General features: G+C 44.8%; 2 protein-coding genes and 4 long non-coding RNA genes across 10 annotated transcripts; 3 read left to right on the top strand and 3 right to left on the bottom strand.

Annotated features, from left to right (window-relative positions):
• Positions 1-21819: 21819 nt before the first annotated feature.
• LOC125394902 (uncharacterized) lies at positions 21820-24549 on the bottom strand. Its single transcript, XR_007230362.3, has 3 exons — positions 24220-24549; positions 22212-22370; positions 21820-22049 (listed from the first exon to the last, which is right to left on the bottom strand). It is a non-coding gene; the product is annotated as an uncharacterized LOC125394902 (long non-coding RNA).
• Positions 24550-36352: 11803 nt separating this feature from the next.
• LOC125395003 (uncharacterized) lies at positions 36353-46340 on the top strand. Of its 2 annotated transcripts, none has more exons than XR_014998785.2 (4): positions 36353-36539; positions 39915-40107; positions 42379-42553; positions 42888-46340. It is a non-coding gene; the product is annotated as an uncharacterized LOC125395003 (long non-coding RNA). The 2 variants fall into 2 exon arrangements; XR_007230408.3 differs by lacking the exon at positions 36353-36539 and adding an exon at positions 36822-37297.
• Positions 46341-56590: 10250 nt separating this feature from the next.
• Positions 56591-63372, top strand: LOC146890384 (uncharacterized). The gene is made up of 2 exons (XR_015735873.1): positions 56591-56670; positions 61727-63372. It is a non-coding gene; the product is annotated as an uncharacterized LOC146890384 (long non-coding RNA).
• Positions 63373-70555: 7183 nt separating this feature from the next.
• Positions 70556-73170, bottom strand: LOC125394693 (uncharacterized). The gene is made up of 3 exons (XR_007230304.3): positions 72967-73170; positions 72271-72565; positions 70556-71067 (listed from the first exon to the last, which is right to left on the bottom strand). It is a non-coding gene; the product is annotated as an uncharacterized LOC125394693 (long non-coding RNA).
• Positions 73171-77492: 4322 nt separating this feature from the next.
• On the top strand, positions 77493-91145 carry Nfe2l2 (NFE2 like bZIP transcription factor 2). Of its 2 annotated transcripts, none has more exons than XM_085680938.2 (5): positions 77493-77568; positions 87452-87718; positions 88360-88449; positions 88991-89155; positions 89477-91145. In XM_085680938.2, exons 2-5 carry the CDS (start codon positions 87455-87457, stop codon positions 90698-90700), a joined length of 1743 nt encoding a protein of 580 aa, XP_085537064.1. In that variant the 5' UTR covers positions 77493-77568; positions 87452-87454; the 3' UTR covers positions 90701-91145. The 2 variants fall into 2 exon arrangements, with proteins under 2 accessions (XP_085537064.1, XP_085537063.2); XM_085680937.2 differs by lacking the exon at positions 77493-77568 and adding an exon at positions 83525-83716.
• A 4870-nt stretch (positions 91146-96015) lies between these two features.
• On the bottom strand, positions 96016-105963 carry Hnrnpa3 (heterogeneous nuclear ribonucleoprotein A3). Of its 3 annotated transcripts, none has more exons than XM_087900066.1 (11): positions 105774-105917; positions 103526-103648; positions 103295-103441; positions 103006-103216; positions 102469-102558; positions 102291-102386; positions 102118-102198; positions 101504-101650; positions 100262-100381; positions 100108-100177; positions 96016-97433 (listed from the first exon to the last, which is right to left on the bottom strand). In XM_087900066.1, exons 1-10 carry the CDS (start codon positions 105843-105845, stop codon positions 100125-100127), a joined length of 1140 nt encoding a protein of 379 aa, XP_087756192.1. In that variant the 5' UTR covers positions 105846-105917; the 3' UTR covers positions 96016-97433; positions 100108-100124. The 3 variants fall into 3 exon arrangements, with proteins under 3 accessions (XP_087756192.1, XP_087756193.1, XP_087756191.1); XM_087900067.1 differs by lacking the exon at positions 96016-97433 and adding an exon at positions 98076-100014 and having other exon boundaries at positions 105840-105963; XM_087900065.1 differs by lacking the exon at positions 96016-97433 and adding an exon at positions 98076-100014.
• Between the last annotated feature and the right edge of the window lie 36903 nt (positions 105964-142866).

Here is a 142866-nt window from a genome sequence, read left to right as displayed (position 1 = left end):
TCAGAGGCTGTCCTTAAGCTTCCTGTTCAGACCTCATGGTTACACTCTAGAGGTCATGGAGCTGTCTACAGAGCCACTGTGGACATCACTGCCACTTACGGCCAATGGCGTTGGTAGGAGAGGAGACCCGGAAAACCCCATTTGACATAGCAAGCACATCAGCAACTGCTGTGACCCCCACAGCTAGGGAAAACCCCTTATCTTCCTTTGGCCTTCCAACTCTCCCATCATTCCATCTGGCTGGCAAAATCCCTGCTACATATAGAATTCTCTAGGCAGGGCAGCCTAAGAACGGCAGTGTTCTTGTCTTAACTGCAAATCACTTTGCACTGAGGTAGAACATCCGCACAGCCACGTGTTCAAGCCATAGTCAGGGAGATTCGTGAGTTTTCATAAAATGAGCACACTCCTATGGAGCCAGCACGTAGCAAGGGGATAAACCAGAATCCCAGAAGCCACTGCTTTTTCCTAAGCCTTATCCCCCCTCAAAACACTTCAGGGGCTGGGGTAGCTCAGTGGTAGAAATAGGGCCCCAGATTTGATCTCTACTACCCAGCACCAAGCAATCTAATCAATAATGCAAAGGTGAGCCGAATAAATAGTGCTCAAAAAGAAGTGCTAATGGTCAGTAAATATATACACAAGAAGTTCAACGTCCTCAGTCATTAGGGAACTGGAAATCCAAACAACACTGAGATCCCATTTCACCCCAGTCAGAATGGCTGTCCTCCAGCGAACAAACAGCAGACGCTGGAAAGGATATAGGAGGTGATCCCTTGAACATAGTTGGTGGGAAAATAATTATTCCAGCCATTATGGGGGTTTCCAAAATAAAACAGAGTCTCCGTTATATTATCCAGATACCTAAAGGAAGTTGGGTCCGAATGTCACAGAAAGATCTGCACACCCACAGTAATCGCAACATTATTTCACAACAGCCTCGTTGTGAAATCAGCCTGGGTGTCCATCAACAGATGAATGGATTAAGAGAAATGTGATCAACCTGGTATGGTGGTGCAAGCTTTTAATCCCAGCACTTGGGGGAGCAGAGGCAGGCGGACCTCTGCGAGTTCGAGGCCGACCTGGTCTACAAAGTGAATTCCAAGACAGCAAGGGCTGTTACACAGAGAAACCCTATTTCCAAAAAAAAGGAAGGAAGGAAGGAAGGAAAAAGAAAAAATGAAGAAAGAGAGAGAGAGAGAGGGAGGAAGGAAGGAAGGAAGAAAGGAAGGAAGAAAGGAAGGAAGGAAAAAGAAAAAAAGAAAGAGAGAGGGAGGGAGGGAGGGAGGGAGGGAGGGAGGGAGGAAGGAAGGAAGGAAGGAAGGAAGGAAGGAAGGAAGGAAGAAAGAAAGAAAGAAAGAAAGAAAGAAAGAAAGAAAGAAAGAAAGGAGAAAATGGGATCTATGCACTCAATGGAGTACAATTCCCAAAGCCAAATTATATCATTTGCAAGAAAAGGGCAGAACTGGGAGTCTTCACATTAAGTGAAAAAAGCCAGGCTCAGAAACATTTCTCTCATATGAAAAATCCACGAATGGGGATCACTTGAAGGAAAGGAAAGGAACCTGTGAGAAGGAAGGGGAGAGAAGGTAAGAGAGGGGATGAAAATTATTGAAGTACATTACATATGTGTGTGAGAAGGCGTGGTGGAGCCTACCATCCTGTACAATTAACATATACTGACAACCTGGAGTCCCCTGTTAGTTATAGACCAGTCTTGCCTATTTGAGACCCGTAAGAGAAAGAGGATAATACAGAACACACCCTGGCCTGACTGACTTTTCTCACTCAACATCCTGTTGGCCAAATGCATCCGTGCTGCCTTGGAGTAGCAGTAAAAGTCTTTCGTGTGGGAGGCTGATTGTGTGAGATCTAGCTCAGTAGAAGATCTTGTTTTCAGCGCGAGTGATGCAGTGATGCTAGGTTCCATTCACTAAATCATAAAAAATGTGTCAAGTAAGAAGATTTGTTCACAGCGGGTCTTAGCAGTTTCAGAATAGATTTCTTCTTCTTCTTCTTCTTCTTCTTCTTCTTCTTCTTCTTCTTCTTCTTCTTCTTCTTCTTCTTCTTCTTCTTCTTCTTCTTCTTCTTCTTAAGTCAAGGCTTTTACCTTTTCGTGTAAAGAAATTCCTTCGTGGAGTCGAGAGCGCAGCTCGGCTGGCTAGTACTTATCTAGCAGAGACAAAGCCTAGGGTTTGATCGCCAGCACCACATAAGTTGGGCGTGGTGGCGAATGCCTGTAACCCCAACACCCAAGAGCTGAGAAGAAGCTCAAGGTCATTCTTAGCTACGTAGCTAGTTGGAGATCAGCCTGAGATACATGAAAACCTATTTCAAAAAGAAACAGAAAGAGGGATGCGGGAGGGAAGGAGGGGGAAATACCACTTCGTCACTGCCCTTTGGGCTGTTCAGTAGACAGAGTCACTGCTTTCTTGCTTTGGAACTCCTGTTAGGTAAATTAAGAGCCCCCTGAACATGAGTGATGTGGCATCCTGGATTCAGAGTCACTAGTCTGGCCACGAGTAACTAACCGGCGAGCCGTGTGACATGCTTCCCATCCCAGAAGCAGCGGAGTGGGACGCTGAGATTGTAGCAAGCTGTTCAGAATGCCATGCAATTTTTAAGTTTACGTATTACTCATTTTTGGAATTTCCCATTAAGAATATTTGAACCAGGGCCAGCAACATGGGTCAGTAGGTAAAGGAAGTTGCTGCCAAGCCTGATGCCTTGAGTTAGATCCCCAGATCCCTCATGGTCCAGGGAGAAAATTGGTCCATGGAAACGCTCAATGCATAAATACACGTAATTTAAAACCACATTATGGATTTGGTTCCTGTTTTTCTCATCTCTAATAAGAAGGGTGTTTTGTTTTTGCTTTTAGACTTATATATTTATTATGCATACAGTATTCTGTCTGCAGGCCAGAAGAGGAAACCTGATCAAATTACAGGTGGTTGTGAGCCAACATGTGGTTGCTGGGAATGGACTCAGGACCTCTGGAATTGCCGCCAGTGCTATTACCCTGAGTTGTTTTTCCAGCCCCAAGGAGGATACTTTTTCACATGACTCCACTGGATGCCCTCGTCTCTGAAACACCATTTCATCTGTTTTGATTGATTATCCACCAGTGTGCCGAGCTTTTCTTGTTCTCTCATTCATTCATTCATTTTACCTACATCCACCTTACGAAATGGCAGCCAGCTTCAGTGACATGGAGGTAACTCTCTTGTTTTCTGATTAAACCCTTTACTGTTGGACTGCTCACATTTACCGTTCGGCTGGTGTTGACGTTCACGTACAGTGGAAAGCAGGGAGTTCACCGTTGAGTTTTCCAGTTGCTCCTGCAGCTATCAGAGTGGCATAGTGAGCCCGGATGAGAGTTCACGCTGTGCAGTCGTGGATGAGGGCGGCTTAGCCCTGGCGGTCATCCCAAGCACTGCAGAAACAACAAGAGACTCCTAGGCCAACTGCCAGGCCCCTGGACTCCGAATACCTACTGTCTCCAATGGGCAGTTCTCCACTTTCAACTCTCTCCCCCAGCAATTGCTCTCTCTGCCTCTGCTTTCTCACCCAGCCTCTTGGGATGTCACCACTGCCATCTAGCACAGCCTGGAGTCCTAACAGGAACAGACCCCTCAGATAAATTGAAAGGCCAGGGTGAGGTCTGTTGTTAAACGCGGGTGTTAGAATACTTTCACAGAGGGTGGCTTCGGCTCGGCTTGGGGATTCTTGCTCAGTAACAGAGGGTTGGCCTACTCTGGGCAAGGCCTTGACTTTGACTCTTAGGATCAAGAGAGAAGAGAGGAGGGGATGAGAGAGGGTGGGGGAGGAGGGGGAAAGAGGTCTTAGAGCTTAATCAGAGAAAGCAAGTACAAGACTAGAGGAAAAGTTGGCCCACACAACCTACCAAGGTTTCTGGAAGAGGAAGGTTCTTATGAGTTTATAATGATATAGCAAAGGCTGGTGGACAAGGTAAACTTTGGGACCCCTTTGTAAGAAGGGCCCTCTATCATGTCTGGGTTGTCTCCAGTGGTCTGACCATCTGCACAGCTCCTTAGATCTTGCCAAATCTGGTTTTCCAAACACTTTACTGATTACTCGACAGGCATTGTCTTCTTTAAGCCACATAATAACCCTATATTACGGGTGTTCTCATTGCCTATATTTTATAGATGGGGGCCTGGAGGTTAGGTGACACACCCAAGGCCTTGTGTCTCCTAAGTGGTGAAGCACCTTTGGCTGTGGATTAACTTCTTGACTCTTGTGTGAATGTTCACTAATAATCCATCAGGACGCTCCTGCTTTGCCTGGCAGATCTTACACAAACCACTTATTACCATCTCAAAGAATTCATCTCTGCAAGAGCCCATTGCGCCAAGGCATGCCAGTCATCTCTGTAAATCCCCTTATTCACTACACGGAACCACGGTTTCTTGGCGCCGGCTCTGTGCCCAGCAGCAGCTCTGATGATCAGGGTAGAGATCAAAAGACATACAAGGGTGTCCACCTTACCAGTCATCACCCACTGATTAAATTTTGAGGAGAAACTGAGTCCTCCAGTCACTAGCCTGTGGACTTGATTCACAACCTTGGGGATTCAGACGAAAAGTTGGTTTTGTTCTTGGTGTGTCTGACTTCTGTGTTATCCCCGAAAAACAATTTCCTCCTGTGCTCATTTGAAGGTTTCCGAGTTCAGAAGGACCCAGGTTCATCATCATCGCTAGCTTCAGCTGTCCTTAAGACTCAATTCCCCTGCTGCGTGCCAGGCTTCTCTGAAGATGAAATCTCAGAGAACTGGAAAATGCCATTTCAGAATAAATACAGTTTTTCTTAAAATTAGTTAACTTATTTTATGTGTATTTGTGTTTTGCCTACACATATATGTTGGATGTCCTCAGAGACAGAAGTGGGTGTCAGAACCCCTGGAACTAGTTACAAACAGTTAGGAACCAAACCTGGGTCCTCAGGGAGGCTAGGCAGTGCTCTTAACTACTAAACACGTAATTCTACGTGTTTGGGGATAAACCTGGCAGCTAACCACTGGATATGTTTTTTTAAAAAAAATATTTATTTATTTATGTATTTATTATGTATACAGTATTCTGTCTGTGTGTATGCTTCATTACAGATGGTTGTGAGCCACCATGTGGTTGCCGGGAATTGAACTCAGGACCTCTGGAAGAGCAGGCACTGCTCTTAACCACTGAGCCATCTCTCCAGCCCCTGGATATGTTTTTATAGAAAAAAAAAATCTGTCTGTGTCTCCAAACAGCAGTTTTGAGACACGATCTGATGCAGCACTCAAAAGGACCACGGTGCATGCCCTCCGCGGCTCAGGGAACTCCACTCTTGCAAGCCTGGCTACCCTAACGTGGACCTTCCGCTTTGTTCCCTGTTCTTAGCTCTTGCAGACCCATCGCTTCTAAACTTGAACAGTATCTGCCGTTAGCCCCTCTGGGGCACACAGCACTCTGGTGTGGATTCCAGAAGACTGGATAGCGTTGCTTTCCTGGGTTCTAGTCCTTTTTTGAAATATCTAGAATCTCCTGGAAATGAATCTGTAACTGGCTGAGAGTAAGAGAGCCAACCATTGGAGCTGGAGCTACTGACACCGTCCATCTGGGGTTCCCGAGACTGTGAGTGTATGCCAAGAGAGGGAAAAGAGGAACATTCTCTCTGTGGCAGGAAGGTCTGAGCAAAATTCACATCCCTACTGGAAAGCGTAGAATCCCTAACTTGGGGGTAGCAGCTTGGACTGCTGCTTTTTTCTCCCTCAGCGGTCAGTGCCTGAATGTGGTGCCCTGGGAAGGGCAGAACACTCACGCAAGCAAACCCTGGACTTCTTAACCTCCACCCTATGACTTTGTCACCTGTAGAATGGGGTCACACACTGTCACTCTGGCAGGCTGTAAGAATACACGATGTGACGCGACCGTGCCTTACAGACATCAGAGCTGCAGGACACCACAGCTCTTGAAACTTTGTCTTTACGTTTTGGTTTTTGGTTTTGGTTTTGGTTTTTGGTTTTCGGTTTTTGGTGATAGGGTTTCTCTGTAGCTTTGAAGCCTGTTCTGGGACTTGCTCTGTAGACCAGGCTGGTCTTGAACTCACAGAGATCCACCTGTCTCTCTGCCTGCCAAGTGCTGGGATTAAGGTGTGCACCACCACCACCCAGCTGATTTTACGTTTCTTTAGCTTTTCAACCCTAGAAAATGCACTGACCAGTCGTGGCGACCACATTACATTTTAAATCCAATTGTATCATGGTGGTTGTAGCGTGGACAGTAGCAATAAAAACAGGGCAGGGGTGGTTTGAATCCTGTGTGCTGTACGCTCCTAGGCTTCTGATAGCTGGGAGATCCTCAAATCATACAGGGAATGTTCCCAGGCCTTGGCAATCCGTGTGAAACTTGCTGCCCAAATAGATGTCCACACAACTTCATAAAAAAGCAAGCAAGCAAGCAAACAAACAAACAAACAAAAAAACCAGCCACACAGACTGGGCTTGTACCTCTGGAGTGGAGTGTGTGAGGCCCTTGCCTCTATTCCTTCCCCCAGCACCTTTTGTTTGGTTTGCCATGTGGGGATCTATCCCAGAGCCTTGTGCACTATAGGTATAGGTCTACCATTGACCAGCCACCCTCAGCCCTTCCTCTGCAGAGTTTACTAACTTCTGTGAGCCCCCACTCAAATCAGCCCTCAAGGGAAAAGCTTAGCACAGCTTTGTCTTAAGAGACCACTTTCCAGTTCTCCTTCAGTAGAAACTTCAGGCTGAATTCCACTTGTTGAAAAAAAAGAGAGATAGAAAGGAAGGGATGTGTACGGAGTCAGGAAGGGTGGAGAGAGGAAGCCGAGGGTGACTCACGGCAGCCTTTGAGAGGAGGATTAGGCTGCCACCCCCACAGCCTGATGCTGTCAACTCCCACTTTGGAAAATAAAGCTGATCTTGACACGAAAGCAGTTTACAGTGGCTCAGCCAAGAAAAGGAACTGGATTTATGGTCAGCATCCAGATTGCAGTTTAAATGTAAGAACACGCCTGGCTAAGCAAAGCCGTCAGCGTAGGTGGTGAGCAGAGAGTGCGCAGATGAAGAAAATGGTGGCGTACGTATGCTGTGGAATTATTATTCTGCCTTAAAGGGGAACGGCAAAATGAACAGCGCCCGGAGATGTCGTGTTAAGTAAATTAAACTAGACAGAGAGCCAAGGACCACGTGTTCTCTGTTAGACACGGGTGCTAAGGAGTAGATTGGGATGTCGAGCAGTGTTTGCTGGAGTTGGGGAAGGGTGGAGGCAGGGTGAATAAAACCAAGCTGGATTGATTAATGCACTCAGTGTTCATCAGGAAATGTCACACCATATCTCATTAATAAGCACAGTTTATCAATGTATTTAAAATGGAGGAAAAAAATGAAAAAGAGTGCAGAAATTGGAAGCTCACAGAGGCCTTAAGAAGGCACCCACAGGAGAGGTGTAACTCAGTCACGGGGCTTTCCTAGAATGTGTGAGCCGGTGCTCAGTACCGAGGGTGAAGGGTGGGGACAAGAACACCTGTTGCCTCATCTTTATTGCTCTGTCCTCCGGAAGCAATTAAGGCAGTCATTAGGGAGATCATTCAAGCTGTGTTCATCACACAGAAAGCATAAAGCAACCTGGGTCCACCAGAAGGAGTTCCACAAACACATCCTTATGATAATATACTCTTTATATTTAAAATAAGATTCCAAATATTTGTGCTGGGATAAGATGCCACAGATGCCTGGAAGGCAAACATAGGTACCTATGTGTACGCACATGGTTTTGTTCTGATAAAGTAAATAAATGTGTGAATATGTATGTATTCACATATGGACTTCCAGAAGCTCCTAAAGAATTAGTCACGGTGGTAAGCCTAGCACTCTGGAAGCCGAAACGGAAAGGTTCTGAGTTTACAATCTGGGCTATATACCTAGTGAGTCCCAAGCTAGTGAGACCCAGCGTTGCAAGATCCTACCTCAAAGATAAAAAGAAAAATCAAAAACTTCTGGAAGCTCTTGAAGGACTACAAGTTGAAGATGATGGACTGAGTTCATGCTTTTAGTCTCCCCGTTTCCCAAGCCCTCTGAAATGATCTAAAACCCACACAGACAGAGCCCCCAAGAGCACGGTTGGTAAAAGTCACGAGGGGACTCTCCACTTCTCTCTGGCTTTGGTTCTGCGTCTTGCCTGCTTCGACGTGGGGAGGATACTGAGGACAGAGACGGGAGAATTTTTTTTCCTGCTTTTTGTAATGTGAGAGTCTGTCCTTCCTGGTACTGGTGATGCTCCAAGATCCAGGGTGAAACTTCAGCCAGAACAAACACTAATATACACCGTGTTATTTCTACAAATGCATAAACTTGATGCTTTTCTATCTTAATTGCTTAACACAGTTTAATTTGTAAATTAGTTTAGAAAGGATTAGCGGTGATACTATAACCAGACAAAGAAAGAACTGTAGCAATACATTGTAATGAAGTCAGTTTTAAGACTCATGAATTATTGATTTCTGAACTTTTTCACTTGGTGTTTTGGGGCATTCATTGACCAACAGTAGCAGAAACCTCAGAAAATGAAATCACAGTTGAGGGGGAAAACACTGTATTTGGACTTTTTTCATTAGTACTGTGAATTTTTGTAGGCAGTTGCTAAAGCCAAGCTTAGCCTACGTCTGTAATACCAGAACTTTGGAGGTGGATACAGAAGGAGCTAAAGTGTGAGTCTGGTCTTGGTTAAGAAGCAAGGTTCAAGCCAACCCAGGCTGCATAGTAAGATTACACCTTACCATGGGGGTGGCAGATGGGGGTGGGGGAGATGAGGGTGTTCACCTGTAACCTTGGCATTCCAGAGATGGAGGCAGGAGGATCTCAAGGTGAAGGCTAGCCTGTGGTACAAGGTGAGAGCCTGTCTAAAAGGAAGAGGAGGGAAAAGAGGAGAAGGAGTTGGTCAGGGGAAAGGAAGAAGAAGAGAAAAAGGAAGAGAAGGCAAAGGGAAGGGGAGGGCAAGGAGAAAAGACTATGAAGGTCAGATACAAAAGAAATAGTTCAGCAGCATTGAATCTGCTTTTCATTTAGCTTTACTAGAATTCGCCTAAACTTGAAAAGGATAGAAGGTGATTGAAAAGTATTTTTACAAATGGGGGTAGGGGAGAAGTAGGAAAAGGAAGGAAGAGGGGGTGAGAACATCTATTTTATGCCATCTCTTTCGTTCTTTACTCATTTACCCCAAGGGTGGAACCTATAGCCTCCCACAAGCTGGGGCGACTGCTGCACCCCAGATATGTCTAGAAAACCTGTCTGCCACCAGGCTTGGCTCGGAGGGAATATTTAAACAGTGTACTGATTTCTGCCTCCAATTAACCCAAACTAAATCTGGAAGAGATAGTGCAAAACTTGATCCAGGCTGGTCCTGGGTCCTGGTTCAGCTTTTTACACGCTGAACACCTGTCACGCTGAGTGTTAACAAAGCCTTTTGCTCTTGTTTGTTAAAACTTCAACGACATGTTATAGACCTCACTAGTTATGCACAGAGCATGCAATGTTCTCGCCCAATGCAATGATTAAAGGTATTTTCCAAGGTCATTCTTTTTAAAAAACATTTACTACCTTTCAATTTTGGGGTGTGTGTGTGTGTTTGTTTAAGAGTGTGTGTGTGTGTGTGTGTGTGAGAGAGAGAGAGAGAGAGAGAGAGAGAGAGAGAGAGAGAAGGCACGTGAATTGGAGGTCAGAATCTTGATAACAGGTGTCTTTATCTACTGATGTAGCAAGGCTTTTTCTTTTAGGCTACCAACGAGCTCCCAAATCATGATTTCTTACTAGTTATGAACGTCTAGACTAGCTTAGGCTTGTTTCTGGCTAGCTCTTCTTTTTGCTGTTTCTCTTCGTCTATGTTTTCACGACTCTTCACCTTTCTTACTGTACAACCTACTTTGTGTTGTTATGCCCAAATCCACAGAGTCCCCACAAAAGCCAACAAAGGAGACCGAGTCCCATATGTAAAAGCAAAGAGCCTTTATTTTAATCAAGTTTGCAAACTCGGTCTCTCCTCATGTCCAACGTATTGGAATAACGGGAAAGCCCTGAGCTCAATTAGAATTGGGTTTTTATAGTAGTAAAGGTGGGGGTGAGGGGTCTCTGAGGTTCAGGACCCCTGATTGACTGGCATTTGTCTAGGGGTGTCCTGGTGAGGTGCACTGGCAGGTGATCCTATCTACAGCGGTTGGAATGTCAGGCATTTCCTTTGAATGGTCTGCTCTTGGGTGAGGGTCAGGTAATCTCAGCTTGTGTCTCTTTCCTGCTACCAGGTATTGCTTCAGGGTAACTATTGAGACTCAGGCCTCTTATTTGAATTTATTGATGGCCAGAGTCTCAGGTGATAATGGTTGGAAGTAAAGAACTTTCCTTGGGTTATCTGCCCAGACTTATTATCATGGCTGGCCCCCACAGTGTCTGTTTCTTCCGAAGTCTGGCTGGCTGGCTGGCAGCTGCCTGACTTCTCACCCAGGGCATCTCCCACTCTTTCTCCCTTGTTCTTTTCTCTCTCTTCATCTCTCGCTTACCTGGATTTCTCCTATTTATTCTGCCTACCAGTCCAGCCTATCCCTCTTCTGCCTAGCTATTGGCTGTTCAGCTCTATTAGACCAATCAAGTGCCTTAGGCAGGCAAAGTGAAAGAGCAACACATCCTTACATAATTAAGCAAAAGCAGCATAAACAAATGCAACACATCTTTGCCCAACTAAAATAATATGCCACAACACACTGAGATACCAGCCCCCAGGGAAACTTCTATTCTCAGAACTTAGAAATTAACGTCTGAGAAAATGAGAACTCAGGGCTCACATTAATAATAATTAATGATAATGATTCTCTCATCAGATTTTCTATTTTGATAGCAAGAAGTATTCTTTAGGGTCAGGAAAACCATATGCACATTGGATAGCTCTTATCCAAAATCTTCCAGCCAGGAGACCTCTTTACTTGTTGACCATTCCTAACTCAAAAATCTGAAGTATGGATTCCGGAGCATTTCACCTTTTCAAATAAGGCCTGTTCAAACTGCAGGGCAGGAAACCACACACGAAACTGTTAAATATTAAATTAAAAAAAAAAAGAGAGAGAGCAATAAAAGGAGACAATAACACAGTGGTATCTACCACTCTCCACCTCTGCCCGCTGACGGCCACAGCTGAATCATTTCCAAAGACGAGATTGCCTAACAACCATGTTCTCATGCCAGCTCTTCTCCCACCGCTGCCACACGGAGCACAGTCTAGTGATAAGACGTCATATCATCATGGTTTTATATTCTTCCCATCGGATACAAACCTCAGCCACAGTCTGGGGCCAATGGGGTGTGCTAGCCTGCTGGTGGCTTTATTCTCCTCGTGAACTCAATGTAAGGTGCCTGATGAACTTAGGTGAAGCTCAAATTTTCTTTGATGTTATGATTTTTTTTTAAGGATTTGAAACACATTTAAGAAATGAAATCTGAAGCTGGGTGGTGGTGGCACATACCTTTAATCCCAGCACTTGGGAGGCAGAGGCAGAGTCAGGTTGATCTCTGTAAGTTGAAGGCCAGCCTGGTCTACAGAGTGAGTTCCAGGACAGGCTCCAAAGTTACACAGAGAAACCTTGTCTCAAAAAAAAAAAAAAAAAAAAAACCAAAAAACCAAAAACAAAAAACAAGAGAGAGAGAGGGGTGGTAGCAGTGGGGAGGCAGTGGGGAGGCAGAGGCAGGCAGATCTCTGTGAGTTCCAGGCCAACCTGGTCTACAGAGGTTTTCCAGAACAACCAGGGCTACACAAAGGAACTCTGTCTCAAAAGCAAGAGAGCAAACAAACAAAGGCAGCAGAAGTGTTAAACAGGCTGTCACTGCATTGTGTAAGCTCAAGTCAGATAGAAATTCCAGCTAACAGAGAAGAGAAACTCGCGTGCGATGGTTATTAATCTGAGCTTCTGTCTGCAGCATTGAGCAATTGCGACTGGGCTGAACCCAAAGAATGTCTTTGAAAGCCTACATCACAACCAGGTGTTTATCTGAACTGTGTATGGAGCAACCAAATCCTCTGGGTCTTTTTGAAGATAAGGAGTAGGAAGCCACTGAGCCACTGAGTTGGAAAACTATCCACTAATCCACTGAGTTGGAAAACTATCCAACCTGGGAGACTAAACCAGGTTGTGGGTCCACTGGTTCCAACTGGTGGGCAGTGGAAGGAGCAGACTGCATGGTTCTCACGGGAGAGAAATGCTTGCCCAGATGCATGGTTCCACACAAAGGAGCCCTGTTTTAATATCTTTAATCTCACACTTTAAAACCTTTTATTATTTGTGTACAGGTGTTTTCTCTGCATGTGCCTGCATACCACATGGGTGCCTGGTGTCTGGGAGAGCCATAAGAAGGCCTCGAGTCCCCTGACACTGGAGGTACAGGCAGTTGTGAGTCGCCATGTGGGTGCTGGGACTCAAACTCTAATCTGCAAGAGCAGGCAGTGCCTTTAACCACAAAGTTATCTCTCCAGTCCCATAATCTCAGAGGCTTTTAATTCTGTAGATTTGAAATGGAAATAATTCTATTTATCCTTCAAATGAAAGGTGGGCATACAGTGACAGGGTCCTAACATGCAAGGACAAGCTTTTGTTTGTTTTGTTTTCTAGGATTTTTGTTTGTTTGTTTGTTTGTTTTGTTTTTCAAGACAGGGTTTCAAGCTTTGGAGCCTGTCCTGGAACTCTCTCTGTAGACCAGGCTGGCCTCAAACTCACAGAGATCTGCCTGCCTCTGCCTCCAGAGTGCTGGGATTAAAGGCGTGCGCCACCACTGCCCTACTGTGCACCGCCACCACCCAACCAAGCTTTAAACCAATATTTCTCAACCTGTGGGTCACAACCTGCTTGGGAGTCAAACAGCCTTCTTACAGGGTTCATATTTCAGAATCTTGCATACCAGATATTTACTTAATGGTTCATAACAGTGGGGAAATTACAGTTATGAAGTAGTAACGAAATAATTTCATAGTTGGGGGAATAACCACAAGATGGGGAACTGTATGAAAGGGTCACAGCCTTTGGAAGGCTGCTGCTTTGAACTATTAACAAGAGGACAGGGCTGGATGTCACCCAATGGCAGAGGGCCTGCCTAGCTGTGTGCAAGGTTCTGGGTTCAATCCCCAGCAACACACACACACACACACATAGAGAGAGAGACAGAGAAAGAGAGAGAGAGGATAAAACATCCATCTACATCTATTGGTCCCTTTCAGCATGGAAGGGGCAAACAGTTCCCAGTAGGAAGCCTAGAAATAACTCGAAGCTTCCCTTGAGCGTTTTGTAAGTCGTTACTCATTCTTGGCAACAAGAACACCATTTCTCTTGCACGGAATCCATCTCTAAGAAAATACACACTTGGAAGCTATCAACAACAATAAGCTTGCCCACTTGGAATAAGCCCATTGGAAGATTTGGCACGGATCAGCCTTAATCCTTTCTCAGACACTGAAGCAACGTATACAAGAGAGTACCTGTCAGGAGCTGTCAGGTGAGTCCCATTCTTCTCGGTCATCCACAGAAGACCACAGCCACATCCCGTGACATCTGCCATAGGAGCGCTAATGGTGCCTTATGGCAAGTCCTGATGAGCCAATTTCAAGAGATCTCAAACAATGCAAGTCCAGATCTGAGTTCCGAACACTCTTCTAAGACCAAGTGCCTGTCAGATGCACCACTACGCCAGCTCCACCAGGGCCTCTCCGTCATCATCTCTGTGATCTCAGCCTTGCGACTAATCTACTTCTCTTCCTCCATACCACGCTCACCCCCAAACTCAGCCCAACTTCCTGAGGACATTCTGCCCTTTGTACCATTGTACCCCAAACTCTAAAGGACTGAAAAACACAGCTTGGACTGTGTGTAGCAATCTCACTACCATTCTCTCCAGGGCTCCCAAGCCCGACTCCCACCAAGCCTGCAGGGTTGAGACTCTCCTAAACCCACCCCAGGCCCACCAGTCCCCTTTTCTATCAGATCACTGCTCACTTGAGGTAGGTCAAAGGGCAGACTCATGCTTTGTGCCTCTCTTTTTGCCTTTGTTGACTATGGTCATGTGCTGACATGCCTACAGTATTCAGTAGTCAAGAGAGGATGGAGGCATGTTTTCTGCCCCCCCCCAGACCTTTCCTGTCTCCTTCTACCCCTGCATCCAAGAAAAGAGCTCGCTAGGGAGTTATCAAACTGATCTGACAAGGATGAGCTCTCAGATCGTGGAGTCCGATCTCTGAGGGGAGGAACAGGCCACACTAATCCACCAGACTCATCATGATGTGTGGCCAGAATAGTTAAACATTGGAATGAGGAACAGCTAGGAAAATACCAGCTTTCTAAGGAGAGCAAGCCCAAACAAGGTCACGGCTATGGAAGTGCTTTGCCAAGATCACCTGCTTGAAACAAATCATGTTAAATCTCTGAAGTGACTTGATTTCAAAGGGAAGCAGTCAAGACCTTGAGTGAACAGAGGTCGGTAACCCCTCATCGCTGTCACCACGTCCCACGTTGTCTGTGGGAAGCAAAACCCTCCATTCCTCCCCCACTCCTCAGCTCAGATTTTCTCACCTCCTTCCGCACCAGTGGGAACTTCTCAACTAGCTCCCGGTCTCATCAGCATGGCAGAGAGACCAATGGAGAGCGAGCGAGGGCTAATCCTTCCGGAATGTATCTACGTTCACATTCTGTCAAGTGAAAGAATTTCATTTGGATGGGGAGAAAGGAAAAACTGAACTTTTATTGCAGGTTTCATTTTGTTCATATTTTAAATGAATATGCACTATGGCCAACAGAAACATATTCTTGTTTTCACCAAAAATGTGTTGAAATATCCATTGGTGCATAATGTCCTTATTAATTCATAAAACCACAAGCCAGAAACAATCTCGGTTTGTCCCTCATCACGTGACCAGGGCGTTGAAGAAGCTAAACTACACCACAGCCTGGATGCGTATCACACGTGATGAGCCAGGCAAGTCAGAGTGGGACTCGGGAATGAGGCGGTGTGTATGCCACCTTGGTGGCATATAGCGGTGGCCCAGACGTAGCTGCTGGATAGTAAGACGTCTTCTATTCTGGATTTGAGAGCTAGTGACTTGAGTGTGTTGATTTTATGGAAGGTAATTGAACTTCAAACATATACTTTCTGCAGAATGTCATGCTTCAAAAGTTCACTAAACATTAAAACTGGAGACACAGCTCAGAGGTGAGGAGCCCTTGCTACTCCTGCAGAGGACCTGGGTTTGTTTCCTAGCCCCCGCCCGGTGGCTTACAACCCTTCGTAATTCCAAAATAGAGAGATTTCAAAAGAGGACGAGGAGGAGAGAGAAAGGAAAGAGAAGATGATGCCCTCACAAGATGGCTGCAGGCGTCTTCCTCTTGCATCTGCGGCTGCAGTCATCTACACCAATCGCCTGCCTATGCACGGGTCCGGGGCCCTGGAGCTCTTTCCGGCCTCCTTGTATCAGACGACACTCACGGTGTCTAGACATACACGTAGGAAAAGATTTATGCACACAGAAGAAAAATAAATAAATCTTTAGACGTTTACTTCGAGTAGCAAAGTAGGTTTGACAGAAAGCTATAGCTACTTCCTAGAGCATAGGAAATAAAGAATGGTAAAGAATTGTCTTTAGCCGGGTGGTAGTGGTGCCCACTTTTAATCCCAGCACTCAGGAGACTCGGGAAGCAGAGGCAGGCGGATTTCTGTGAGTTGGAGGTCAGCCTAGTCTACAAGAGCTAGTTCCAGGACAGGATCTAAAGCGACAGAGAAACCCTGTCTTGGAAAAAAAAAAAATTAAAAAAAAATAAAATAAAAAAAGGAAAGAAAGAAAGAAAGAAAAAGAATAAAGTGAGCTCAAATTATGAGCATGTATAAATGTAAAATGGACACACTGGGCAACAGATGTGCCTCGGGGCTGCAGTGCCTGCTTAGTATGCATGAAGAACTGCTAAATAAATACATACAAAGATTTCATTTAAAATGTTAACAAGAAAACCAGGAAGATGTTGAAGTCAGTTCATATGACTTTGATTTATGGGCATAAATACAGAGCTAGATACAGATACAGAACGTGTGTATTCCCGTGTACAGGACTGCGCAGAGGCCAGTGGTCTATACCAGTGTCTTCCTCTGTAGCTGGAGGTTTCGCTTCCTGCCCAGTCCTGCAGTTGCTTTTAAAATAGCCGTTCAGAGGCTTAATACCAATTACAAACTATATGGTCTATTAGCTCAGGCTGATTCCAAGTCTAGATTTTGCCACGAGGCTCGTAGCTTGTTACCTCACATCTTGCCTCTCAGGCAAGACTCCATCTTCTCTCTCTCTCTCTGCTTGGATTTCCCGCCTAGCTATATTCTGCCCTGCCATGGGCCAAAGGTAAGAGAACATAGTCACAGCATATAGAGACATCCCGTGTCACTCCTCTGATACGCTCCCTGCCCCTTTGTTCATACCTAACCTTTTCAAACCGGATCTGTCATTGAACCCAGAGAGCACTGATTGGCTAGATGAGTTGGCAAGCAAACTTCGGTAATCTGCCTGTTTATTCACACACACGCATGCATGTACATACACACGCATGTACACACACACACACACACACACACTTTTTTTTTTTCATATTGAATCCATTTTTATTCTTTGTTCCAGAAAGTCAGCTCTGTTTTCTGGTTGTGTTCTTAACTTTCTCAGAAGGGAAAGTACTAGATCAGAAGATATCATTTTAAGACTCTGGCAGATTATTGCCAAAGATTATAGAAAGACCTTGGAGCACATGTCTGGGTTTGGAGAGCAGAAGGAAGGAAAGGTCTTTCTAGACTACTTGAATATTTGAATTAGTTTCATCTGTAAGATTTCCAGGCTTAGAGTTAATGTTTACTGTCTCCCAGTAGCCTGACTCCCATCCCCCACCCACCCACCTCATTCCCCCCACTCACTCACCCCATCCCCCACTCGCCCACCCCATCCCCCCACTCACCCACCTCCATTCCCCATCCCCCTCACCTTCATCCCCCCCACTCATCCACACCCATCTCCCACTCACCTACCCCATCCCCCAACCCACTCACCCCCATTCCTCACTCAACCACCCCATCCCCAAACTCACCCACCCCATCCCTCCACTCACCACCGCATTTCCCATCCCCCTCACCTTCATCCCCTCCACTCACCCACCCCATCCTCCCACTCCCCCACTCCCATCCCCCTACCTTCATCCCTTCTCTTCCTTTGCTTTTGGATTTTGTGCAAAACCGGTCCTTGCTTGAGAAGAAAGCGTGGGTTGGCAGAGCAAACCACAAAAATTTCAAATTCAGACCAAACCTTAGGCCACCACAGATCCTCCCTGCACATATGGCTTCAGTGAGGATTAGGGGTCAAAGCCCTGAAGGGATGTTTCCAGAACCAGATTCCATTCCCACCTCCTCCGTAGCAAGTCATGTGTTAACATGTATTTTCTGATTGACTTTGTCGATCTAGATTTAAAACAGTCAGAAGCCACATGCAACTGGCCATGGTACTAGACCTCAGCGAAGTGTGAGGCACTGTGGTTAGGACACCTGGGGCAGGCAAAGTGGTCTTGCTCCTGGCCTGTGAAGTCAAAAGGTGTGTTTTTCAAGTAAATATCCAGATATGTACAATGAGCATTGTCTGGCTCAATGCTGGGCTACTTCTTACTTTGTTAGATTAGTTAACCATTCTCAGAGGGCAGATGCCTTAAGAGTCTTGCCTTTCCTTTTCTAACACCCCACTAAGTGCTGAACACTTAGCACACACCTGGCGGAGCCCAACCCACTTACAGCTGTCAGTGTCTCACATGTGCACAGACAAGCTTTCCTTCTGACCGCTCTAAATACTCCTAGAATCTCTATGGGAGTAAGAGACTAAAGATTATAAAACAGGAAATAACTTACTTATGGATCTAATCATTTTACATTGTACAGCAAAAGCTTCAGTAGGACCATCAATGTGAAAACTACTTTTTATAGTGGTACAGCCCAAATGTAAGCGTTTGTGGTATTCATTCAATGGATACTCATTAGGTTCCTTCCACACAAAGGCAGTTCAACCAGTCACTGCTGCAGTGCGTGTCTGCAGATACTTTTATCACGCTTGTGTTTCCAGGAATAGGGCATGCACTTCCATTTTTTTATTAATCCTTGTCTTAAAAACATAATGTCTAGCTGGACAGTGGTGGCACACGCCTTTAATCCCAGCACTCAGGAGGCAGAAGCAGACAGATCTTTGTGAGTTTGAGGCCAGCCTGGTCTACAGAGTGAGTTCCTGGACAGTCAGGGCTACACAGAGAAACCCTATCTTGAAACAAACAAACAAACAAACAAAAGTGAAAAACCAACCAACCAAACAAACAAACAACAACAAAAATGTCTAGCTGGGTATTGCACTTGAGAGGCAGAGGCAAGTGGATCTCTGTGAGTTCGAGGTCAGCCTGGTCTACAGAGTGAGTTCCAGGACAGCCAAAGCTACACAAAGAAACCCTCTTTTAAAGTAATAATAAAATAATAATAATAATAATAATGTCTAGTTGAGTTTGGTAGGTCACATCTATAATCCCAGCACTTGGGAGGCTGAAGCAAGAGGATTTTCATAAGTTCAAACCTAGGCTATATAGTGAGTCCTAGACCAGACTGAACTATAAAGACTATCTCAAAGAGTGGGGGGAAAGCTTTGAATATATATATATATATATATAGCTATCTAGCCAGTAGTAGTGATATACACTTACAATCAAGAATCTGAAGACAAGCTTCTCTAAACTGTGAAAGTATGTCTTAAAATAACAACCCAAATAAATAAATAAAATAAGAAATAACATCTAAATCTTGGCTCGGGATTCAAAGGCAATTTAACAATTTTGTCACTGTGTGTTTACCAGCCCAACCTAAAACCTTTCTCTTTAAGTGCTTATTTATACTTATTTTATATTCATTGGTGTTTTTGCCTCTGTATATGTCAATGTGAGAATGTCAGATCCCCTGGAACTGGAGCTACAGACAGTTGTGAGCTGCCATGTGGGTACTGGGAATCGAACCCAGGTCCTCTGGAAGAGCAGATAGTGCTCTTAACCACTGAGCCATCTCTCCAGCCCCTAAAATCTTATTCTAAAAGATGGAGAGGAATAAAAAAGTCAACGGAAAAATCTGGGTTTTTTTTTTGAGGGTCTCTCAGCAGGACTACATCCACACTGGCTTTTAGTTAACACTGTTTCCCACTTCTCGACGAAAGGAGCGTTGGTGTGTGGGGAAGATAAGGGAAGTGTGGACCACAGCCGGATCCTTTCCAGGCTTCTAGGCTGCAGCACTCCATCTGGAGATAATCAAAGGTCTGGTTCTTCATGTCGGCTGGGAGACAGCTGCTCCCCTAAGCAACCTGAGGTTACAGCTGTGGTGTTGAGTGCTTGCCCGCTGCAGAGGGCCGGGACTGGAGCACACTGGGCAGGCATCTGCTCCCAGGACCTCTGGGAGTTCTTGGCGAAGAGGGCGGTCCAGCCACCCCTCCTGATATCACTGTCTTCTGTACAAGCTGAGGCCCGAAAGGGGGCTGGAAAAAAAATGGGGAGAATAGTGAGAAAAATTGGGCCGGAACATAATGCACACTGCCACATAACAGTCGTTGATCTCTTGGATTAGTGGTGGAAGGAAGGGAGCTTTGACAAGTCCTGTGCTTCCTTTCAGACCTTCTTCAGGGATTTGGGAGATGGTGAAGATGGAGCGATTAGATTGCAGGGGCTTCCAATCTAAGAAACCACGAGCGGGTCTCAGGCAGTGGTGGCTACAAGTGTTGAGTTCATGTAGCAAGTTACATAGCTCTTCATACCCCGGCCTCCTAACCTTCAAAACAGGGCTAATCCTGTACCTCATGAACTCACCGGGAGGATTGGACAAGAAAACATGCCTGATGCTAGGGTTGCAGAAACATCAGGGCCTTGTAAATTCAAAGCCAGTCTGGTCTACATATCAAGTTCCAGAATAGAGCTTCCTAGCAAGACTGTCTCAAAAGGAAAATGAAATAATCACAGGAAAGTATTTAAAGATTTTAATAAAAGAGGGCTGGTGTGTAGCTCACTGGTAGAGTCCTTGCCTAGCACAGGCCAAGTCCTGGGTTTAATATCCCCAAACCAAAAACCCAACGACAGGAAAACAAGTAAATCCGCAACTGCGGGATAGCTATCGTTGTCAGCACATGCAGCTTTAGGTTGCAAAGCAAAGGCTTTCATAAGAGAGGTTTGGAGAGCTAAAAGGACTCAGAGGCAGAGGGGTAACGTGGTAGCTTGGAGTTAGGAGACTGGACAGAGAGCCGTCCACAGCTCTAGGATAGCAGAACTAGACATTTGTAGCAGAGGTAGTTAAATTCACAAGCCGTGATGGTCACATGACAGGGAATGATGAAAACAACTAACTGGGAAGATAGGCGGGAGGAGGAGGGGCTTGAGAGAAGGCTTGGTGGTTAAGGGCGCACACTGCTCAAGTTCCCGGTATTCACACCAATGGCTCACAACCTCTGCCGTTCATTCCAGCTTCAGGAGGTCCCATGCCCTCCTGTGGCCTTGTTGGGCACAGACACATACGTGGCACACACTCACACGGATACAAATAAAAAAAAAATCTCAAAAAACAAACAAAGAGGTTGGGGCTGTGTACAAGGTGTAGGACAGTCAATAGAGTCTGAACTTGATGCTTCAGGCAAGAGGAAGGAATTGGAACGGAGGAGAAACTGTCTCAAGAGGGCCAAAGACACTGGAGCGGTAACCGTAAGGAAGACAGGCAGTGATTAGTTCAAGTGCTACAGAGGAGACAGGGGCGAAAAATGAGGAGAAGTCCATGGTCCTTTCCAGAACCCACACTATGCCTTGTGGACGTTCAGCCTCCGGAACTCTGAGCTAAAACTGTCTTCTCTTTATAAGTACCCAACCCTAGATAGTTCATGATCGCATCAGAAAATGAACTGATAAAGTCTTCCTGGTGGGGCACAGCCCAGAACGCGTTTCTCTGTCCTTGCCTAAGCTTCCTGCACTGGTTTAACAAAGCAGCGACTTGGATGACTTAAACCATCACGAGCACTGATCTGCTCAGAAATGAGAGGCTAAGGGGCTTGTATGTTTATCTCTCACACTCATCATATTTGCATGATTTGTTACTCTTTGGGGTGACCAGGGATTTGGGGAGCTGATTGAGATTCATTTCTAGCTTACCCTGTCATCTTGCCGGGCTTTTGAAAAGCTGATTCCGTGCTAGTTAACAGAGAGGGGCAGTTTATATGCTAGCTTTTGCAGGCTCCTCTCGATGAGTGTCAAGGGCCACCAAGTCCGTTCAATATCAAGCTGTGGCCAGTAGTTCTCAGGCAAAGGCAGGAGAGTTGTTGGAGCATTGTAGTGCAACCAGCAGCAGCAGCAGCCTTGCGTAAGGGTGAAAGCATAGACCTTTGTTGTCCTTGGACAAGGAAATAAGAAACCGTACACGGCACAACCTGAATTATCTACAGTTGTATAACTCACATAAACAAAAGACACATTAAATGCAGGAGCACAGTTGCTTAGAGGAACAGATGAATGTGGCTGGAAAGACAGGTAGATGGGTGATAGATGATAGATATCATAAAGATCAAATGAGAGAGGCTCTTGAGAGAGGAAAGAAATGAACGAAAGTGGATACTATAGTCTAAGGAATATTCTTAATCCACCTGCATGCACTTGAAGTTAAAAAGTAGTCGAGGATGTAGCTCAGTGGGAAAGTCCATACACATAAAAATGAGCAAATAAAAGATCTTTTTATTATTTTATTATGGATTTGGGTGTTCAGCCTGCATGTATGTCTGTGCTGCACATACATGTCTGATGTCCACAGAGGCCAGAAGATGGTATCAGATTCCCTGGAACTGGAGTTACAGAGGGTTGGGAGCCACCATATGGGTGCTTGGAATCCAGCCTGGATCCTGTGGGAGAGCAGTCAGTGCTTTTAACCTCTGAGCCATCTCTTCAGTCTGTAAATTAAATATATAGAGAGAGATAAATAAAGTAGACAGGTCTGTGAAGTAGTGGGGTGTTAGACCCACCCCAAAGATTTCAGTCTGTTTCTGGGTTTTCATAGGAACCTGGCTAAACATGAACTCCTGAGGAGGCCAACCCCTGCCTGCCAAACTTACGTTGGTGAGACTGAGTGTTGCTTTTGTGGCCACCTCTGGAACGAAGGGCTTGAAGAGACTTCCCTCACGGAAACTTCACAGCCGCCTACCTGGCTGTTCCACTAAATCTCTGCGTTACAGATCTCTCAAGTGGATCTGAGCCCTCGGGGCAGTTGGGTTCTGCAAGGAGAATCACAGCTACAACAGGCTGTCCGCGTTTGTTTCCCACTGCTGTGATAAACAGCCTGAGCAAATCAGCTCAGAAAGGAGGGCCGATCCCACCTTAGAGCAGATGCCATGGAACGACCCTTTCACAGAGGTCACCTAAGACAGTCAGAAAACGCAGATGCTGACATTAAGATTTATAACAGTAGCAAAATTACAGTTATAAAGTAGCAAGAACAGTAGAACTATAGTTGGGGGATTACCACATTAGGAGGAACCTTGCTAAAAGGTTGCAGCATTTGGAAGGTTGAGGACCACTGCCTTTCAGCTTACAGCCTGTCGTGAAGGGAAACCAGAACAGGACTGAAGCAGAGACCACGGAAGAACGCGGCTTACTGGCTTTCTTCGCATAGCCTGCTCAGCTTGCTTTCTTATACACCCAGGGTCACCTGCCCAGGTATGGCACCACCCCCACTGGGCTAGCCCCGCCTCCAATTGTTAATCAAGAAAATTCCCCCACAAGCTTGAGGGTCCTGATTCTGAAATGATCTAGTTTGATTGGCAGACAGACTAACACACCAGGCCTCCCCTTCCAAAGTCCTGTTCTGTTTAGCTGTTAACATTTCTGAGATCAAACATCCTCACACTCTGGTCCCCAGACCAGTGGCATTGTTACCACCTGAGAAACCATAAAAAAATATCCAAATTCCCAAACCCTACTTCAGAGCTGATTCCCAGACTCTGGGGATGGACCCCAGAGATCTGGCTTTTACCCACCACCCGAGTGACTTTGGCGCGCGTTGGAGTTTGAGAATGATGCTCCTGGCGGATGACTTTATTTAGCAACCATTTCCAAACACTGGTGCCTGTGCTTTCCACCCCCTAGAGATTCCGATTTAATTGGTTTAAGATGAGGCCCACACAGAGATCTTTTTAAAGTTCTCCAGGTGATGAAGACTACTGTAGCCCAGGCCTTCTGAAGCCCAACTCTCCTCTGGAGCAACCAAAGGCACATTTGTAGTCTAGGGAAGCTGTGGGGGACCAGCAAGGGTGTTAGCATCATATTTTCCAGTTTTAAGTCCTGTCTCTTTCTCCAAATCCACAACTGCCCCAGAAGGTACAGCTGGAAATGCTCTTGGGCTAAGGAGACACAAACTTAGTAGTCTGAGCACTTTGTAAAGTTTTTCTTACTTTAAGCTCATAAATTTAGTCTTTAGTGAATGCTGAGAAGATGTGGCAGGGGGGAACAACACCAGCCACCCTCAGAATAATTTAATAGAGGAAATGAGATCTGTGTGTGGCACAGTAAAAGGTTAATATTACCAGCTATTACCATCTCATTCCTTCTTAGATTTATGTGTTGTGTGCTAAAGGTCCCGTCATCTCACTTAGCACATCTCCGGTATGAGTAGGGTTCAATCAACACTTGTCTAACAAATGGATTCACTAATCAATTAATCAATCCATAAAATTGCATCACTGAGGGAGGCTAATCTGTCTTTATTTGGTGTCCAAAGTCCAGCATGTCACTGCTCTCAGCCTGAAACACAGGGAACGACAGTCTTATGGCAATGCTTATGTGGGGATCGACGTGCCTGGTCTGAATGTCACCTGGAGGATACTATAATCCCAGAATAGGCAAGAAGGAGAAACGAGTGTGAGAGTCATTAGAACCAGTGACCCATGAATTCCAGGTCTCTATTCCAGAGGGTGAGGATGCCCCCCTTCCCCTTGCCTCGGATGTCTCCTTGGCCATGTGAGTTGTCTAGGCCATTGAAATGAGCCAAATGTTCCTTTGCCTCCATTGATAAGCTTTAAGAACCAAGAAGGGGTCAGGGGAGTAGTTCAGCAGTAACATGCTTACCTAGTATGTGCAAGACTCGACTGGATCCCGACACTTCAAAAAAGAAAAAATCGACACGGCGAGACTTGAGTTTTCCATAGGGTGGCTCGCTATCCAGGTTGACTTGAGATCAAGGTATGGCCTTTTCAGTGCTAAAACTGGGTTAGTTCCAGACAGCCCAGAGTTAGTCACCCACCAGGGCAATTACCAGCCTTTTAGCTCTCTCATCACTCCGTCGGCATGAGTCCAGTGTGATCAAAGCCAAGCTGCGATTGAACTGGAGTCTCACAATGTTTAAATGACTTTCCCGTGGCCACGTTGCCGCTGAGATCAGAGGTAGATTCTGGACCACATCTGCCTCACTTCAGAGGCCGGATTATCTGATCCTGGATAATGGTAGTTTCTGTTCCAGGGTGTTATTTGGTTATTTGGGCATAACATACAAATCTCTGTTTTGGAAGCTCTCAAGGAGAGCTTCCATTTTGATCCTTTTTAAAGTTCTTTAAGTATTTGGACGCTTAGCCTGCATGAATATCTGGGGACCATGTGTGTCTGGTGCCTGAGGAAGCCAGAACTGGGTAACAGATCCACTAGACATGGAGTTACAGATGGTTGTGAACCACCATGTGGGTGCTGGGAATCAAACTTGGGTTCTCTGTAAGAGCACCCAGTGTTCTTAACCATTGGGTCATTTCTCCAACTCTTCTATTTTATTCCAGTTTCTATAGACAAGCTTCTACAACGGATAGCCTCAGATCACTGAATGTCATTCATTTATGACATGGTACTTCTGCTGCTGTTGTGAGCTATACAAAGATGGAGAGAGGTTATGCCTCCCTCATGAACATACAAAGCAAGAACAGATGTATTCATGGCTTACTAGATAATGCAGAAGTTGGTGTGTGCTATTGAAATGGTTTACGTATGGCTATGTTTTTAAATTTTACTACAATAAGAGCATATTAGTTTATTATTTATTTATTTAGAAATGACATCCTGAGGGCTGGAGAGATGGCTCAGTGGTTAAGAGCATTGGCTGCTCTTCCAGAGGACCCGGGTTCAATTCCTGGCACCCACATGGCAGCCCACAACTCTCTGTAACTCCAGTTCCAGTAGATCAGATATCCTCACACAGACACACATGTAGACAAAACATCAATGTGTGGGACCCTGTCCTCCCTGATCCTTGAGACCAAAATACTGGATGCAAATAATGTTTACGCTAACCAGCTAAGCTTCCTGCTAGTTCCATCCTTGGTTCTGCTACAGCCTGGTACATTAGCCTGAGGGATCTATTTTACTTTAAAATGGTAATTTCTCAACCTGCCTCAAAGAAGCTCAGGCGCCAAGGCCCATCTAACCTGTCTGACATTGCCTTGTACCCTCGACCACCTGCCTGAGGAAAAACTCCCACAGAGGCCAGTTTCCCCAGCCCCCTCTGGGTGGGAGGAGTTTTCCTTTACTGGGGCCTTTATTCTCCTTCCTGCTTTTGTTGGGAGGAGGCCTTGCCTTTTTGATCCTGGTTGCCCACTGATATAAATACCCAACTTGAGTTTAATAAAGTTGCCATTTACTCTGGTAAATGAGCAAAGGTCTCTTTTTGTGTGTGTCTCTTTTAACCCTCAGGACAATCGTCCATTCTCGTGGGCCCGAGTTGGGGAAAGCGTGCGCCTGGGTCGGGTGTGGATGTCCACTGAAAAGTGTGGGCTCTTACAGATGGCGTCCCTGGGTGGGCTTTGAAGAAGAATTGAAGAATTGCGTCCTGCCGTCAGTGGATCCACCACGAGAACCCCAGTAGAGGTGAGGGTCACCCCACGATCCGGAATCTGGCCAGTTTTATAGTGTGCAATTGTGCACATGTGATAGGGGGTGAATAGCTTGATGTGTGAAGTATGGGTGCTGAAAGGTTTGATCCAGAGCTGAAGGCCAGTGGGCAAATCAGCTGCTAAATTTCATAAAGAGACTAGGCACCAGGATTAGATGACACTGCACTAGAGACTGCTTAGATTTTAAAACTCAGTCCCTGGCTCTCACATGCAGGGAACTTTAATCTTTGCCTAAGAGCACAGGCTGGGCGCAGTTAGCTCCCAGCAGGAATCCGTTCCCAAGGCAACAGGGCCGATGTAACTGGTGACTAGCAAAGTAAATAGCCGAGGGCCCATATAGGTGCGGGCCTCGGGCTGAGAGAGGATTAAAGATATATTTGTAAGTTCTATTAAGAGTTTTTTGAGTAACAAAAGAACAGCTTCACAGAGCTTGTCTTTCAGGGAGACTAGAAAGCTCCCATGCATGTTTGAATGCGGGTCACAGGACCGTACTGGGCCACTCACTGTGGCTGAGGTTCTACAAGGTGCACTTAGGAGCAGAGAGACAGGCTGCTGAATGGCGCAGGGAGAAGCGCAGGCAGCCGCCAGACCCTGCTTGTGAGTGGCGGGGCCATTACAGACAGGCCAAGGAGGGTAAAACGCAGCGGTGTGCCAGTACACTCAGCCGCAGGTGCAAACTCGTCCGGGAGGCACAGCCGCGCTGACCAGACACAGAAAGGCGACGCAAAAGGCAGTTGCGTATGCTGGCTCCCTAGCCCAAGGCAGCCAGTGAGCGGCAGGCTGCAGGAACCTGGGGCAGGGCGCATTGCCGCATTGCCGGTTGTGGCGGCGCCTGAGCAGACAGATAAAAAGAGAGTGCTAGGCGGCCGGGAAAAGCGGCGATGCCTGACTGAGGGTGACCATGACAGCGACTGACTGCAACAGGGATGTGGCGGGCGCGCTAGGCGCCTGGCGATCTCCGGCACCTCCCGGGCTGGGACTATGGGAGGAAGGCGCAGGGCAACACAGGCCGCGGCGCTGTTCTGGCACCTGGGCTGGCTTAGAGGGCTTGCCTGGACAACAGAGGCAGCCCACAAAAAAGACGACAATAGCCAGGCCTTGGTGGTACAAAGAATAGTTAAAATCCGCCCACCTAAACTCAGGTGACAGTTTGCAAATGGAGCGAAGGGGTCTGTGTCCCGCCCCCCACTGTGCAGCGCAGCTTCAGCAGTTTTAAATTAGAGACTGTGATAGATTCAAAGGTTATACAGACCCAAAAGAGGTTAGCTAAATCTTGGGATGGTTTGTTGCCTAATTTTCTAAAAATCCAAACTATGCCAGTTTGCATTTCCACCAGTGGTGGAGGAGTTTCTCTTAAGCATAAGTTATGAGCAGTATTTAATCTTGATTATATTTAAGGGATAAGATAGAGTCAAGAGTTATTTTGATTCACACTTTTCCTATGATTAAAGATGTTATGTTTGAGAATTTTTTAAATGTCTTTCAGTCATTTTTGAGTTTGTCTATTGAGAGTTTTCAATTTAGATTTGTTGCATATATTTTAATTATATTAATTGCTCTTTGGAGGACAATTTATAGAGTCCTTATATTTTTTATATGGATTGATGATTGACAAAGATTTCCATATCTGTAGCCAGATATGTCGATCCTATTAATTATTTCTCTAATTTTGGCGGGAGGCAATGTGCCCCCATAAAGGTAACAATTTTTATAATTCTATCCAGTTGTGTAAGTGTTCACATACTGGATCAGATAATTATTTTCTGCCCCTGGAAAATTTCCAGGCGGAACTGATTCTAAAAGATGTTTTGAGGCTGACCATTTAGCCCAGTTCAAAACCTGCTATGATGGTGCAGGCCAATAAAAAATGATGTTTTAAGGTTGGCTAATTCAGGCCAATATTTAGGCCAGTTGCTATGGCACAGGCCAATAGAATTTGCTCTTTGGAGCAGAGACCTTCAGGTCTCTAAGTTTAAGACCAGCCTACTTCCAGTACTGACTGTGCTGAATTTTTACACTGAGTTTTTTAGTACTCTTAAATGTTAATTTGGGAGAAGAGTTTTGTTTATGTTTTTTCTAGGAATGCTGACATGCATCTGGGTACTGTTCATGCTGTGGATTCATCTGTCCAGAGGCCTGAGGACAAAGCCTCTGCTATGGAGCTGTCTGACCTGATTGCTGCGGAGCTGGCGGGTTCCTGAAAAGTGATCCAGCTCCTACCCTTGTTCTATCAGTTATTGCTGTACTGTTATTGCTGTACATTGCTATATTGTTATTGCTGTACAATTGTTGTACTGCTGGATTTCCCCTTGATTTGTCAGTTATTGCTTGCTATCAGTTTTTCTTATCCTGTCAGCTATTTCTGCTGAGCACTATGGGTATCTTCAAGGCAGGTTGCAAAATGCCATGGTTGTTCAAATTAAAAATTGGATACTGATTTTAATCTTGACAGATTGGATATGGTTTTTTGATCTTTGCTGGTCACAGAATAGGATTTTTACTGTTTTTCATGGTCCCTGAAATACAAAATTTACTAATCGGCTGTCATTTATTCTAGTTAGCTTTCCAGGGACCTTACACCAGTGCTATTGAGACCTTACTTAAAGGGGCTCTATTCTGAGCAGAGTTTTCAGGATTGTGCCAAGGCACAATCTCCTTTGGGAATGCTTGTATATGCTGGAGCATGACATTCATGATCTCATGAGGCCGGAGTCAGGACTACTCAGGTCAAGTCCTTTTGGCATTCGCCTCAAAATATCTTTCAGCATAATCTGGCTGGACTCAATGTATGACTAGTAACCAAAGACGGGTAAGGATTGAATGGGAGGAGACTCTGACCTAAGACAAAAAGGTATTTTGACCTGGAATACTTTTTCCACGACGGGTAAAGAGTCTGCCTGGCCATCACCACCTAAGACAAGGTGCTAGTCATCATATTTTATATAAAAGGGGGACTTGTGGGACCCTGTCCTCCCTGATCCTTGAGACCAAAATACTGGATGCAAATAATGTTTACGCTAACCAGCTAAGCTTCCTGCTAGTTCCATCCTTGGTTCTGCTACAGCCTGGTACATTAGCCTGAGGGATCTATTTTACTTTAAAATGGTAATTTCTCAACCTGCCTCAAAGAAGCTCAGGCGCCAAGGCCCATCTAACCTGTCTGACATTGCCTTGTACCCTCGACCACCTGCCTGAGGAAAAACTCCCACAGAGGCCAGTTTCCCCAGCCCCCTCTGGGTGGGAGGAGTTTTCCTTTACTGGGGCCTTTATTCTCCTTCCTGCTTTTGTTGGGAGGAGGCCTTGCCTTTTTGATCCTGGTTGCCCACTGATATAAATACCCAACTTGAGTTTAATAAAGTTGCCATTTACTCTGGTAAATGAGCAAAGGTCTCTTTTTGTGTGTGTCTCTTTTAACCCTCAGGACAATCGTCCATTCTCGTGGGCCTGAGTTGGGGAAAGCGTGCGCCTGGGTCGGGTGTGGATGTCCACTGAAAAGTGCGGGCTCTTACATCAATGCACATAAAATGAAAATAAAAATAAAATACTGAAAAGAAAAGAGAAGCTACATCCTGCATAGCCCAGTCTGGTCTTGACTCACTTTGTAGCGGAGGGTGATCTCGACGCCCTGCTCCACAATAAAGTTTTCTGGAGAGTTTTCCAAATCCATCTGAACCTTGATTTCAGATCCTTGACTAAGAGGTCAAGAACTCTGAAATGCTTGGTCCAGACCCCAACTCCAGGAAACAGGTAGCACATGCTACCACCTTATACACTCTGTTTACGTGAATATTAGTTTGGGGTATTCGTTTTTGAAATGGGGATCTCTCTATGCAGCTTTAGCTGGCCTGGAACTCACTGTGTAGGTCCAGCTAGCTTCAAACTCAGAGACCTGCCTCCCTCTGCCTTCTGAGTGCTGGTATTAAAGGAGTACACTACCATGCCCTCTAAATAGATATTGAATTTTCTAATTTTAAAAACAACACTTCAAGAGAGCTCAGGTATCTTTAGTCTTCGGGCTACCGATTCTCATTGCCATGGTGATAATACCTACAGAAAGTGCACTAAAGCCTTTCTTTGCTGAAGGTCAGTACCATTTGTTTGAAAGTGATGTAGCAAGCCAGACCTAGAGGCTCATGCCTTTAATCCCGGCACTTGGGAGACTGAGGCAAGTGGATCTTTGTTGGTTCAAGGCCAGCCTTGTCTACTTAGTGAGTTCCAGACCAGCCAGAGCTACAGAGTAAGATCCTGGAGGGGGTGGAGAGGCAGTGGCACTGATCAGCCTTTATGAGGAAGGGAGCCCAGGTTACCACCGTATTCTAGTTCCTCCTTTCCCTGTGTGGTCCAAGTCTGCATGCCCACTGGGCAGGAATCTCCATCATGGGTCAAAGCCAGCTACGCTAAGAGAAGATAATATCTGTTACTAATGACTGCTTGACCCTCCCTAGGAATCCTTCCCACCCTCCTACAAGCATTAGCAGAAAGCCTTATCTAGTGAGAGGTGGTGACCTGGTTGTAGCAGAGGTAATTTGAAGCCTCAGAGATAACTGGGCTCTTTTTCCGGCTCTGGACAGAGGGTACAGTTTCTGTGGAAAGTACTAGTTGGGCAGCCTCCAGAAGAGAGAGAGAGGTTCTGCTCGCTGGCCTGAGGAGAACACGCTCGTGTTAGAACAGTTTGAGGAAAGCCTGAAACAATAAACCAACAGGCAAAACCTGCTTGGAAATCTTTTGTGACTTGGATGCTCCCTGCAGGACAGGTTTTCTTCACTGTCTGGATCCGGGGCATCCCCTGGGCCTTACCCATTAGAGTGCTGGGTGCCCATGGAGAGTCTGAGATGAGGAAGGATCAATGCCAACCTGAGATGCCATAGTGCAGAGTGTTGGCATCGCTATCCCAGGAGGGGCTCTCCCCACTTTCTAGGAGATGTCTATGGCTGATTAAACCAGACACATACGGTCCAGGCCAGCACGCTTATGGCATCTTTGCCGCAAAGCAGCACAAAGTGAGCTTTTATGTTCTTCACATGATGGACGGGAAGATAGTTGACTTCTCACTCTCCACCCTACAAGATCTCTCATATATGTGTATTTGCATATATACTAATATTACAAATATTCTATTATCATTAATTATAGTTTGGTGTTAGTTGTGATAGGCTAGATAGGTGCCATCAATACATATATCCTAAAATAGTACCGATTTAATATGATAGAATTTGGTTCATGCGCCACAGTTCTGTCTGGCTGATTCTCTTAAGTTTTAGCTAACATGAGGATTCAGGATCTTCTCATCCTAAAATACCTTTATCTCCAACACTGGGGCTCAACCGTTGCCGCAGAGAGAGTTTGTGTAAGACCACACAGCAGGATTTGGAGCCAGTTCTACTACTTCTGCCATACTCCTTAGCCCAAACCCAATTGCATGGTCTCATCTTAACTATGAAGTTCACTGTGAAATGCCCTCTTATGTGTGCGTGGGGAAGGAGAAGGGAGCAGGGAAATACCATGAAGAACAAACATCCCCGTCACCTTTGTATCAGATTCAGTTCCACCAGGTCCTTGTAGGTGAGCATCAGTGCCATTTTATGAAGCTCACTAGGAGGCGGGGAGGCATTGGTGGAAGTTCTTCCCCTTGAAAGCTGGCAAGTTAGGAGTCTCCATCCTGATGATCTTTTATATGTCCCATCCCAGCCCACCCACCTGAACCCCAAAACTCCACCCTAGGTGGCTTGATCCTAACATACACACCACACACACGTGTATGAATTTGTATGTATTTGGAGTACACGAATATATAAGCATGCTCCTGTATGTATGTGTGTGTGTGTGTGTGTGTGTGTGTGTGTGTGTGTGTGGTTTCACATGTTTGTGCACATGTGTGTATCTGGTATATTGGCCGGTGTTTTCCTCGGTCACTCTCTACTTTATATATTGAGGAAGACTCATCATTTGAATCCAGAGCTCTTCACGTCAATTGGTCTGGCTAGTTAGCTTGCCGGGGGAGACCACCACACCTACCCAGCGTGTGCATGGGTTGCTGAGCATCCAAACTTTGGTCCTCACGCTTACAACTAGCGCTTCACCCACGGAATCATTCCCCTAGCCCCCAGTCCTATAATCGCAGTTAACCAGGGGCCTGGCCCTCTCAGAAGAAGACCTACACCTGTGAAAGTCCATCCATAGGAGACATGGTTGCACTAAAACCTTTTTATTACATTTGTTTGTTTTGTGTGGGCTGCTGCAGTGGAACACGTGTGGATCAAGGGACAACTTGAAGGAACTGGGTCGCTCCTTCCACCCAGTGAGAGTTCCCCAGCCTTTACTGCTAAGCCCTCTCTCTCACCAGCTTTACACCCTCTCCCCGTTTTTGTCTTCTAAATCGAAGAAAACATTTTGTTTCTTGGGCTTTTTAGGTGCTTGTCACTGCCTCTGCCTCAGTTGTGAGACAGGCCAAAGAGCAGGCCTGTCGGAGGGAGGGCTGGGGTACGTCCACAGAAGCATTAACATGGCATCCGTAAAAGCACACTGCTTGTAAGGGTTGGAGAAATTCAGACCAAGTAGCTAGGAGTATGATGCCCCAAGAAACAGAACATTTCATTAAAAAACAGACAAAACAAAACAACCCTAAATGTACCAGTGTACCATAACCTATTAACGAAACGGGTTTTAAGATCATTTTCGTGCATGCCAGACTTTCAAAAGATGTTTGTTTTAAAGAGTACAGTTGGCTTTTAGTCAAAGACCGAAGTTTCGGTAATGCACGATGACAATTGTGCTGTAATTATCGGCCACAAACGACCAGGTGCCCAACTCAGCCTTTTCTACTCCTGTAAGAGTGTAGCCAACCCAAAAATATGCCCTGCCTAACTATAGTCAGAAGTTCAAAAGCCCAGCCTTTGTCATCAAGGAGGAATCAACTTAAAAAGCAAAGCCATTACTCGGGACGACCAGGCACCCTGTGGTAAACACCTTTTGTTAGCGCACATTGAGAACCGAACTTTCTCACGTTCGTTAGACTCCTGCTTCTGAGAAACCTCAGACCAAGCCAGGTCTAAGGTTCTTTTCTTTTCTGCCTGACATCAGCTCTGGGAGTTGCACAATGAGGAAATACTGGCGCTGGAGTCCCATGGTTCTCCTAGCCACCATTTGCAAACACAGGTTTGTTCTCTGTTCTTTCTTGAACAGATTGCAGTAGCATCAAAGTAATGACCTTGAAGACTGTCGGGGGAAGAAAAATATACTAAGGCCTGAAATGCACTTCTTCAGTCTAAATAAGGAAGTTGTTTCCTAACCCCTGAGCCATTAAAAAGCCAGAGTAAATGTATTTAAGTTCATAAATTTTACTTAATTATGATACTACAGTAGAGTTTTGTTTCTTCCTGTTGGTGGGGAGAACGCCAACGCAACTCTTTTGTAGTTTGGTAATGATGAGGCTTTTGTGTTTGTTTTCTGTGTGCTTCTCAAAAGTGTGTGTATTCTACATGGGTGTATAATTAAATTGAATAAGGCAGCTTGTTACATGGTTGCTACAAGCCGATGTAAGCTGGAAACTGGGTCCAATAGTAGAGCAAACCTCACTCTTGCCCTTGACCCTTGTCCTGGGAAGGGTTTGAACTCCCTCAGTCAACTGGTGGACTCAAAGGGTCCCGTGCGCCTTTTCACAGGTAGCAGTGGTGGCAGCCACCTCGCTGAGCTCACGGACTGTGAGGAGCCGCACGTGTGTATTCTCTCGGCGACCTCAGTCCTTTCCAGGCTGCTGACTCTCCATTCCGCACCGAGAAAGTCAAGGGAAAGGGGGCAGGTTATTAAACCAAATTGGGTAGACTTCCCTACTTTCATAAACCGAAAAGGTCAAGCGTCAGCAAATTCATGTGCTTCCGACCACCTACTTCCCCAGTATCACAATGAATGGACCCCAATCCCCGAGGAATTTTTTGTGGTTGTGGAGGTAAGAGGTTGAGAGGGTATCTTCCTCAATCTCTCTCCATATTACTCTCTAAGACTGTCTCTCACTGAACCTGAAACTTCCTGATTCAGTGAGGCTGGCTGTTCACCATGCCCCAGGGATCCTCCCGTCTCTGCCTTTCCAGTGTGTGTGTGTGGGGGGGGGGTGATACAGAGGGGTGCCGGGGTTCGAACTTGGGTCCTCGTGCTTCTGCAGTAAGCACTTTACCAAGAGCCATGTGCCCAGTCCCAACTCCAGAGTTTGAACTCTCAACTTTCCCAAAACAGAGAGATGCATATGTATACTCCAGATGATAGGCTGGGCTTGGAGCAAACACATAGAAACACAAAAGACACAACGCTCAGTAGATTGCTTCCTTTGGCTTCTGTGGAGTCCTCTGGTTCCAACTGCTCTCCTTGTTCAGGTCCTTGTGTAAAAGTTGACTCGAGTCAAACCGGATGGCCCTGTCTATGGCTGTCTCAGTTACATTTCGTGGCTGTGAAAAGATACCATCACCAATATGATTTTTTTTTTAAAAAAAAAAAAAGCATTTAATTGGGAGCTAGTATATAGTTTCATTCAGATACTGGAGCTTAAGAGTTTTGATTTTTGGGTGACCCCGTTTCCAGGGAGGGGCACAGGGTATAGGATTTCTAGTGTTTGAATCAGGGAAAGTCCTGTACAAACCATGACAAGTTGCCCACCATAAGAGATGTGGTATTAGGCTCTTCGGGCTCTCTGAACAGCTGGGATCCAAACAGGCTCGTTATAACCCCAAGCTGCACAGTATTGCTCAACCACAGTTTTATCAAAATGGCTCTGCAGAGCAGCCACTTCCCCAGGCATGGGTGTGGATGTCACAGGGGAGCGACTGCCTTGTGTCTGACTCATGACTGACCAGACTCTTAGCCTCATCCACTCCAACATGTGAGAAAGTTGCTTATATGGAGTGTCTCTCCAAATGGGGCTGTGGTCTCATGTATTCATAATATGTTTGCAGGGGGAAGGTGATTGCGGCTCGGAGCGACTTCCTATAGGCCGGGAATAGAGAAGTGTGGAGCAGAGAGAGGGATCAGCAGGACACCCCATGCCCCCCGACTTCCTTTTTCAACAGTTTCCTCATTCGGAGGTTTTGAGTCCTGCAACAGTCGGTCATCCTTGGCCAACTCTGGACTTTTCCCTTAAATGTCAAACCCCTCATTTTAAAATCTTTCCTGGTTTTACTTCTCCTCCTGAGCTATTTTACTCCTGGCCCTTGGTTGTTTGGTGGTGGTTTGCTGTTTCCATGGCCTCCTCTGCTTTGTGAGCTTTGGGGTTTCCACCTAAGCCTCTAACTCCTGTGGACAGAACAAAGCAAGGGATCGGGGACACAAGGCAAAATAACGCCAAGGCTTCAGGCAAAATGTTAAGACTGGTTGAGTTATATGTATATGTGTCCATTCTCTTTCTTATAAGAAATCCTTCCTGATAATCTGAACATCCTAAACTCCAGCCTTAAACACACGCTAACTTTTTTTTTTTTTTTCTGTTTGTGACAGGCTGGCTTAAATCTTCTTGAGAACGAGCTTCAACTTCCTGCCTACCTCCACTTCCTGAGTTCTAAGATTATAAATGTTTGCTGTGACGCCTAGTTTATGCTATGCTGGTGAATCGAACCCTAGGCTTTATTATTGGTAGCAGACACTACCAATTGAACCCCATCCCCAGCTCCTAAAATCTAATTATTCAATAATTTGTCATAATTGTCAACCACCACCAAAATGTCCTTAATGTCCATGTGACAGATTTACTAACCTGGCAAACTAACCTTGGATAATGGCTTCAAAAATGAGCCTCAACTGTGACCCACAGATTTAATACCCCTACGAGGCTGTCTTAACATTTTAATGAACCTAGCCCTAGGGGAGGGATTTGGAGTTGGAAGAGAGGAAGGTAGGTGGTGGAAAGTATAGTTGGTTATTTTGGGGAAGAGGTGAATGACAGGGGTTGCCAAATTTAGCAATGAAAAATACAGAGCAGCCAGCTGAATTTGACTTTCATCTAAACAACGAAGATCATCTGATACAGGTATATCCACACAGGATACTTCTTCCCAAAGTCAAATTTAACTGCGCATCTGCAACCCTATCGTCTGTGGTGTAGAGAGCCAGGATCACTGTGGAGTTTGGGACAACTTCCAAGAGTCTGGCAGGAGAAGAACAAACCCATCAGGGAATGGATCACGTGGTATAGTCGGGTGAAGTAGCTGCCCCCAAAGCCAGGCAAGCTGACGCAAGGGGGGCATCTGAGGCCGGCCTGAACGGAACGCTCCTGGAGCCCGGCCTAGCTGCAAGAAGGCAGGCATGCTCGCTCTGCTGGATCCTTCCCAGAAGGTGAAGTGTCTGGTTCCAACGGCTGAGCCCTCCGATAGCCACCGGCCTAGAACGTTATTTTTAGGCCCAAGGAAGGAGAGGCAAGGTTTTAAAAACAAGGTCACTGATAAAGGGGGGTTGCATTCCGGCAGCTCACTCCTGAAAGCAAGTTTAAGACCAGGAACCACAATTCTGGGCCTACTCCAGTCAAATCTGGAAAAGGTTAGTACTGGCAGGTTTCCATTAAAAGAAAAAAGAAAAAAGAAAGTCGGGGACCCCACTGTTTCCTTCCGCGTTTGTCACAACGAGGGTAACCAAGGTAACCGTATTAACGTCAAGAAAATCGCTTCTGTCGCCTATATCCTTTTGGTTTCCACTGATAGAGAGGCTCATTTGTTATCTACTGTGTCTGCGTTGGACACACCCCACCTATCACTTCCAGATCTATCTCTTTGGCTCTCCGCAGCGAGCTCTGAGTCTTTCCAAGGTACCTTTCTCTCCGTATTCTTCGCATTCTTCGGCCCAGCTGATGGTGGCCTTGTGCATGCTTTGGAGGGTGGAAAATCAGAGCTCCAGAACACTATTGTGTGTGTATCTGTTAAAACGCTCACGGTTGAGCCAGGTGTAGTGGTGCACAGTTTTAACCCCAGAAGTTGGGAAGCAGAAGCTGGTGAGTCTCTGTGGTGAATCTGCGGCCAGCCTGCTCCGTATAGTGAGTTTCGGGGCAACCAAAGCTACGGAGTGAGACCCTGTCTTAAAAAAAACAAAACTAACCAAAAGAAAAAAAAAATTGCTCATGGTTCAGCAACCTGATAAAAAGCTCAGTAAAATAGGAACGGATGAACACTTCAGCATGCTGGAGTAACCTCACTGCCTTGTGCTTGGTGGGGAAATACCAGAGACAGCAGCACTAACGGCCAAAGCGACAGGCATGCTCTCTGTCACGATTACTGACCAGCTAAAGACACCAGCAGTCATGGGTAAGACTCCGAGGACCTCGCAGGGTTGGGGTGTAGCTCAATGGTATTTAATGTGCAGAAGGCCCTTGGTTCAATTTATAACAATGTCCCCCCAAATTTCAAATATAAAAATGGAAAAAGAAGAAAAATGTTTTTTCATTCCTTACATGGGGTGTGACTATATGCTTTCGGACTTGAGACTCAACTGAAATTGCATAAATAGTGAGACAATTTGATAAAGTATGCAAAATGAATATATAAACACAGTTAGTCTCATATTCACAAGAGATGGCCTGTCCAAAAACAGAAAGATAGTAGCAAAAAAACAAAAAACAAAAAACAAAAAAACCTAAAAAGGAAAGTGCCTAGAAATAGATCTAACCGGAAATGCGCAGTCTTAGCTGAAGAAAACTTTAAAAGAGAAACCAAAGGGCTCAAAAGGTTTCGAATGACTGGACAGATATGCATGAATAAGAAGTATTTTAATGTTTAAAATATCACCTTTCTTTAAGTGACTATTTGAACATGATCCCAATTAAAATGCCAACTTATTATCCTTTTATATTTGACAAGATGATTTTTTTAAATATATTTTTAGAATCAGGGGGACAATAGTAATAAATATTTTGGTTTAGGTTTTGGGTTTTTTTGTTTGTTTGTTTTGTTTTGTTTTGTTTTGTTTTTTGAGACAGGGTTTCTCTGTATAACCCTGGCTGTCCTGGAACTCACTCTGTAGGCCAGGTCAGCCTTGAACTCCCAGTGATTCACCTGCCTCTGCGCCCCCACTACTGGCTACCAGAAGTATTCTGAGTGTTAAAAGTCTCTTTTCTGCTCCCAGGGACCACAGTCTTTAAGTATACTGCAGACTGTGGATACTAGTTTTCTTGTCTGTTTAAGGATATGGGAACCTTATTTCCTGCCTTACCTATTTTTGCATTGTGAGAAAAATCGTGTTTTGAAAGGTTCATGCAGCTCAAATTCCAAAAGCTATTTTAAAAATAGATTTTCAATTTTGGGGCTAGAGAAGTCACTGAGTTTAAAGTGTCTGACTGTAAAAGGCCCAAGACCCTAGGTGCAGTCCTCAGCACCATACAAGATAAACAAATAAATTCAATTTCATGAAACTTTAGAATCATAAAGTTAAAAGGCATACTAGAGAAAGTGTCTTCAGCTCATATCTTAGACAAAGCACTAATTTCTTTTGTATTAAAAACACTGCTAGAAATATTGTAAGATTTAATTTCCTTTGTATACAAAACATTACCAGAAATAAATGAGATTAAAATTTGGCAATTCAATAGAAAAATGAGCAATAAGTATTGATACATCTATTGATATATTTTAAAATCTGTCTTGTAGGACTACAAATTAATACTATTCTTTGGGAGGCAATTTTGCAAGATGCATTAAATGAATAAGCACCCTTGCCTCAAACCTATAACTACTTCACTATCCTAATGCGCTTGACACAGTAACTATCTTGATTTCACCATTGTACTGTGTGTGTGTGTGCTATAATGTCACATTGTATCCATAAATACATACTGCTAATATTCACCAATTAAATCTTTAATTTAAAAATGACCACAAAACAAAGCCATTCATGAAATGCATTACTTACAGCACCAACACTCTGAGCAACACAACATGCAGTAATACAAAATCGGTCCACTGAATCATAATTCATCAGAGTAATGAAATATTATCCAGCGATACAGATGAAACCTATGGAAAGAGACCGAAGATGTACTACGTAGCAGCCTAAAGTGAAGGTCCTCATAAATATAATTCAGAATTTGGTAACACTGGACTGGGGGCGAAGCTCAGACAGAAGTGAATACCTGTCAAGGCATGAGGTCCCAGGTTCAAAGCCGAGCACTGAAAACAGAACCTCTCTTTGGGTCGGCAAAACGGTTCTACAAAAGGTGCTTGCTACTAAACATGACATCCCCAGTTTAATCCCCGGGACTCACGTGGGAGAAGGAGAAAACAGAGTCCGCTGACCCCCAGGTCATCTCTGGCCTCCATATTCATGCTGTAGCACCTGCAGACATGCATACTAAATAAATAAATAATGTAATAATATATTTTTTTTTAATTTTGGTAACATTGGTAAGATATTTTAAGTCAAAAAACACAAGGAGTGCAGCAGTGTGCACTGAGCTGCCTTCTCTATGTACAGGAAAATATTATTAGCACTTTTATATACATTCCAAAGAGCAGTCATGGTGAAGGGAAGAAAAGGGAGGCAAGCCAGAGGATGAAAAATGCATGGAAGCCTTTTGAGAGGTGCTCACCTTTAATCCTAGCACTTGGGAGGCAGAGGCAATAGAATCTCTGTGAGTTCGAGGCTAGGCCAGTCTTCACAGTGAGTTCCAAGCCAGTCAGGGCAACATAGAGAAAATCTGGTTTAAGAAAAAGACCATCTCTAACTCCAGACTTAGTTCCTTCATATCAGAACATTGTGTAGCAGGTAGGAAAATGAGGTTCTGTAAATATTCATTAACAAAAGGCTACACAAGCTTAGCTACCCAGAGTCTTCATTTCCACTAAATGCCTAGGGCTCTTGCCAACCAGTTGTTGATATTTTACAGTGTTTGCTTGAATCAAACGCCGCAAAATCTTGTTTCCACAACAGCCTCCCCCACGTCCGTACAGAGCAGCAGGCCGGCACTTGCTCTTGTGATTGTTCGTGCGGGTAACCAGCATCCAGGCCATCCCTACAAAGTGAACCCGGGTGAGAGGGACAACAGCTTTGAACTCTTGAGAAGTCGAACTTTAGCCAACTCCCTTGTTTCGAGCTTGAAGAATCTCTGAGTATCTCGAGCTCAGTTGAGTACTTTGTTTTGAAAATTTTGAAATGTATCTGTATGTATAGGTCTGTGTTTGTCTGTGCGTATGTGCACACATGCCTGTGGGTGCCTGCAGAGGCCACAAGAGCGTGACAGATCCTCAAGGACTTGGAGTTGTTACAAGTACTTGTGTGCTGACCCACGTGGGTGCTGGGAATGGAACTCAGGTCCTCTGCAAGAAGAGCATTGCCTTTAATTATTGGGTGACCTCTCTAACCCCCAAAGGGCACTTCTTTTCGTTATGTCAAAAAACATACATGTATTAAAACACACACACGCGACTAAATATTTTGCACTTAGGGATTAGCAGTAGCCTAGAGTTAGATTAATATTTTTCACAGAATAAGATTTTATTCCCCTTTCCTATTCATTGTGTTGGTGTGTCTCTGTGTATATGTGTATGCACATATGTGTATGCACGTATGTGTAGGCATTTGTGTGTCATGACTTGCAAATGGAGGTCAGAGGACAACTTTTGGCCACCAGTTCTCTCCTGCGACACAGGTCCCAGGGCTGAAACTACATTGGTCAGTCTGACAGCAAGCACGTTCACCTGGTGAGCCATCTCACCGGCCCGAATTCGGGTTTCAAACAGTCATGTCAGGACAGACTGCTCTTCCTCATCACAAGTAACTTCAAATGCATTCTTAGCCTCCTGACAACTCCCATTTTATAGTTCAGTGAGATGGGGCAACGTTCCCAGGATCACACAGCAGTTAAGGAACTAAATCCAGATCTGCCGGACCCTAGAACTTGCATTCTCTGCAGCACAGCCTCCAGCAGGACTTCTGAAAACATAGGTGGACAGAGCTGGAGAGATGGCTCTGCCGTTAAGACCACTGGCTGCTCTTCCAGAGGACCTGGGTTGGGTTCCCACCACCCCATGGCAGCTCACAACCGTCTGTAACTCTCCAGTCCTGGGGGATCTGAAACCTTCCTCTGGCCTCCTCAGGCATCAGGCATGCACATGGTGCACAGACATACATGTAGGCAAATAATAAATAAATAAATGAATAAATGAATGAATGAATGAATAAATAAATGAATAAATGAATGAATGAATGAATAATATGTATATGCATATATAGCGATGCAAACGAAATACATTTTGTAAAGAGCTGCTTGGGTACAATTTCCATTTGAATGTTAAAGCTTCAGTTGCCTCACAGAGAATGTCTTAGAGATAATCACACAGTATGTGTAAATACAATGTGTTTCTGAGGTCCGTGTTACTTATCAGATGACCATGGGTCCCATTAGCACCAGTCATTACCTACCTTACATTAAAAGCAGTTGTGATTTCCTCCCCCTCCCCCATTATATTTATTTGGCTTTTATCCTCAAAATTTCTTGGGACTTCATCTTTTCTTTTAACTGCTCTGCTCCATACCTCTTGAGTAGCCATTTCAATTGTGTTATGTCTTTAAAGGCACTATAGAATTTCAACATTATTCTAGTTTTTTTTTAAAGGTACCTGATTATCCTTTTGTGTTTGTATGTGTTCATGCCCCTCACCCCCACCCCCGTGTGTGTGTTTGTGTGTGACCATCTCTACCTTGTCCTCGGAGACGTGGTCTCTCTCGAAACTCATTGGGTCAACCAAACTAGCCAGCCAGCAAACCCCGGCGGGCCTCCTGCTTCGGCCTCTTCAGTGCTAGGATTACAGGTGCATTTGCTGCCCCCAGTAAACCAAGCCAAGGCTCGAACTTGCAGCCTCAGGCTTGCACGGCAAGCACTTTACCCACAGAGCCAGCCACATTGCTGTGTCCCCACTTAAATGTGCTCTTTGACCTTTTCTACCTGAACCTTCCAGGAAAGTCTATTTTTTTTCTTTTTCCTCTGTGTTTATCTGTTTATTTTGAGAAAAGGTCTTAACATTTAGGCCAAGCAGGTCTGGGGTTTGTCGTCCACTCTTGCTTTAACCTACTGAGTGTTGGACTTACAGACATACTCCACCATGCCTAGCCGAGGCAGGAGCTCTTTGGTGAATTACCAATTCATAGTGCACTCAGAGCAGATGCAAATATGACAGTTCAGATATGAAACAGATCCTTCGTAAAAGAGATAGTTGGAGCAAAGTGCCCTAACCCAATGTGGTATTGACTAGAAGCTGGCCTTGGAGACTTTGGACCGTGCGTGCGCTCAGACGGTGAAGTTTGAATCATACTCCTTTGAGTGATAATCTTCAAATTCACCCATGAACTACTAACAATCAGATACATAAAAAATTTCCCTTTTATGTATTTGCAGACTCGGGTCAGCGGCAGAAGGTGATAAGCAGCCATCAAGGCGGTAGTAGAGGAAACAGGATTCTTCAGCTCTCCCAACAGGGTTTCTTTTGCTTGCCTAGTGGAGTTCCCCTTCCTATGCCCACCTCAAAAATAAATAAATAAATGCACCCAGAGAAAAAGAAAAGGAAATAAAGGTAAATTTATGAGCATCTTAATTTGAATTTCAAATATGAAAAACACAGCTATTATAGCTTTATTATCCAGTAGTGTAGAATTATGTTTCACCCTTCAAATTATGCCATATACTAAAGGGTCAGGAGCAAAATTATGGTATAGATCACATGGTGTTTAATTATTCACAAAGCACTGGGGAGGTATTTCATGGCCTAGCCTGATCCAGTGAAAAGAGCAAAGGTTTTTGGACCGAGCTAACCTAGGATTGCACAGGTTAGCCTTGGATCTTTAGCTGAATGATGGAATCATATAACTCTGTGACCTTGACCAAGTTTCCTGATCAAACTGAACCAGGCTTTATCACCTGGAAATGGTCCTTGTGAAGATTAGCAACAGAGGGAACACCACAGGCACAGGAAACAGCTGTACCCACGGTGCCCAAGAAAGCCAGTCTCCTGCCGACCCTTCCCACCGCAAAAACAACTTCGCTGAGTCATATGGAGTTTGAGAAGATCAGCTCTTTGTATCTGACCTGCCAACCTCACCGGGCAACCGAAAAGACATATTTACTACTGCTCATAATTCAGGCTCCCCAATAGCCTGGGTTGGGGTGAATTTCAGGAGGAAATGCCTCCATAATGTTCCTTTTTAGAAGAGTAAAAAGCAAAACAAAGCAAAACCAGCAAGAGAGAACATCTACCCTGTCAGGATGTTGTCACAGAGCACAGCTGTCCGTTGTAAGTTGGACAGCGTCTTACTTTGTAACCAGCCTAGCCTCCAGCTTGTCTTCGTCCAGGCTCAGCCCAAGACCTGGCAGATGGACGTCACCAAGCCAGGTTCACTGAACACCTACCCATCTAGTCAATATTTAAAGCCTTTCAAGAAAGACAGAACCAGGCCTGCTAGATGGCTCAGAATGTAAAAGTGCTTGCCACCAAGCCTGACAACCTGAGTTTGACCCCCAGAAGGAGAACTGACTTCTGAAAGTTGTCATCTGGTCTCATGTGCTGTGTGGTGTGAACACACGCATGCCCAATAAGTAAAAATGCAGAAAGGATAATACTGGCGTGGTGCTGTTGAGTACTTAGCAGATACTTTGAACCAGTCTGATAAAAACTGCTCACTATAAGAACAAAGAGTTCAAGAGAGATTAGTTAAGAAAAAAAAAAAAAGAAGAAATAGGTAATAGGAGCAGTTTTTTTAAAAAATACCATTCAGGAGACTGGAGAGATGGCTTCAAGGTTAACAGTACTTCCTGCTCTTCCAGAAGACCCAAGTTTAATTCCCAGCACCCACAGGGTGGTTCACTACTGTTTGTAACTCCAGTTCCAGGGATTCTGACACCCTTTCCTTGGTCTCCCCCAACCGTGCCTGACCATAGTGTATAGACATCCATGCAGGTAAAACATCCATATACATGAGATAAAGGCAGCTCAGTGAGCTTGGGCAAATGGTTCAGTAAGTAAGTAAGATATCTCTAGGCTATCTCTGAGCATGAGGATGTGAGTTCAAATCCCCAGAGCCCATTTAAAAAAAAAAAAGCCCAGTACTGCAGCATATATCTGTAACCCTGGTGCTAGAAGGTGGGGTGAAGGAAGGAATTCCTGGAACTCACTGGCTAGCCAGGCTAACCCGACCAGTGAACTCTAGGTTTAGAGGTTCTGCCTCAACCAATCAGGTAGAGTGACAGAGGAAGACATTCAACATCAACCTCAGGCCTCCATAGGCATGTGCACACAAGTGCAGAAATACCTGAACACATATGTACATACACATGAACACATACACATCTATGCACTACACACACACACACACACACACACGTACGCACGCACACACGCATGCATACGATGAATGAGCCCATGATAGCAGAGGACTTTCTTTGTTTTGGTACAGAATATTAAATCCAGAGTCTTATACATGTTAGGCACATGCTCTTTCCCTGAGCCACACCTCAGCTACACAGAAAATGCTGCCAAGCTGGGTGGTGGTGGCCCAGTAATCAGGAAGCAGAGGCAGGCAGATACCTGTGAGTTCAAGTACAGCCTGGTCTACAGAGCGAGTTCCAGGACAGGCTCCAAAGTTAAACAGAAACCCTGTCTCAAAAACAAAAAGGAAAAAGAAAAGAAAAGAAAGTGCTGCTAGTTTGAAAAGAAAACCTTTCCTTTTGGTAGCTTCTATTTTCAAAATCTAGATTTACATAAAGATGCATGTTTTATATTCCCTGGACTTTTTATACCATCTTATCAATAGTTCATGATACTCTCTTATTAAAACTTCTCCTTAGGTTTCTAACAACAGGTTCATTTTATTATTTACCTTTATTTTCTGTGTATGAGTATTTGCCTCCATATATGTATGTGTGCTTTGCTTGTCCCTGGCGCCCTCAGAGGCCAGAAGAGGGTGTCATATCCCTGGGAACTGGAGTCGCGGACAGCTGTGAGCTGCTGTCTGTGCTGGGAGCTGGACTGGAGCCTCTGAAGGAGCCACAAGTGTGCTACACTGCTCTGCCATCTCTCCAGCCCCAACCGTGGTTGGCTGGTTTTACTTTGAGGCAAGATCTATGTAGTCCTGGTTGGCTTGTAACTAGCTGTGTAGACTAGCTGTGTAGACCAGGCTGGTCTTGACCTCATAGAGAGCCACCTGCCTTTGCTTCTTGAGTGCTGGGATTCTTAAAAGCACCATACCACCACGCTCAGGCCACCAGATGCAGCTTTTAATAATGAAACACTATAGGAATGCAGTCCCTTCTCTCAGTCAATATACAGAAAAGATTATGTTATACATTGGCATTACTGTACTATGGAAAGAAAGCCACATCTTGGAAACTAAAACCATAGTTTAGATACATAGATATATGTGTGATGTTTGAGTATATAGTCTTTAAAAATGTCTATACCAGGTAGTCTTTTTAAGGGCAGAGAGGAATTTGAACTCTGACACATTCCCGGTAGGAATGTAAGTTGAAACAGCATGGAAAAAGGTTTGATGCATTCTTCCAGAGCCGAAAATACTCATATCATCAAGATATTTACCCCAATCCAGTGACGTGTTTGTTCAAGTCAAGATTTGTACATGAATGTTTTATATAGAGTTGGAAGCCTTAGTTGTAATTTAAACACACGGAAATAACCCAGTGTCTGTCAACAGGTGAACAGATAAACACACGGTGACACACTCACGCAGTGGAATACATGAGGAAAGGGTTTACTACTGATGTATGCAGTGGCACGGCTGTCTCTCATGCTGTGGAGAGAGAACCCTGATTAAAGAGAGGCCGTATTAGATGATGCTATTTATGGTCCTCTAGAAGAGCAACACAAACTGAGTTACCTAAAGTAGGAAAGTAGGCAAGAAGAAGCAGGATTAAAACTGAGCCCAAAGGCCAGGTGATGTGTCGCATGCCTTTAATCCCAGCACTCAGGGAGGCAGAGGCAGGAGGATCTCTGTGGGTTTGAGGCCAGCCTGGACTACAAGAGCTAGTTAGTTCCAGGACAGGATCCAAAGCAAAAAAAAAAAAGAACACACCTCTGGAATGCCGAATGATTTATTATCTTTGATTGTGGTAATTGTGGCTTTATTAGTGTGTGTAGTATGTAGGTGTGTACTTACAAATTATATATTTTAAATATGAGTCATTTATTGTATTTCAGATATACCTCAGTAAAACCTTTTAAAAAAAAAGAGAGAAAGAAAAGTATCTTGCATAGGTAAGGCCCTGAGCTCAATTCCTAGAACTTCCCAAGAAGGAAAGAAGGAAGGAAATTATGTCAACTTTGCATAAAATAAAATTTATTTTTAAAAAGCCCCATCCCTCTGTCATGAGGATGAATATTCCTAATTTTATTACCATAGGCAATTGTGATGCTTTATTTCTGGACTGTTGGGCCTTAAAAGTAAGATCTATATTTAGCTCAAGTCCCTTAAACCCAACCCTATCCCCACCAACAGGCTACTACTCACTAAATATTCAACTTGGTTTTTTTTTGTGATTGATAAATTAATTGGATACATTTTTGATAAAACTATTTGAACAGTGCTAGACAACTTTCCACACTAACCTTGCAATAGTTTGAAACATCCTCAGTTCACAGTCATTATCACACTTAGGAACGTTAGTGGGACAGGTTGTCCCAGGCCTGTAATCCCAGCCCTTGGAAGGCAGAGACAGGAGGATCGTTACAAATAGAGGCCAGCCTGCGCTAAGAAGCCAGACTCTGTCTCAGAGACAAAAACAGACAAGAAGTAGAAGGCAGTGTGTAGTTGGTTGTTTTACTCTTTTGGCCTTTTGGGGGGAGCCCGCCACTCTGCTCCCAAATAAATCACACACAGAGATTTATTATTACTTATAAATTCCTGGTCTTAGCTTGGTTGGTTTCTAGACAACTTTTCTTAAATTATCCCATCTATCTTTTGCTTCTGGGCTTTTATCTTTCTCCATGTCTGTATACTTGTTTTTCTGCGGCTTGCTGTAGAGCAGCTAAATGGCTGACCCCTGAAGTCTTCTCCTTCTCTGACCTCTGGTCCGCTCAGAGTTCTCCTTCTGTTTACTCTCTGCCTGCCGGCCCCGCCTATCCTTGCTCCGGCCTTGCTATTGGCCAGTCGGCTCTTTAGAACATCAGGTGTTTTAGACAGGCAAAGAACCACAGCTGCACAGAGTCAAACAAAAGCAATATAAACAAAAGCTGCACATCTTTACATTGTTAAACAAATGTTCCGGAGCGTAAACAGAAGTAACACACCTTAAAATAATAGTCTACAACCACAGTGGCGCTCAGCTTCTTACTGCCTGAGTGCAGAAAAAAAAAAAAAAAAGACTGTAGGCCTCAATTTCCTCAGTTCTTAAAAGAGAGAGAGAGAGAGAGAGAGAGAGAGAGAGAGAGAGAGAGAGAGAGGTATCTTATTTGTGTGTAAGTGTGTGTATGCACACACATGTGTTTACATGTGTGTGCTTGTGTAGAGGTCACTTGCAGGAGTCAATTCATTTCTTCCAACATGTGGGTCCTGGGAACTGAGCTCAGGGTATCAGGGTTGGCAGCTGTAGACAGAGGTTTCTGTCCCACCTGGTCCTGCAGTCGTTCAGTCCCAAAGAATCACAGAGGTCTACATTAATTATAAACTGGTTGTCCTATTAGCTTCTTAATAACTCTTGTAACTTATATTAGCCCATAATTCTTGTCTGTGTTAGCCACGCAGCTCGGTACCTTTTTCAACGAGGCAGAGGCAGTCACATCCTGCTTCCTCTGTGTCTGGATGATGACTGCAAACTGAATCTTACCTCTTTCCAGGATTCTCCTGTTCTCCTTGTCCTGCCTATACCTCCTGCCTGGCTACTGGCCAATCAGCATTTATTTAAAATACAGGTGACCGGGTTTAGACCATTGTCCTACAGAAGGCAGCAGGCACCTCCACCCACTGAGTCTTCTAACTCACCCTCCTCGGTTGTTAAGAGGGTAATAATATACCCATGCCATTTTCTCTCTTTTTGAGAACTCAAAATGACCCAATTCATACAAAGCACTTGGCCCCAGTGATCAAGAAATATTCTTTTTTATTTTAGATTGTTATTACTATTCATAAATCCAATATGTTTTTGGCTATTTCCTTGGTTTCTTTCTTTGTCTCTTCCTTCTTTCTTTCCTTCCTTCATTTTTTTTTTTACTTTGTTTCCTGTTTGTTTTTCAAGACAGAATTTCTCTATGTATCCCTGGCTGTCCTGGAACTCGCTCTGTAGATCAGGCTGGCCTTGAACTCGGGGAGATCTCAGAGGCCTGACTCTGCCTTCCAAGTGTTGGGACTAAAGGCATGGGCCACCACTGCCTGGCATGTTCAATATGTTATAAAAGGAATCCTTAAATTTTCTAAAAAAACCTGTCAACATACATAGTAAACACCCAATGGATGTTAGAAGGGAAAACCTTCTATCCTCTTGTTCAGTTGTAAGTGACTTAATCCACGTCCAGCATAAACATTTTAGTTTATGAACTCCGCAGACAGACATACCCCATCTTACATTAGGAGAGAGAAATCATGACAGACAGTGACCTGAGCCTTCCCCCGGAGGAAGGAACCATGCCAAGCTGATATTAAAGTTCACCTGAAGGTTAGGCTTTCTAGAAGCAAGCAACCGGAGGAACTAAATTTATTGGAACAATTGCACGGGGCGCCGTAGCTTATGGTCTCGTCGGCATAGTTTATACCTTGTCTTCAGCCCTCGTCATGAACGGAAAAATAAAAACCCTGCTGCTGACTTTCTCTCTGCCCTCCACTTGGACGCTCTTGCATGTGGAAATCCTATTCCCATACTTGTTTGCAGGTTTTCTCTAGTGAAAAACACCATGTCGTTCTGTCCTTAGAGAACTAATTAAACAGAGCATGGATCTTCAGGGAGCTCTACTGTGAGAGAACTCAGTAAATACGGCGTGAACCAAGAGACTCCAGAGTCCCCACCTCGCTTGAACTTAGCCTGGGCTTTGGAACTAACCCTTTCCAGTATCAAATTTCTCTTGAGCTTTCTGAGTTACTTAAAAATGTATGTCATGGGCTGGAGAGATGGCTCAAAGGTTAAGAGCATTGCCTGCTCTTCCAAAGGTCCTGAGTTCAATTCCCAGCAACCACTTGGTGGCTCACAACCATCTGTAATGGGGTCTGGTGCCCTCTTCTGGCCTGTGGGCATAAACACAGAAAGAATATTGTATACATAATAAATAAATATTTTTAAAAAATAGTATGTCATTGTCTCATTTATATTAGGCCCAGTCACATCTCTGAATTTCCCTGAATTTTTAGGAAAAAATTATAAAATATATACAGTAACTATTACCCTTAGTGAATTAGGTTATTAATCTCCCTCAAAACCCAAAATTTGACATGCGCATAGTGTTTCTATCTGAGCATTTAAGCATGGTTCAGTGTGGCTCACTTAAGTATGGCCGTCATGGTGCAGCTCAATTTGTGTGAGATAAATAGAAAACCAATCATTGAGAAATGTCATTCTATCCTTGATTCTACCCGTAGCAGGTAGGTGACCACTTGGCCCCTCAGTCTCCTCAAATATGAAAGTAAAAGCTTGACCAGGAAAAACACCTAATAAATGTTAGTAGTCCTGTAATTCTTGTGCCATTGCAGACATTAATAATCAATCACTGCCCTTTTATACGGAATTGGGAGGCTAGGAAGTAGAGTATAGTACAGACAGCTGAGTGATTCAGTGATTGCCTGGTGTGTGTGAGGTTCTAATTTTAACACGGGCGTGGTGGGGTTGAAGGGGCTTCATAAAAGGGGCATTGGATAGCTAGATGCTTCTGAGTGCTCAATAAAGCATTGTAGGCGGCCATTGTGTGACAAATTTGAATTGACAATCTAAATGAATTCTTCTTTCTATTTGTTGCTTTCATTGGTTAATTAATAAAGAAACTGCTTGGCCTGATAGGTCAGAACATAGGTGAGTGGAGAAGACAGAACAGAATGCTGGGAAGAAGGCAATGAAGCAGATGCCATGTTTCTCCTGCCCAAGATGGATACAGGTTAAGATCTTTCTTGGTAAACCACAACCTCGTGGTGCTACACAGATTATTAGAAATGGGTTGAATCAATATGTAAGAGTTAGCCAATAAGAGACTAGAGTTAATGGGCCTGGCAATGTTTAAAAGAATACAGTTTCCGAGTAATTATTTCGGATGTAAACTAGCCGGGGAGCCGGGATCCCAGAGGGAATGCAGCCCGCCTCTTCCTTTTGCAACAGAGGACACTTTTAAATCCAGCACTTGGGAGGAAGAGGCAGTCTGACCTCTGAATTGGAGGCCAGCCTGGTAGATAGAGCGAGTTCAAGGACGTCCAGGGCTACACCCTGAAACTTTGTCTCAACAAACAAAATTTAAAAAAAAAAAGACAAAGTCAAAATCCAAGGGAGAAAACAAATGACAGCAGACAAATCCCTTACTGACAAATTCCCTTTGCATGTTTGGGGACAGCGGTCGTCACTACAGGACGTGGTCACGGGGACACTGGTTCTTTCCCTCACTGCATTCCAAATTCTGTTTGTCAAAAACGAAAGTCACTTAATCACTTTTCCCTTTGTTCTAAAATTATTTTCTGTAAAAGATGTAAACTTAGAAAAATACAAAAATAAAGGCCAGCAAGATAGTTCATCCAAAAAAGGGTTGTTGCCATCCCTGATGTCTTGGGTTCTAGTCGTCAAAACCTATATGGTAGAAGGAGAGAACCGGCTTCCACGAGTTCTCCTCTGACCTCCACAAGTGCATCTTGGCATGTGCACACATAAATAAATAAAGCACAAAATAAATAAGCGTGAGTTTTAGAAAGGGAAGAAGGAAACTGTGGCAGTGGGGAGTATTTGATTTTGTACTCCATAATTAATCCCTGCAGTGCGTCAGGGCAGACAGTTTCGCTTTTCCACACAACAGTGTTCTCCCTAGGATGTCTGGTACCTCATCCTGAAGATTCAATTCTTGGTTTCTGCTCATAAACCTCAACCTTTGTCCGAGAACTCCTAGTCTGCTGCGCACAACTTTGCAAATATGGCAATATATTGAAGAAGAAGGAAAGGGTCTTTAGGCCCTTTAACATAACCACAAGTTAAGAAATAGTCCATTCTATAACTGGGCTCTGTGCAAGTAAACACAAATGAACACATTTGCAAAATCTGTAGTTAATCCAGTTTGAAAATGAAATTGGCCCAGTGGCTTAGAAAGAAAACAAGCATACTCTCCTCTCTGCAGCATCTGAGCCCCCTCCACCCAGTGCTTTTTTTCTTATGAGAGTAATTAGGAAAGTATAAACAGGCAAAGAAGAGGAGGAGAGAAGAAGAGGAGGAGAAGGAGAGGAGGAGAAGAAGAATAAGAAGAGGAGGAGGAGGAGGAAGAGGAAGAAGGGGAAGAAGAGGAAGAAGAGGAAGAAGGGAAAGAAGAAGAAGAAATTGTCTCCAGTCAACATGATTCATCGGTGGACATCATTTTGGAAGCTATTCATTCAATCTCTTTTTCGTCCATGTACATTTTTGTGGAGGCCAATCAGCACAACTCTAAGAATTCTTTCAAGCTTCTGCCCTCCCTCATTCCTCATGCATGGCTCCTCCTGCAGGGTTCTGCTGTTTCTACTCGGAACAGGAAACTATGCTGGTTGAAACTGGGTATGTATAGACTTACAGTTCTTTGGACCAATAGTTTTCACTGTGAGGTTGTCTGAAGTCCAAGAACCAAGGTTATGGGTGTGTTTGGAAGTTAACACCCCAATTATTTCGAACACTACCATGCTGGAGCTTATCGGCTGGGCAGGCGGCTCCTCAAATTTCCTTAGTAGCTATTCACAAGCGTCTTATATAACAGGCGTAAATGAGGTCAGGCAGGGACAGGTCCTTGATTACATTGACATCAGCAGCTACGACTAAGTCGCTGGTGTCTGTGCCCTGTAAGTGCGTTTTAATGAGGGTATCTCGCCAGTGTCTGGTCTATTGGACAGAAACTAATGCCTGGTGTGATGAGGTCATTTACTCTGTGGGTAGTAGCAGGTATATATTATGGGAAAATCCCTGTCCTCATTCTCGGCGAAGTCAATTTTTTTTCTGAGGGTCTGAGACTTCATTTAAAGTAATCACCGAGGATAGTCCGTCCGGGTGCTCTCAGTGACAGTTAATAAACACGGCGCCCCAGAGACAGGCTGCCTCTGACGGTCACCGCATGCTTCTTCTGATCACCGACTATTAGGAAACAAACTACCTAATACTTGGTAGTTGGAAGTAATTTATGTACTCTGTCACAGGTCTGTGGGTTGACTGGACCCAAACAGGCAGACTTCTGTTCGGTGGCCACAGTCTGATTGTGCCCAGGGCTGGAATCTTTTAGGGACTTGAGACGATAGGCGTGGAAGGAAGGCCCAAGGTCCTGGGCAGTTTCTTCTGAAAATGTATTCCATTTTATTCCACTGGCCCCGGGAAAGCTGGCCTTGCCTCTTGCTGGACACTATAGCAAGAGAGCGGACCCCAACCCTCACAGGAGAGGCGACTCCTGCACTAGGCAGAGATGGCGAACCACAGGCAAGGGTGAACTGAGCCTGAGGGTGTGAACTGACCAGCTTAGCTTCCTCCCAGACCCTCAGGTGAGCCTTGGATTGACCCACCCTAGCATCTACCCCATCGAGGATCTCTAGGACCTGCCGGAGCTCACGAAGGGACAGGAACAATCCCAGCAGGGTCTCCAAGACTCGGGGTGGCTGCCAGACATCCCAGAGGAGTTCCAGTGAGGACCAGTGAGGATGGTGGACCAGAAACCAGAGGCCTTGAACCAGACCAGTGACTCCTGGCCATGAGCATTCGCTGGTAAAGCTGCCAGGACAGAAGGGTCTACTGTGTGACACACGCGGAGGCCCCCAATGCCACCAGCATGGATGAAGAGGTGGGAAAGGAGAAACCAAGAGGGGTTTTGTTGCTATTGTTGTTGTTTGGTTGGTTGGTTTGTTCTTATTTTTGTTTGTTTGCTTGCTCGCTTACTTTGTTGTATTTTATTTTGTGGGGGAGCACTGCAAGGGTGAAAAGGTGAGTGGAATTGGGGTGCATGGTGTAAAACTCCCAAAGAATCAAGAAAGAAGCTAAATTAAGATATATATATGTATAATTTATTCCATTTTATCTAGTGTGTGTGTGTGTGTGTGTGTGTGTGTGTGTGTGTGTGTGTGCATGTGCAGTATGCTTCCCACAGAACAAGTGTAAAGGTCAGAGGTCAGAGGACAACGTGCAGGACACCTCTGAGCCATCTTGTCTGCCTCATTTCCTTTTTTTATTTGGGGGGGGGTTGCTTCTTTCAGGTTTGCTTTTAATTTTTGTTTTTTAGGTTTTTTTTTGTTTGGTTGGTTGATTGGTTTTGATTTTTGAGGTGAGGTCTCCCATGAAGGCGCAGCAGGCCAGGACTTTGCATAGGCCAGGTTAGTCTCAGACTGGTTACAATGCTCCCGCCTCTTGATTGCTGGGATTCCAGGCATCCACTTTCCAAGATGTTTCTTCTTTCACATCATGTCTAGACGACACAGCCTCCCTACTCAGGGTTTCATCCCTCGCCACTTCTCTCTTCCCCAGTTAGGCAGACTTCGAACAGATGGCTGAATTCCGAGAACCTAATAGCAAAAGCTCTCTAGCTTGGACTGGGACGTGGCACCGTGGTGTTTCTGACCTTCTTCAGTAAATTAACCTCAAAGCCAGCCTTGAATCAACATGCGAGGGGCGGGGCGCACGCACCTTGCTATTAGGGAGGCTTCATTGGCTGTTATTTGCAGATTTGATGCAACTCAGCATCCTGGACCAAAGAGCATTTCAGTTGTAATTCCCAAAGGGTCTGAAAATTTTCCAGCTTGAACACAACAGAATTGAGAGGAATCCATTAAGCCTTGCAGCATTGGAGGAGGCTGAATCAGTCCGGACATCCTTTGGGTCTTGAAACTTGGTGGTTCAGAGCAAGCGAAGGTAGAACGATGACCAGGCATCACCAGCATCCAATCTCGGTGCCCTCCGGAGCCTTCTTTGATGACGCTTCCTGGGAAACTCTAGATTGCGGTTCTGCTGTGCTGACGCAACGAGAGAGAGATCGGACATTTCACACTCAAAATGGAGTCCAGACATTAGTGCGAATGTACAAGGATCCGCAGAAATTAGCTAACTGGGGCCAGTTTGGGGTGAAGATGCAACGGTAGGACTAGGGGTGTAGTTCAGTGGCAGAGCACATGTCCATGGCCCTGGGCTGCACCCCGGTACTGCACCTCCGAGAGCCTTTTAAAAAAAAGCAAAGAGCCTGGCAGTAAATCATCTCTCCCCGCACCAGAACAGGAGGTGAAACCAGCAAATCCTCTTTGCTGCTCCCTGGTGCTTCTCAACAAGCAGCGGTGTGCACCATTACTGGCCAAAGAGAGTGTCCGGGCCTTCTCTCTCCACAACCATTGTGAACCTCCTTGACTTGGGTGGTCCGAGACGGAGGTTCCATTTTTGTAAGATGAACCACCAAAGAGTTTTTCCCGTGTTTAGCTTTCTTTCTTTAACTCGTTCAGGCTCGGATCCCTTTGAAAGTGTACACTCTGCAGTTGCTTGAAATAATACACACCCAGTAAATTTATTTTGTGAAGGGAACGGTTATTTCATTCAGTCCAAGCTCGGTGGATTATACTGCTTAATAAGGAAATGAAAATACTTGAAAAATTCCTTCAGGTCAGTACTGTGTCACCCAGGACTTTGGTATGGTCTACCTCCTGGGCTCACGGTCTGCCTTTTCAGGGGCAGTAGTTTTAATAAGACGCTGAACGGGTAGCATTAGACACTTCCGGCCTCTTTCTTTGACGCGGAAATGCCATTTCACTATTACATCATTCCCTCTTTTGTGTCAAGGTCTTTGTAATCATCTCTCTCATTTTGCAGGCTTTTCATCTAATAGATGAAAGGCTTAATCCTAGTTGGAGAAGCCTGCTTCAATGACAAGGACTGGGTTTCGGCCCCATTTATCTCAAGGAAGATTGGAACGAAAAGTTTACATAGCAATCCTGGGAGTGTCAAATTATGAAACGAAGAGAAAGCGAGTTTGCGGTTTCTGGAACATTGCTCTGCTCCCTTCAGTGCGCAGGCTCTGTCAGGCTTTTGAAAGAAACAGTAAAATTGCCAGCTTCAGTTGTGTTTTTATAGTTCCAAGAAGTGAAAAACTCCAAGTCACATTAAAGAGTTAGATTATTAAAGCTTAAAAAATGCAAAACCCATTCTTTTTTATTTTATTGATTTTTATTGAGCTCTATATTTTTCTCTGCTCCCCTCCCTTCCTCCCCAGTACCCTTCAACTCTTCCCCAAGGTCGCCACGTTTCTAATTTACTCAGGAGATCTTGTCTTTTTCTATTTCCCATGTAGATTAGATCCATGCATGTCTCTTTTAGGGTCCTCATTGTTGTCTACGTTCTCTGGGGTTGTAGTTTGTAGGCTGGCTTTCTTTGCTTTATGTTTAAAAACCACCTATGAGTGAGTACATATGATAATTGTCTTTCTGGGTCTGGGTTACCTCACTCAAAATAATGTTTTCTAGCTCCATCCATTTTCCTGCAAAATTCAAGATGTCGTTATTTTTTTCTGCTGTGTAGTACTCCATTGTGTAAATGTACCACATCTTTCTTATCCATTCTTTGGTCGAGGGGCATTTAGGTTGTTTCCAGGTTCTGGCTATGACAAACAAAGCTGCTGTGAACATAATTGAGCACATGTCCTTGTGGCACGGTTGAGCATCCTTTGGGCATATACCCAAAAGTGGTATTGCTGGGTCTTGAGGACCCTAATTGTTTCCTACTTTTCTGAGAAATCACCACACTGACATCCAAAGGGGCTGTACCAGCTTGCATTCCCACCAGCAATGCAGGAGTGTTCCCTTTTCCCCACAACCTCTCCAGCATAAGTTATCATCAGTGTTTTTGATCTTGGCCATTCTTACAGGTATAAGATGGAATCTCAGAGTTATTTTGATTTGCATTTTTCTGATAACTAAGGATGTTGAACATTTCCCTAAGTGTCTTTCAGCCATTTTAGATTCCTCTGTTGAGAGTTTTCTGTTTAGGTCTGTACTCCATTTTTTTTTATTGGATTATTTGTTCTTTTGATGACCAATTTCTTGAGTTCTTTGAATATTTTGGAAATCAGATCTCTGTCTGATGTGGGGTTAGTGAGGATCTTTTCCCATTCTGTAGGCTGTCATTTTTTTCTTGTTGACCGTGCCCTTTGCTTTACAGAAGCTTTTCAGTTTCAGGAGGTCCCATTGTGTAGACCATGCTGATTCCAATTCCCAGAATCCACCCGCCTCTGCCTTCCAAATTCTAGGGTTTCTGTAGCTGTTTCCGCCAGAAGGAAACTTTCCAAACTACAGGGAAGCCCCTGAAGCAGGTTAACAACCAGTTTCTGGAAGTCTCTGAAACTGACCCTGGGCCCCTCCCTGCCAGAGTAAACAATAAAAACTGTTACTCTCAAAAAAAAAAAAAGTCAAGCTATAGAAAAGCCTCTGAGATTAGACCCGCTGCCTAGAAGCAGCGGAAATCTCCCAAGCTGCGGGAAGAGGCAAAGAACTGAGACACCTGGAAAGGACACTCTCTCTCCAACCTGTCGCACTGTCGGTAGGCTCTACTGTGTGTACCAGGTTCCCAGGTTTGGGGGCTGTTACCTGTGCTGAAGGGGCTTTAGTGATGAAACTGGCTTTGAGGCATTTCTGCCCCTGAAGTAACTCCTCAGCCATATTCCCGAGGCTAATCCCAATAAGACTTACTGGTTCATCAAACTGGACTTTGGTGGTATCTGTACTTTGGTCTGGCATGGTTGCCTATCTGGGATGAGTAGCCATATCACAAAATACTGGGACTAAAGGCTGGCACCACCACAAAACCTAGGCAATGCAGGTAATGATTTTTTTATTTTTAATGTTGTTATTTGTTGGTAAGTATTTTTGAGACCCCCTGTTTAGGTTTCTCCCCCAATATAATAAACCAGATCAGGTCAAATTAATAAGACCATGTTTAATCTCAGCAAAGCAACTCGCAGGTGATTCTCGGGAAGAAAGCAGAAGAGAAATCACACAAGTGTCTAGAGGCCTGGTCTTAAATACCCTGTAGGCGTGGTCTTGAGAAGCTTGGGGTTGGGGGAGGAGCTAACCCTTGGCAGGATCTCTGAGGGCAGGGCTTGGAACGGGACCGGAACTGGAGATTCCCAATATTTGTTTGTATTGTTTCTCAACACAGGGTTTCTTTGTGTGACACCGGCTGTTCTGAAACTTCCGCTCTAGACCAGGCTAGCCTTGAACTCAGAGATCTACCTGCCCCTGCCTCCCGAGTGGTGGACTTAAAGATATACACCACCGCACCTGATTTAGGGTTGTAATGTTATGTTGATGGCTAATTTTATGTTTAAAAGTTTAAAATCTCTGTGTTTAAGAGAATGATAAAGCAAAGTTAAACCTCCAATTGTCAAGAGCTGTTAAGGGCTAAATGTTGTACTGCTGTTTCTGCTCTGCAAACGAGTTTGATTTGCCCAAGAGAACCTCGGCTGCACTGGAACAAATTATAACTTTGTATTCTTTGCCTTTATAAACCCCTGACTGAGGTGGCTGGGTACTGCCTTCTTGGGCATAGACCTGGCGCCAAGATCCGAATAAAAGCCTCTTCTTTGTTAAAACTTACTGAAGGTCAGACTGGCGACTCTTTAAATAACCCCAGACTTATAACATTTGGGGACTTATCTGGAATTTGGGCGTTCAGTCAGACCCACCTTTTTTTTCTGGTAGGTCTTGGGACCCTGAAGGCACCTAGCATACTAGGAACCAAGGGATAAGATAGGCCCAGTATTTGGAGGGAGCCACCGGCGGGTTCTCAACACTTAGATTGTAAGAAAAGAGGCGTGAGAAAACCTCTGGAGGTATAGGTAAGGATACTGTTTGTAGGGCACACTTATGAGACTTTGTGGAAGAGCTGATCAGAGTGCTGCTTCCTTTTGTAGACCAGGCTGGCCTCGAACTCACAGAGATCTGCCTGCCTCTGCCTCCTGAGTGCTGGGGTTAAAGGTGTGCGTCACCACCATCCGCAGAGTGCTGCTTGCTGAGTCAAAGGGACCAAAAGGATGTGGGATGCCACAGGCCCTGGTTTAGTTTTGGTTTGTCTGGGTGGCCATCAAATTGTATTATTCTAGATGACATGATTCTAGATTCTCAAGCCTCTAAAATAATAGAGGCCCAAGAAACGGGATAAACCAGGTTAAAAAGGGACAAAAGAAAATTTTAAAATATGAGGAAGGAGATGAGAGGCTAAGGAGTTAGGGCCACAGCTATAAGCACCAAAAATAAGAAAGAGAGAGAGAGAGAGAGAGAGCTGAGACAAGCAGTTTGGCAATAACCTATGGAATATCTTGATCCTTGCCTAAGGTCTGTTCAGACTAGCAGAAACTGACTTGAAAATATATATCTGGCCTAATTGTCTTTGCTAACTTTGGTAGCTTTAGCTATTTGGATAAATTGAATCGTACAATTAATCATGCTGGGCGGCGGTGGCACACAGCTTTAATCCCAGCACTTGGAGGCAGGTGGATCTCTGTGAGTTCCAAGGCAGCTAGGATTGTTAGAGAGGAAAACCCTGTCTAGAAAAATCAAAACAAAACAACAACAACAAAAAACAAGAATCTGTGATATGTAGCATGAATTCTAATTGTTCTAAATAAAACCTGGAGTCAGACAGATATTATGAGGGTGAAAGTCAGCCACTAGAAAGACCTTTTACCTCTATCAAATCCTCAGACCAAGGAAACGATCCAGTCCTCAGACTGCATCTGTCTCCACCAAACCTCAGACTGCAGTGAGCTCCTGTCTCCTCCCTCCTTATATTCCTCTCTCTGCCCAGTCATATCCCTTCCTGTCTCCACCTACCTAGTGCTGGGATTAAAGGTGTGAGCCAACACTGCCTGGCCTCTAGTGGCTTAGCTCTGTACCCTGATCATCAGGCAAGCTTTATTTGTTAAAACACAAAAATCACTACAGTGATAGTCTGTAACGATGCATTATAAAAAGATCACAAGTAAGATTCTTAGTCTTTCTATGGGCTGAGCTTATGATTTGAAGTTTTATTGTGGTAGTAAAGGAGCTTCAATTAAAGAATTGTAATTTTTCTAAAGCTATAATTAGGACATGCAGGTTAATAGTCATTCACCTTATAAATAATCAAATTCTTCAACATGCTCAGAATTGTGCTTATAGTCATGCTAAAAACAAATATAATTAATTTTCATGAATAAGCTTTATTTAAGTAGCTTGAATGTAATTGGTCCCCATAATCCCAAAGGGAGTAACACTATTAGGAGGTATGGACTTGTTGGAGTAGGTATTTCACTGTGGGGGCCTGCTTTGAGGTCTCTTTTGTTCAAACTTCACTCAGTGTGACAGTCCACTTTCTGTTTCCTTCTGATGAATATGTAGCCAGCACCATGTCTGCCTACACACTGCCATGCTCCCCACCATGATGATAATGAACTGAACCTCTGAGCTGTAAGCCAGTCACCACAATCAAATACTTTAATTGTAAGAGTTGCTGTGGTCATGGTGTCTCTTCACAGCAATAGCAACCCTACCTAAGACATTTTCTGTATAAGTTTTCGAGGGTAAGTCTAAAACAAGTAACTAAAAACAAGAAAAGTTTGTTTAAAGTAAGATTACTTAATAGATAGCCTTCAAAAATTCTTCAGAGATCTACTGAATATTTAAAGTGTTTAGTGAAAAAGTGTAGTATGAGGCCACTTGTTTGTTCCTGGCTGTCCAGAGCATGAAATAATCACTTAGAAACTATATTATTTGGAATACTGTTTGACCAATACCTTAAGTGTATTGCTAGTTAGCTCTTACAACTAGAATTAACCCATTTCCATTATTTTATACTTTACCACAAGGCTCATGGCCTACTGGCAAGGTTCCAGCTGGCAGCTCGTGTCTGTCCCCTCTGATGGCTCCATGGCATCTCCCTGACTCTGCCTTCTTTTTCCCAGCATTCTGTTTAGTTTTCTCTGCCTAACTCTATTCTGTCCTACGCAGGCCCAAGACAATTTCTTTTTTAACCAATGGTATTTACAGCATATAGAGGGGAATCCCACATCAAAAAAGGTTTCCTGTGTTAAAAAAAAAAAAACAAAACAAACAAAAAAAAACCAAAGGCCAACTCCTACAGGCAGCCCTAAGGTCTCCTTCAAAGAGGACAACACCACCTGGATTGTGATCATGCTAAACACTGGGAAAAATAGCCCCATGTCTCACCAACCCCCAGGATCCCACCAAGATTGTGAACAAGCAGAACAGAGAAAAATTGACTGCCTCTCTTTGCCTCACCAAGATAGGCCAGTCTCTCAGGTTCCTCACCTACAGAAAATTCTCTAGGATCTTTTGGGTCTGGCAGCTGAAGGTTGATGCAGCCCTGTGTGGCAGTCAGAGAGTTAATGCTGTCCTATGTGACCACTGGAGATTGAAGCCACTCTACCTCCAAAGAAGCTACTGGGATCATGAGTAGGAGCTGGTGGTAATGGTCCAGGTAGCTGGTAAGTCTCTGTTTTTATTGATGCAGAGACCATTTGGTTTATACTTCTGCTCAAATTCATCCTTCTCAGAACTCTAATGGTGTTGACAGTAACTGTAGTTTTATTCGGTTTAGCAGCAGGTCTTGCTTTTTCTAGAGCAGGTTTTCATGAGACTTTACTAGTCCTCTATTTAAAAGAAGTTGCTTTGCCATGACTGTGCTCAGTCATCAACCACTGTGTCTTGTAAATGAGCGAATGAAAAAGGGTTTGAGGTTTATGCAAGTTGTAAAAGTCTGAGAAAATAATTAAAAATAATAATAATAATAAAACTTAGAGATGGGGCTACTGAGATGACTTAGGGCTTAAGAGCACTGGTTGGTCTTTCAAAGGTCCTGAGTTCAATTCCCAGCACTCACATGGTGGTTCACAACCATCTGCCATGGTAGCTTCATGGGATCAGATGACCCCTTCTGATGAAGATAGATGTCCATGCAGACAAAACATCCAAATACATAAAATAAGAATCTTTGAAAAAAACCTTAGAGATGATACATGATGTTAACAGTTCAAAGGCCCAGACTTTTAACATATCAATCAACGGAGTTCTGACGAGCTATTACTCTGGCTCTGGTAAATCACTGATTACTGCTGTAGTCACACACTCAAAATTTAAAATTTCCTTTGGTTGTTTTCTAAGTATAGACTAAAAGATGCTTCTCTTCATGCTAAAAAAAAAAATCTCTGTCCAATCTATTTTCCTGGAGAGAGAAAAATATGTTAATGTTTTTAATTCAAAATCATTTTGGAGTCCGAAAGCTTTTACTATAACTCAACGGTGTTGCCTTTTTTCTACAGTGTGGATTTCTTTACAGATTACAAACAGTGGGAATGCTAATATATCTAAAACCTTTATCCCTTCTTGTCAACTTTAAGTTCATGTAAGCTTCAGGGAATCACCACTTAGGTCAAATGGACTCCCAGATAGGCACTCCTGTCGATCAGCAGCCCAAGCTTCCCCACCTGCTGCTCACCCCTGAGAGATCAGTTCTAAGTGTAAAATTTCCCTTTAAGTTCCTAAACTTTAACTTCTGTCCTAAGTTTGTTTATTTATTTATTTGGTGTTTTCTTTCCTAGCAGAGTTCCACTTGGCTGACAAACACCATCCAGGAGTCAGCCGTGAACTGAAAACGGCTCCTAACAGCTGTGAGCCCCGCACTTGCTGAAAGCTGCTGTGAACCAGTCCAACCAATGTTATTCCCCCATCTTTTCAGCTGCATCAGCAAACCAGCTGCTTCCAGTGAATGCCCTCCACTACCTGAACCCCATCTTTGGCCTTTGACTAGCATTCCAGCCTTTGTGGGCCCTGACAATGACATCCTAATCTCTGCAGCAAAGCAGTTACAGAAGAGAGTATGTCACTCCTGATCCTCAACAAAAGGCTAGAATATTAGGTCTAAAGGAAACTGGGACCCCACTGGAAGGGACCACACCTCAACATCCTTACCACCCTAGCTGCTGTCATGGTAGACCTTGTCCACACTTGGATGCATACATCAGTGGGTCACAGGATGATGACCCTGATATAGAAAAACGGACCATCACCATGACTTGAGAAGATTCACTAAAGATAAAACTGATATGGGTTGTAAATTGTAATGTTTTGTCTGACTATGTCACCACATGCTCTTTCATGGGGTATGTGTCTAGATTCCCCTTTAAGAGCAAATGCAAACTTGCCACAAATGTTTCAGCTATTGGCCACACTTCTTCAGGGGGCCATTCTTTCTTCACCTCAACTACAAAAACTTAGACTTCATGCCGGTCAATGGTGAACCCCAGCATTTGGGAGGCAGAGGCAGGCAGATCTCTGTGCGTTTGAGGCCAGCCTGGGCTACAGAGTGAGTAGACAGACTCCAAAGCTTCATAGAGAAACTCTGTTTTGGGGGGGAAAAAAAAACAAACTTAGAACATCAAATAATCCAGGACTTGTTTGCATTAGAAAAGTCTATTGCAAAATTAGGACAGGTTGACTCATTAGCTGAAGTAGGGTTCGTGGGATATTTGTACATTGTGAAAATGTGTTGCTGTGATTGGTGTAATAAAAAGCTGAGTGGCCAATGGATAAGCAAAAGAGAATAGGTGGGACTTCCGGGCAGAGAGCCGAAATCAGAGGGATGAACCTAGGCATCTGTGAGATACCAACAGACCTTGGAACAAGTTGGACAAAGGGAACAGAGGGAAAGTAACCAAACTGTGTTATATAACATGGATTAATAGAAACAGGTTAATTAAGTCATAAGAACTAGTTAGAAAAAATCTACTGCTTCTCTGCAGACCATTCAGGAATTATTGGTATAAATTAGCCAAACTTCAAAAACACCTCACAGAGAGGGAAAAGGTCCTAGGGGGAGGAAGTTATTGGTTCCCATTTTTTTCTCAGGTTCTTCCTGGCTAGTAACTGCTATAGGCCACCACAGGGCCCTTAGTTCTCCAGCTTCTACTGGTTACACTTGACCCCTGCATCATTAATGCCTTAACCATATGTAGACATTCCCACTTAGGAGCTATTCAGTTGATGGTAATTAAGTTGTATGAATAGGTGCCCACCACCACAGAGTCAAAGATTTGGCTCAGGGAATAACTCAAGGGGGTGGGGGATGACTAACATGTTGATTGCTAATTTAATGATTAAAAGTTTAAAATCTCTGTGCTTAAGAAAACTATAAAACAACATTTAAAAAAATTAGATCTCCAAATAAAAAGGACTGATAAGTGTTAAATTTTTTGCTGCTACTTCTGCTTCTGTAAACAAGCTTTTTTTTTTTTTTTCATGATAGGACCTTCTATTTGCAGAGAACTAATTGTAACTTTGTATTCTTTGCCCTGTAAAAAGCCCTGACTGAGGTGGCTGGGCACTGCATTTGGAAATTCCCCAGTCCCGGGTGTAGGGGTGCCCGCGGCAGTATCGGAATAAAAGCCTCTTGTTAAGATCTATTAATAGTCAGATTGGTGAATCTCTGAAGGGCCCCAGACCCATAACTAGGTAATAGTTTTTATTTATTTATTTTTGGTTTTTTGAGACAGCGTTTGTGTGACACTGGCTGTCCTGGAACTCGGTCTGTAGACCAGGCTGGTCCTGAATTTTCAGAGATCCTCCTGCCTCTGCCTCCCAAGTGCTGAGATTTAAGGCCTACATTACCACTGCCAGATGGGTAAAGGTTTTTAAGTTACTTTTTTTTTTAAACTTTATTTTATGTGCATTGGTGTAAAGGTGTAAGATCCCCTGCAACTGGATCTTCAGACTGCTATAAGCTGCCATGTGGGTGCTGGGGATTGAACCCGGAAGAGCAGTCAGTGCTCTTAACCTCTAAGCCATCTCTCCAGCCCCTTAAGTTACATTTTGAAAGAAGATATTCATTGCGGATTTCAAACAGACTTTTAAAAAGCAAAGAAAAAGATAAAAATACTCCGTGGGTTTTCAACTATTAATATATCAGTGAACATCCCTTGATTACTCTCTCTTTTTTTTCTAGGACTTTACAAACTGTCATATAGATTGAATCTTTTCAGGGAAGTATGTTAGGAAGTATATTAGGAAATCGACGTTGTAGAACCAATTACCATCACCACTAACAGAACCTACTAGCGTAGCTTATAATGGAGTGTTTTTCAACTCAGGGTCGTGATCCCTTTGGGGGTCGACCACCTTTCACAGGGGTCCCATTTCAGATATCCTACTATAAAATATTTACATTATGATTCACAACAGCAAAATTACAATTATAAAGTAACAACAAAAATAATTTTATGGTTGGGGGATCACAACAAGAGGAACTATGTTAAATGGTCACAGTATTAGGAAAGTTGAGAACAACTGCTATAATACCAGTCCTTGGGAGGTGGAGGCAGGAGGATAAAGGAGCTCAAAGCCACCAGGGCTTTATAAGATCCTATCTCAAAATTCCAAAATAAAATAGTAAAAAAGAGGGGGAGCTGTATCGTGAGTACACGGAAAGAATGGGTGAGCCACACCGGTGAAGGATGCTACTTCTGTGCCTGCTTTGTGTCTGTTCTGGGTGGGTGATCCGCATACTCTTTCAGTCCTGGCCGCTAGCCCCAAGGCACGTGGGAGAAGTAGAGGGCGTTGATAAAGTGAGCACGAGTTTGCAGTGTGGACGCATCTCCCCAGAGCAGAGCTGTCCGGCACAGGCATGAGCGGGAACAGGGGCCAGAGAGCAGTTGGCTGCCTGCACAGTCCCGATCCCAGCCCAGAGCCCCCACTCCCAGGCTGGCGCCACAGTCAGCCGGTGGGGCGAGATAAAGCGGGCAAGGTTCTGCGGATCTGAATCAGGGAGGTGCAGCTCCGATAGCAGCGCCCGGGCCGAGGCTCCCGGTGTGTTTGCTCCAACTGTTTAAACTGCTTCAAAGCGCCAGAGCCCGAGCGACCTTCAGCAAACAGCTGCTAATCTCTAGCAAGGGAGAGCTGTCCTAGGGAGGACCCGGGCATCCATGGGCCTCTCGCCTGCACTCCGCCCCCGTGGGACCTCAGCCCTGCAGACTCGGCCACGCCCGGACCGCTAGAGCAGGGTCAACAGCAGAGGCCAAGGGGAACGCAAGAGCTCTGGCCGGAAGCCCGGAGGATCATTATTCCGCCCTCAGGCTCTTGCTCCTCCCTATGGCCCCCGCCTGGTCCCCTTTCCTTCGTCCCGCCCCCGGGTCCTTGCCCCGGCCCCTCTTGCCCCCGCCCCCAGGCCCTTGTCCCGCCCCCAGGCTCTTGCCCCGTTCCCGGGCCTTTGTCCCGCCCCCAAGCTCTTGCCCCCGCCCCCAGGCCCTTGCCCCGCCCCCAGGCTCTTGCCCCGTTCCCGGGCCCTTGTCCAGCCCCCAAGCTCTTGCCCCCGCCCCCAGGCCCTTGCCCCGCCCCCAAGCTCTTGCCCCGCCCCCGGGCCCTTGCCCTTGCTGGACTTCAGGCTCTTGCCCCGCCCCAGGCTCTTGCCCCGCCCCAGGCTCTTGCTCCGCCCCCAGGCTCTCCTTCCCCCCCCCCCTCTTATTCCCCCCGCCATGCCCTTGTCCCGCCTCTAACCCTTGCCTCTTACCCGAGCCCTCCCTCCGCCCTTAAGCGCTTGTCCCTTCCCCAGGTCCTTGTTCCGCCCCAAGGGGGCGGGGGGCGGAGCGGACCGAGACTGGCCGGACACTCAAGCGAGCCTGCTGTCTGCTAGATCCCGGTAACTCTGTCGAGTTGCCGCCGCCGCCGCACCTCGGCAGTCAGCGTAGCTTCGCCGTCGGGGATCCCCAGTGCAGCGTCCGCTTTCAGCATGATGGACTTGGAGTTGCCGCCGCCAGGACTACAGTCCCAGCAGGTGCTGCTCCGGCCCTCGGGCCTCTCGGCTGTGCCTAGGGAGCGGGCAGGAGCTCGAGGGGAGGGATCCTCGGGAGGGAGGGACAGTCTGAACCCGGACTGCGACGGCCGGGCCGGGAAGGCAACGGGGGATGTTGGGACAGCGATAAGTGTAGGGACCTAGCCTGAGGTCCCCAAGGGCGCCGTGGGGCCAGGGACGACAACCACCTCGCTGGGTCGGATGCTCAGAGGCGGCGGGAGGGGGTGGACCCTGGCTGTCTTAGCCGGCGCCGCCCGGCCCTTTCCGGGCCTGCGTGGTTTCCCCGAGTCGGTGCGGGTAAAAATGTGCCTAGTCACGGGGCCGCGCTCGGGGGAGCTGAGGTCTCCTCGGCGACCGCACCGGAGCCCATCCCCGTCCGCGACCTCCAGCGCGGTGGCCTAGCCCATTTTGCCGTCTGTGGCTCTCTCGGCCCGAGAGCTGGTCGTCTGTAGGATCTCGCCAGTCCGGCTTGATCTAGAATAGCCCAGTCCTCCGGGGGCGGAAGAGAGAAAGTCACCGGGTGGCCCTCGTGCTCTGGAGCCCCGACGGGCGGCCGGCGGGCAGGGCTCCGCGCGCTTTCCTCGACCCGGGAATCCGGAGTTGGTCTTACGTCAGGCGAGGACGTGTGGACCTGGGCGGGCTCAGAGGTCCGGAGTCCGCCGCACGGGGGCTGCCTGTTCTGAGAGCCGTGACTCGCGGGGCCCCACGCTGCGTGCATGCGTGGCGGTGGCCTCCGGGTGGGTGACAACGGCCGGTTGGCAGTCATAGAGGCCCTCGATTGGCCCTTTCCTGCTTTATAGCGTGCAAACCTCGCCGCTCTGGGGCCAAGGGACAAGTTGGAGCTGTTGATCTGTTGCGCAATTGTTATTTTCCCCTGGGCGGCTTTGTCTTTGGATAGAGCTTACAGAATTGCAATCCCAAAATGTGTAAGGCAGGATATACTGTTCCTTGCCGTCAAGGGGAAGAGTTGTAGGTTAGAATTCGTTGCTTTTTATACTGTTGACGAAGTTTTGCTTAAGCTATTACCTCTCTCTTGTGTCTTAGTATGTTTTCCCTTGATGTTTGAGATTTTTGCCTCCTTAATTTCTTAGCATGTTGCGTACTTTTATGAAGACAGAGGAGATGGGACGCTTGCGTTTCATAACACTTTGTTGATAAGTTTTGAAGATTGTTATGTAAGTGAAAACTAGTTTCTGGTCATACTTCAGGCACTTTTAAAGGAGTAAAACCTCACGTTGCCAAAAATTGTGTCGTAATTGGATTTTTAGAAAAAGAAAACATTTAGCTCAAGGGAATGTGTAACTTGGCAAACAGTAAGTTAGCTTAAATGTAAAATCTTAGGCCGACCCTGAAGGCCCTGGTGTAAGGGTTTGGTTACTGACAGTGTTTTAATTCTACTCCCTCCCTTGAACTTTCCTCCAGAAATGATCGGGGTTCTTGCCTGGTTTTCATTAGGATGAACGCGTAAACTGTACTTTCTGATCTTCTGTTCTTCATTAGTAATCAGCAGGAATGCTTGTCTGGCCCCAGGATACACGGCACAAACCATCTTCGATTTTAAAGTTTTCTTCTCTTTTCTGTGTAGCGTGTAGCATCACATTTCATGTACAAAAGTGGCAGACACAGCGCTTTCTCTTCCATGTGAGTTTTCATTTGCCAACCACAACCTTTCTTGTTATTTCCAGACCTCGATTTAAATATCTGAAGACGTTGAAAAAAAGAATTATAAGTTATAATTATAAGTTATCTGTTATCCAATCATTGTTTGGTAGTCCAGAGGGATTTGAATTGCCTTGCAGAACTGAGCAAGTGCTTGTGTAGTCATAGAGGATATGGTTTTTAACTGTGCTCAGTGAGTCCTCATCTCAGCGGGAAAACCATCCATTACTCTTCCAGCGGTGTCTGGGAAAGATAAAATACTTTTGAAGACAAGCGATGAAGTCGATACTGAATGAGACAGATGAGATTATTTTTAAAAGTTGAACAGAAAGGGAAAGTGGACAGGCCTGTCCTCCAGAATGAATGTTAAGCAAGAGTAGCTTGACTTTTTAGATATGTGGAACATCTCTGAGACACTACAGAAGCCGAATGTAGGTTGATAAACGCAAGACTACATCAGTCTTTCTGCCGTAAAGGTAACTGGGGCCATTTTGAAATTCCATCTGTATTAACTTGGGTCCTTAAAAATAACCCTGAGGGAACAGCCCTCGTTTTTAGGATTATTGGGGGAGTTGAAAGCTAGATATTTGCTTTTTCCTAATATTTATTTTATTTAGGATGAGTTAATGCTCAGCAAAGCTACAGGAGAAAGTGCCCGAGCAGCTGTGCTTATATCTGGATATTTCCTTCTTCGTGATTGAGTGTATCTAAAAGGAGGTTTTCATAAATCCATCCTTAATTTTTTCCCTGAACTAGGGTTAGCTCGAGGATGCAGGGAGAATTTGGAACTTAGGTGCAGATAGCAGGTGAGTGGACACTGCTCTGCAGGCCAAGAAGTATGGGAATTCTTGGATGTCTAATTTCTCAGTCACCCCTTTTTATCTTTAGTTTTCAGGTTAGGAGAGAGGCATAGAGAGGCCAGGACGCCTCCTCCAACTGTTTCGGGTTGAAGATACAATCCAAACTTAGCCTGACTCCTACCTAGGTCTCTGAATTTCCACTTCCAAACTGGACCAAATGGAACTTGAAGCAGGGTCATGAAGCTTCCCTCCCTTTTAAGTGGGTAGATTTCAAAACAAACAAACAAACAACCCCAGGGAGGAGAGGCTGGGGTAATAAAGGCTAATGTCTGCACCTTCCCCTCCTACCAAGGAGGCCAATAACCACCGTGGGAGAGGGAGGAAGGGCATCCTTGTGATGACACCAAGTGAGGAGTCCGGAAATGGTACCATGCCTGTGGTCCTGCCCAGGGAGGCACCGAAGCAGGCAATGGGTAGCTTTCATTTGGAGAGGCAGGATGCTTTTTTTCTGTAGTTACCATTTTTAAAGCAGTGTCTGAGAGTCTGCTTCCCATTTTCCAATGGCCATTTTCCCTTTTTCTTAATTAAATCTTTTAGCTGCCTGTATCTTTGCCTCTGCCTTGTTTTTGATAACGTTTTCCTGTGTTTATTTTGGGGTGGTGGCCAAAGTGACATTTACTACGTAGGGTGTGTTGTACAGTGTGACCAACAGGGTTAAAGTAGCTTGATGGAAACTGGATTTGGGATTGGGGGCAAGGAGTTGAAAACAGCAGAAACCTTGTTAGGTCAAACTGAACACGAATCCCCTGTCTTGGCAACTTGGCATTAAGAGCTCAAGTCTGTCCGGTGTACCTGTAGCTTTGAGACTAGTACGTTTGGAGGTTAGCTACTTTAGTTCCTTGGCTTTATTGTTAAATCCTGTTAGGAGTTATTGTCTGATTTGTTTGTATTGAATATGCTTCAGGACCTTCAGGGTTTTGTGGTTTACCTGAATTTTGTGTATGTGAGTCTAGATACTTGAACTCCTGGGTCACCCACTTCAGCATGTGCTGAACCCTGGGGTGGGGGTAGTTTCTAGAGGTAGTTCGTGGTTACCCTGCTTCGCTCCATCTGTGACTGTAGAAGGGACCGTTTTACTGTGACGTGCCGTAGAGTTTCTATTCTGACAGTGTGATCTCCGGAAGGTACTGAAATTTTCGTTGCTGTGTCACCAACATTTAGCAGAAAGGGCTTTACCGTTCCAAGCCAAGACTTGAGCAGTTGGCAATAGTATATGTTAGAGACAGGAAAGCAAAGATATGTCTTTAAGTTTGTGGAAAATACAATTGCATTCTTATGAGAGTTTGTCCCTCAGAAAAACAAAATCCTAAATTGGGCCTCTCTGTATAGCCTTGCTATAATAATATTAAGAATTTTGAGGGGCTGGAGAGATGATGGCTCAGCTGTTTGGCTGCTCTTCCAGAGATCCTGGGTTCAATTCCCAGCACCCGCATGGCAGTTCACAACTGTGTGTTACTTCAGTTCTAGGGGAGCTAATGCCTTCACACCAATACACTAAAATAAAGTTAAATAAATTATATGTAAAATTAATTTTGATAAATGCGTGGGCAGGAAGCAGTACATTGTTAATCTGTCATTTTTCTAGCATGTGAACAGTGACGTCACAAAACCTTGCGTCAGAATTCTCTGCCCTGAGAGTGGGTAGTTGGGGTGTTGGGGATCAGTCCCAGGTGCTAGCACATGCTAGGCACAAACTCCGTCCCTGAGCTCACCTCCCCAGCCGTGAAAGTCCTTCCCTGCTAGAGTGTGAGCATCTTTACCCAGACCGCTGTAGTGTGGAGACAGAGCCAGGGCCAGTGCGGGTCTCAGCACCTGCCCTACTTCCCCAGGCCTCTCTGATGACCAGCTGACTTTCACATCTCACACCCCAGGGACAGCTGTCTTCTGAAGGATCAGTTTGAGTGAAACAGAATCCGCCCACCACACAGCTCACCCATTTAAAGCCCATTCAGTAGCCCAGGTGCTCACAGTTATGTAATCATCTATAGTTAATTTTGTCGCTCCTAGAAGGAGTCCCAGGCCCACTAGTAGCCACTTCCTATTTATTTTCCTCCAGTTCCCCAAACCCCTGATAACCACTCAGTTATTTGTTTTTTTTTCCTTCCAGATTTGTCCATGCTAGACATTTCAAAGAAATGAAACATTCTGTGACTAGCTTGACATGATGTGTTGAAGCTTCGCCTTGTTAGACCATGTATCCTGTGTCTTCATCCCTTTTCATTGCCGAATACTATTCCATTGTGTGGGCATAGCACATTTCAAATTGTGGAACATTTGAGCTATTTCTACTTCCTGTACTTCCGAATGTTGTTGTTTGTTAGACTCACCTCCAGGATTTCAAGTCCTGATGTTTTCTTTATTCAGTCAAAGTCTCTAGGGATGGCTTCAGGCGTTCTCGCTACCTGTAAAGGCATCCCACTGGGTTCCAGTTGCAGCGAAGATTGAGAGCCTAGTACCTTAGGGACCTAGCTCAGTGCCTGGTGCACGTTGGATGTACCTTGTGTGCGGTGATTTAGAAGCTGATGAGAGCGCTGCCTTCGTTGCTGTTCTTGTGTTTGACCACAGCCGTGTTTCAAGTTACCTGGAAAATGTTTGAAATGCAATAACTATGGCTTGAGTTCTTTAATACCCCACAAAGATTTACACGATGCCCTGTTGTCGACAGGCTTTCCCGAAAGAACCAGCAGGACTTTTCCATGAGGTTTTCAGGAGTGTGGATAACCTGTAGTAAGATTGTGGAGAAATAGCTTGTTTAAATGGCTGTGAGGGGGCTAGAGAGATGGCTCGGAAACTAAGAGTGTTTGCTGCTCTCTAAGAGGATCCAACTTCCGTTTCCAACACCCATGTCAGGTGGCTCACAACTGCCTATAGCTCCAGCTCCAGCTGAGGACCTAAGGCTCTGACCTCCCCTGGCACCTGCATATATTAGCACATATCACACAGGCGCACACACCGCACACACACCAACAGACACATAATTTTTAAAAGGCAGTGAGAGCCAGGAGCATGGTGGCCATCCCTGCAATTCCACCTCCTAGGGAGGATTGCTGGCGTTGGAGGACAGCTCGGCCTGCAGTGCAGAACCCTGTCTCCAAACACAGGAGGAGAATGGAATGCTCACACTGGGGCGGGTGTTGAGTGTGGATTCTTGCACACTTCATTCCTAGCCTTTGTTTTCTTTCTCCAAAGAAAACTCTGGAATCCCCAGGCCAACTTTTAACAGCTCTCGTTTTTCGACTGTGCCTGACTGTTCTAGGCCACTGTATAATCCTGACCACAGTGATCAGTGCTTATATTGCTGAGCTATTTCCTGATTTGCACATTTGGAACTAGAGGCCGCCTTTGCTTATGGGTGCATGAGGGGTGGGTGGGGGGCTACTGGGTGTGCCCTTTGCAGCTGGCCTGTACGCTCTGTGCACACCTCTGCCCTCACTGCTTCTGCTCAGTGCTGCCAGGCAGAGCTGGTTGGGCTCCGCCCCAGCCATTCCCACAGCTGCTTGCTGGGGTATATTTAGTCACCTGTCAGGAAGCTGGTAAAACTCTGACCCCAATTGCTTTAAGATTTGAAAAATGGTATCTTATTTTTATATTTGTTCTTAAAAGACTTGAAAACCCTTAAAACCCTCCTTGGGGAGGGTTAGTACCTCCCATATTTGAGAGGCAGGACATGAATGTTGGGCTGTATTGATTGTATGTTTAAACGACTGGCCCGTTGAAAAGGCAAGTTGGAATTTCCTTTGTCAGATCTAATGCTCTTATGAATTCTGGGGATCTGGAGTCTCACCTCTGCCTAGCCCAGGACGTTAGGTTGGAGGGGAAGTGGTTGCGGTTGGTGCCTGCCGCGGCAGAGCCTTGCAGAGTTGTGTCCTCCGGTTGGGATTACTCTGCGGCTGTGGTTCTTACGGGTGACCAGGAATTGGGACTCTGTTGGTTCGTTCTGCCATACTGGAGCCCCGAATTGGTTGATTTTCTTGAGACAGGATCTCCTACTGTAGCCCACCTTCAGCTCCCTGCGGTCCTCCTACTTAAGCTTCACTGGTGTGAGCTCACCTGGCCTAACAAGCCAGGGAATCTTGTTTCTGCGAGTAGAGAATGTTGGAGAATCATGAGATTTTGTTGTTAAACCAACAAAGTCTTGGTAATGAAAAGCACCCAAAATAAACGCACCATTTTTTTATCTGCAGTAGGAAAAACTGCCAAGTTTTGAAGTTTGTGTTTTTGCTGCTGGCAATTCTCAATGAAACAGTGAGATATGCATTAAGAGACACCCTTAAAAGTCTGCTTTACTTTGTGCTGCTGGAGGGGGGCGTAGGGAGGACGGACTCACCCCCACTCCTGTGTTCCTAGTGGTTCCCAGGCTAAGAGTAGGTCTCTGTGGACTGTCTCATGTGTCACTAGAAAATCTCTACCTGGCTTGAAGCAGCTGGTTCTGACCAATCCACGGGCCACTCCTGGAATGTGGGGGGAGGGGACCGGGTACCTTGACACTCTCCTCATTGACCTTGACAAGTACAGTCCTCTGTCTCCGGAGACGTGGGTCAAAATGGCTCCTCCAGGTAGAACACTGGCTTTTCTCAGTCAGCCGGAAGTCCCGAGCTCCAGTCCGGTCTGCGTCTTCTGTGCTTCAGTTGGTCAAAGTTCACATGATAAGGCTGTGGCTGTAAGGTGTCGGCTGTGCCCTGCAAAAGACGATAGTGGAGAGAAGAGACACTCTGGAGTTCTGTTAGCAGTTCACCCTCTCCCTGTGAAGATAGCCCGTCGCTGGTGTCTCAGGGCATGCATGTACTTCTAGAACCTGTGGGTACTGAACCCCTCGGATGCTCAGGTCCTCCTTGTGAAGTTAAATTGTTAGGGGTAATAGAGCACACAGAATGCAGGCAGGTGAACGTTCTTTCAGTTGCTTGACTGCAGTCAGAGGGCCAGCTGCGCTGCTCACTGGCAGTTTCCCGGACTGGGGAGAGCAAAGTCATATTTGTTGAAATCCTGCTACTACCAGACCCTAGTTCTGGTCCTTGCTCTTAACAAAAGTCTACATAGAAGCTGGTGAGATGGCTCAGTGGGAAAGTATGGGCTTGCTGTGTGAGCCTGACGTCATAAGTTCAGTCGACCAGAACCCATGTAAAGGTGGAGAACCTTCTCAAAGCTGTTCTTGACCTGTACAAGCGCCATACACACACGCACATGTCCGCAGACACATATCATATGACAGTAATAGTAAGTCTATGTAGATATCTGTTATAGTTGACAGAAGCTATTCGGAGTGGTTAAGCTACTTCCCAGGATCACACTGCGTGATCAGAACAGGGAATCCGCGTGTCCCCAATCCATGCTTTCTGGCTCCCAGAAGTTTACTGCTTCACTCCTTTATTCTGTCCGTCTCTAAAGGTGAAAGTGTTTTCTCTTGTTAGCTCCAGAGAACGAAGGTCTCTTTACAAAATGCTAGAGAGTTCTGCCAGTGGGGCAGTGTGCCCCTGTGCCCGGCTTCTCCATGGAGAACAGACCATGGTACAGCAGCTACCCGAAGGCCCCGTCCTCTGCCTCCTGTTCTTAGACCCCCGGCTGCACAACATTGGTGGACACTTGCTGTCTTGTTTGTAGGGAAACCCATCACCTCAGAGAGCGAGCTGCTTGTGCCTTTATTCTCAAGGAATGGAGGCAAAAGGGAGAGACCGAAGATGGCTGTAGAGACCAGGCACGTTTTCCTGATTGAAGAAGAGTGGCTGGCCCGATCCTTTCCCACCCAGGGCCGTGCTGCCTGCAGTGCTGGACACTGGGGGCTGTAGCTGCAAGGAGGCGGCTGGTCCTAAAAGATGAGTTATCGCTGTTCTTGTTGAGTGTGTTAGGAGAGGTAGAAACCATGCCGCGTTAGTTTTCCCTCGTGCTCGTCTCACCGGAAGAAGTCTGAATCCTGAGGTGAGAGCGAAGAAAGCTGTAGATGCGACACCACATTCCCAGTGATGCCAGGAGACTAGCCTAGCGGTCTGTGGGTGCGCGCGCACCCTCTCTGACCCCTCGAGGGAAAGAGCTAGTGTTCTTGAAGAAAATACACCTAATAAGTATTTCTCTGCTTCCTGGATTGCAAATGTCTGGCTTTTGCTTTCTGGAGACTCGTGGTGGCAGACTTAGGCTCTTCTAGTCCGGGATGGTCTTAAGCTCGCTGCGTCATCAAGCCTCTACCTCCTGAACGCCGAGATTCCGAGGCTGCAGCTTGTGCCCAGCTTCCAGACCACAGAGTTTTTTTTAGTGGACGTTTCAGGACGCTGTGACATTTGTCCTTCTTTAGAAACTCGTATTAAGGCTGGAAATCTAGTCTGGGAATAGCAGAGCACAGGCCTAGCATGCACAAGGCCTAAAGCTCTCTCTCTAGAAGCCTACCCTGCTCCTCCCAAAGATAATTGCTTTATCTTGAAAGGTGTGTGTTGAAAGGGTGTATGGCAATACTCTTCAGATACAATACTTCTTCTTGTACTGAAAATGTTCAAGTATTGCTGTAGGATTGGAGCTAATTTTTCTGTAACTGGCATTTGGTCACAAATGATATGAAAAATGTGTTTGGTCATTTGAACTGTGACCTCAGACCTCATGGTTTACAATGAAAAAAAAATTTTTTTTCCTGAGACTAAATAATGTATAGTTACTCATTGAACAAATATTCATGAGGTCTGCATCCAGACTTGCACAGAGCGAAGGTTTGCTTTAATCTCTCAAGATAGTGCAGCAGTTGCCCTTCAGGGATGAGAGTTTCTGAATTCGCTCTTTCTAGTTACTCTGACCTTTGGCTCCTGTTCTGCTGAATTACAGGGTGTGTTTTATACGGTGATTAGTGTGATTTCATTAGTGGTGTCTGTTCTGCTGAGGTCTGCAGTCTTGTGCTTGGCAGTAGATGCTTAGTAAACACAAGGAAGAAGTGTCTCTAACTGCTGTCTAGGAGCTTGGTGCTCGGGACAAGTGACGAGCCCATGCCACCACCACAGAAGAAAACTTCTGCCTGGGGTGCTTAGGGTGTCTAGAAGATGGTAGCATTTTCTCAGGTGTTTGGGTTTTCTAGCCTGTAGATTTCATGGTTTTGGTTTAGAGGCCCCTCAGTAAAGCTGGGGAACAGCCAGCGTGAGCTGGCCTCCGGTGGCTCCTGTGCCGTGCAGAGAAGGTTAACGTGGGGGTGGAGTGGGGGTGGGGCTCCAGTTCTCCAGTGCAGCTATACTGCACCTGAATCACAGAGTCCTGGCAGCCTTGGGAGGTTTTAGAAAGGGCAGAGGGCCTGGGTTGACTGCGGTCAAGGAAGCTTTTGTGGGCGGACTGGAGGCTGGGAGATGGTGAGAGGCCCATGCTGTACAGTGGGTATGAATGTCTTTCTAATGGCTTGGTCCGTTTGCCAGCCCATGTGCTTAGGATCTGTAATTGTAGCTACACTGCACTTTTTCAGTTTGAAAACATTTAAAACCAGAGATGGTGACACATGCTTGCATATCCAACATGTGGAAGACCAAGAATGCAGGGCTAGGCCGAATACAGTAGGCTTGAATCCAGGCTCAGCTACATGAGACCCTGTCTCAACTCCTACCCTTGCTCCTCCCTAAAAAAAGATAATTTTTTTTTTCTTTCCCAAGACAGGGTTTCTCTGTGTAACTCTGACTGTTCTGGGACTCTCTCCATAGACCAGGCTGGCCTCGAACTCAGATCTACCTGCCTCTGCTTCCTTAGTGCTGAGATTAGAGGCGAGACTGACTCATGGTGGGCTTCATTGTGGATCGTGTCTATGACGTTGTAGCAGTGTAGGCGCTGGCACACAGATGATCAACAGGTGGCAGCTGCCGTGGTCGCTGTTGTCATGTGTCTCGGGAGCTTTGGGATGTGTAGCCGTGTGAGGTTTCCATTGGCCACTTGGAAAACAAATCTCTCCTCCAGCAGCAGCTGAAGAGCTCGGGCTTCCTTGCTCTGTTGTATTCTTGACCATAAATGTTCTCTTTTCCTGCCTCCTTCCTTAGCACTCTCTGACCTTTTTATATGGAGCCTGGTTTCCAACCAGTCTCAACTGGGAATGAAAGCTTTGAGCCCAGCAAAGGCCACGTACTGCCCAGGCTCCCTGGGGACCCTCCAACCTGTTGCTGGATCCCTTCTTATTAAATGGGTTAATAAGCCGTCACCTAGGATGCCTCCCAGGCCTGTCTCTTCACTTGCACAGTTCCTTACTCGGGGGTTCTGGCCTAGGAACCGAGTGTCCTGTCTGTCCTGTCCGTGTAGCTGGATAGAAAAGTCTGGAGAGCAGCCACACCTTTGGAGGAAGACTGAATCCCAATGCAAATGGAGCCGACCTACCTCCTTGTCCTCCACTCACCCCCACCCAAAGGTTTTAGTATTGTTTTGTAATATCTCTTCCAAAATAACTTTGGCCTTTAAAGTCAGCAGAGCAGTGGAGAAAAAGAAAATCTCGTGGGATCTTGAGAGAGAGCTGGCCCAACTGCGAGGCGTTTACATTTGCCACTCTGTTGCCACCAACAAGCTATGGCCTCACCTTCTATTTTCCGCTCAGTGGCGAGACCCAGAAGCTTAAAAAGAAGCTGCTTTCTCAGTTCGCTACAGGGATAGATTTATTAATAGGGTTGCTGCCGTGCCCTGGCCTTCTCCCTTACATGTTAAAGAAGCATTTACATACTTTTTTCATATAAAGGATCATTCTGTGAGGACAAGCATTATCTTGGCTTTCTGCTGTGTTAGAGCCCACTGTGGGGGTGGGTGGGTGGGTGGGTGGGCACTGTCACCTACATGGCTAATATGGCAAAGCTGCTCAGTTCTTCCAAGCTGTAGTGTGCTGTCCTTTGTCCAAGCAGCCTCTCCAGAGAGGGACGCTGGGGAATTGAAGCCTGTGTTCTAGAGAGGGCGAGAGCTCGCTCCGCAAGATCCCCTGCCTGCTTTGGCGCTCACTGTCGCTGTGTTCGATGTTTGCTGGCAAACGTACTAAAGCTCTCTGTGCTTCCATTTCCTCACTCCAGAATGACGATGACGTACTGCCCACTTGGTGGATTGCTGTGCATCCAGACGAGGCGGTACAAGTTTTGGAACACGTTTTTTGAGCACGTAGAAAGTATGTGACCAGTGGTGGCTGTTATTGTTGTAATGTAATGCCTGCTTTATCCGGACTTAGCCTGTCCGCAGTTGTAACCTTCCACTTTCAAAGATCAGTGTGGCTAGTGTCTCACATAGCAATATAGTGGGTTTAATTAAAAGATAGACATTAATTAAGGAAAGAATGTCAACATTAATTTTAAGAAAGTGAAACTAAGATACTTTAAAACTCCTTTTTTGCCTTTATTTTTCTGTATATGAGTGTTTTACCTGCATGTGTGTCTGCACCACATGCATGCCTCATGGTTTCAGAGTCAAGAAAAGAGCATCAGATTCCCTGAGAATGGAGTTACAGATGCTTGTGAGCCGCCTGTGAGTTCTGGAACAGAACCTGGCTTATCTGGAAGAGCAGCAAGTGCTCCTAACCATTTCCATCCCCTAATAATCCTTTTTAAGAGACCCAAATTGCAATCAGCAACATGAATGCATTTTGAAATGTACACATCTGAAAGTAGTTGAAATATAATTTCCAAGCTCAGGATTAATTTATGTCTTTATTTGGAACAGAGAGTAGGATTCCATCAGGTTAGTCGTTGAGAGCCCTCTTTTGTGATTCCGATTCACACTGGCTCTTTGAGATAATTACTAACAGATACCTAGAGTATTTGGAAGGGCTGCCGTCCACACTTGTAGCCCCAGGAAGTCATTAGCTACCCAAAGGATCTGCTTAGATAGAGCACTCCTAAGGAATGCTAGGCCCCTAGTGGAGGCCGCTGCAGAGCTGCCCACCGCTGCCCACCGTGGCAGTCCCTAGCCACTTTGCACGCTTGAAGTGTGGTGAGTAAAACTGAGAAGCTGGGGTTTTCATTTTAATAAACTTGACATTTACTGCTATTGGCGGGTGAGAGCCAAATACAGAGCTTCAGTAGAGAGTTCATGGAGAGATGTGGGAAGGGGAGGGAGGAGACCTGCCTCTGGGGACAGGCCTGGCACTCCCCTCCCCCACCAGAGACCTGCTTGCCTCTTCCGAAGAGGCCCGAGTGGGAAAGGGCAGAGCTTGTCTCTTAAAGGGACCTTTTGCACCTGCTTACAGACTGCTAGGGATGTAGCAGCCATAGGACCCAGGGCTGGCCAGGGTACTGCCTGAGTGCATCCTTCCAGGTGCCAGGCCAGCATAATCTATAAAGAGCAGAAACTGCTTTTCTGTAGATTGCCTAGTGCTTATCCATGCTCTGTAGCTCAGGATTGGGGCTTGGGGCTGGTGGGCGTGGCATGCCTTTGGTGTTTCGGTAAGACTATATTTCATGCTGTCTTCTGGGTAAGATTTATTGTCATGTGCTTGAGTGTATTTGTCACTTTCTAATATCACAGTAATTTTTGTTACATGTTCAATAATATTTGAACAAATCACATTAAATACATTCTTCAAATTGAATTTACTGTGTTGTTTTGTCATTGTGTCTAAGCTGCACACAATACCATGACATATTACTCACATTGTATCTCCTGTAGAGTTGCTTTAGTGTATACTATAAGTACTTAAAATTAATGTATATTTCACATTAAAAATTAATTTTCAAAAAATTTAGTTATATTTTGGACATCATAAAATCATAAACACTTAGAGGAATGTGTGTAGGAATCTTCCCACTCAACCCCACCCTTAGGTGCAGAAGCCAAGGCTGAAGGGGTCTATAAATCAGTGATGTCCAATACCAAGTAGGGCCTGGAACCCACCTGTTCATCTTCACCGTGACTTGGCAACACAGCACACCAGAGGTTCCTGTCTTGTGTTACAAACTGAAAATGGTTCCCTAGCACAGCATTGCAGGTGGTAAGGAATGCTGCCTTCCCCCTGCCCTGCTCCCCCCACATCCCCCTCTCTCGCCCTCCAGTGAAAGGATGGCATGTCGTTCTTGGGCAGTGTAGGTGACAATAGGTAACACTTGCATGGGGGTGACAATAAACTTTGCTCATCCACTTTGGAAAATTCCATCCTGGTTTTCCTATTCTAACTTCTTAAGTCACAAAGCCTGCCAGAGACGTTTTGTTTTTTGTTTTTGTTTTTTGTTTGTTTGTTTGTTTGTTTTTGAGACATGGTTTCTCTGAATAGTCCTGGCTACTCTGGAACTTGCTTTGCAGATTAGGCTGGCCTCAGAGTTTGACTTGCTTTTTGAGGTGGTGAGGAAGAGGAAGGACTTTGTTCTGATTGCCCAGGCCTGCCTTGATGTCGCTGACCCAAGCCCTCAGGTGAAGATGTCCCAGGTGTGGAGAAGGGCAGCTGGAGCTGCAGGCACAGCCCGTGTGGGCGCTGTCTTGAATGCTTCCTCTTCCCTGTGTTTTCCTCCTCACACAGAGAGGGCACAGGAATTACATAAGATGCAAATGGAGGTTGTGGCCTCCAAGCACACGAATGTCAGGGCCAGTGCCCGAGAGCTGTCTTCCTCGAGGAGGGCAAGGGCTGTTGCCTAATCCCCAGTCCTGGGAAGCTGTGGCCCTAGCAGTCAACTTTGTCTCTGAGTACTTGGTCTGCACCGCCCGGGCCTTTTTGGGTCCACGCTAGTTTCAGGCAGTTTGTTCAAGGTCAGGTTGCTCTAGAGGTTGACAGGCAGTGGTTGGGACTGAGGGCTGCTAGGCTCTTGCTGGGTTAAGCAATGGTGCGGCCTTGGAAGAACCACTTGCTGCTCAGAACCACTGGTTGGGAGGGCAGGCCTCCATGGAGATCCCACCTGGTCAGATGCCCGCTGGCTTTCTGATAACAAGATTTCACATGTCAGTCCCGCACAGTAGGCTTTTACTTTTTTTTTTTAATTTATTTATGTTTTGGTTTTGATGTTGCCCTGTTTAGTTTGGGCTGGATTTGCTGTGTAGCCCGGCCGGTCTCTGGTTTATGGCAGTACTTCTTTCCGCCTCTGCATCCATCAGTACTGGATGGCCAGGTGTGTGCTAGTTCACCTGGCAACAGTGTCAGCTGTGTCTGCTTCCAGAGACATGCACAACAGTTGTTGAGCTTTCTTTCATTTTCTTAATTTGTTTAAATTTATTTTTGTGTGCATTGGTGTGAAGGTGTCAGATCCCCAGGAGTTAAGAGAGAGCTGTGAGCTGCCATGTGGGTGCTGGGAATTGAACCCGAGTCCTCTGGTAGAGTAACCAGTGCTCTTAACCTAGCTGCTGAGCCATCTTTCCAGCCCCTCCTACATTTTTTGCTTGCTTTGGTGTGAATATTGAGTTACCAAGGAGCCTATGGAGAATGCACTGTCCCCTCCCTTCACCCTTGGAATCAGCGTTTGTGGTGGAGTCCTGGTTCTGCTGGTTGCTGGAAATGTTAGTTAAGAGAGATACCTCTGCCCCCAAAGCTTCAGTGTGCTCATTAAGAAATGGAGATGGCAGTGTCTGGGCTCCTCCCTCATAGGGGAAACACTCCTGCAAACAGTGAGCCCAGGGGCTGGAGAGCCGGCTCGGTGGTTAAGAGTGGTTGGTCTACTGGCGCGGTCTTGGGCGTCCCTGTAACCCCAGTGTCTTGGGGGAGGATTACTAGAGCTCGCTGGCTGTTAGCCTGGCCAGAAAATGTGAACTCCAGATTCAGGGAGGGACCCTGCCTCTTGAGTAGTAAGACTGAGTGATTAGGAAGGACACCCTCCTCTGGCCTCTGCTCACATACTTAGCACATGCATCCACACATGAAAAGGTTTTTCTGAAAGCACAAAATGTGCCGGTTGTGGTGGCTCACGCTTTTAATCCCAGCACTCCGGAGAAAGAAAGGTGGGTCCCTGAGTTCCGGGCCAGCTAAAGAAACCAACCCTCTCTTGAAAACAACAACAAAAAGCCCAAACTGAAGCTCATTGAGAAGGGATGGTGAGCTAGAGGTCTAACTCTTCCCTGCCAGCCTGAAAGGGATAACAGAATTAGAGACATAGATGGGGTGGTTTCCAATGTTGTGCCCTGTGCCCCTAAGCAGGTTGTCTTCCCCACTTTGCAAAAGGAGAGGACCTATCTAGGTGATTCTGGCAGCCCTTTCCGTGGTAGCATTCCGTGACCATGTGGCATGAACAGTTGTTCCCATGTGATCTGAGTCACATGTACTGAAAAATCCACAGGAAAGAAGGAAGTCTTGGGATGAGAATTTTCCCTGAGCTAGAGAATTGGGCCTCTTTTTTGGATTTGGGGAATGCACACAGTTGAGAACAAGAGAAAACATCGGCGTTGTCAAGCAGGGAGCCCAAGAACACGAGGTTGGAGCTGTGATGATGATGATGATGATGATGATGATGATGTGTGTGTGTGTGTATTGGTTTTTCGAGACAGGGTTTCTCTGTAACTTTGGAGCCTGTCCTGGAACTAGCTCTTGTAGACCAGGCTGGCCTCAAACTCACAGAGATCTGCCTGCCTCTGCCTCCCAAGTGCTGGGATTAAAGGTGTGCGCCAACACTGCCCGGCCGACTTTTGTATGTTCTTACTGCCTTGGGTAGCTTTCTTTTCTGTTACTGGCTCAGGCTAACCTTGAACTCATAGCCTTGCTCCAGCCTCCCAAGTCCTGTGATTGCAGGGGTGTGCAACCCTGCCTGTTGCTTTCAGAGACTCCCTTGAGCTGAGTCTTGGGAACCCAGACTTAACCCACATCTGTTCCTGGTGTTCATGGTCGTGTCTGCTCTGCTTGATGACAGTTACTGCCTCTGCTGTGTCTCTGTGACTTTAGTGACGCTTCTGTGCTGCCTGGGGTTCCGCCGTGCTGCGCCTCGTGTCTCGGAACTCGTCAGAGACTGCTTGTTTATCTCTGGGTCCCCTGCACCTCGGCTGTGGCCTGTGTGTGTCCCCGACGGGTGCACAGACAAATGCTACACTTAGACTGGACACTACGCTTGCTGGTCTTCACCACTGCGTTTATGGATACAACCACGTGTTGACGAGAATTCTAGCCACTAGCGCCTATTACTTCAAGAAATACTGCTTGCTCTCGCTGTCCTCAGTAGCACATGGACTGACACAGAGGTCGCGTGCCCTCGGGGAGAGACAGTATGCAAATTGATGAGGTGTTCCCTACGGAGTCAAAAAGCAGTTCATACTTGCTGGGTGGTGGTGGCCGCACAGGCCCTCAATCCCAGCACTCTGGGAGGCAGAGAGGCAGGAGGATCTCTGAGTTGGAGGCCAGCCTGTCTACAGAGTGAGTTCCAGGATAGCCAGGACTACACAGAGAAATGCCCGTTCTCAAAAAACAAAGCAAATCATACTCAAAACAGTTCATAATTGGAAAAAAATAAAGTTAGCAGACCTTTTGGAAACTCCCCTAAAGGTGCCTGCAGTTCATTATAAAAAGCTTTCTGAGGGCTGTAGTCTAAATACAATTTAGTACATGATATTAATATCTGAAATCCCTCAGCACCACTGCCATCTCTACAGCCATATCTCAAGATTCCAGGGTCTCTGACTGTACATTTAGTTCTTACCCACCCCCAAGCCTGGGTGGGCTGTCTTGATTGTTGCTATTTTTAGCTGTTTGTTAAGTGGCTAGATCTGAAAGTGACCTTGAAAGTTAAACTAAACAATTTAGTTTGGGGACCCAAAAAGAAGATAAAGGAAGAGCCTGTGACTGGAAGCCTTGCTCCCTTGAGCTGACTGTCGGAGAGGTCAGGAGTGGAGACAGCAGGCCCTGGGCTACCTGCCTAGACTACTGAGCTCGATTCCACTCAGTGAGGTGAAGCAGGCCAGGAAGACGGAACCGGCGCTCCTGAAGGTTCTTTTGGCAGTGAGCTGTGCATGCCATTCTGACAGTAACTGCAGTCTTCATAGAGTGCTTTCCCTCACCCTGAGGACTGCCTGCCACATCCAGCTCTGCTCCCGAGTAAGAGCCGTCGCCACCCCGCTGTGACCCCTGTAAACCCCCCTTCCCCCCATGCTCTCCTCCAGAACAACCCGACTGTATGAGAGCCCAGTATGACAGAGCTGTGTGGGTCCCACAGCAAGTGGGGTTACCCACTGTTTGGAAACGAACTAAATGTCCTCTGTGGTTTCATTTTGACCACGTTACAAATGGGCCTCTGAAGAAAGCCCGTCTTCTGGCGGCCTTCACTTTCCAGTTTTGCCTGGTCTTGCATCATGCGTCCCAGGTGATGGGCAGCGTAATGGGCGGGAGTTCCAGTAAGCTGACCGGATCGCGTTTCTTCAACCGGGTGAGTCATGACTAAGAAGCCTGTTTGAGAACAGGAAGCAGCCCGAGAAAGTGTCTGCACACGGTGACCTGCCGGCCTGAGGAAGTAGACCACTTCCTAGCCTAGACAGGGGAGGTTGGTCACAGCCTCGGGAACAGCACATCCGTGAGCTAGGCTTTGTGTAACCTTGTGGAGTCATTCGTTCTTGGTGGGACTTGGAGAATTTCTATGTGGTTAGAATCTCTAATATTGAGGGAAGAAAGTTTCTGTAGAAGGAAAACTTGGGTTAGTGCTGAGTGTTGAGAGTCTGCCAGGTATATGCGAGGTGCTTTAGATCATGTTCTTTCTAATTTGTTGTGGTTACTGTCATAGACTTAGCAATATCTGTGCTTGATCCAGTTAGCAGTAAGGCCCTCTTTGCTACCGCTGGAATTTTTGTTGAAAAACAATTGGCATTGTTTTGTCTACCATGCCATGCCATGTGGGGCAGGAGGAGCCTTAGAGAAGAAAATGGGTAAATATTTATGTCGTCTCTGATAACTCTCATCAGGTTGCCTTTCAGTCTGTAGAACATGAGTCATGTTTTTGTCGGATTTTATTCCAGAACATTTGGGTATTGTCTATGGGAGGGAAAAAAGCTAAACCAAATTTACCATCTAGATGAGTAACGTATGACCTGGACCTCGCAGTGCAGTCTGTGAGAGGGCAGCATAGCAGGTTCTCGCTCCGGGACTCTGTAGCAGCTAATGTTTGGATGGAGAAGCAAATGTTAAGCTACGGTTGTTTTCTTTGGGAATGTGTGTATTTCAGGGTGTGCATACGCCTGTACCCCGGCATTTGGGAGGTTGAGTCAAGAGGATGATCAGGTCAGTTGGGCCTTCATAGTGAGATCCTGTCTCCCAGGAAAAAGGAAAGAATAGCAACTTTTACTTGAAAGTTGGAAGCAGAGATCAGTTTTTATTCTAGGCTAAATGATAGGGACAATTTGTTCTTTTTAGCAGTTTATTAAGATACTGTTCTTGTAGGGCTGGGGACGTGGCATAGTGGGTAAAGACACCTGCCCGAAAGGCTTAGTTCAATCCTGGGGACCCACATGATAGAGAGAAGCCATTCCTAAGCTGTCCTCTGACTTCTCTTCATTCTCTGTGGCTCATGTGTGATGTAGGAGGTCCTATTGTTTATGTGTTGCTTTCATTGGTTGAATAAAGAAATTGCCTTGGCCTTTTGATAGGGCAGCAATTAAGTAGGCAGAGTAGACAGAACTGAATTCTGGGAGGAAGAAAGCAGGGTCAGGGATTGCCGCCATGGAGCCAGCCGCCAGGCCAGACATGCTGAATCTTTCCCTGTAAGCCATGATCTCGTGGTGAAAACAGATTATTAGACATGGGTTAAATCAAGATGTGAGAATTAGCCAGTAAGAGGCTAGAAATAATGGGTCAGGCAGTGTTTTAATTAATACAATTTCTGTGTGATTATGTCGGGTATAAGCTAGCTGGGCGGGACAGAACAAGGGGCCCCCTCCGCCTCATACTACATATGTGCCCCCTCATAAAATAACACAAACGTTAAGATACGATTTAAAACTTTTCAATCATATACAAAGTCACAGTTTAGTGAATAACTTTAATTTAGAATGAGAATATCATCTTTGCTTAATGTTTTTCTCTTTTAAAATTGTCTAAACATGATAGATGTTTGTTCAAAGAACTAAAATTGGCTCGAAACACAATATGGTTCCAGTGTTCAAGGTCTCTCTCTCTATTCATGTAAAGAGATGTTTATTTCAAAATGGCATGAATTTGTTGTCCAACTGAAGAATTCCATGAACCTGTGCTGGATTAACCCAGATGGCAAGTGATTAGCACACATTTGAATATAACTTTCTGTTGGACCAGATGGCGATTTAACATCAATTGTCCAACATTTTGTTTCTTACTGTCTTTTGTATCAGCCAAGACTGTGGCAGAATTTGGAACACACTCAGGAATCTGTGAGAACAAACAAAACCTTGAAACAGTAAGTGGCAGGCGGCCTTGCCCCCCCCACACACAAGGCTCGCCCCTGTACTCGCCCCTATACTTGGGCAGTCTAAGGAAATACCTGTTGGAATGCTGTGCGACTCTTCCCTACTTTTGATTTCCTCCCCAGACTGTTTGTGTGGCCGTCCCTCCTGCCCCCCCACACACAAGGTAGGGATCAGGCCCTAGCTGCTCTTCAAAGCCCTGGCTCTGAGCAGTTTTACTTCTCCTTAGGCACTTCCCTTCCCTGCTGTCTGCTGTCATGTTCTTGCTTGTTATGGGCGCCACCCTCGCATTTCCTCTTCGATGATGTTCAAGCTCCGCACAGTAGTGGGTCAGGGATGGGTCTTTGTGGAAGTCATGCGCCAGTCACAGGGTTCCTTACAAGAAATGCTCAGTGCTTATTTGGTCATTGCCACTCAGGCTGTGGGCCTCCCAAGCAGCAGTGTGAGTTAACAAACTTCTGCATAACGCTTTCTTCCAGTTCTACTTTGAAGGCTTCATACAGTAGCCAGTATCTGAAGCCAGGTCATCATGGCGCACACTTTCGGAAGCTGGGGCAGGAAGATTGCTCCAGTCCATCTTGGACTCATTATGAAACACTGTCTTAAGGGAAAAAAAGTCAAATTTCAGACATTTTCCTTCTTAAACTTGTGTGGAAATCTAAAACAGCAAAACAGTCCAAGAAGAGACTCGCTCGCTGCTGCTGCTGCGTTCTGATCAGAATGTCTGCGTTCAGGTCTATGACCACAGCACTCTGAACGTGGCCACGCTGTTTCCGCTAAGCAGGATCAGCCCTGGCTCACACATACATCACATGCATCCAAGCGACCACAGAGGCTCAAAGAGTCTTGGACTGGAGTTATGGTCAGTTGTGAGCCGCATGTAGACGCTGGGAGTTGAACGTGGGTCTTCTGGAAGAACAGCTGGTACTCTTAACTGATACGCCCTCTCTCCAGCCCTGTTTGATTGTTCTCAGTACAGGTGATATGGAAACGGACTTCAGCTTTCTAAAAACCTTTTTAGATTTTTTCAAAAACTATAGTTATATATGAGAAAAACTGTTCTGGGGTTGGAGAGATGGCTCCAGTGTCAAGCATAGTGACCCATACCTAGCACTTTGTGGGCGGAGGACTGCCTGGGCTACACGTGATCTCAGAATAATACTAATTAAAATGAAAGCTTGGCCTCTCTCTCAAGATCTCCCCATGTCTTAAATGTGATGTCTTCAGTCTCTGCAGAGCAGTGCTTGTTTTGAAGAGTGTTTAAGGTGTGAGGGCCTGGGTCAGTGGTGTGGTGCACTTAGCATATACTGCCTTGATACTTTTGTAGATCTGTTTACTAATCTGTTCATGACTTAGACTAAAGCTCTGTAGCAAATCTGTTTCTCTGTAAACTGGGTATTTGCTGGACGAGTTAAAGCCAAACCCTGTCTCAAACATGAGTGACTCAGGGCATTTGCTGTAATTTCAGTTCTGAGTCGATATGAGATTTTAAAAAACACACTAATGTGAAATGTGCATAGCTTGTCTGTCTTTATTGTTATTTAGTCATTAATGATTCAAACTGTGACTAGAATGGCTGGCTGTAGATAGATCCTGTTACTTTTAGTGAATGGAATTAATAGCGTTCTTCTAGATGGCTAGATCTGCACTCACTCAGAGCGAGTTTGTATTCTCCCCCTTTGTGGACCATCTTGACCATGGTTTCTCCTTCCTCTTCTTTCTTAAAAACACAGGACATGGATTTGATTGACATCCTTTGGAGGCAGGACATAGATCTCGGGGTAAGCCGAGAAGTGTTTGACTTCAGTCAGCGACAGAAGGACTATGAGCTGGAAAAACAGAAAAAACTCGAAAAAGAGAGACAGGAGCAACTCCAGAAGGAACAGGAGAAGGCCTTTTTCGCTCAGCTGCAGCTGGATGAAGAGACAGGAGAATTCCTTCCAATTCAGCCAGCCCAACACATCCCAACAGACAGCAGTGGATCCGCCAGCTACTCCCAGGTACGCTTCATTCTGAGGGAAAGAGTGTGGCAGGGTCTAAGGAAAGCTGAGTGGACCACCTGGATTTGAGTTAGTTGTCTGCTGTCTACCATGTGTTTTGTGACCAGGTCAGGCTCCCAAGCTTAGCTTCCGGATGAGCTCAGTACTTGCGCTCTTCTTAGGGGATCCCTGTGATGACGAAGACAGATCCCAGGGAGCACAGATTGTGAATCCCAGAGAACCCTGTTGGGAGCAGCAGCAGTAGTGTTGGTAGCCATGGCTCACAGTGTTAGGGCAGGCATGGCCCTAGTTGTATGAATAACTGACTTAACGTACTATGTTAAGTAATGTGTTATATACCCGTAGACAACTAAAGCCAATAGGCTTAAATCGTTTGCCCAGATCACTCAGGAAATTAGGGGAGGTTATTGCCTAGCACGAGGCCCTGTGTTCAGTCCTCCAGCACTGTTTATTGGTGGGGAAGGGACACTAAGGTTTGACCCCAAGTGATCTGGTTTGAACTTGTGCAACAAACTGATTTCTGAAGTATCATTAGTTTATAAATATCATTATTTTATGAACAACTCGATGCTGGTCACAACTCTTAGGCTCAGCAGTAGAACTTTTAATAAATTCCTTTGTATCTTTCCCTTTTAATCCAGGTGGCCCACATTCCCAAACAAGATGCCCTGTACTTTGAAGACTGCATGCAGCTTTTGGCAGAGACATTCCCATTTGTAGATGACCATGAGGTATAAAAACATTTACTTAACAGCAAAATTCTCTTATCTGGTAGTAGACCCTTTAATGTGTCCCCAATTATGAGAATAGAAGAAAATTTTAGAAGGAAAAATTTGATCAAAGAAGTTCTTTGTCAGGGAAACCATACAGGTATCTATACAACCTTTAAAGATAAGACCTGTACACAATACTAAACCAAGTCAATTTTACTTGTATAGCTAGGGGAAAAAATGAATCTGAATAATTTTTCAAAGAAAATGGATATAGATTAAAGAACAACTATTAGCCAGTGCTTCGGTTAACTTTGCTAGCTACTGTAGATAGAAATTAAGTCCTAATGATGATTTTTGTCCATTTTGAAGTATACCCTTAAATACATGGTAACAACCGAGTAAATTATACATGTGGAGTCATTTGGGAAGGAGGAAATGCCTTGTTTGATAGAAACAATGATCAGAAATCAGAGCTGCAGACCCCGCTGCTGCCGTGTGCTCTGCATGCCTTTGCTCTCATTCATGTAAACAATCTTAGGTTTCTTCCCCTACATTTCAGTCACTCGCCCTGGAGATCCCCAGCCACGTGGACAGCCCAGTCTTCAGCAGTCTGGGTCAGGCTCAGTCCCTCGGCAGCTCTCTGGAGACAGCCATGAATCTAGACAGCATGCAGCAGGACATGGAGCAGGTCTGGCAGGAGCTCCTTTCCATTCCCGAGTTACAGGTACGCAAGTTCTGCGGCCCCAGTCATCCTGGTTCTTTATTATTTACATGTCTCCTACTCATGGGAAGAAATTGGGGGTGTGTTTAAGTTGCTCATGAGAGCTTCCCAGGCTTGCTTAACCATATCATTTTTAGTTAAGCAGGCTGAGTATTTCAGGATAGATTCCAAGTTGAAAGCTAATTTAGAGCTTTGACAGCCTTGCCTATCTATTGAAAATGAGAATTCTTGGAGTTATTGAAAAGAACAGTTTGGGAATGGGGGTAGAGAACTGATGTAAACAATACCTAGCCTCTAGTCATACAGTATGAACTTCTTTTCTAGTGTCTTAATACTGAAAACAAGCTGTTGGTTGAGACTTCCACTGTTCCCAGCCCAGAAAGCAACCTGACAGAGATTGACAGCAATTACCGTTTCTACCCCTCCATCTCCCCGCTGGAGAAAGAAGTGGGCAGCTGCAGTCCCCATTTCCTTCACGGTTTTGAAGATTCTTTCAGCAGTATCCTCTCCACAGAAGATGCCAGCCAGCTCAACTCCTTAGATTCAAATCCCACATTAAACACAGATTTTGGTGATGAGTTTTATTCTGCTTTCGTAGCAGAGCCCGGTGGTGGTAGCAGCATGCCTTCCTCCGCTGCCGTCAGTCAGTCACTCTCTGAACTTCTGAGCGGGCCCATTGATGGCTGTGATCTGTCACTCTGTAAAGCTTTCAACCAGAAGCATTCTGAGAGCACAGCAGAATTCAATGACTCGGACTCTGGCATCTCCCTGAACACTAGTCCCAGCCGAGCATCCCCAGAACACTCTGTGGAGTCTTCCATTTACGGAGACCCACCGCCTGGACTCAGTGACTCTGAGATGGAAGAGCTAGACAGCGCCCCTGGAAGTGTCAAACAGAATGCCCCTAAAGCACAGCCCACACATTCTTCTGGGGATCCGGTGCAGCCTCTGTCGCCAGCTCAAGGGCACCGTGTTCCTGTGCATGACCCGCACTGTGAAAGTACAACAGCAAAAGAAATGCCTGAGAGTCCTGGTCATCAAAAAGTCCCATTCACAAAAGACAAACATTCAAGCCGCTTGGAGGCTCATCTCACGAGAGATGAGCTTAGGGCAAAAGCTCTCCATATCCCGTTCCCTGTTGAAAAAATCATTAACCTCCCTGTCGATGACTTCAATGAAATGATGTCCAAGGAGCAATTCAATGAAGCTCAGCTTGCACTGATCCGAGATATACGCAGGCGAGGTAAGAATAAAGTCGCCGCTCAGAACTGTAGAAAAAGGAAACTGGAGAACATAGTAGAACTGGAGCAAGACCTAGGCCACTTAAAAGATGAGCGAGAAAAGCTACTCAGAGAAAAGGGAGAAAACGACAGAAACCTCCATCTCCTGAAGAGGCAGCTCAGCACCTTGTATCTTGAAGTCTTCAGCATGTTACGTGATGAGGCTGGAAACCCTTACTCTCCTAGTGAATACTCCCTGCAGCAGACCAGAGACGGCAATGTGTTCCTGGTTCCCAAAAGCAAGAAGCCAGATACTAAGAAAAACTAGGTTCGGGAAGATGGAGCCTTTTGTTCTGAGCTAGTGTTTGTTTTGTCCTGGTAGAACTTCCTACTGTGATGTGAAATGCAGAAACACTTTATAAGTAACTACGCAGAATTCTAGCTACGGCTAGTGTAGAAATAATAGGAAACTTTATAAAGCATTAAAGTCTCGATGTTGAATCAGTTTCATTTTAACTCTGGAGTTAATTTCTTTGGGCACCACTTGGGCTAGTTTCTGTGTAAGTGTAAATACTACAAAACTTATTTATACTGTTCCTATTTGTTACATTCATAGATTTATATGACATCTGGCTAAAAGCAAATTATTGAAAAACTAACCAAACCACTATACTTTTTTATATACTGTATGGACAAAAAGAATGACATTTTTATATTTAGCTCTGACAAAAATTAAAGGAGCTAGCACTAATAAAGGAATATCATGACTTAAATTACTCTGGATTGTTTAAGTTTATCCACAGCAGTATTTTCCATAGGAGAATCATCCACCTGCCACATTTGGTTATATTACATTTTGTTTATTTTACATGGGTTTCAAAATTCAGAAGCATTTCATAATCAGCATGGTAGTACATGTCTCTTATTCTCAGCAGGCAGGAGGTAGAGGCAGGAGGATCTCTGAACTCAAGTCAGCCAGGGCTGCATAGGGAGAGCTTGCCTCAAAGGAGACAAAAATAAAACTTTTTTTTTAAATGTTTATTATGTATACAATATTCTGTCTGTGAGTATGTCTGCAGGCCAGAAGAGGGCACCAGACCTCATTACAAATGATTGTGAGCCACCATGTGGTTGCTGGGAATTGAACTCAGGACCTTTGGAAGAGCAGGCAATGCTCTTAACCACTGAGCCATCTCTCCAGCCCCCAAAATAAAACTTTTTTATACTAAATGTGGTTACTAGGATTGTCATACTAAGGAACTCGTTTGTGCAGAGCAGAGGTGTGCCTGCTGAGCAGTACCGCAGCACAAAGGACAAAGGCAGTGAGATCCCTGTGTCCTGAGAAGTGGCATTCTGAGAGAGGCTAGGAAACATGCTATGATAAGAAAAGGGATTGAGGGAACCAGTTTAGAAAGAAAAAGCTGGGCATAGTGGCTTTTGTCTTTAATCTTGGCACTCTGGGCCAGAGACTGGCCAGTCTCTTTGCGTTCATGGCCAGCCTGGTCTACATAGAGTTCCAGGAGTCGAGAGAGAGGAGAGAGAGAGAGAGAGAGAGAGAGAGAGAGAGAGAGAGAGACCCTGTGTCTCAAAAACTTCAAATAAATGAATACTTGTAAAAACCATTGCAACCCTGAGCTTGTACCATCTGAAGGTGTAGGTCAAGCCACTGTCAGAGCATTGAATGCTAACACAGGCTGCAGGCCACGGCTGAACTAGCTACAGGAGCGGATGATGGGAAGAACCACCACGAAAAGCACAGGAGTGCTAGGCAGTCTTTGGAAGGGAGGGGCTACGGTTTGAATGGGAAATGAGCCTGTTCCCTCTGGTTTGTGCATCTAAGCAGTCTAGAAGGCAAGGGGTCATCAGAGAAACCAGTTGTGAGGTTCTTATATCACATATGCCACTGGATTTCTTTTTCTTTCCTTTTTTTTTGTTTTTGTTTTTTTGGGTTTTTTTGACTTTTCAAGACAGGGATTTTTCTGTACTCCGGACTGTTCTGTAACTCTGTAGACCAGGCTGAGTTTGAATTGCCTGCCCTTGCCTCCTTGTATATGGGATTAAAATACATCATCATTTTCTAATAAAGTCAAGGAATTGAGTTGCTCAAAAATGAAGATATTCTAGTGATGGGAAAACTGGCTCACATTTGTACATAGGTTGAGATCTATCAGACATGTAGAGGGTATACAAAATCTCTAAAATTTGAAAACAGGCATTCTTTAAAAACACTTCATCACACCAATCACACCAGTTCAGTTTCACCTAATCACTATAGTTCATGCTTACTGCCTTTTTAAGAGTTGGGAGCTAGGTGTGGCTGTGCACCCAGGAGGCAGAATTATCCCAAGTTCAAACCCAGCCTGAGCAGTTCCATGGCTATGTAAGGAATTTGAGGAAGGGAGTCCTGGAGATGTACTTGAGAGCTGTGTATGTTAACAAGCATGACTCCTCCAAGAGTCCTACGATCCACTAGGATCAGCCATGTACTTAACAGCCCTGGTACCAGACTGACCCTGTTCTGGCCATTTCCTAGAGAAAGACCTCCATGTGCTCACGTTAGCACTCAGCCGTGTCTCATCTGTGGTGGAAACATCTTGTAAATGGATGCTTTGCTCATCTTCAAACCTTGCTTTGGGTGACGGATGGGTTGAAAGTGGATCTAGGATATATAACACACTTGGTCCTGAGTTCTCTCATGCCATCATCTCCTCTGGAGGTGTGGTAGTGATGGGTGATCCCAGGAGACACTTTATTCCAATTGATAATGAAACCAACAGGAATCCTGGGAGCAGCTCCGTATGAAACACGCAGGAGTGTCCACCTGCATTACCACAGTCCAATTTAACAAGATTCTGCCATTCATAAAAAGGAACTGACCAAGCTGAGCCCACGTGGTGACGCATGCCTTTAATCCCAGCACTTGGGAAGCAGAGGCAGGCAGGTCTGAGTTCTAGGCCAGCCTGGTCTACAGAGTGAGTGCCAAGACAGGCTCCAAAGCTACACAGAGAAACCTTGTCAGGGTGCAGGGAGACTGACCATAGGACTTCTTTACAGTACCTAAATTTACATTAAGTAGTGCTTTATGTAATTGTTTAAAATTTCAAATAGAGGGCCTGAAAACACAGATTAAGAGCTCTGACTACTCTTCTAGAGGACCTGGGCTCAAATTCCAACACCTGCATGGCAGCTCACAACCATTTGTAACTGCAGTTCCAGGGGACTCAACCCCCTCGTCGGGCCTCTATGGGCACCAGTTACACAGACAGGCATGCAAGCAAAACACCCATACACACAAAATCTTTTAAAAAGATGGGCAGTGGTGACACACACCTTTAATCCCAACTCGGGAGGCAGAGGCAGGCAGATCTCTGAGACTTTGAGGCCAGCCTCGTCTACAGAACTAGGTCCAGGACAGCTAGGGCTGTTACACAGAGAAACCGTCTTGAAAAACCATGAAAAAAAAAAAAAAAAGAAAGAAAAAAATGTAAAACTTCTGAACATACTAGCATACCCAACTACCAAAACCCCATATCCCTTTGTTCTATATTTGAAATATTAAATCTAGCCCAACTGTTTAAACCTTACTTGACCTATTTTTAGTTCAATTCTAAAATGCACACCTTTGAGGATACATCAAACATTGTATTCTAAATCTTTGTTTTAATTATGTGCCTGAACATCTGCGTTGGGTGTGGGCGTGAGTGCAGTTGTCTGGTTTTGTGAGCCACCTGATGTGGCTGCTAGGGACTGAGCTCTAGTCCTCTGGAAATGCAACAAATATTCCTAGACACTAAGCCATCTCTTCAATTCCAAAACCCAATTATTTTAAGCTTTCTTATTGGCAATATCAAACAGATTAAGAAAAACACAAATCAACCCCCAAATAAATTGTCCAAGATCACATGATCAGGTTCACAATTTAAACATGACAGGCAAAGCTTACAGACTAAACAAAACCTAATTGCATTCTAATAGTTTTGTTGTTTTTCCAGACAGGGTTTCTCTGTAGCTTTGGAGTCTGTCCTAGAACTCACCCTGTAGACCAGGCTGACCTCAAACTCAGAGATCCACCTGCCCCTGCCTCCCCAGTGCTGGATTAAAGGCATGCGCGACCACCACCTGGCCCTAATAGTTATTAAATGAAGACATAAAACTGAAATTCACTGCAGGTGGCTTATCTGAAGCTTGAAAGATGTTTCCATTAACCACATGGGGAAACAATTAAAAAGAAAACTACCCATTATAACCTCCAGATAAAGTCAACTATTTTAAGCCATTAAAAATCACAATGGAAGGGACTGGAGAGATGGTTCAACTGTTAGGGCATCTGCTGCTCTTGCAGAGGACAAAGGCTTGGTTCCTAGCACCCATAGCTAACTTAAAATCTGGAACTCCAAAATGGTGCCCTCTTCTGGATTCTAGGAACAGCAGATATGCACATTATGTGCACACAGGCAAAACAATCTTTAAATACAGTGGTCAAGGACAAGGAGCATGGGTGCCACTGGTAAAGGTAGGAGGAAGGGAGGGGAGTGGTAAAAAATGCAATGCCTAAAGAGATGTGTACTCTAAAACTCATCCATTCCCATCCATCCACATAGTTGGCTTTTCAAGACTAACTTATCTGTTTAACAGCTCATGGAGCTTGCTCTGTAGGCCAGCCTAGCCTCAAACTGATCTGTCTCTGCCTCCAGATTACCATTGAGCTCCACCCTTAATAGTTTAAAGCTCATAATTTTACATAACTTGGGACATGTTTATGCTATTTAGACCTTAATCAGTGGACAAATGCTTACCTTCCAGTTCCCAGAACTATCCAAAACCCTACCAATGCCCGTTTTCAAATGTGCTAGCCAAAACTGGTCACGTCCCCTGAATTGTTAGTCAACCTAATGGCTTAACAAGATCCTGATCTTGCTGAAAATAGCGCTTAAGAACATCAGGAAGTTCAATCTTTATCTTTTTTTTCCTGTTTGGCAGGTTTGTGAACAGACTGAACCCTGAACCTTACGCATGCTAAGCAAAGCTCAGGGGGAACACTCAGCACATGGCACTATAACACCCCTCTCATCCCGACAGTAAAATATATCCTGATGGAAATGGAATTAGTAATGTAGAAGTAGCAATTTGTGGTCCCTAATTACATGAAGCCAGTATGTGGTGTAAAAATCCCAGGACTAAGACCCTCACCTGGACTTTAGGTTAGGCATCCTCACAGACCCAGCAGTGACACAGCCGAGGAAGTGGAATCTGAGCCACAAGAGCAGCCTGGGTTTAGAGTTGTTAGACTCTAAAAACTCAAATGTTATGAAGACTCCCCACATCTTAGGGTGGAGGCGCTGTAATACAGAGCTGACAGTTCTTTCCCCTATTTACTTCACATCCAACCAACGAACCTTCTTTTTAAGGTTTAAGTTGTCACACGTGCAACTCATTTCCCCCAGCCTTTCACCATTTCACAAGCCTATTATCTCAACCAGAAAGTCTATAAATTCTACAAACACCAATTATCCCGTGTTGTTGTTCTACTAGAAGACTTTCTCATTCTGTCTTTTAAAACAAGCACCAAACTTGTTACTGCTATATTCACATACAGGACTGAGCGAAAGGAACACTGCAAAGTGAGAAAACAGAACACACACACACTTCTAAAAATATTTTAATGAAAAAGTCATCTGTTAACATTTCATTATACTACAAATTAAACAACTGAATTCAATACAGACCACCTTCGCTGTCATAAAAAAATTAAAAAATGAATACTTGGCAAGACTACCGTTCCTCACAGCACCTACACATCCCCATGCTTACCATTTAGCATGCCCATCACTCATTGTCAGGAATGTTTTGAATTGCAACATAACAGTATCATTGAAAACAAGCCCATTTTTCTGTAGCCCATGTTCTTGAAATGTGAATGCAGCTTAGACATGTAAAGTAGGAACAGTATCCCACAGGTCAAACAATACCAATTGTTTCCTGTTCACCTTTTGTATGTAAAATGCTTTTCCAAAAATGACAGTGGAACCACAGTAAGTAAAATCATTTTATTTCAGAAAGAAAATGGAAAATGCCTGTTAAAAAAAAATGCATTTCTCTAAATCTGAATATAAGAACCACCATTGAAAGATTGCTACCTTATGACCTATGGTCATGTAAATTCAGTCCTGACTGAAATACTAAGCAAACTTAGTATAGGGAAAACATATAGGGCATTCCTGTGTGAAAAACATCTCTAACCAGTATTTTTGTGAACTTGACCTCTGAAGATATTAAATAGTAACCTGAATTAAGCAATTTTCAAAGCCCTTTCAAGGAAGCAACAAAAACAAAAACAACAATAGCCCTTATGAACAATCTGCAACTTATCTGAACAGTAACTCAATTGTTCTTTGGATTTTGTTTTTTAAGGAACATGAGTGACAAACAGGCACCACCCTTTAACCATCCCAGCATTTGTGGGACAGGCAGGTGGATTAAGTTCTAGGCCAGGACAACAGTGAGACCCTGTGTTTAGGGAGTGGAGGGGACAGACACACAAGTAAAATGACTCTTCCTAATAATGGTCCACATGATAGTGAACTGATACGCAAGAAAACCTTGAGGAAGACAGGCATTCTGGCAACAGTGAAAGTAACCCATTTTCCCCAGGGTAGGAACTAGTAGCTTATTCGAAGTCATTTCAAAAAATTATTTTCTGGAATGCCAACATGACTTTCTTATCCCTCTCAGAAAATGGATTTTACCATAGATACCAATGGTATCTATGTATGAAGAGGCCACATTTGGCTTTTGACAAATACCCATGGTCACTGCAGAATGTAACTTCCTGAAGTTTTGGAATTTGTTCAACAGGGTACCCCAAATAAAACTGAGCTTGAGGATCCTGCTAGTGTACCTACTAATGGGGGTAATGTTCCAAACTGTGGCATGGATTTGTAGGGGAACCAAAGGTGTCATCAGGTTTCACTGTGAGCTACAAACCTTACCCAGCCAGAACCTTCGTATTTAAGATGGTAGGAATGACATTCCTCATTTAGGCAAGTAGGGTTCTCATTCACCTGCAAATTAAAAAGATTACTCTTACCTTGCTTTACAAAAATGTACTCTTTAATTAGTGAAAAAATTCAAATTCAAGCCTTACCTAATGCTTATTGCCCTTCCTTGCAGGTCTAAATGCTAGACCTAGTGACTGTGGCAACTATCTCATTGATGTTCCAAAAGGCGGAGCTCCTTCCTGCTACTTTCTTCGACATTGCAGTTGCAATAAGCAGATTTAACTAGCTTTTGGACAGCTGCTCACTATCACCATAGTATCTTATGCCTCCACTTCTCTGTAGTTGAAGTTCTTGCTGCTGCCTTCTCATTCTTTATTTATGCTGACTTGTCCAAACACAAAGGCTGCTGAAGTCCTGTCTTAGTGGTTTCCTTTGATCCACAACTTAGGTCCTTTAAAGCTGGTTAAGTCACTCTCATGGCTTACTTTTCCATTGTTCACAAAAGCTAACCTTGTACAACTTATAAACAGGTCACATACAGATTTCACCTGATTATAGGTTGTAAACATCAACTTACTTAAAATGTTTCACTATTATACTTGTTCCAGAATATAAAAAGCTGGTTAACAATACAATCGACCTCATGACATTAAAGGATACTGTCAAGGTTGTGTCCAACAACTCCACAAATAAAACCAGGAAATGTTAACCTCCCCAATTCTTTAAATCTTTATTATTATGAATAAAATGACTTGAGACAATTTAGCTCAGTTTTAATATTTCCTAAGCATTTTGACCAGGTACCCGGGTTTAAACTATGAACATTGACAGTGTCCATTTATATAACCACACTTTGTTATGAAAGATGTAACCATTTTCTAACATGAGCCTATTTTCTACACTGCTTATTCACATATGCCCATTAACAAATGGAATGTTGTCTGTTACATTTATTGGTTTGTGAGTGTTTTCTGGAAAAACTGCAGTATTTGTGAAGACCAAAGTTCCATGCTAGCATTGCATGCATCCAAATATTAATAATGCACAGAGGCACAGAATTAGAGCAACAAGAGAGCATATTTGAACACTAGCCCGCCCCATTCCCCTTTTTATTGCTTGTTTTGCTTATACTTCAAAAACCAAGTAAAAATTTGAATTCAACGTTCAACTGCCAAAGAAAGCAACAGCAGAGCACATACTCAGGGCTGGAAGGAAGTTAAGCACTAGCTGGCACAACAGTAGACATTTTTCAAATGACCTTAGTTATCTAGAACTCTTCTCAACCAGGGTCTCTGAACAAACATCAACATGTTTTAGGATGAAATATATACAAAGAATAACTGTGTGTTCTTTGGGGATTTAAGCATTCAGGACTATCCAAATTTGAATTCAAGATCTTTGGGAACTGAGGTGGCTCACACTAAGCAACTGTGCTACATTTTCTGCTGCTTTGATTTGGACAATAACACCTTAACTATTCTTGGCTTCATCATCCAGCAAAATGTATAGGGTATAAACAGGAAAGCATGCCAGCCAGTTAGGGGTTCAAACAAGTGATTTTTATTCCTGTTCTGAAAATTGTTTGTGTGCAAAACTAGACCAAGGAAAGGGACTAGATCAGTGTGCTTTGGGATCTAAAACTTGAAAAGCAGGACAAACCAGGTATCCACCAGTTTGCTCAGACACAGCAGACTTAGTGATCCTGTATTAGAACTGCTAAACTGGGAGAGGAAATACATTCACCACCCTTTAGTAGAGGGTAGTATAAACACTTTATACCCCAAACTATTGGCAGCAGTTTTCAATGTGATCAAGGTAAATGAGGAATGGAGATGTTCTTAACACGGCTAGGACTCAATAAATCTAACATACTAAAACCATGATTACATTTTGAAAGAAAATGCACAAAAACCAAATAGGAACTTTTGAGATCTTTTTCATTTGAAAGTAATCTTAATGCTATTAAATTCACAAATATGCTATTTTTTATTACCCAGTCCTAATTATCTAAAACACACATTGCAAACATACAAATATCTATTCTCTCCACATGTCAACGCCCATTCATCATGGTTTTGGAAATGGGGAGAATAGATTCCCCTTAAATTGCAAGTCAGTAGGTGTTTCTTTACAGTTAACTTTAGCAAAATTCATACAAAATAGTAATTAACAATGATCTTCTTTACTTGTTAACTCACAAGGAAACACCTTCAAAACTGCGTATTTTTGTTAAAGTTTCTGTACTAAAATGTAGAAAAACTGAACTACACAAATATTGAAAAGTTAAAAATTCCTTAATTTTTTATTCCTGGTACCACTACCACAATTTACAGGGCAATATACCTGATGTAATGAAAAGAAAAAGAAAGACAAAGCTACAACAGATAAAAGACCTCAGGAATGTACATCTAATTGACACTACATTGCATTAATCAATAGCTGCACTTTTTGCAAACTGTGGCTCTGACAGTCCTGAACAAGAAGGGCCTCCTGTTTAAGCTGCGGTAACTTTTCTGACTATGGATCATCGCTCCTTCTGTGGCAGACTTTTACAGCTCCTCTAATGCATTTAGGACGACTGTCTCAAAGTAACCTGCAGCTTTCCTGACAACTCCTCGCTCTCTCTCCTGCTAAGAACTGTAGCCTGTTGAATAATACAGGATAAAAAAATTATTACACTCAGTTTCATATAATCTTTTATCATCACAATTTTTTTAAAAAAATTAAGGATACCTACCTTTTTCTGCTGTTTTTTTAAAACCTCCTGCTACCATATCCACCACTTCCACCACCTGATCCATAGCCACCTGGAAAATAACACATACAGTTCTAAATACACAGGAAATGTTAACCAAGATGGCTCTAAAGAATTCTAACTAAAAAGGACTTACCACCATAGGGGCTGCCTGAGCTTCTTCCACCAAAACTGCCCCCTTTCATGGGTCCATAATTTGATTGCTGTTGTCCACTATAATTTCCAAAGTCATTATAGTTCCCACCACCATAGTTACCTGAAATCACAAAGTTTTTATTTGTACTTTACCAGAATAATTTGGACAATCATGTTAAGTATTTTAATGCAAGCATTAACACCAACCTTAGGTACTAAACTCCATTTACTAGAAGCCTAAGTGAGCTAGCTAATAGATTTTGGGCTTAGTAAGTGAAACATTCAAAAGTACATTTCTAAGAAGCTCATCAAATTTCAGCACATTTTGACCTTATCATTTAGATCTGATACAATAAACCTTTTAAAGCAGCAACTAAGTACCAGCTCTCACATTACTAGTTAGGTTCAACAGTTCCCTACCAAAGCTGTAATAATTATGGAAAACCCATGGTACAGTATGTAGTTAGTACATAACAAATATATAATAGTAACACCCAAAGTATTCTAAGAGCTGATATAGCACCCTAGTCACCTAAGTATTCAAACAATTTGCACACTCCATTCTAAGTCTCCCCATGTAATATACTAACTTTAACATGTCCGTCTTACTTTATTAAAGTTCCTCTTATAAAATTACAATATCCACTAACACTGCAAAAAAAATTTTTAAAGATCAAATTTGCCTGGTGTGGTTAGGAGGTGGGTGCAAGGTTTCCAAGCCAGAGTCCAATACATTTTTAAGCTAGTTGGGTTATAATATAGTACCTCTTCAAAAAAATCTATTTTATGATGACAATGTTTTGGGAATAGTCATGATCATAAAATACTGTAAATATGCCTTAAGAGCATTCATTCAACTACTGTACACTAAAAGCCTTATTCCCTCCATGCATTATCCTAAAAACTGTTTTCTAATTGTGAAATGTATGCAGTATCCATTTTCCCACAACTTAAAAATAATGGGCATGGCCAGTCAGTTGAGTTTACATGGATGAACTTGTTTTTATTTATTATGTATATAGTGTTCTGAGCAGCAGATCTCATTATAGATGGGTATGAGCCATCATGTGGTTGCTGGGAATTGAACTCAGGACTTCTGAGTTAACCCATGAGCCATCTCTCCAGCCTGATGAGCCTGTTTTAATATTAGCTATTAACACAAAATTTCTTTCCCAAGTCTATCCTTAAGAATGTTTGAGTATTGCATGGTGTTTTGTGTTAATTTCAAACATTTGTAACTCACCTCCACCGAAATTTCCTCCTTCATTGTAACCGTCATATCCTCCTCCTCCACCACCACCATATCCACCACCTTGGTTTCCATAGCCTGGTCCACCACCACCATACCCTCCTCTACTGCTGTAACCAGGACCACCACCATAGTTGCCGCCTAAAAAAAAAAGCCAGAGACAAATGTAGAGGGAGGGCCCAAACACTTTTTGTTTCTACCACACTGTCACTGGGAATGTGCCACTGAACCGGATTAACACACTAAAATCTAGTCAGAGCAAGCAATCCTGAGGGCTGAAATCTTAAGATGAATCTTGTTTTTTCAACAAGTCAGTTTTCATTTTAAAAAATTCTCATTTTCACTAAGAATATAGCCTTACACAAAAGCAATTTTAGCTCAACTGCTGGTACAAATAGGTCGTACTGACTTAAGACAACTAGTTAACATTTGACTTCCATCCCCGGGAAGAGAGGCTTCTTTTGTGGTAAATTTTTAGTGTGGAAGGCATGACACTTTTACTGTGTTAAAACCAGCAAATCTGTGTTTTACTGCCTAGCATGAGGCCATGTGTCTGATTCCTGGCAATGCAGAAATTAAAGACCAAAATTCAGTCTTTACATACTCACCATCACCTCCAAATCCATTATATCCACCATCACCACCTCCATAACTACCTCTGCTGCCACCACCTCCACCACCATAGCCTCCTAAGGAAAAAAAAAATCAAAGGTTGAATTAACACTATACCTTCAATTTACTAGTAAGTTTATGATGCATTAGCACTTAAAATGTACCTTACCTCTTCCACCAAAGTTTCCACCACGACCAAAATTACCTCCACCACCTCCAAAGTTCCCTCCACGACCCATAAAATTGCCAGATCCACCTCCACGGCCTGTAACACAGGTCAAAGTAGAAATTTCAAAATCTTTCAACTACTATTCATATCTTATTTATTTGTGTATAATCCTACTTACCTCTCTGTGATCCAGCAGACTGCATCTCTTGTTTAGAAAGGGCCTTTTTCACTTCACAATTATGCCCATTAATAGTGTGGTATTTCTGAACTACAAGTTTTTAAGTAAAAGACAAAAAAAGGTTATTTTTGCTTAGAAAAATCATAAGTAAAACCCTTTGCTACCATGCAATTAAAATAATGTTAAATTGGCAGACTGAGAAGTAGATGACAGGATATATGGGGAAGAAATGGTTTTGTTTTTTAAGACAGGGTTTCTCTGCGTTAACAGCCCACTGTCTTGGAACTCATTCTAGACCAGGTTGGCCACCTGGTGAAGAAATGTTCCTTAATTTAGATGCGGATCACATCAGATCTCTACATTATAATAATTTGTACAGTTATGAAGTAGCAACAAAAATAATCTTATAGTTGGGGTCTCACAACACGAGGATCTGTATTAAAGGGTCACAGCATTAGGAAGGATGAGAAGCACTGCTCTCACGTTAGTGGATTCATTTGACAGAAATCATTCATGCAACACCTAATTTTTACTTACCAACAATTTTATCAACTGTGTCATGGTCATCAAAAGTCACAAAAGCAAATCCTCTCTTTTTCCCACTCTGCCTGTCTTCCATAACTTCTATGGTTTCAATCTTGCCATACTTTTCAAAGTAGTCTCTCAGGTTATACTCTTCTGTATCCTCTTTAATACCACCGACAAAGATTTTCTTCACTGTTAAATGGGCACCAGGCTTTACAGAATCCTGCAAACAAAATAATTTTAAGTCAAAAAAACTAAACTCTTACAGCCCCATAAATCATACAACATGTTATTAAAATACCTCTCTAGAAACAGCTCTCTTTGGTTCCACCACACGTCCATCAACTTTGTGTGGCCGAGCACACATTGCAGCATCCACCTCTTCAACACAAGAGTAGGTCACAAAACCAAATCCCCTGGAACGTTTTGTTTGGGGATCTCTCATTACCTACAAAATAAAGGAAGAGAAGTATTTACATAGTCCTATAGGTCCCCACCTGTTCCTAAGACAACCCTTTCACCAAGAACTCACCACACAGTCTGTAAGTGTGCCCCATTTCTCAAAATGTTCTCTTAAGCTATCATCTGTGGTTTCAAAGCTCAGACCACCAATAAACAGTTTCCTTAACTGTTCTGGTTCCTTTGGATCATGGCCCTGAGAAAAAAAGATCAGTATAGTTTTATTTTTTTCTTGCAAATTTTAAGTCGTGTGAGTCTCATTTGAAACATTAACATCCCAATTTAAAAAAATCTGCTCTACGCTGGGCATGATAGTACACACCAGTTAATTTCAGCGTTTGAAGCAGAGGCTAGCTTGGGTTACATATCCAGTTCAAAGCCAGTTTAAAGTACATAATGGGTGGGCTGTCTTAAAAATAAAAAACCCGCTACAATGGTACCCGGGGTCACTTTAAAGCATTATTAACTCAACTGAACCCCAGAATTAAAAAACAACTCTTTTTGATTGCTACAACTGAAAGGAATATATTTCAGATGTTTGTAACATGTCATGGGGTGGGGGTGGGGTGTATGATCTGAAGAGTCAGCATTATTCAACCCATGCCATTGCCACTATCCTCAGTCTGCAACACCAACAAACCCATGATTTTAAAACACAATCTACGAAATACAACTTTAAAGGTTTGAGTGGCACATTGGGGGGAAAAATCAGATTTCCAGCAAATCGGTTATTTAAAAGACATTCCTAAGCAAAACAGACATCCCACAAAGAACAAAAAATACCGCTATGGCTTAAACCCCGTAGTGCTGAGGGGAAGCGGCTGGTGAGGCAGATAGTCTCAAGAACAGGCGAGGCTAGAATGAACTTGAGGCAGCCCTCCTACCTCAGCCTTGCATGTGCTAAGGTAACAGGTGTGCATCATCACACCCAGTTGCACGACTTAGCCTTCTGCAATCAATTGAATTTAGTGTATGCACACTTAAAACATCGTAAAATGATTTCCAACACTACCTTCACATGCATATATATAATTGGAATTTACGTCACCGTAAAGCATAATACCGTCTGCCAGAGGAATTAAGCACAAAACCGTAATCGACTTAGAAAATAAATATCTAGTATGAATTTTTCATTTCCATGGCTTTAAATTCAAGTGAACTGTTTTTAATAAACGCATTAAGACAAATCAACACAAATCCTTAAAAGAGACTCATTCACATTTAAAAACGTCTTCAATCTTCTAAAAATAGAGGTGTTAAAGCATTCAATGACAAAGCTGTTACACACTACAAACACGTTAAATGATCAACTGCCCAAAGCATCAATTCACTTAGTCCCATTTAGTCAAGCCTCGGATAAATGCATTCGACAAATACACAAAAATAACATTTCTGTACACACAAAATCCCCGCAATCGTGAAATTCCCGACTGTGGTCGCAGTTCTCCAAAACCAAAATCCAGGAAACCACAACCGGCACCAATCCAAAGAATAATAAATTAGATTAAGTATCAACAGCTCCAAATAAACACATTACCTACACGCAAATTCTGAAATAGTTAAGACTCCAACCGCCAAGACCCTATAAGTACTTTCCTTCCAAATACTTGAGCGAAAAGGAGCGGGTTAGGAAGCACCTTCAAGCGGCAAGCTTTTCAGTAATGCACCCCCAAACGAGAGCGGAGAATCCGGCCAGAGAACTGCGCGGATCGTCACCGCCGAGGAGGCCCGAAAGCCCGCTTCCGCGCCGGCAGCACCCCAGCGCAAAGCACCGCGCCCCGAGCCTCGAGGCCATCGGCGGCATTTTCTGCCCGGCCGCCTCTCCCGACGCTCCCTCCAATCCCACGCACTCCTCGGCGGCGTAAAGCAGGCGGCGGCCATTGCGGGCCAATGCGCCATTTCGTAACGCGCCAGCGGATCAATGTCAATGTGGCCGCCGCCCGCCTGCTGCTCGCTCGCCCGGATGTGCGCCTCCCCTCCCCCACCGCCTCCTCCCAACCGCTCCCGCGGAGGCCCGCCATGCCGCCCGCGGCCTCGCCAGCCAGGCCGCGTTAGGCCGCGGGCTCCCCGCCCGGCCGCCGACCCCCCTCCCCGGCAGCGCCGCCGTCTCCGAGGGCCGCTGGGGCGGCCGACCGAGAGGGCCAGGCCGGTCGAGGGCCTCCATGAGGCCGCCCGGCCCGCTTCCCCTCCCCCCCCACCGCCCTCTCAGCGCAGAGCGCGGGACGATCGTCCCGGTTCCCTCCGGCCTCCCCGCTCCCATCGAGCCAAAGCCCCCCCCTCGCCGGCAACTACCCAGCAACCCCCCGCTCTCCCCCTAATACCTCCTCCCCCCGGCGGCGGCGGCGACGGCCGGAGTCAGGCTGGGGGCGACCGGGCGGCGGTTTTACCTCCATTTTGAGACCGGACTCGCCTCTTCCAACTCGAGTTCAATATGGGACCGAGAGGAAGAGGCGGGGCTAGTTATCACGTGACGCCCTTCCCGCGCGCCGCCCGCCCACCGGGGGCGGAGTAGTGCCGAAACGGAGCGCGATTGGACGGTCGGGTTGGCGGGCCGAGAGCGGAGCATGGGGATTGGTCGAGCCACGGGAGCGCGCGCGCCGCACCGACTTCCAACGCAGCGCCGCCCCCTCCGCGGTTCGCGCCGGGCATCTGGGGCACGTCAGTGGCAGCTCGACCAATGGGAAGCGCCCACGTCGGGAGAAAGCCGCGTGACCGCGCGTTGGCCCGGAGAAAGGCCTTTTCCCTTTCTTTTGGCGTCTCCTGCCCCTCCCCCGTCTGCTGCTGGGTCTCCATTTCCGAGGTCATCCTATTCCAGTGCCCGCTCGAAGGAAAACCACGTGGCCAGAGAACCTCTGAGCCGTTCGCCCCCGTCGCGGGGGTCTAAGTGTCGGTGTGCTCAGTGCGACTGCGCCGCCTCCTTGCTAGGCCCAAGGTGTAAGCCCTGCGACACTGGCGGGAAAACGCGACCGATTTAATTTAGATTTTCTCTTCCGGCGACCCGCAGATTGGAAGAATTCAGGCTTTTATCAATCCACGGGGAAGGAAGAGAATCATGTGTTTGGGGTACAGAATTTTAGAGAATGGAGGGATTTCCGAAGTTTCCAAAAAGGCTCTGTGGCCAGCTAGGCTACCTGTTGGTTAGTGGTTTGGGTCTTTTTAAAATGACATGTTTCAAGTTTTACTGTGAAGCACATGAGTGAAATTGAAATCGCATCTTTCTCTGCCTGGCAAAGGTATTTGAAACCATTTGGATTTTAGTTTTTCAAGTAAAAGTGAACATAGGATTAGCTATCTCCCAACACCCATGACAATCATAAATTAACAATACGGATTTGCCAGGCATGGTATGGCACACCTCTAGGCCACCCTGAAAGGCAGAGGCAGGTGGGTCTCCGACCTAGAGTTCCAGGACAGCCAGTGCGGTCTGAAAAAGAAAAAAAAGAATTCAATAACATTCACATGTCTCAGAAAAAAAAAAAAAGAATTCAATGACATTCACAGCTACAAAGGGGACTGTGAGGCCACCGTGGGCTACAAAACACCTGGTTCTAGTTTGCTTTCTGTTGCTGTAATAAATAGTACAACCAAAAGCAGTTTAGAAGGGGAAATGGTTTAATTTTTTTTAATACTTCTATTTCATGGTCCACCATTGAAAGAACTGAAGCTGTCCTGGATCGATCTCTGTAGACCAGGCTGGCCTTAAACTCACAGAGATCCTCCCACTTCCACTTCCCAAGTGCTGGGATTAAAGGTGTGGGCCACCACTGCCCAGCTAGCTTCCTTTTTTTTTAATCCTTGGTTTTTCCAGACAGTTTCTCTGTGTAGCCCTGGCTGTCCTGGAACTCACTCTGTAGAGCAGAGCAGGCTGTACTTGAACTCTCAAGATCTGCCTTTGTCTCCTCTGCTGGGATTAAAAGCCTGCGCTACTACTGTCTGTTTTAGGAAGGACAATCTTTTTTTTTCTTCTTTTCATTTTCTGGTTTTTCAAGACAGGATTTCTCTGTGGTTTTGGATCCTGTCTTGGAACTAGCTCTTGTAGACCAGGCTGGCCTTGAATTCACACAGCTCCGCCTGCCTCTGCCTCCCAAGTGCTGGGATTAAAGGTGGCTAGGAAGGACAATCTTAAAGACTTTCAAAATTGATATTCAAACTGTTTGTCTAGATTTTTTTTTTCCAGCCCCTGCTGGAAAGAGAGACAGAGAAGAACAACACTCCTTTTGGGTAGTGCATGGAGGTGGGCAAGCATCTGTAGAAAAATGGAGTGTGGGATATGTCCTTCAGAGAAACAGAAGGTCCAGCGTGTCAGTGAAAGTGTGGTTACAGGCACTGGGCAGTATCCAAAGGAAAGAGAGGGCCCCCAGGCGGTGGCGGGGCACCAGGCGGTGGCAGTGCATTCCTTTAATCCCAGCACTCTACAGAGCGAGATTCAGGACAGCCAGAGCTGTTAAACCTAAATAAATAAATAAATAAGAGAGAGGGAAAAAGTTACACTATTTGAACTCGGGAAAAGGGGTAGGCCTAGCAGTGAAGATCTCCAATCTGCCTGTCTGCATGCTGTCTACCCCATTTTTTTGTTGTTGTTTTGTTTTCAAGACAGGGTTTTCTGTGTTACTTTGGAGCCTGTCCTGGAACTCACTCTGTAGATTAGGCTGGACACAAACTCACAGAGATCCCTCTGTCTCTGCCTCCTTAGTGCTGGGATTAAAGGCGTGCACCACCACTGCCTAGTTTGGGTTTTATGTTTTAAGACTGGGTCTTGCTATGTAGAGCTGGCCTAGAGTTCACACTGCAGGTCAGCCTAGCAAAGATCCCACCTATGGGTGAGCAAACATGCCCTACTGTTTTGGTATGCTTTTCCCCCCTAAAAGTACCTCCAGTTCTTGCGGCCAAAATATGGCACATATAATATCCCTGATCTAGCTCTTGACCCTATAAAACACAGGCTCAAACCTTGTTGAACCTTGTCTTCTGTCAATCCTTGTAGCCCTAACTTTCTTTGAAATGCAGGAATGCAGTAGGGTGGAGCAGGGGAACAGGGAAATAGGAATGTTGGGGTAAAAGGGATGGCCTAGAGACTTTATTGAGGGACAGGGAAATAGGGACAAGGGGTGGCCTAGAGACTTTACATGAGATCTTTCCACTTCTTCCATTTCACAAGGCACAGGGTTTGTTTGTTTGTTTGTTTGTTTGAGACAGTCTCCGAATGCAGCCCTGATTTGTTTGAAATTCGTTGTGGAAACCAGGTTGACTAGAACTCACAAAGAGTCACCTGCTTTTGCCTCCCAAGTCCTGGGATTAAAAGTGTGTTTAATGTTACAATGTGGGTGCTACAAATCAAACCTAGAAAATATTTAGAAATCTTTGAGACGTGGTTTTACACAGCCCAGACTGGCCTTGAACTCACTGTGTGACCCTGAACTTAAAAACAGGCTAGGATAAGTAGCAAGTAGCAAGTGATCTGGTGCCATCTAAGTAATAGCTGATTTAAAATTTTCATGACATTTCCTTTATATAATTGTGATTAAAAAATAAGATGCAAATTATTAGGGAAAATATTGCACATGGAATATGCATAAAACTTGCAAGTAAAAATTTCCATTTTGTTAATGATCACTTCAAACTTGGTTCTGTGACTATATTTTCGTATTGAGTTTTATGGTTGGAATGACTTTATGCAGCTTTTGATTCAGACTTTGTAATGATGAGTCTCTCATATTCTGGATACTCATTATCATTGAGGGCCTCTGATCACATAAGTGGGTAATAAAATATTTAAAACCACTTTACACCACCATTCAAAATTCTCAATTATAATTTTATTTAAAGAATCAAACAACTTTTCTTTTATTGACAAATGTAATGTCATTTCACATGATAATACAAATGGATTTCAAACCCTATAGAACAATTTTATATTAATATTTCAACTTTGAGCCAGACATAGCAGCATACATATAATTTCCGTACACGTGTGGCAAAGATAGGGAGACCAGAAGTTCAAGGACATTTCTAGATACCTTAGTAAGTTCAAGGCCAGTCTGTGCTAAGTGAGACACTGTGCCCTTCCCCCCCATACTTAAATGTATATTGAAACTCTAACTTTCAGAATATACTTGCCCTGACAACAAGCTGGATGCCTTTGAAAGGGTGTAGCATTGTGGCTGTAGTTCTGGGGTAGAGTGCTTGAATATTATCTGCAAGTGCCAAAAAAGAAAAAGAAAAAATGGTTCAAAGGCATTGACTACTTCAAAGGAATAGTAATTGTCACTACACATTCTGACAGTGACTGAGAGCGTTCATGGAGCTGAGCCCACCAGAAGCTACCACTCATCCCTCCTGTCCCTTACCGACAGCCCAGCCCTATATACCTGGTTTCCAAACCCATGCACTTACTGGCTCTAGAGTCTGGTCTACAACAGTCACTAGGATGCCTTAGTCGTATTCGAGGCCGAGCTTTGTGTATACCCAAAACACTGTATTTTACCAGTTGAACTACATCCTCAGTCCTACCCCATAGACCACTTTAGGATGTCAGTTCTGTTACTATTCTCATTCTTTTGAGGTAAGTAAGTAAAGGGAAACTGAGTGAACTGGCAAGATGGACCTCAGACCTCAGCTGAGTATGATCTTGAATTCCTAAGACTCTTTTTTCTCTTTCTTTCTCTCTTTCTTTCTTCCTTTCTTTCTTTCTTTCTTTCTTTCTTTCTTTCTTTCGTTTTTTTGTTTTGTTTTGTTTTGTTTTTTTTGTTTTTTGAGATAAGGTTTCTCTGGAGCCTGTTCTGGAACTAGCTCTTGTAGACCAGACTGGCCTCAAAGTCACCGAACTCACAGAGATCTACCTGTCTTTGCCTCCCGAGTGCTGGGATTAACAGCGTGTGCCAGGACCACTCACTACCTGTCTTGTCTCTCTGCCCTTGACTGTGGATGTGACTTCAAGTTCCTATCTTGATTTTCCAGTAATGATGGATTGTAACCTGGAATTGTAAGCTAAATAAACCCTTTCTTACCTAAGTTATTCAACATATTTTATCACAGCAGCAATAACCAGACTGAGACACAGTATAATTATCACCTGAATATTTGGATAAGATGCATTTTCATTTTGTTTACATTTTTATTTAAATTTGTGCTCTCCAGAATCAAAATATCCACATATTATGGAATAGGTGGCCATGTCTGTGGTTTCTACTACAGCAATCAGAACCAGCTTTGAGCTGATTTCCTGAATTTTATCATCAGCAAAGCATTGAATACTAAATATAGCATTGTTGTTGAAATTGTTGTTGTTTTTTTGTTTGTTTTTGTGATTTTGAAACGGGTTTTCTGTGTAGCCCTGGAACTCACTCTGTAGACCAGGCTGGCCTTGAACTCAGAGATGCCCTGCCTCTGTCTCTGAGTGCTGGGATTAAAGGCGTGCAGCACCACTGCCCTACTGAAAATTTTATTTTATAGAAAAGCCTATTTGTTATATTTCATTCTCAATGTTATTTGATAACATGATTTATTTCTACAATATAATAATTAAATATTGTCATACTCTCTTGAATAAGGTATCGCAATAGGAATATGTAGTATAAATTGGGCATGGTGGCACATGCCTTTAATTCCAGCATTCAGGAGGCATAGACAAGAGGATCTCTGTGAGATCAAAGCCAGCCTAGTCTACAGAGTGAGTTCTAGGACAGCCAGGGCTACACACAGAGACCCTATTTAAAAAACAAACAAACACACAAACAAACAGAAAACAGAAAACAAAAGAAAAAAAAAACCCAGCAAGGTGGTGGTGGCTGCGGAGCAGGCCTTTAATCCCAGCATTTTGAAGGCAGAAGCAGAGGGATCTCTGTGAGTCTGAGGCCACCCTGGTCTACAAGAGCTAGTTCCAGGACAGGCTCCAAAGCTACAGAGAAACCCTGTCTTGAAAAGCCATAAAAAGAGAAATAGAAATCCTCAAGCTAAATTCCATGACAAAGTGACAAACTCTCCAGTCTTGCTCATGCTTTCAGGGTCGCACACCTCTCACAAGAGAGAGGAGCTTTTTAGCAGAGCCGTGGAAAGGACAGCAACCGGGCTATTTCTAGGTGCCAAGAATATCGCATTCTTTCCGAGAAGCTTTTTATGCGATAGTGGAAGCTAGGAGGCTGACATTAAAGTATTCCTTACTTTGTGGAATAAAGATTGTTTCTCAAAACTTTCAAAAGGTCAAATTCCTACATAGTGAAATATATTTTAAAAACATAACTAAAATGTACTTTTTTTTTTCTTGTTCCTTTGAGAACTTGTCTAGAGTCGAGCAAATTCCCAGAGCAGCTAAGGTAGCCATCTTGCCTTTCTGGCTCCCTGTCAATTCCAGCATTAGATTCTGTACTGTTTCCTGTGTTGTGAGTTTGAATTTCTAAGCAACAAAGATAACAAAGTAGGAACAGTGTGTGTGTGTGTGTGTGTGTGTGTGTGTGTGTATGTGTGTGTTTTATTTCCACTTCTATGTAAAAGATGGAGGTGGGTGAAAACTTTAATAAGGGCCTGCCCTTGTCAAAAATGTTTATATACATTGTCTAAATTAATCCTTTTGCTGACCATAGGTAGGTTTATTATTTCTGTAGAAGATACAAAGTTACTGTGAGTCAGAGAAGCTAAGTAATTGTTTATAATCATATAGCTGATAAAAGACTGGAAGCAAATTTGAGGTCAAGTTAGAAACAGAGAGCTCAGGGTTCACTCAGTAACTCCCCCTTTCTTGACCCTGCCGTATTGAACAGCTCTAGAGGCATCTCTGGGCCTGCGTGCAGGAGGAAGATTATGGCTGCCAAGCAGAAACTTCCTTTTCTCCAATGACAGCCACAACCGGCCCAATAGACTGGAGGGAAATATCATAAATAAATGTAAGTTTCTAGGTGTGGTGACACACACCCGTAATTTTAGTGGTCAGGAGGCTAAGGTAGGAGGATTGTGAGTCTAAGGCCAGCCTGGGCTACATGGTGAGAGCTTATATCCAGATGAAAAATTAAAGTATAATATTGAATCCTTCTTTTACTTTAACTTCTTTTTTTAATTTTAATTTTTTGAAAGATTTTTTTTAAATTTATTGTTGTTTTATTTTCTGCGTATGGGTGTTTTGCCGACAATGTATGTACCATGTGTTTGCCTGGTACCGCAGAGGCCTGAAGAGGGCAGTGGATCTCCTGGAAATGGAGTCACAGTTGTGAGTTACAATGTGGGTGCTATAAATCAAACCTTGGGTCCTCTACAAGAACAACTAGTGCTCTTGACGTTGTTGAGCCACCTCTTCGAGCCCTTTTTACTTTTTAAAGTATTTATTTATTTATTTATTTATTTATTATGTATACAGCATTTCTTCCATGTATGCCTGCAGGTCAGAAGAGGGCACCAGACCTCATTACAGAAGGTTGTGAGCCACCATATGATTGCTGGGAATTGAACTCAGGACCTTTGGAAGAGCAGGCAATGCTCTTACCCTCTGAGCCATCTCTCCAGCCCTCTTTTTACTTTTTTAAACTTTTTTATTATTGTTGTGTGTATGTATCTGCGCGCGTGCATGTGATGTGTGCACATAGGATGCCTGTGTGCACGTCACAGTGTAAGTGTGGGAGCTCAGGGGACAACTTGGAAGAGTCAGTTGTCTCCTCTCATCTTTCTCTGCATTCTAGGGATGGAATTCAGGCCTTCAGGCTCGCTCAGCAACCTCTCTTATCTCAGCCATCTTGTTGGCCCTGAGTTACCTCTCTTATTAGCAGTCTGGCAGGGACACAGTTGCTATAGTCTGAGAGGCACAGCAGGGCTGGCTCTTCTCCATTGGGTGACCTCAATGGGCAAACTGGTGTACTTCAAGTCTTTCTCTTTGGTCTTCCTATTTATAGGTATTATTTTTTCTCTTTTGGACCTCAAACTGGATTTTACCAAAGACTTTTTTTCCCCTCCTACATAGTGTGAAAGATGTTACTTGTATTTTACTCATCTATTAGATGTCCGAACTGAGTATAAAGTAAGCCACTAGCTGGAGAGTTGGCACAGCACTTAGCACTGGCTCCTCATCCAGAGGACCTGGGTTCAACTCCCAGCACCCACGTGGCAGCTCACAACTGTCTCTAACTCCAAGACCTGACACCCTAAAACATACATACATACAGGCAAAAACACAAATGTACATTAAATAAGTAAATTTTAAAGAAAAGTAAGTCAGTAGCTACTTCCTCAGAAAAGATATTCTCTGAGAAGAGTGAAATGGCTTAACTTTGTTTTTGCTTGTTTGTTTTATTTATTTATTTACTTATTTATTTTGTTTTTTTCAGGACAGGGTTTCTCTAGTTTTGGAGCCTATTCTAGAACTCACTTTGTATACCAGGTTGACCTTGAACTCAGAGCTCCGTCTGTCTGCCTCTGCCTTCTGAGTACCAAGATTAAAGGTGTGCACCAACACCGCCTGGCCAGTCTTGTTTTTCTAAGGAGTCAATAGCCTGCTTCTGCGTGAAAGCTGCACATTTTAATCCTCTGATAAATGCATATAATTGCTATAAAGTACATTATTTATAACAATAATTATTATTGTTAATGTGCATGGACTGCATGTGACATTGCTGCTTCACAAAGTTCCAGCATTTCAACACTGCAGACCACACTTCTCCAGCACCTTTTTACTTTAATTTTTAATGATTCCCAATATTAATACCTTTCCCTTTGGGGAATTTTGTGCGGGCTTTGGTGAAGGATAAAAATGTGTACAATGGTGGCCTCTCTAAACAAAATAATTCTCTGGAAAAAAATAAATCCTCGCCACCACGGAGCCAGGAATTCCATTGTGCCCTCCCAATTACACCAAGAACAGGAAAGTTAGAGATTCACTAGCTGCTCCTGATCCCAAGGATGACACGCCCACAATTCAGATCCAGAGCCTGAGGTGGTTAAAGGTAAGAGTTCAGTTAATAAATACAGACAAAACAGAATGGTCCCATATAATGGGAAAGGGCTTAGACAGCAGGACCTTCCCTTTGGGAGCATTACGAGAGGAACAGGCTCTTAGAGGATATAGTCCTTTTCCCAGGTCAGGAAAGAAAGTTCCTGCTTGATAAAAAAAAAAAAAAAAAAAGGAAGCCATTCTTATCTCTAGCGAGAGGAAGTCGCAGCCCTTGCAGCCCTTCAGCTACACTGGGCACTGGACTGTGCCTATTGTCAAGGTCAAGGCTAGATTTCTCAACAGCTGCTGTCAAGCCACACCTCAGCTCCCGGGCCCTGCCTCCGTTTAATCCTTTGTGCAATCATAGCCTATTAAAGGGGTCTCTTTTTCTCCAAAGTAAAGGTTGCTGGCAGCTGTCCTGACTCAGCCTCCGATTGTCTGTCTCCTCCTTCTCCCCTAATCCCCTCCCACTACCTACCCCCTCCCACTGCCTACCCCCTCCCACTGCATACTCCATAGTCCTCTTTGGGACCCCTACCATACCCCCATCCTACCCACTCTGCCGAAGCAGGTCTCCAGCAATTTTGGTTTTTTAATACAGGGTTTCTTTCTTTCTTTTCTTTTTTTTTTCTTTTTTTTTCAAGACAGGGTTTCTCTGTAGCTTTGTAGCCTGTCCTGGAACTAGCTCTTATAGACCAGGCTGGCCTCAAACTCACAGAGATCCGCCTGCCTCTGCCTCCCGAGTGCTGAGATTAAAGGCGTGTGCCACCATGCCCCGCCACCCCAACACAGGGTTTCTCTGTGTAACACCTCTGGCTGTCCTGGAACTCACTGTGTAGAGTGGCTAGCCTAGACCTCACAGAGATCAGCCTGCTTCTGCTTCCATAGCGCTGGGATTAAAGGCATGGGCCACCACTGCTCAAACACAGAGTATATTATTTAAATCATAGATTATTTAGGACTTGTGTTTTACTAGGAATGTAGAAAATCTTGTTCTCGCTGCTCAGCCCTATGTGAAATGGGTGGCAAGAAGAGATCCCTTGTTATATTAATATTATATAATATCAAGGGGTTTTGACAGCTATACAGAGTGAACGTTGGGAGTGGGGGCCTGTGTTTCCTGTAGCTAGCCTATCTCACTGCTTCTGAGAGTGCCGGGAAAGAACCCAGAGTAAGCAGAACTTCTTGTCTTCTGTCCTCTGCACTTAGGATGGGCACACATCCAACGGGCCTTTACCACGTGCACTCCCTCAGACTTCCTCGGCACCGTGGCTGCTCTGACTAGGACACCAAGACAGGTGACTGACAGCTCTACATCTGTGGTTCTCAACCTGGGGCCGACCCGTTGTGTGTCCAGGATTGTTGACTTTTCTTGGCAGCTTCTGGAACTGTCATGCATTTGGAATGCCTGGCTTTTGATGAAACACTACATCAAAGAGCAAAGTCTCCAGTTTCACAGATGGTTGCCCAGTCTTTGGGTGATGTCATGCAAGGGACTAGGGTGTTAACTGCACCCAGAATGAACTCTGACCAATAGGAACGGGGTTGGGGGAATGTGGTGCTTTGTTCACCGTTCTTCCTCCCTCACTAACTCACTGCCCAATGGTGGCTTTCCAGGTAGCAAGCGTTGTTTCCCATCCATTTCTGCCACATCTCCCATTTCCCCTCCCTCCTCTCTCCTCTTCCTTCTTTATTTTTTTAAGATTTATTTATTTATTATGTATACAGTATTCTCAGTATTCTGTCTGCATGTATGCCTGCAGGCCAGAAGAGGGCATCAGATCTCTTTACAGATGGTTGTGAACCACCATGCGATTGCTGGGAATTGAACTCAGGACCTTTGGAAGAGCAGGCAATGCTCTTAACCACTGAGCCATCTCCAGCCCATCCCTCTACTCTTTATATATATTAATCACGGATATGTTCCTGTGTCCATGGAAATGTGTACCATGTGTGTGGAGATCCCACGGAGGTCAGCGGGTGGGAACCCCTGGAGCTGCGGGTGGTTGTGAGCTGCCTGGCATTGGTCCTGGGAATGGAAAGAACCAGGTCATCTGAAAGAGCACTACTTGCTCTGAACCACTGAGCCATCTCTTCACCCCCACCCCTTTTTTGAGACAGGGTCTCCCCTGTGCTCCAACGTCACTCATATGCCTTTTTCTCGCTGTACTGGGCGCACCCCTTCATTCTTTTTTTTGAGACAGGGTTTCTCTGTAGCTTTGGAGTCTGTCCTGGAAGTCACTCTGTAGACCAGGCTGGCCTGGAACTCACAGAGATCCGCCTCTGCCTTCTGAGTGCTGGGATAAAACACTGCCTGACATCCCTTTTTTTCTTAAAAAAAATATTTTATATGTAAAGGATTTGCTTGCCTGGATGTCTGTGTACCTCACCCAAGAAGGCACAATATTATCGAAGGGTTTAGTGACCTTGGTATCCTAACACTGACTGCTAAAAGGTATGCACACACCCATCCGAAAGGGATCTTTTAAGACAAATCTCTGTGCCCTCTTCCAGCTCTAGCCTATCAGTACCCATTTTACACCAGAAGTGGTCTGAAGGTGTGGCTAGAGGTGAGCACAGTGAACCTAAGGAGTCAGTCACTCAGGGTTTAATTCTTCCTTGTGCAGCGGTGGGTGTTTTGTTTTGTTTGTTTGTTTGTGGTTTTTCCGAGACAGGGTTTCTCTGTAGCTTTGGTGCCAGTCTTGGAACTAGCTCTTGTAGACCAGGCTGGTCTCGAACTTACAGAGATCCACCTGCCTCTGCCTCCCAAGTGGTGGGATTAAAGGCATGCGCCAGCACCAGGCTTTGTTTGCTTGTTTTCACCATCACCCCAGAGTGTGAGACTGCTTCTGGGCTCCGGTGCCCAGCTGGGCAGGTGACAACAGCAGGAATCTAAATTAATTTCTGTTACAGTCTCACACTCTATTTTTTTTTTTTTAGCAGTTTAAAGGAGACATTTTAGAGTCTTCCATTTTGTGTGGAATTAGATCCTCCACCTCAAATGTTGTAATTAATATCATTTAAAACTTGAATAAAACCAGGTGGTGGTGGTGCATGCCTTTAATCCCAGCACTTGGGAAGCAGAGGCAGATGGATCTCTGTGAGTTCAAGACCAGCCTGGTTTACAGAAAGAGTTTCAGGACTGTTACACAAAACCGAAAGAAAAAGAAACAAAGGCTACGGTGCTGGGAGAACACGGCCGTAGTTTCAAGACTGAGCAATTGAATGTTAACCTAGGTTTAGTGCTCCTTGCCTAGACTAAGAGCCCTCAGCAGACAGGAGGCTGCGAACTCTGGGACCAGCCTGGGCTACACATGGGTTCCAGGACAGATAGTATGTCCGAAACAGAACAAAACAGGAGAGAAATAAAATGTTTCTAGTGCTTGGGAGGGAGGCAGGGAGTTTAGTTTGCTGGGGGCAGGGTATGTGCTTATCATATACTTGGCTTTGAACTCAGTTCCTAGCATCAAAAAGGAAAGAATATTGTTTATTTTTCAACATCAGTTGGGTAAAATATATACTACTTAATGAAAATAATAATTTTGTTCTTTAGAGAAATGAAGCATTTTATTTAAAATGCTCAGTCACAAGTACATTGTTATTTGGTAGCTGAACACTTTATTTTTTTTTTACTACTTCATGAAGAGTAATGAACACTTTATAATCATTTATTATTTCCTTCCAGCTCAGTCAAAATCAACTATTTGTCATTTGAGTACATTGGATCAAAGTCTCATTGCTAACCATGGGCAAAGTTCAAGTTGAAACTCCACGTTTGTGGTTCTTATCTATTTTGTTTTATCTTCATAAACTATCTCCGCAGTTACAATTCTAAGATTTTAGACAATTTTGAAGCCATTTCTGACAATTCCAAACCCTCTCAGCCTCTGTGCCTCAGTGTTTCCCCTCCTCCCCTGGGAACCAAGGACCTAACAGCTACACATGCACGTATTCAGTTCCTGAACAATTACCCATACATGTATGTTTTGACTCAGTCCCCTGGGAAACGGGGTCAAAATGACCTCTTACCTCATCTGATCTGACAATAGTTCTCCAGTCAATTATTGGTATTAGCCCTTCTCGAATAAGCCACTCATAATGGCCAAGGAACAACCCCTCTTGTTTCCATGGGGCCTTCTCCTTTAAAAGCAGACTGTACCAGCTATTCGAGGTCTCTCGGCTTCCCGAATGCTGAGGGACCCTGTCATGACAGAATTAATAAAATCCTCATGCTTTTGCATCGGCTGTGGTGTATGAGGTGGTCTCTGGGGGCGACTCCTTCTCGGGTTGGACACTAGAGTCCAACACAATGAAGTAATTACAAAAAAACCATTGCTGGGTTTGGTAGTAAATTCCAGTGATCTTAGTGCTTTAGAAGGTCGTGCAGGAAGATCACATGTTCAAGGTCAGTCTAGACTTTTCACAAGACTGAACTAAACTAAACATGGTTGTGAAAGTGTTCATAGTATGGGTTACTTCTGTGCTTTTTTTTTTTTTTTCCCTATCAGGGCTCCATGACAGAGAGCAGTGACTCCCGCCCTCCCAGTGAGTCTGCAGCGGAATTCCCTTTGGGTTGTTAGTTCATATTCTTGCAGTTAAGCAGACATTTTGCTGGATTACTTTTATATACCTATATTTGTGTAGAGACTTCTATGTAATTCTATGACAACCTACCAGTACCAACCATCTCACTCTCCTTCCCCTTCTCTCTCTTTCCCTCCCTCCCTATGTAGCCCTGGCTGTCCTGGAATTCTCTGTCGGTGGTTCTCAACCTTCCTAAAGCTGAGACCCTTTAATATAGTTCCTCATGTTGTGGTGGCTCCCAACCATGAAATTATTTTGTTGCCACTTCATAATTATAATTTTGCTTCTGTTATAAATTGTAATGTATATATCTGATTTGAAAGATATCTGATATACATACAATCCATGTGAAAGGATCCTTTGACCCCAAAGGGTTCAATATCCACAGGTTGAGAACCTCTGCTCTAGGTTGACAAGGCTGGCCTCACACTCAGAAATTAAAGGTGGGCACTACCGCTGCCCGGCCGATGCCTCGGCTCTTTAAAAGCCAGAATATGGGATAATTGAAGATTAACTTTCAGGAAGATGTGCAAATCATCAGGGGCTAAGAGAGCATTTGGTCTAAATATCATCATTCACAAGTATAGATCAATTAAATAAGGATTTATGTTGTTCCCACTCTCCGTTAACAAGGTGAGTGTATGGATTAATATACACCATAATTCTTGCCTCAATACTAATTCTGGACTGATGATCAATCTTTTATTTTCCCTTGTAAATGGTCACAAGTCATCTGTTTAACTAGGTACCCTCTCTGTTGACCTTTGCCCAGGGAAAGTATTAAAATCATGTATATCTTTAACATTGATCATGCCGTAGTTTCATTCTCTTCTGATCTATTAATCCCCCCCTTTCTTTAGATAAAGCCTCCCTGTGTCACTAGGGAGCTCTCTCTGTAGCCCTAGTCTGCACTTGAACTCACTGTCCTCCTGCTGCAGAATGCTGGGATGCATGGGTGAGCCACCGGGGCTGGGAGATTGCAGGGGTGAGCCACATTCCCAGAAAACATATTTCGGCATATCAGGAGTTTCATGTTGTTATTATTTTCCCTGACAGGGTCTCTCTGTGTAGTCTTGGCTATATTGGAATTCATCCTGTAGGCCAGGCTGGCCTCGAATACAGAGATTCTCCTGCCTATGCCTAGTGGTTGCGATCCTCATTGTGTTTTAACCTGAAAAGGACAGAGACTGTGTGTTAGGTCCTATATAAGAAAAGCGAAAAAGCCAGGTGGTGGTGGCCCCAGTACTCAGGAGGCAGAGGCTGGCAGATCTTTGTGAGTTCAAGGCCAGCCTGGTCTATAAGAGCTAGTTCCAGGACAGGCTCCAGGGCTCCAAAAGCTACAGAGAAACCCTGTCTTGAAAAACCAAAAAAGAAAGAAAATAAAAAACAAAACAAAACAAAAAACACATAGACAAACCAAGTTTGCCAGACTAGATTTTTACCTTCACAATTTGGAAAGTGAAACCAGACATCTGAGAAAACTTAATAATACAAAATATATCCCCTCTTTACATATTACAACTTTTTTCATAATAATTAAAAAAAAAACCCAAATCTTCAATAAGAAAATTGTAAACAGGAGAAAAGTAGAGCAATATTAAGAAACAGAATAAACCGGGCAGTGGTGGCACTTGCCTTTAATCTCAACACTCGGGAGGCAGAGGCAGGTGGATCTTTGTGAGTTCAAGGCCAGCCTGTTCTACAAGAGCTAGTTCCAGGACAGGCTCCAAAACTACAGAGAAACCCTGTCTCGAAAACAAACAGACAAAAAAACCAAAAAAAAAAAAAAAAGAGAGACAGAATAATTAATATTCTTGTGAGAAATCTCACTTAGCTGTGTGTGTGTATGTGTGTGTGTGTGTGTGTGTGTGTGTGTGTGTGTGTGTGTGTGTGGTGAGTGTTGCTGGGGATCAAACTCAGGGCCTCGTGCTTCTCAGACGAGCACTCTACCACTGTGCCACATCCTGAGCTCCATACTTGTCATCTTAACGAACGTGATTTTGTGGTTTATTTTATCTTATTTTATATTTTCAAGACAGGGTTTCTCTGTGTCACAGTCCTGGTCATCCTGGAACTCGCTTGGTAGACCAGGCTGGCTTTGAACTTGCTGAGATCTGCCTGCCTCTGCCTCCCGAGTGTTGGGATTAAAACCTTGAGCCACCACCACTCAGAGAACGTCTGAATCTTTTTGGGGTTGGCAGCCTACTCCCTTGCATGAACAACTGTGAATTCAGCCATTTTGCTATGGGTGCCAAGAGAATAGTTTCTACCAGTGGAATGATATCATTCCTTCATTAGAGTCAGGAATTATCACTTGGGGAATTCCCCTGTCTTCCTTCCAGAGTGAAGAAAAACTGGTTTTTCAAGTTTGCAGTCCTCTCCAAGCTGTGTCTGCTTTTTGCAGGCCAGACAGGCTGCGGTAGTCCCATTCCACTCTCATTCTTGTAAATTCGCTCCAATCTCAGCGTCTCAACAACCTTGTACGCCTGGTGTTTGCCTCCTGTGTCCAGGTGGAAAGACGAATAGGCTCCCATACTGCTCTCTGTCTCAAACTTTGGTTCCCCGTGGAGGTAATGTCTGTCTGTCTGTGTGTCTCTTTTTCTTCTTTCTTCTTCCTCCTCCTCCTTTTATTTTTTACTTTATTTTTATGTGTACGAATGTTCCGCTTTCGTGTCTATCTGTGTGATGCCCTCCGAGGCCAGAAGAGGCTGTTGTGGGGCTGGAGAGATGGCTCAGAGGTTAAGAGCACTCACTTACTGCTCTTCCAAAGGTCCTGAGTTCAATTCCCAGCAACCACATGGTGGCTCACAACCATCTGTAATGGGGTCTGATGCCCTCTTCTGGACTGTAGGCATACAGACAGAGTAGTGTATACATAATAAATAAATTAATTAAAAAAAAAAAAAAGAAGAAGAGGCTGTTGTATGCCTTGGAGTTGCAGCCCGCTGGGTGCTGGGAACCAAACAGCCAGTACTCTTCAATCACTGAACCATCTCTCTCTGTCCCCTACAGTATCCTTCTTTAGGGAGCATCCATCCCTAGAATGTTTTCCGAGTCCAGAGAGATCAACACCAAATGAGCGGGAGGCACTCTTTCAATGCCATAAATCTTGCTTTGCTGTGATGTTCCTTCCCCCGCATCCATCAGTAACTACTCAGGATCTCAAAAGATGTTCCAGAGCACCCATCTCTAACAGAAAGACTGTCTTCTTGGAGGATAGTAAGCAGTGTGTTTCACATGGGGCCTCTGGTTGTCCCCTCTTGTTCTGGGATGATCTCAGGGCATTGAAGGGATCTATTACGTAGCTAGAGTGCTGTCTCGTTTAATGTCAACTTGACACAAGCTAAAGTCATCAGAGAGGAGGGATTCTTTTTCTTTCTTTTTCTTTTTTCTTTTCTTTTTTCCCTCTTCAAAGCCCTTTATGGCAAGAAACCAGAAGTAAAGAATGGGAGGTGAGATGTAAAAATTATGGAATCATAGTGGCATGTCAGTCAGCATGTGAGTAAAGAGATTCATTCATCATCAAAAAAGGATGACAGAGCCCAAATCTAGACGCGCGCTCCCTGATAGAGACTGGGGAGGGAGGAGCCTTGTGTTATTTGATGACTTTTCTGCCTGCTGAAGCTCTCACTCCAGGTCATGAGACAAGGGAAAGACAAAGTCCGTTCCAAAGTCCAAGAAAAGTTGCGATTGCATGGCTTCCTCTATACAGACATAATACAATTACACATCTACTGGCTGGAGCTGCAGACAGGCCACACTCTTCTGCAGAACATCCTACCAGAAACCGGAAAACCACCTTAACACTTACTTCAGATATTATTACACGGAACAGAGTGTTTCAAAGACCAAACAAACACACTGGTCCTAGGGACTCTTCCAGTGGAATTCTTCTTGCGTAATGTTGCTTTTCTTAGGTCACAAGGAATTTAATTAAGATACTCAGACATGGGTCAGGATGAGTTTTAGAAGAATATCTTTATAGAAGCCTCCAGTTACGGTTTTACTTCTTAATCATTTTAAAGAGAAAATTTGAAACAATTCTCTTGACGTGCCAGAGAATCTTTCTGGCGGTATTACACATGCAACGAGACCCCCAGTTTTGACAGCCAACAGCTACACAGCCAGTTGTCCACACCCCCACCCATCAGCCATTTATCTCACAGTCTGGGGGTGCTCGGTGAGGTTCTCCGAAGATACAGAAATGAATGAGACTCAGAGGTAGGAGAGGAGCCGGGACAGATAGCGGAGTCATGCAGAAGGTGAATCCTGTGGCCTGGGCTGTGGTGTGGAGGTGAAAGGAACCCCACAGGCTCGTGAGTTCGAACTCGTGGTTCTCAGATGGTGGTGCCCTTTTGGAAGGTTGTGGGAGCTTCAGGAGGAGGAGCTTTGCTGAAGGAAGTGGCTCACTAGAAGCTGACCTTGATGGAGATTCTTGTTTTATTTTGTTTTCTGTGGTTTTTTGAGACAGGGTGTCTCTGTGTAGCCCTGGCTGTCCTGGAACTCACTCCGTAGACCAGGCTGATCTCAAACTCACAGAGATTCGCCTGCCTCTGCCTCCTGAGTGTTGGGATCATAAGCGAGTACCAGGGCCTCCTGGTTGACCTTGATATTTTATGACATGATTCTACTTCTTGTCTGTTCTCTGTTTCCTGTCTGTAAATGCAAGGAGACCAGCTGTCTTATCTTCCTGCCACCAAGCATTCTCTATTGAAATGGTCTGTAATCGCAATTCTTCATGACCCCTTTGGGGATCTGGGACCCCTCACAGGATTCACCTGATCATTTCTATGAATCTGCACAAATCTCCACTGATCTCTTTGCTTGGAGACTGGCAAGGAGCTGACTTTCTTTCTTTCTTTCTTTCTTTCTTTCTTTCTTTCTTTCTTTCTTTCTTTCTTCTTCTTCTTTTCTTCTTCTTCTTCTTTTCTTCTTCTTCTTCTTCTTCTTCTTCTTCTTCTTCTTCTTCTTCTTCTTCTTCTTCTTCTTCTTCTTCTTCTTCTTCTTCTTCTTCTTCTTCTTCTTCTTCTTCTTTAGACCAGATTTCTCTGTAGCTTTGGAGCCTGTCCTAGATCTAGCTGTTGTCTACCAGGCTGGCCTTGAACTCACAGAGATCTGTGAGCCTTTGCCTCCCGAATGCTGGGATTAAAGGTGTACCCCACCACTGCCTGGCAGAGGAGGGATTTTCAGTTGAGAAAATGCCTCCATAAGATGCAACTGTAGGCAAACCTATACAACATTTTCTTAATTAGCAATGAATGGGGGAGAGGGTCCAGTTTATTGTGGATGGTGTTGTCCCTGGGCTTGTGGTCGGTTCTCTAAGAAAGCAGGCTGAGCAAGCCAATAAACAGCACACCTCCATGGCTTCTGCATCAGCTCCTGCTGCCAGGCTCCTGCCCTGTTTGAGTTCCCATCCTGGCTTTCTTCTGTGATGAAGAGCTGTATGGAAATGTAAGTGTGTTGGTCTTGGTGTTTCATCATAGCAATAGTAACCTTAACTAAGGCAACTAGGGAGTACCAGAATATGGAAATGTCTTTTCTGTCCCTCTAGAGGGGCAGAGGACAAAGGTTGGAACTCTTGCTTGGGTCTAAGTTCCTTCCACAAGGCCACCAAGATTGTAGTAGGCTATCTTTTCTGGGTGTCCACAGAGCAAACCACACAGCTACTTTCTTTTATCTAAACTGCCACAACCCACCCCTCCTCCCTAGTTTTGTTTTCTCCCTTTTTCTTGCTGTATTTTGTGGCCTGATCTATCCTTCCCCAGGTCAGCAGTGGTCTCACCTATATCATAAACATTACGCCTGACAGCCAGGCTGAGGAGGAAGAGTCTGGGCACAGCCGTTCTCCATGGGCATCTATTGACAGTTGCTTTATTCCTTCCAGTCATGTCGATGGCTTTCTCAATCCAATATCTGGGCATAGATAATGAAGTGTTTACCTAACCTCCACAGAAAATCCTGGGCTTCTTCCGTGTTTTCTCATGAGGTACCTGTCCTGGGAGGTCCTCTGTATTTGGACATGTCTTTCAGTCAGAAGAGGGGCCAGCCTATAAGGGCATGTTTTCATTGGATCTTGTAGGCATCATGTAAATGCTGCCTAATCCTTGTGTGGTGGTTGAATGACAATGGTCCCCTTAGGCCCACATATTTAGTGCTTGGTCCCCAGTTGATGGAACCTGTTTTTGGAGGGATCAGGAGGGGTGGCATTGCTGGAGGATGGGGGGGGGAGGGAGGAATTTGAGGTTTCAAAAGCCCACACCAGGCCCAGAGTCTCTCCCTCTGCCTCTGCCTTGTAGATTAGATGAAAATTCTCAGTTGCTGCTCCAAGGCCACGCCTGCCTGCCTGCCTGCCTGCTGCCTGCCTGCCTGCCTGCCTGCTGCCTGCCTGCCTGCTGCCCTGCTTCCTGCCACAATCGTGGCCTCATGCTCTGAAACTGTAAGTGCCAAATAAACCCTTCCTTCTCTAAGTTGCCTTGGTCACGGTGTTTCATCCCAGCAACAGAAAGGTAACTGAGCCGACTGTGAAGAATGGGTCACACCTTTTGAGCTCCTCTTCCCTTTCCACGTTTGCTGCTTTTCACTTTTCTTGGATTAGGTTTGTACGTGGCCACTGGATTGCAAGGTGTGTGTATGCAGAAGGCCAGGAAAAAAACAAAACAAAACAAAACAAAACTCTGAGTCTTCCAGAGAAATTGTAAGTTATAATGTACCTGGAGTTGTTTCGTATTCTCTCTCGCTCTTTCTCTCTCTCTCTCTCTCTCTCTCTCTCTCTCTCTCTCTCTCACACACACACACACACACACACACACACACACACAGAGAGAGAGAGAGAGAGTGAGAGAGACTGAGATACTTAGTTAAAGGCAAGATGTTTTTCTCAAGAAACTAAGCAGCTTTCCTTGCTGTCGGCCTTTTTCAAATCCACCTCACGTCCACTACACAAGGGTCTCTCCTGTGGAAATCCACCCAGCTGAACTGTGGGTTGAGACCCTAGTTTGAAAGTGTGTGGAGATCTGATTGACGGTCACTGGCTCCACTCTGGGCCCGGACTCTGTCCTAGTCGTGCAGAGTCATGGAGTGAGTATGATCACGTGGGGACCGAGAATCCAGGTGTGAATCTCTTCCCCTTACTTGTTTAGTGATGGCAGCTAATTTACTTAGCTTTTTAAGGACCTAGATTACTCGTTTAAAACAGGGGCAGAGTTCCTGGGCAGATACTGCATGGAAAGTTTCGGGGCTGTGATGTGATGTGGAAATCAGCAGTTGCTAGATTTCATACATACACACAGAGAGACAGGCACGCTAGACACTTAACCCTGAGGACTGGTCTTCATCTTCTGAATGCTGCTGATAACACACGGCTGCTGACTTCACAGTGGACTGTAACAGGGAAGGAGTTCCTATCACCTGGCGTGGGGCATGCACCTGGAGAGATGATAGATAAATATTTGTTGAACAAATGTTTGGGTCCGTGTGCAATGTCAGGTGAGCCAATAGCTCTTCACTGCTATGAGAGAATCGGGATGCACACTCTACACAGCAATGAGGTAGACCGTGAGCCTCGAACCTCGTGGTGCTCATGGGAAAACATTAGTTTGCCGTTTCCAGTTCTGCTCTGTGAATTCTCTTTGTTTAGGTGATAGCACAGTGATTAAGTGTGGGCTTACACTGCCTGGTTTGGAAGCCAGGCTGCGTTATTTACTGGCTGTATAGGGATGTGCTAGCCCCTCTTTCCTCGTTTTTCTGCTCTGTAAGATGGGGATAATTCCCCCATCACACAGAGGAGCTGCTGGTGGTAAAATGAACCCTCTGTTTAAAGCACTAATGTCTGGCGCACATCACACGTGCTAGGTCTTCTAGCTTCTGCCCTGTGTGGCCTGTGCTGTTTATTCCAGCATCCTAGTTCTAGGACTATGGCTGTTTTTTTCTTTTTCAAGATTTAGCTCTAATCCATTAGTTTTCCTTTCCAAGCAGACACTGCTCTTTCCTCGGCTGCCTGCTGGCCTGTCGACTGTATCCTGGCGCTGTCCTTGTGGGACTCTTTCTGCTCTGCCTCCCTTTCCCCCTAACTCAGTGTGTTCTAGATCTCCTCCTAGGGGCCGTCTTCAGAGTCTCCGGCTCTTTATAAGTTCCTCTCTCCGGAGGTGCTGACCCCATACTTGACTGACCCAGGTCATGAACATTTGCCTGCTTTTCCCTGTCTGTCCTTCTGGGACCAGCTCTTTCTCTTCCAGGGTGAGGAGAGGCCCCAGTTCTTGTGGGGTGTATAGGAGGTATTCAAATACTGCTAGACTGAAAAGCCAAGGGACGGCAAGCATAAGCAAGCCTTCTGACCTTACTTGCTTGCTTTAACCAACTTTGGGAGGTGGCGGAGCTGAGCAATAGGTTTCCAATTCGCTTGGCTACAGATACCTCTGAGGATGGGTCATGAAGGTAACAATTGCCTACATTGCCTTTTTAGGAACTTAGAGGTAGCTCCAACTGATTGAAATCACTGACCTTCCATGAAGCCTGCACTAGAGCCCAGTGAATGACCTTTGGTGTCACAGGGAGGAGGTTCTACCCTCAGGGTGTGCTAATGCTGTCTTTTTCCAAGCATTCTTCCAGTAAAGCTTGAGTATGTAGATCACTGGTTACTCCTACTTCACTCTCCTGACCTCCAGGCTTCTTTCCTTAGGCCTTAGACCACTTGATTTCTTTACATTATTATTTCTACTATTGTTATTGTGTCTCAAGACAGTGTAGTAAGAGGTCTCTTGTTCGTTTCCCGGCTGCCCAGCAGCTCAGACCGAAATAATCACACAGAAACTATGTTATTTAAATCACTGCTTGGCCCATTAGCTCTAGCTTCTTATTTGCTGACTCTTACATCTTACTTTAACCCATTTCTAGTAATCTGTGTATCGCAATGTCGCTGTGGTTTACCAGATGAAGTTTCCAGTGTCTACATGGCTTCTCCTTGACTCTGCCTTCTTCCTCCCAGCATTCAGTTTAATTTTCCCCGCCTACCTAAGTTTTACTGTGCTATAGGTCCAAAGCAGTTTCTTTATTCATTAATGGTAATCACAGCATACAGAGGAGAATCCCACATCAAAGACAGGGTCTCACTATATAGCTCTGACTATTCTGGAACTCCCTCTGTAGATCAGGCTGGTCTTGAACTCACAGATCTGCTTGACTCTACCCCTGAGTGCTGGACTTAAAAGTATACACCACTACACCCAACTTTATTTATGTTTTTAACACCCCTAAATTTTATCTTTTGGAAGAGATTTGAGGCTGACTTTTCTTCTCTGTGTGACTATCCTGTGAGAAAACTCTTGGGTCTTTGTTTGTTTGTTTTGTTTCGTTTTTAATTCTTCCAGAGCTGGGAGCTGAACCCACAGCTTTGTGCTTGCTAGCCAACGGTTTTGGAAACTCATCATTTCAGTGATGTGGAAGGTAGACCGGGCCAGGTTGGTATCATCAGATCCACTGCCCACAGCCATACAAGCAGACAAAAATCCTAATATAGTGAGAACAAACTAGAGATCTTGGATGGCAGAACAGAGGTCTATAGGAAAGTGTGTGGAACAAACAGAGTAAAGGTAAGGGAGTGACAGGCTTGGCTCAGTCACACTGCCTGGGAGGCTCTGGGCCACTCACCTCTGTTCCCAGGCCCCCCTAGCCCCCTCTCTCTTCAAGGGTGTGCTTGTACATCTTTGGTTGTGCTGAACCTCAATCTGTAGACCAGGCTGGCCTCAAACTCACAGAGATCCTCCATTGTCTATGTCCAGAGTGCTAGGATTAAAGGTGTGTGACACCAATGCTTGGCTTTTCTTTTGTTTGGTTAGCTTGCTCTGCCTGTGGGAAGACTTGCAAGAATTTCACTGTGGATTCCTACCTCGTCTGTGAACAAAAGCTTACTTTCTGTCTCCTGATAGCATAATATACAATAATAAAAATATAAATGTAATTTTTTTTTTTGGTATTTCGAGACAGGGTTTCTCTGTAGCTTTGGAGCCTGTCCTGGAACTAGCTCTTGTAGATCAGGCTGGCCTCAAACTCACAGAGATCCACCTGCCTCTGCCTCCCGAGTGCTGGGATTAAAGGCATGTGCCACCACTGTCCAGCTCATGGTTTCTATTTTTAAATTTTTAATTTATATGTATGGGTGTTTTATCTACATATCTGTTTGTGTACCATGCATGTCTAGGACTAGAAGAGGGCACTGGATCCCCTGGAACTGGAGTTACAGACAGTTGTGAGCCACTCTGTGGGGGGTGAGAATTGAACCCAGAACTACAAAAAGTAACCAGGAAAGAAAAGAAAGGAGGGCTGGAGAGATGGCTTAGAGGTTAAGAGCATTGCCTGCTCTTCCAAAGGTTCTGAGTTCAATTCCCAGCAACCACATGATGGCTTACAACCATCTGTAATGAGATCTGGTGCCCTCTTTTGGTCTGCAGGCATACACACAGACAGAATACTGTATACATAATAAATAAAATAAATATTTAAAAAAAAGAAAAGAAAAGAAAGGAAAGAGCCGGTCAGTGGTGGCACACACCTTTAACACCAACACTTTAATCCCAGCTGTGTCTACAAAAGGACAGTTAGGACTCTCACACAGAGAAACCTTGTGAAAAACCAAAAAAAAAAAAAAAAAAAAAAAAAAGGCAAGGCAAGGCATCCTATTGGATATTTATTTATTTATTTGTTGTGTAGTCCATGTTTTGCCTGCATGTATATCTGCACACCAGAAGAGGGCACCAGATCTCACTACAGAGGGTTGAGAGCCACCATGTGATTACTGGGTATTGAACTCAGGACCTCCGGAAGAGCCAGTGTTCTTAACCTCTGAGCTAGCTCTCCAGCCCCCAACAATGGAAGCTTTAAAGAAGGCAGTTGGTGACTGCCACGTTTTTGCTTTCCTGGCAGGATTATAAAGTAGAGGTGACTTCATTTTGTTGAAGACTCAGGTTTTCTTTCCAAAGCTTATTTTTAACTTTTACTCATGTGTGCATGTGAGTCTGTTTGTACGTATGCCACGTATACACAAGTACTCACATAGGCCAGAGAATGGGGCTGAATCTCCTGAGGTCTGAATGACAGGCAGTTGTCAGCTTGGATCTGAGCTCCTGTCTTCTGGAAGAGCAGCCAGTGCTCTTAACTGCTGAGTCAGCTCTCCAGTCCCAGCCTCTGAATGCTGCTTTTAAGAAAAGTCCCTCTGTCTAAAGTCTCATCTGATCATATCAGGTTTTATTCTGATACGTGGTACTTAGCTTAACTGACTCCATTTTGGCTTGGTTGGGACCTAGTACAGGAGTTGAGTTTAGAAGATGATCTTTGGGGGTCCGAGAGAAGGCTCAAGAACTCTGGCTGCTCTTCCAGAGGGCCTAGGTTTGATTCCTAGCACCCACATAGCAACTCATGACTGTCTGTGGCTTCATTCATTTCCAGTTCTTCTGACTTTTGAGAACACCAGGCAGTGGCAGTATATGCTGCATAAACACATACATAGGCAAAACACTTAGACATGTAAAATAACTTAAAATTTAATTTAGGTTTTTTTTTAAAGAGAAAGATGAAGACTGGAGAGATGACTCAGTGGTTAAGAGCACTGGCTGCTCTTCCAGAGGACCCAGGTTCAATTCCCAACAGCCACATGGCTCACAATTGTTTGTGACTCCAGTTCTGGGGATCGGACACCCTCTTCTGGCTTCCGTGATCACTGCACATAAGTGGTGCATAGATGTTCGTGTAACATACACATAAAATAATGAAATGTGCAAAAGAAAAGAACAAAAGATGGCCTCATATAATGTTTTTAAAAAAGATTTATTTATTTATTATGTATATAGTGCTCTGCCCGGAGGCCAGAAGAGAGCCCCGAATCTTCTTACAGATGGTTGTAAACCACCATGTGCTTGCTGGAACTGAGCTCAGGGCTTCTGGAAGAGCAGCCAGTGCTCTTTAACTGCTGAGCCATCTCTCCAGCTCCCTCATGTAAGTTTTATTTACTACTTCTCGAAGGCTTTGCCTCCAAATACCATCATACCCGGAGGTAAAACTGCAATGTATGAATTTGGGGGACACAATAAATGGAGGAAAGTTACTGGATCAGCGTACAGATTTGCTCCTTTGGGACTTCTTGGCATAGCAATAGCCTAAGAAGGGCCTCTGAGTGACGAGGTGACAGCCATGCCATGCTGAGAGGGTGTGACACAGATGTAAAAATTGTAAAGACAGCCGGGTGGTGGTGGCTCGCACCTTTAATCCCAGCACTCGGGAGGCAGAGGCGGGAGGATCTTTGTGAGTTCGAGACCAGCCTGGTCCACAAGAGCTAGTTCCAGGACAGGCTCCAAAGATACAGAGAAACCTGTCTCGAAAAACCAAAAAAAAAAAAGTAAAGACAGCCCTGGGTGGTGGTGGCCATGCCTTTATCCCCAGGGCTTAGGAGGCAGAGGCAGGTGGGTCTCTGAATTTATGGTCAGCCTGCTCTACATAGTGAATTCCAGGACAGTCAGAACTGCATAATGAGATCCTTTCTTTAAAAAAAAAGATTGAAAGGCACAGAGTTGTGTTGTGCTGTCAGACCTGTCTTTACTCAGAACTGAGGGTTAGCAGGCAGGCGGACTTGCAGCTCGAAGCTGACCTCTATGGGGTAGGAAGGCTCTGCCCTACCAGTGCTCCTACCAAATGGAGCTACAGGCAGGGGACAGCTCAGCTGGGTCTGAATGCCTGGGAACTTTATTTTATATCCACTCTCCCACAAGACCCCTTGAAACTATCCTTTTCCAAAGTTCGGGTTTAAAACAGAATTTCTACCCCATTTTCTTTAGGCATAAACTTGAATTTCAGGGGAAGAAAAGGGTCTCTATAACAAGGAACAAAACAATGAAGGCAACCTGAGGCCCGGTCACCTCCTCTCCAGAAAAAGACTGCTACTGTCAAATCAGCGCAAGACTAAATCTATCCATCTTCTGACCTTAGTCTCACCGCTGATAAAAACTGTGAGGCCGTCAGAGGCCGGGGGCGGGGGTGGGGGCCAACGACAACGACGACAGGAGGGGGGTGGGGGGGCGGAGTCAGGGCGTGGGGGGCGGGAGGGGCAGGGGGTGCGGGGGCAGGGGAGTAGATTCGAGGACACCCGAGAGGAAAGGGAAGAGCTTTTGTCTCCTTGGTTTGGCCACACTGTAGACAAACCCATCTTCTTCACCAATTACTCTAATTACTCTTTTTAGGGTTTTTTGTTTTGTTTTGTTTGTTTTTTAATGGAATAATGGGAAAGCAAGGAGGTGGGTCAGGTGATACTTAGTGAGGTCAGTAGCAGCTTCTGGCTGAGTTGCCCTTGCTTGTCCTTTGGCCACGGTCCCCTGCAGGACACCTTTGTCTCTGTGTACAAAGGCTTAGTGCAGGCTGGTTTTTTTTGACAGGATACCAAGCCTTATCTGGGACCCGTAGCCAAGATGATGCCATTCTGTACACAGCTTCTGACCTCCTGTCTCGATTTTCTCCGAGTAAAAAATAATCCTGTGAATGATTTTCCAAGGCGGAAGTGAGTCAGGCCCCTTGTCACGAGATTGACTCGATGATTAAGACTCTCCCTCTTCCCCGAGAATGTGGGTTTTTTTTTTTTTTTTTGGTAGTGGGTGGGTGGGGTGGGGAAGCATTTTCACAACGCAAACATACCCACTTCCAACCCAATCTCACTGCCTCCCCCTCCGTTTGCTAAACTTGTCTGGATGTGTTTGAGTTTCAGTAGCAGATACATTTTGGGTCCCTGCCAGGGGCACCTTAGGCCTCGGTAAATCCTGCCCCACCACTGTGACGAATCTGCCCAGGCATGCCTGAACCCCAGCGGCTATTAGGTTTCCTTCCACGTTCACAAAGAGAGGATGCAGGAAAGGAAGCTGAGGTCAAAGAATAGCAAGTGGAAGGACAGAGCCATCCAGTGGCCCCTTCTGTCCCGGCTTTTCTGTGTGAAATTTATTTGGACACTTAATTTTAAGGCAAAGGTTGTCTTTTTTCCTTTGTTCCTCTCAGGTCTGGGTGTAGTGCTTTGGGGGCAGGGTTTTTAAGAATTATTTGTTTATTTTTTTTGACAGTAAGAAATACCTCTAGCTGTTGGTGGTGGTACACGCCTTTAAATCCAGCGCTTGGGACAGAGGTGGTGGATCTCTGTGAGTTCAAGGCCAGCCTGGTCTACAGAGCAAGTTCCAGGACAGGCTCCATAGTGACTGAGAAACCCTGTCTTGAAAAACAACAACAAATGTGTGTGTGTGTGTGTGTGTGTGTGTGTGTGTATGTGTCTGTATAACTCAGGGCAGAGGTTAAAGCAAACATACTTTTTCTCTTTGCTTTCAATGAAGAACACTGTAAAAAAAAAAGAAAAAGAAAAAGCAGCTCAGGATTTTATATTTTATTTATTTATTTTTTTAAATCTACAAAACAAGATTTCTCTGTGTAACAGTCCTAGCTGTCCTGGAAGTAGCTCGCCTCGAACTCACGGAGAGCCACCTGCCTCTGCCTCTCCAGTGCTGGGATTAAAAGCGTGCACTACCGCTACCCAGCTATTACGTATTCTTTTGAAGAGCACAGCTTTACCTTCTCTCTGCTCAGCTTTGCCCCCTCCTTTCCTCCTTTGATCGGTCATCCTTGAGCTCTGTCCCTTTTCTCAGTGGCGCTAACTTCATCCGTACCCACTGGACCTGATGACACTTTCCAACACAGAGATGGGTTGTTCTGGGACTGCTGTCTTCCTCCCCTGTGAGACTTCTCTGAAATTACCCCCAAAAGCCATTTTTGGTCTTTAGGAAGAACTAGTTGCCACAAACTCCAGAATTCTCTGGAAGCAGGCTTTCATATCTTTTATATAGGGGATTATAGTAGCATATAAAGATAGTCATAGGTTAAGCAAAACAAGGAGGGGATCCGGCATTTGAATGGACCAGGAATACATTTCAATTTGCTACAGGCAAAATCATTTGCAAAAGGTCAACCAACCTTTAAACCTTCCATAGTGTACAGCAGGTGCCTCGGCTCTAATCCATAGTGTGTTTACTCTAGATGCAGGTCCTGGCCACAAAATACCAGTGCCAGCACCTTTCCTTGCTTAGTCTCCTGCAGGAAAATTCTTTCTCTCATGAGCAGAGGTTCTGCTGTGGTCAGGAAACATCTGAATCCTGCTGGCTGTTCTGTGCCCTCCTTTAAACACAAAGCTGTGTTTAAAAACACAGCGAATGTGTGTTTACTTCCAATGGATTATGTGCACCGTATGTGTACAAGAGCCCTTGATGGCCAGAGGCATTGAACTCCCTGAAGTCAGAGTTACAGGCAGCTGTGAGATTCCCCACGTGGGTGCTGGGAACTGAACTCAGGTCCCCTGCAAGAGCACTGAGACTCTTAACCATTGAGCTGTTTCTCCAGCCCCTGTTCTCAGCTAGACAGGAAAGGGGAGCCGCAGCAGCCTGAATCTGAAGGGCAAGAACAACTGTAGGGATACCAGGCAGTAGCCTGTGCTACAGGGTTAACACACTCATTTAATTTCTTTGGAAAAAATAATGAAACCGGTGAAAAGTATTTATGAAACCGGAGGAGAGCATATTTTGCTGGTTTTACTTTATGTTTGAAGTTTTGGGTATAGCTCTGCTCATAAATACTGAAATGCCTAGCATAAAGAACGCAGCCTGGGGCATACCCCATAAAACTTACAGTGCAATTAAATGAGCAATTTCCACTGGAAATAAAACGGGTGTGTTGACTGGAATATGAATTAAACTGCATGGGGCTCGGGCTTGCACTGGGCTCTGGAGAAGGACCTGCTGGTGCTGGTCGCACCTAATGTAGTCCATACGGAGGTCAAAGCCAGTAAATAACAAAAGATAACCGTAGGAAGGTCAGGGCATCCCACGCTATGGTTAATATAGTTTCCTGTCACATCTGAAAAGATGCAGCAAAACTCCCGGTGACAGCCAAGGAGGAAACCCGGCATTTTATTACATGGCAGGCAGGACAAATTTCTGCTTTAGGTCTGTAAGGTAGAATTTTGGATCTTTTCTTCAGATTCCATTTTCAGTTTTTGAGTGTTCTCCTTTGTAAAAAATCACGTGTGTGTGTGCGTGTGTGTGTGTGTGGGGGGGGAGGTGAAGGTAGATGGGAGGGGTAGGTAGGCAGATGGGTAGGGGGGTGGAGAGATGCTTCAGGGGTCAAGAGCATTTGCTTTCCTTAGAAAGGATTGGAGTTTGGTTTCCAGTACCCACAAGATGACTAACACCTGACTGTCAGAGCAGCTGCCACCCTCTTCTGGGCTTTGGGGCTACCCATACACATGTGCACACCTCTTACACACACACACACACACACACACACACACACACACACACACACACACACACCAGTGCATTTACACAAAAGAAATAAAGATGATGCCTCACTGAGGGAAAACTCCACTCAGGAAAGGACATTAGCCTTGGCCAGGAGGGAGCCGTTTGTATACGTTTGGCTGACTGAGAGACTGAGTTGTAAGTGTGGTCATCACCCACACCTCCAGGTCTATCACTGGATGCAAATGACTGAGAGTGGAAAATACCACAGATAGTTTAAGGAATGGGACCCTGAGAGTGTGCAGAGTTTTTTGTTCATTTGTTTTGTTTCTGCCGTTCATACAACTGTTTTAGAAAGCCTTGAGAAAGGGGGGATTTAAGGGACTCAGGAGGATGTACGTCTGTGCGTGTTATATACCAAAATGAGCCGTCTCAAAGGACGGACTGCACCATCCATCAACAGGGCCTCCTGAAGCTAATTCCCTCCGGGTTCCTGGGGCAGGTGACCAGAAGAACACATTTTAATCTGTGTCCACCCAAAATAAAGCCCATCTTCTTTCTTTGAAGAATTAGGGTAAGGGCTTGGGGAGGAAAGTCACAGCCAAAGTCAGAGAAGGCAGCTCCACCCCATTGTGGTCCTAAGTACTATTCCACCCCAGGTCCCGGGAGCGAGGTATAGGTGGGTAACAGCGTGTGAGAGTCTCATCAGCATCACCAGGTCTTTGAAAGGTCAGCAGGGAAACTTTATAAAAATTATGGTGTCATTGTTCTACCTGACTTCACATCCTATCACCAAATAGCTGAACCATTGTGCATTTTCTAGACTTTAATCTCAGGTATACTACACATATCAAATTTTCCTGAAAAAAATCCTTGTTTTCTTGGCAAGGGATATTTTGTTTTGTTTTGTTTTTGTTTTTCCGAGACAGGGTTTCTTTCTGTAGCCCTGCAGCCTGTCCTGGAACTTGCACTGTAGACCAGGCTGGCCTCGAACTCAGAGATCCGCCTGCCTCTCCCTTCCAAGTGCTGAGATTAAAGGTGTGTACCACCACTGCTCAGCAGCTAGGGATATTTTGAATTTTTTGCGTTTGAACTTGTTCTCTCCAGAACCCCCTAAACCCAGCATGCAGTTTAAATCGTGTGTTGGACTCTAGTGTCCAAACCGAGAAGGAGTCGCCCCCAGAGACCACCTCATACACCACAGCCGATGCAAAAGCATGAGGATTTTATTAATTCTGTCATGACAGGGTCCCTCAGCATTCGGGAAGCTGAGAGACCCTGAGTAACTGGTACAGTCTACTTTTAAAGGAGAAGGCCCCATAGAAACAAGAGGGGTTGTTCCTTGACCATTATGAGTGGCTTATTCGAAAAGGGCTAATACCAATAATTGACTGGAGAACTATTGTCAGATCAGGTAAGAGGTAAGAGGTAAGAGGTCATTTTGACCCCGTTTCCCAGGGGACTGAGTCAAAACATACGTGTATGGGTAATTGTTCAGGAACTGAGTACGTGCATGTGTAGCTGTTAGGTCCTTGATTCCCAGGGGAGGAGGGGAAGCACTGAGGCATGGAGGCTGAGAGGGTTTGGAATTGTCAGAAATGGCTGCAGAACTGTCTTAAAGTCTTACAGTGAACACTATGCACAACTTCTTGCACATTTACTCAGGGACTGCGTCCTAAAATGAGCATCATCGAGAGGGCTGCCTGGCTCCTCCCCCTAGCATGGGTCTAGAGGAGTGGTATTCTGCACGTTCACTAGCGAACGAGAGGACAGGAAAAACCAAAGGCCCTAGGATGCATGTTAAGAGGAAAGCTGAGGTTACTTGGGGGAAAGACAGGCGGGGTTCCTGTGACCCTGACATGGGAGACATTTCTGGTTTAGACTTAAATACACTTATTTAAGTTAGCAGAATATTATATAATCGAATTTTTAAATTTAAATTTTTTTACAGTTTTATATGTATTATGAACTGTTTGTGGTGATGGTGGGGCAGAGGCTTCCTTTCTGTTTTATTATTTGGATAAGATTTAAAAAGCAACACTCACATATTCTTTAAAGATTCATTTTTCTTTCTTTCTTTTTTAATGACTTATTTATTTTTTATTTTATGTACATTGGTGTTCTGTCTCTGTGTATGTATGTCTGTGTGAAGGTGTCAGATCCCCTGGAACTGGAATTACAGACAGTTGTGAGCTGCCATGTGGGTGCTGGGAATTGAACCCAGGTCCTTCAGAAGAGCAATCAGTGCTCTTAACTGCTGAACCATCTCTCCAGCCTCTTTATTTCTTTAGAAGACAAAACACATACGATACAATTGTTTACACCGGATGTCTGCCTCTTTGCTGTGGTGTTAGGTCAGATTTTTTTATGCTTTTCATCGGCTAACTACTGGCAGATTGAAAACAGTTTTATTAATTAGCAAGCGGTGATGCGCCAGATCATCACATCTTTAGAGCTCTTGTGCCAGCTAGTGGTGGCGACGAGGAACTGCACAGTGGCGCTCGGATTCTGAACCGCAGGACCCACATGCCTTTCTTTCTCCCGTGTCCTCCCACGGTTTTCTTCGTTAACAGAATTGGGTGTCGTTGCAGTTGGTCAGCGATTATAGATGAATTTAGATAAGCCAGTAGTTCAGGGGCGCAGAGAAGAAAGGCCAGACAAACGCTACTGCTTTCCCAAAGGGTTTGAGTTCATTTATTTACTTAAATATTCCTGGCATTTCGGTCAGATTTTGCCAGAGTTTCGAGCCTTTTGTTTTTCATCTGTAGGTACGTTTGAATAGATGCCCGAGCCATGTGATAACTGTGAGCCTCACCTCAGACAGCACTGAGGACAGAGCTCTAAGAGGCAATGTACGCTTGCTTCTAGGTAGCAAATATTTCTAGTGGGCTCAGGAATTCTGAGCGGAACGATTCTAGCAGAGCAGAAACCTCTTAGGATGGCGTTTGTATCTGGTACCCTAGATGAAAAAAATACTAAAGTTACATCTAAAGGACACTTTTTAGACTAGACAAAGCATGCGTCGGTGCGGAGCTCCGTCCGCTTTCAAATAGAAGTACGTTATGATGGTTTTGGGGAAAATCGAACATGAGGCACTATTTTGAGAGCAAAGAATCTTTAGCAGGCGACTTCTTTATTTAATTAGGCAATATCTGAATGTACTGGGATTATAGAGGTCGCTAATAAATAAATCCTGAAGCAGAGACGTCGCACTCATTAAATGGTAGGAGGCTCTTTAGAACTCTATCGCTTACTGCTAAAAATCAATATTACTAATAATATACATGGGCTTTATTATGAAAGTGAGCTGGGGGGGTGATGAAGGACTTTCCTTTAGAAATTTCTCTTGTAGATCTGTGTCAGTTATGGAGAACAAGGACTCCAAGCTGGGGCTTCTTGGAGTGTTTTTGGAAGGTAAGTCTAGCTTTGGAGGTTTGAAGAGGAAGAATTGCCATAGTTTGACCTTGAAGCTCTACTGCTGTGTGTGCTGTTGGGAAATAACGTTTAAAATCTTACTGATGAGAGCTATCTGTCTGCAAAATAGATAGACTGTCCTGGGGTTGCTGTAGGAGATGTTTTAAACTGTTGCCGAATCTGAGCATTTTGTATAGGAAATTTACCTCGTTTCCGACCTCGTTTCCGCTAACCTCGCCAGAAATGTTGCCTTTCCCCTTTTGCATTTAACCTGTTAACCTTTGATGTGTAAGGACATTTTGTAAAGTTTTCTCTCCTCTCTCTTTTCACCTTTTACCTCTTATGATGGAAGCCAAGCTTATGTAATCGACTAAGTTTCAAATCATCCCTGAACGGAAGTGTCGTTGTGTTTTCGGAGAAAGAGAATTGATTTTAAGGCTATATTAATGACAGAGGAGAAACTGAAATAGAAGTGAAAGACAGTTGAATTACCATAAAAATCTGAGAGTCCCATCAAACCAAAATAACTGTGCTCTTTGACATGAGCTTTGTAGTACACCTCTAGCATCTATTTCAGATGCCGAGTGTGTCATTAGGCGTGTCTCTAAAACTGTTCAGTGGTTGCTTTAAAATATTTTGATGCTACTATAATCCTTATATAATTCCCCATATGCTGCCAAGCAAATGCTGCAAAATACCATCCCATCATAACTTGAAATTTGCTCATAAAGATTTTAAGATGATCATTGCAGTGTTATTTCTTATTTTTGAAATTATGCAATCAGAAATTAATTGTATATCGCCAGTGAACTCATTGAAAGGGAGGAAATCTGAATATATTCTTGAGTTTTAAAAAAAATACAACCCTCTTTAGAGATCAGCCCATGACTTTGACATAATGACAGCCAGCAAATAACCAGTTCCCTCAATCCCAATCTTCCTTGCACGTAAGATGGTCTATAAAATTTTTATAAAAGAAATAAACATTTTTACTCGTGGCCCTGAATGTGACGACATAAAAGAAGCTTACGAATAAACAGACTTGCATGTTCCTCCTGGCGTTTACATCTGCAGGCGTGAGGTCCTACTAAAACGCAGACACACAGAGTTAAATATTTGTTTGGCTTCCAGATGCCATGGCTGTGAAGCAGGCCTGCGCTCCCCCGCGCTGGGAGCAGGGAGCCCTCTGCAGAGCAGCCCTTTAGGAGGCATTGGTGCAGGATGAGGGGGCGCAGCTGCCAGCCAAGCACTGCAGATGGTCCCCCTCATTAGCCCATGGTGCTCCATGCAGCCATCCGGAGGAGGCTTTGGATGGCACTTGGACAAGATGTTAAGCGAGCCTCCTGTTCAATGTCATTATGGTTTCTCCAAATCCTCTGCTCAGCGCCGCTCTGCCAGGCTCAGGCTAGGAGAGGTGATAGCTCCAGGCCGGTGTCCCCACAGCCGACCCCGGAAACGTCCTAATTCTGGGCTAGCCTGAGCCGTGTGCAAATGGAAGGTGGTTTTCAGACGCCAGGCCCCACGGACCTACGTGCCTTCCCCCAGTCCCCTGACTCTGTTTGATATCTTGTCAATCTCATTTCTCATCTTCCTTGTCTACACACTAATTTATTAACGTTATGGGATTTTAATTCTGTTTTCTTTACCCTTTGTTTATGAACCAGCCTTGGAATCAGGGCAGCCTGCCTGGGCATGGGAAATGTTAGTTAAGTTTAGCAGTTGAAACAGCAGGGGGAGCTCATACCGTTTTACAGTCTGCAGTTTCTCAAGCTAGATTAGAATAATTATGATAGTTGTGGTCTTAGAATTAGAACATAGATGCTTAAAATCTGTGTACATGCGTAGCATAGATGTGCAGGACACAGACAGTCATCATCCACTAAATTACTGGAGTTTTAAGTCACAGAGCGTTTTTATTCTTTGAGTAACTTCAGATACTTAAAGTTACCAGGATGCTATCCAGCGGGAAGGGAAATGACTGGTAAGAACTTGACAGCAAGAGTTTTCTCCCTTGTCTTTTAATATGATCAAAAGAGTATATTTATTGAGATCATTTAAATCCCCTATGTAATCTTTCTATCTTCTTGTCACCCCTAGCTATCACCAAAACAATTTTTATTTAGATTTATTTTATTTTATGTGTGTGAGTGTTCGTCTGCATGTCTGTGTTTTTGCCACGTTCATGCCTGGTGTTCCACATCAGGTCCCCTGGAACTGGAGTTAGGGATGTCTGTGAGCCACCATGTGAGTACCAGGAACTGAACCTGAGTCCTCTGCAAGAACAATACTGCTGGGCAGTGGTGGCACCTGCCTTTAATCCCAGCACTCGGGAGGCAGAGGCAGGCAGATCTCTGTGAGTACGAGGCCAGCCTGGTCTACCGAGCAAGTTCCAGAATAGGCTCCAAAGCTACACAGAGAAACCCTGTTTCAAAAAACAAAACAAAACAAAACAAAAACTAAGCAAACAAAAAAAGAATAGTAATTGTTGTTACTTGCTGAGTTGTGTCTCCAGCCTCAGCTACCCCCGCCCATGCCTTCTTTCCTATAACAGAGAAATTGAGATGGGTCACTCAGGACGGTGGCTTTTTTCTGATGGTGAAAGTGGAACCAACCCCTCCTGCAATCTCTTGTATTCTAACATGAGCCAGACTTCAGTTTTAGATTTTAAAGCTGGTAACATTTAAAGCTCAGTGGCCTTTATATTATGTTCCAATGTTTGATGAAGTCGTGGATCAGTAGCTCTGTGCTACGGTAAGGTAATTTAGGATGCCTGAATTACTCTTTGCTTTGTAAACCATTTTAACATTGGTGGGTGTGCACTTTGCAGACTGTGGCTCACTTATGGCTCCCCTGGAGGGCAAGGAACCCTGCCTGGAGTGATGCTTTGGGCCTAAAATCAAGGCTTGATTTACAGTGGTAGAACAGTCCCTTCACTATGTGTTTCGTGGTAAGAAGCACACATCTTTAATCCCAGCACTCGGGAGGCAGAGGCAGGCTGATCTCTGTGAGTTCGAGGTCAACCTGACCTACAGAGCGAGTTCCAGGACAGGCTTCAAAGCTACAAGAAATCTTGCCTTGAAAAATAAAAAACTATATATATATATATATATATATATATATATATATATAAAATAGTGTGGTGATCAGAGGACAACTTTCGGGGATTAGTGCTCTCTGTCCACGGTACCCTGGAAACCAACACAGTCAGGATTGTGGCGAGGGCATCGATATGATATGCTGAGCCACGTCACTGGCCAACAGATACTTACAGTCTGGCATGTGAACTCCCAAACGTGATCTCCATTAGATTGTGCCCATGACATGGATATGCACACATGGTTGCGCGCTATGGCTGATCAGTACTTCTGCAAGGAAATGAGGTTGTTTTATGGCTACTTTCAGGTACCCTGTGCTGTGGGACAACGGTTTATTCAATCACATGCTGGTAGGAAGCAGGGAATGAGTTAGAGTAACATCCAGTTATATCGAGTATTGTCCAACAATGTCTGTCTTCCTTAAAAGGACTCACACTTTATGGATCCGATGTATTGAGTACTTCACTTGATGTAGAAAGAGAATATCTACAGTAATATGCAAAAATAAAAGGTGAGATAGCCTGGAGGTGTAGCTCAACTGTAGAGAACTTGCCTAGCACGCACAAGGCTCTGCCTAGATGCCAGCACAAAAAGACAGAGAAAGAGAAAGACAGAGACAGAGAGAGAGACACACACAGAGAAGGGCAGGCTTAGTGACAAATACCTACAATCTTAGGCAGCAGAGGCCATAAGAACATGGAGTTCCAGGACAGCTGGACTATGCAGTGAGATACTGTCTCAAGAGCAGAAGTAAAACAAATGAAGAAGGGGTGCAGCGCATGGTGCCCGCCTGCGCTCTATGCACTACCATACAGTTTGCCAGCTTCGGGCAAGGGGCTGGAGGTGGAAACACACACAGACTCACAGACAACACAGACAGAGACACGGACCTCTAGTCACTGGTAAGAAGACCTTTATTCAATAGCACCACGGAGGCTTATATACCCAACAGTCAGGTGGGCCAACAGGTGCAAACCTTATCCTCTGATCCTCAAGGCCAAGGCAACACGTGCTCGTGAAGCAGAGCTGGTAAACAATGTTGACACAGCTTTCAGTAACTCAGAGCAGAAGGAAAGTAAAGATCTCTAGCAGGGAAGAGCAGCTGGAG

Source organism: Myodes glareolus, chromosome 21 (genome assembly GCF_982192425.1).
Source record: "Myodes glareolus chromosome 21, mMyoGla1.1, whole genome shotgun sequence".
NCBI lineage: Eukaryota > Metazoa > Chordata > Mammalia > Rodentia > Cricetidae > Myodes > Myodes glareolus.
The sequence above is the reverse complement of the archived record's forward strand: the minus strand, read 5'-3'. Positions and strand labels throughout refer to the sequence as shown.

Excerpts from the sequence above, each read along its gene's own strand:
- Nfe2l2 (XM_085680937.2), top strand. The coding sequence starts at position 83,657 with ATGGGCAGCGTAATGGGCGGGAGTTCCAGTAAGCTGACCGGATCGCGT. Across the intron at positions 87,719-88,359 it reads GATCCGCCAGCTACTCCCAG|GTGGCCCACATTCCCAAACA; the intron begins GTACGCTTCATT and ends CTTTTAATCCAG. Across the intron at positions 89,156-89,476 it reads TTTCCATTCCCGAGTTACAG|TGTCTTAATACTGAAAACAA; the intron begins GTACGCAAGTTC and ends CTTCTTTTCTAG.
- Hnrnpa3 (XM_087900066.1), bottom strand. The coding sequence starts at position 105,845 with ATGGAGGTAAAACCGCCGCCCGGTCGCCCCCAGCCTGACTCCGGCCGT. Across the intron at positions 103,217-103,294 it reads AGAGAGCTGTTTCTAGAGAG|GATTCTGTAAAGCCTGGTGC; the intron begins GTATTTTAATAA and ends TTTTGTTTGCAG. Across the intron at positions 102,199-102,290 it reads TGGAAACTTTGGTGGAAGAG|GAGGCTATGGTGGTGGAGGT; the intron begins GTAAGGTACATT and ends TTTTTTCCTTAG.